General features: G+C 31.5%; 18 protein-coding genes across 27 annotated transcripts; 6 read left to right on the top strand and 12 right to left on the bottom strand.

Annotated features, from left to right (window-relative positions):
* Window positions 1-1,880: 1,880 nt before the first annotated feature.
* Window positions 1,881-6,164, top strand: LOC113853864 (sodium/calcium exchanger NCL-like). Its single transcript, XM_027484546.1, has 9 exons — window positions 1,881-2,425; window positions 2,643-2,840; window positions 3,056-3,240; window positions 3,595-3,740; window positions 3,823-4,084; window positions 4,244-4,392; window positions 4,708-4,960; window positions 5,078-5,359; window positions 5,675-6,164. The coding sequence occupies exons 1-9, from the start codon at window positions 2,026-2,028 to the stop codon at window positions 5,921-5,923; spliced, it is 2,124 nt and encodes a 707-aa protein (XP_027340347.1). The 5' UTR covers window positions 1,881-2,025; the 3' UTR covers window positions 5,924-6,164.
* Window positions 6,165-9,343: 3,179 nt separating this feature from the next.
* Window positions 9,344-16,477, top strand: LOC113855498 (glutamate receptor 2.7-like). Its single transcript, XM_027487143.1, has 5 exons — window positions 9,344-9,569; window positions 10,010-11,256; window positions 11,505-11,802; window positions 11,898-13,163; window positions 13,262-16,477. Exons 1-4 carry the CDS (start codon window positions 9,344-9,346, stop codon window positions 11,981-11,983), a joined length of 1,857 nt encoding a protein of 618 aa, XP_027342944.1. The 3' UTR covers window positions 11,984-13,163; window positions 13,262-16,477.
* A 464-nt stretch (window positions 16,478-16,941) lies between these two features.
* Window positions 16,942-19,527, bottom strand: LOC113855497 (basic leucine zipper 34-like). The gene is made up of 4 exons (XM_027487142.1): window positions 18,974-19,527; window positions 18,052-18,142; window positions 17,746-17,872; window positions 16,942-17,084 (listed from the first exon to the last, which is right to left on the bottom strand). Exons 1-4 carry the CDS (start codon window positions 19,525-19,527, stop codon window positions 16,942-16,944), a joined length of 915 nt encoding a protein of 304 aa, XP_027342943.1.
* Window positions 19,528-27,181: 7,654 nt separating this feature from the next.
* Window positions 27,182-35,504, top strand: LOC113855340. The gene is made up of 8 exons (XM_027486949.1): window positions 27,182-27,739; window positions 28,572-28,654; window positions 29,483-29,934; window positions 30,274-30,449; window positions 33,617-33,702; window positions 33,840-33,973; window positions 34,407-34,709; window positions 35,289-35,504. The coding sequence occupies exons 1-8, from the start codon at window positions 27,278-27,280 to the stop codon at window positions 35,483-35,485; spliced, it is 1,893 nt and encodes a 630-aa protein (XP_027342750.1). The 5' UTR covers window positions 27,182-27,277; the 3' UTR covers window positions 35,486-35,504.
* Window positions 35,505-38,947: 3,443 nt separating this feature from the next.
* On the bottom strand, window positions 38,948-42,451 carry LOC113854961 (probable E3 ubiquitin-protein ligase ZFP1). Of its 2 annotated transcripts, XM_027486327.1 has the most exons (7): window positions 42,247-42,451; window positions 41,929-42,011; window positions 40,542-41,355; window positions 39,883-40,283; window positions 39,680-39,763; window positions 39,438-39,605; window positions 38,948-39,304 (listed from the first exon to the last, which is right to left on the bottom strand). In XM_027486327.1, exons 3-7 carry the CDS (start codon window positions 41,320-41,322, stop codon window positions 39,158-39,160), a joined length of 1,581 nt encoding a protein of 526 aa, XP_027342128.1. In that variant the 5' UTR covers window positions 41,323-41,355; window positions 41,929-42,011; window positions 42,247-42,451; the 3' UTR covers window positions 38,948-39,157. The 2 variants fall into 2 exon arrangements, with proteins under 2 accessions (XP_027342128.1, XP_027342129.1); XM_027486328.1 differs by lacking the exon at window positions 41,929-42,011 and having other exon boundaries at window positions 38,949-39,304; window positions 42,247-42,418.
* Window positions 42,452-52,859: 10,408 nt separating this feature from the next.
* On the top strand, window positions 52,860-56,768 carry LOC113854915 (RNA exonuclease 4). Of its 3 annotated transcripts, none has more exons than XM_027486250.1 (9): window positions 52,860-52,968; window positions 53,057-53,132; window positions 53,259-53,337; window positions 53,699-53,780; window positions 54,812-54,920; window positions 55,675-55,763; window positions 55,879-55,943; window positions 56,055-56,133; window positions 56,317-56,718. In XM_027486250.1, exons 1-9 carry the CDS (start codon window positions 52,915-52,917, stop codon window positions 56,488-56,490), a joined length of 807 nt encoding a protein of 268 aa, XP_027342051.1. In that variant the 5' UTR covers window positions 52,860-52,914; the 3' UTR covers window positions 56,491-56,718. The 3 variants fall into 3 exon arrangements, with proteins under 3 accessions (XP_027342051.1, XP_027342050.1, XP_027342052.1); XM_027486249.1 differs by having other exon boundaries at window positions 52,884-52,968; window positions 53,051-53,132; window positions 56,317-56,768; XM_027486251.1 differs by having other exon boundaries at window positions 52,915-52,968; window positions 53,054-53,132; window positions 56,052-56,133.
* A 657-nt stretch (window positions 56,769-57,425) lies between these two features.
* On the top strand, window positions 57,426-62,724 carry LOC113855019 (reticulon-4-interacting protein 1, mitochondrial). Of its 4 annotated transcripts, XM_027486441.1 has the most exons (8): window positions 57,496-57,877; window positions 57,950-58,177; window positions 59,173-59,246; window positions 59,431-59,590; window positions 60,428-60,547; window positions 60,693-60,801; window positions 60,950-60,970; window positions 62,046-62,156. In XM_027486441.1, exons 1-7 carry the CDS (start codon window positions 57,656-57,658, stop codon window positions 60,952-60,954), a joined length of 918 nt encoding a protein of 305 aa, XP_027342242.1. In that variant the 5' UTR covers window positions 57,496-57,655; the 3' UTR covers window positions 60,955-60,970; window positions 62,046-62,156. The 4 variants fall into 4 exon arrangements, with proteins under 4 accessions (XP_027342238.1, XP_027342242.1, XP_027342239.1 ...); XM_027486437.1 differs by lacking the exon at window positions 60,950-60,970 and having other exon boundaries at window positions 57,426-57,877; window positions 59,140-59,246; window positions 62,046-62,724; XM_027486438.1 differs by lacking the exon at window positions 60,950-60,970 and having other exon boundaries at window positions 62,046-62,721.
* A 5,472-nt stretch (window positions 62,725-68,196) lies between these two features.
* On the top strand, window positions 68,197-71,131 carry LOC113854429 (DNA ligase 1). The gene has a single exon (XM_027485397.1). The coding sequence runs from the start codon at window positions 68,637-68,639 to the stop codon at window positions 70,875-70,877; it is 2,241 nt and encodes a 746-aa protein (XP_027341198.1). The 5' UTR covers window positions 68,197-68,636; the 3' UTR covers window positions 70,878-71,131.
* A 2,770-nt stretch (window positions 71,132-73,901) lies between these two features.
* LOC113854628 lies at window positions 73,902-77,015 on the bottom strand. Its single transcript, XM_027485754.1, has 4 exons — window positions 76,575-77,015; window positions 75,919-76,137; window positions 74,551-74,576; window positions 73,902-74,470 (listed from the first exon to the last, which is right to left on the bottom strand). The coding sequence occupies exons 1-4, from the start codon at window positions 76,917-76,919 to the stop codon at window positions 74,233-74,235; spliced, it is 828 nt and encodes a 275-aa protein (XP_027341555.1). The 5' UTR covers window positions 76,920-77,015; the 3' UTR covers window positions 73,902-74,232.
* Window positions 77,016-78,667: 1,652 nt separating this feature from the next.
* LOC113856522 lies at window positions 78,668-79,980 on the bottom strand. Its single transcript, XM_027488366.1, has 2 exons — window positions 79,417-79,980; window positions 78,668-79,084 (listed from the first exon to the last, which is right to left on the bottom strand). The coding sequence occupies exons 1-2, from the start codon at window positions 79,978-79,980 to the stop codon at window positions 78,668-78,670; spliced, it is 981 nt and encodes a 326-aa protein (XP_027344167.1).
* A 1,970-nt stretch (window positions 79,981-81,950) lies between these two features.
* Window positions 81,951-90,879, bottom strand: LOC113855167. Its single transcript, XM_027486677.1, has 6 exons — window positions 89,273-90,879; window positions 88,389-88,529; window positions 86,492-88,253; window positions 85,881-86,164; window positions 84,655-85,508; window positions 81,951-84,559 (listed from the first exon to the last, which is right to left on the bottom strand). Exons 1-6 carry the CDS (start codon window positions 90,506-90,508, stop codon window positions 83,377-83,379), a joined length of 5,460 nt encoding a protein of 1,819 aa, XP_027342478.1. The 5' UTR covers window positions 90,509-90,879; the 3' UTR covers window positions 81,951-83,376.
* A 3,626-nt stretch (window positions 90,880-94,505) lies between these two features.
* Window positions 94,506-98,713, bottom strand: LOC113855230 (E3 SUMO-protein ligase MMS21). 2 transcript variants are annotated; one of them, XM_027486778.1, is made up of 7 exons: window positions 98,522-98,713; window positions 98,379-98,450; window positions 98,197-98,307; window positions 97,974-98,084; window positions 97,338-97,477; window positions 95,362-95,447; window positions 94,506-95,280 (listed from the first exon to the last, which is right to left on the bottom strand). In XM_027486778.1, exons 1-7 carry the CDS (start codon window positions 98,609-98,611, stop codon window positions 95,153-95,155), a joined length of 738 nt encoding a protein of 245 aa, XP_027342579.1. In that variant the 5' UTR covers window positions 98,612-98,713; the 3' UTR covers window positions 94,506-95,152. The 2 variants fall into 2 exon arrangements, with proteins under 2 accessions (XP_027342579.1, XP_027342580.1); XM_027486779.1 differs by lacking the exon at window positions 97,974-98,084.
* A 1,757-nt stretch (window positions 98,714-100,470) lies between these two features.
* Window positions 100,471-102,153, bottom strand: LOC113855496 (putative pentatricopeptide repeat-containing protein At3g15200). Its single transcript, XM_027487141.1, has 2 exons — window positions 100,990-102,153; window positions 100,471-100,944 (listed from the first exon to the last, which is right to left on the bottom strand). The coding sequence occupies exons 1-2, from the start codon at window positions 102,151-102,153 to the stop codon at window positions 100,690-100,692; spliced, it is 1,419 nt and encodes a 472-aa protein (XP_027342942.1). The 3' UTR covers window positions 100,471-100,689.
* A 450-nt stretch (window positions 102,154-102,603) lies between these two features.
* Window positions 102,604-103,494, bottom strand: LOC113855495. Its single transcript, XM_027487140.1, has 3 exons — window positions 103,370-103,494; window positions 102,902-103,006; window positions 102,604-102,757 (listed from the first exon to the last, which is right to left on the bottom strand). The coding sequence occupies exons 1-3, from the start codon at window positions 103,492-103,494 to the stop codon at window positions 102,634-102,636; spliced, it is 354 nt and encodes a 117-aa protein (XP_027342941.1). The 3' UTR covers window positions 102,604-102,633.
* Window positions 103,495-103,738: 244 nt separating this feature from the next.
* On the bottom strand, window positions 103,739-106,243 carry LOC113856675 (PRA1 family protein H). 2 transcript variants are annotated; one of them, XR_003502913.1, is made up of 5 exons: window positions 105,834-106,243; window positions 105,389-105,525; window positions 104,528-104,599; window positions 104,196-104,446; window positions 103,888-104,064 (listed from the first exon to the last, which is right to left on the bottom strand). XR_003502913.1 is itself a non-coding variant. In XM_027488628.1 (4 exons), exons 1-4 carry the CDS (start codon window positions 106,214-106,216, stop codon window positions 104,370-104,372), a joined length of 669 nt encoding a protein of 222 aa, XP_027344429.1. In that variant the 5' UTR covers window positions 106,217-106,243; the 3' UTR covers window positions 103,739-104,369. The 2 variants fall into 2 exon arrangements, 1 of the variants encoding a protein (XP_027344429.1); XM_027488628.1 differs by having other exon boundaries at window positions 103,739-104,446.
* An 801-nt stretch (window positions 106,244-107,044) lies between these two features.
* Window positions 107,045-109,946, bottom strand: LOC113856674 (pre-mRNA-splicing factor CWC22 homolog). Its single transcript, XM_027488627.1, has 3 exons — window positions 109,687-109,946; window positions 107,637-109,292; window positions 107,045-107,505 (listed from the first exon to the last, which is right to left on the bottom strand). Exons 1-3 carry the CDS (start codon window positions 109,738-109,740, stop codon window positions 107,440-107,442), a joined length of 1,776 nt encoding a protein of 591 aa, XP_027344428.1. The 5' UTR covers window positions 109,741-109,946; the 3' UTR covers window positions 107,045-107,439.
* A 1,453-nt stretch (window positions 109,947-111,399) lies between these two features.
* Window positions 111,400-115,542, bottom strand: LOC113856676 (protein yippee-like At5g53940). Of its 2 annotated transcripts, none has more exons than XM_027488630.1 (5): window positions 115,397-115,542; window positions 114,271-114,314; window positions 111,936-112,044; window positions 111,737-111,792; window positions 111,400-111,630 (listed from the first exon to the last, which is right to left on the bottom strand). In XM_027488630.1, the coding sequence occupies exons 1-5, from the start codon at window positions 115,490-115,492 to the stop codon at window positions 111,543-111,545; spliced, it is 393 nt and encodes a 130-aa protein (XP_027344431.1). In that variant the 5' UTR covers window positions 115,493-115,542; the 3' UTR covers window positions 111,400-111,542. The 2 variants fall into 2 exon arrangements, with proteins under 2 accessions (XP_027344431.1, XP_027344432.1); XM_027488631.1 differs by having other exon boundaries at window positions 111,400-111,627.
* A 6,418-nt stretch (window positions 115,543-121,960) lies between these two features.
* On the bottom strand, window positions 121,961-123,260 carry LOC113855309 (ethylene-responsive transcription factor 4-like). The gene has a single exon (XM_027486896.1). The coding sequence runs from the start codon at window positions 123,078-123,080 to the stop codon at window positions 122,460-122,462; it is 621 nt and encodes a 206-aa protein (XP_027342697.1). The 5' UTR covers window positions 123,081-123,260; the 3' UTR covers window positions 121,961-122,459.
* Window positions 123,261-141,790: the final 18,530 nt, after the last annotated feature.

Raw genomic sequence — 141,790 nt, 5'->3', positions numbered from 1 at the left:
AATCCATATTTATATAATTAAAAAAAGAAGCCACGTTGAATAGATATTTTGTATTAGCTTTTTTTCTTCCTTCAGCTGTTATACTTATTGTCTCCAAAGGTGTGCTCTTTTGTTTTAAAGCTTGTCAGTGGTCAGTTGTCAGTGGTCAGTTCAGTACTTTATTCTGCGAAGCTTTTTTTAAAAAAAAAATCAATTTAGTTTTTAAACAGGTGTCCACTTACAACACACAATTAAATTAATAAATTAAACCATTGATAATAAATTTTTGGTGCAAAAATAATGAAAAATCTTAGATTTATCTGTGACATAAAATTCAAAATGAAAAGAAGACAAATGCATGAATAGGACCCAACCCAGGAGCGATAGGGTTGGAGAGGCTGTTATTCATCCATTCTGCTGTTTATCGTTTCTAACGAACGAGTGACTCACGTGTTCTGTATGCCAACATTATTACCCTTCTATTCCAAATACACTTGTTTTATCTTACATTTATCTCTATTATTTTTCTTGTTTAGAAAAATGTTATACAAATACATAAAATATTATTCAATAAGCTAGAATGAGTTGCTCCAATTGATGAATCTAGATAATTTAATTTTACTAGATTATAAGTTATTCAAAATTTACTTAATTTTATGCTTCACGTTTCATATATAAAAATATCTAATTGTTAAACTTGATACCTGTCCTCGTATATATCGCACATCGTCTTCAGAATTTAAACAATTCACGTGATGTTGGTACGGTGTTGGGTCCAACATCAGCCATTCGAAGCGTTTCCCCAAATCAGTGTCTTTTGTTCCTTAGGTCAACACATGTACAACGGGAAACATTTCGAAAGCAGCGTGCTATCTTTCTTATTTAGTAAATAAACTATTTGCCATTATATCAACATGCTTTGGTTTACTAAACATATTATTGCTAAATTAATTTTCTAATTTTAGATTTTTTATTTTTATGTTGTAAAAATATAACAACATAATATTAATTTTATTAAAAGTATCATAAAATTATAAATAAAAGTTAATGCAAATGATAAATAATTTAATATCAGTTATTCAATATCGTTTAAGTAAAATTTTAAATTATTATTATATATTAAAAAAATAAAAAAAACTTCAATAATAAAGTCATCCATATGATACACATTAAAAAAAAAAAATACATATCTGTCTTTGCATACTAAAGACTATCTTAAAATGGTGAAGCCACTAAATTAATCGTAGACCAGTATAAGCTGCAGTGTCATGACGTATATGTACAGACTAGCATATCAAACAAAATCCTCGACCCAAGAAAATAAAGCAAATCAAACAAATTAAAACCGATCTTATTTCCTGTAAAGTGAGCATTTTCCCCCTTTCTATGTCATCTAAAGTGAGGATTTTACTTACAAACTAAATGAAAGCATATCATTGAAATCGTAACATTTAATTTTGACTCACTTTGCTATTTAAAATAAATTTCTCGCAGAGAGGAGCTGAATTTCTTTTTTTTTTTAATATGAAATGATGAATTTTGAGCAGATATTATTTAAACATGGCATGATTTATTGTTCATTTATTATAAAACTCAGTGATTAAAATTTGTTGCTCTGTGTATATAAATTGAAATTTAGAACATAGATAAAAGGTCCTAGGTAATTATCCTGGTCCTGGGATCAGGATATATACTGACAGGAAAAAGGCCACCAAAGTGACAGAATATGTTCTATTTATTTTGATGGACAACCGAGTGTCTTGGAATAAATTCAATGGTTGATACTGATTATCAAATAACGAAGCACTGATGCAAAACAAACATTTTTCTTAATTAATAATTTTAACGGTCCACATTTTTAGCATTAAAAATATAATAATTCGAGTGTTTTTACGATTCTGAATTCTCAATCCACATCTCCATCTACCCAAGCACAGTTGACTATGAAGACTTACTATTGAAGAAGTTAAGGCTTTTAACTTAAACTTTTTAATGGGCATTTCCTCCTCAACTTCAATTTCTGTTGTTCACTTCAGCACATGAAAAATGAGAAGAAACATGTCAAAAGTAGCATGCTTCACTCTCTTTCTTTTTGTAGTAGCACTTCATGTTGAATGCCGTTCTCTTCGCACAAGTGTTTCTAATGAGTTGGTTTCTGATGGGGTTGATGATGTTCAACCTCGAGACTCTTATCTACGACTCAAAGACCAAAAGGTTGAATCTTCTGGTGGGACATACTGTAAGCAAATGTATGGTTTCTTGCCATGTTCCAACAACATTGTTGGTCATCTCTTCCTCATTTTGGTTTATGAGTACTTGTTGTTCCATGGAGAATCATATTTGGCTGCTGGGGGTGAACAAATCTTCAAGATTCTTGGTCCAGGTGTTTTTGGTGCTAGTGCCTTTGATATTCTTGGTGCTCTTCCAGAGTCCTTAATTCTTGTTGGTATGCTACTACTCTATTACGTTTTCTTTCATATTTTTGTTTCTCAACTTAAATTCAAAGCTTTTGCTGTATGTGGTTAAATTGTTGATATTTAGTTATTTGGGTTGTAATCTAATAGTATCTTTGTAGCACTCATCAGTTACTGTTATTTACAATGATTTATCTTCATACTCTATCCTAATTATTTTTGTGGTTCTTGTTTGTTTTCACTTATCAGTTACTGGACTTTCCAGTGACAAGGAGCGTGCACAAGAGTATGCTTCCACTGGAGTTGGATTGTTGGCTGGATCTTCTATTTTGCTTCTGACAGTAGTGTGGGGAACGTGTGTTATCGTTGGCAAGCAAAAGTTGAAAAATGAGTCTCACTCTGATGGCTCAAATTCATCAAGTGGACCAATAAGAGAATCATTGACTGGTGTGCTCTTGACTCTTTTTCTATATTTAAGTTCCTTAACTTGTAATGCAAATTAATGAACATTCCCTCCATTTAAAACAAAAGTTTCCCGTTCATGCTTGTTTTTTGAAGTTTCAAATTCTTCCTTAGCATTACCTTAACTCCTTTTTAGTTGCTTCATGTTTAATGTGTAGTTCATCTCCTTCATTTACAGTCTCCTTTTGTTGGATTCATAGGTTATGGTATTACAATGGATGTAGAAACTAGAAAGATGGCAAGAATCATGGTTTTCTCAGTTATACCACTCATCATAATGCAGATTCCCAATTTATTCCGTCTCTCCACTACGCCAAGTGATGTGACCTTGATGATTGCTCTAACTGTTGCTGTTGCCTTTCTCATCTCATACTTCATTTACCAGGTTTCTCATCCAACACTTCATATTTGCTTTAAGTTGATCCTTAAAATAATTTAGACACAATTTAGATAAATTTTTCAATAAGTGCTAATAGAAGTAAAATATTAAGTAACAAAATGAATGAAACTTTTACTATAAGTCAAAAAGAACTTTTGTTTCTTTATTTTTAAAAGTTCTTTCATTTAATTTCTCTAAAACTTAAAGAGTATAAGTTATTTTTAATTTCTTTATTCATTTGTCAAATTAATTTTTTTCTTAAGTACTTATTTAGAATCTGACATGAATCGGGTTAGCTTCTGTTGTTTGATATTTTTCAATGCCAAATTTCCTTCTTATTTTTGACTAATGAATCTGCAGATCTTCAAACCTCAGATAGAGAAAACAAGACTAGAATACATAAAACATCATGATTTAATATTAAGAATTTTTCAACGTGTTGAGAAGCAAACTCTACAAAAGATCCTGACCGAGGATGGGACTCCCGATGTAAATGCCATAAGTGTGTGAGTGAGATTTCATTAAATGGTTATTTGCTTGTTTTCATAACAGTTATTGTGTACATAACCTGTAAAACTTGTCACGCAGGCTATATCACGAAATTAGTCAACGTGGGGGACAGGATTTATTAGTTACTGAAGTAAAAGAGTTGCTGCTTGGGAACAAATTAACTGATGCAAATATCAAAGAGGAACAAATAGCAGACTTGTTAAAAGTTTTTGACCGAAATGGTGACCAAATTATAACCAAGGAAGAGTTTGTAACTGGCTTAACAGAATACATTAACCAAACAAAGCATGCTGTAGATAGACAGTACCTCCCTAAAGAATCTCTTAACAAAATGTATCAGGTATGTAATGCACCATGTGACATAATTGCCACACATTATAATACTATGATAGTTTTCTTGTACAATCAAAATCTATTTGATAAAATGCAGGATGTTAGTCCTATCCTTACATTATTTTCACTCTGCTAACAAAGCAGATCTTTATTGTGTTCTTCACAGACTTTTATCAAGCCATGGATTGAACATGTGAGAAAAGAACGTGAATTGAAGGGGCATCTTATATCTGAAGTCTTAAGGCATGCTCAGAATGATATGGTTGGCAGGCTGCGCAAAGATGATGGCGCACCTGATATAGCTGCTATCAAAAGGTATTAGAATTTGAGTGTGGACTCAATTCAAGAGGGAGTCCACACTTTAATTTGTTGTTAACTGACCAATGTGAAACTTTTATTATCCTTGAGGAGGTCCACATATTGATCTTTTTGTCATATATATTAAACAGTGACTCAGTTATTTTACTAAGATGTTCATTGAGTTCAACTGTATAGCAAGAACCAAGTATCATAATCATAGATATTATTAAATACAAAAAATTCTATGGTTTATGAGATTTGGTTGTCTATTAATGCTCAGTAAAATTATAAGTTTTTTTACTTGTTCTCATGGCCATTTTGATGCGACAGGTTGTTTGAGGAATTTGATATCAATCAGGACCACCACATTTCAAGATCTGAACTAGGAAAAATAGTCAAGGGCATCCAGTTTGGTAAGGTTGTAGATGCAGAAGAGGCAGTTTCAAAACTAATTCAAGATCTTGATCACAACAGAGACAATGAAATTAGTGAGAATGAGTTTGTTGAAGGTCTTACAAAATGGATAAACTCAAATCCCAATCAAGCTTCCAACTCAAAATCTTCATCTCATCAAATTCATCGAGTATTTCCATTTTTCCTTTACTCTAAAACTTACCATTTTCTAATTTTCATCATTTTTTTTTCAAGTAGTATATAACATATAATTTACACATGATCTGTGAAATTATTGTTTATTTAGACCTGGGAAGATGTTGAAAAGGTAATGGAAGAGAATCATACCAAAGGAGCATGTGCATGGTTGACGGCTATAGCATATGTGGTGTTGGGAGTTACTATACTGTCTCTTCTTGCAGAGCCACTAATAGCGAGTGTCCAAAAATTCTCAGAAGATGCAGGAATGTCACCATTTTTCATCTCATTCATTTTAGTCCCCTTGGCTACAAATTTTAGAGAAGCAACCTCAGCAATCAAAGAAGCTAGCCATAAGAAAAGCAGTAATACTTCTCAGACTATGTATGAGGTTAGTCTCTTTCATTAACAAGGTCACACAAATAATCACAACCACTTAATTTTATGCACACAATCAAAATATATATAATAAATTTTTATTAAAAATCACATTATAGCACAAATTTAATATGGCAATAATATTAAATACTATAATTTTCAAGAAAAACTTATTATTTATTAATTTCTTATTATGTGTTCTTAAACATACATTAAAAAAAAAAACTGATTTTGAAAAATTAGCAACTAAGATCATAGAAAAAAATGATTAGAGACTTCAATTTTTTAACTAGAGACTTATAAGAAGATTTGATTTGGATGAATGTAGATTTATGGAGCAGTGTTCATGAACAACATTCTTGGCTTTGTGGTGATTTCCATTCTTATATACATGCGAGATATCACTTGGGAATTCTCAGCTGATGTACTAGTTGTGGCAATTGTTTGTGCTGTTATGGGCCTCACAGCTACTTTTTGGCACACTTTTCCTCTTTGGACATCCTTCCCTGCATATCTCATGTACCTATTATCATTGCTTTTGCTTTTTGTTCTTAAAGAAGTTTTATTTTATGTTTAGTGACACAGAAACTGGGAATGTGGATTATATTATGGGGTCGTTCATGTTTAGTGAATTCTAATGGTGTAGTTGATGCCTTGATCAAAGGTGAATTCAGGTATACACCTAATGAAAGGAAATTTCATGAGTATTAAACACTATTAGACCCATTTGCTCGAGCTATTCAAGCATGCCTTGTATAATGTTGGTCAAAATAGTGAATCATCAATTACATAAATCTATCGCCATATATTTGTGAGTTTTAATTTTTAAATAATTTTTTTTTCAAGAACATTTTTATGGGATGTTTTTCTTCCTCAGGTAATTTTTTATGTATTGAACATTTATTTTTAAAAATTTAATCTTAATTTAAATTTTATGTTTCAATTTTTGATAAATTAATTTTTAATGTTAAAACTTTATCTTTTAATTTAGTCGAATTTAATATAATAAAATATTTATTTAATAATAATTAAAATATTTTTAAAAATTGACCAGTTTATATATTTTATTAGATCCTTTATTTTGAAATCTTAGATAATACATAATTTTGATTAAAATGATTAATTTTTACACTGATATTTAATCATGGATTATCATATTATTAAAAATTGCTAATATTTTTTTATATAAAAATTACTTTAAATTATAGCTGCAGTATTTTTAATTAATTTATAGTAAAAACTACTGTGTGCGTGTGTGTGTATATATATATTATAGTTTTATAGATGAATTAATTTAAAATATAAAGTTATAATTATTTAAAAATTGGTTTGGTAGATAATTATATATTTATATGTCATTTACATTTATAAGTTAGTTGATTGATTGGTTTTATTAAATACTTTTAATTATATTAGTTAACCAAACAATTTTTAGCTTTCTTTTTTTATTTTAAGCCAGATTTTCAATTTTTAATTAGCTTATTTGATAATTCTTTCAATCATACCTTAAATTAGGAATGTTGATTGTTCAGTTTAGTTTAATTTTTATTTAAAATATATTATAATCATAAAAATAATATGCAATTGGTTTAAATGTAGTATCAAATTGAACTAAACTAAATTGATATTTTACGATTCAGTTTTGATTTTAAATAAATTTAATTTTTCTAAATTTATTTATTTTTTCATGTCTTTTAATTTAAATTTTATTCAAATAAAAAAATAACTTAAAATTAAGGGAATTTGTTCAGAAAAAAGTAGAGATAAGAGACATTACTTAATGACAAAACTCTAAAAGAAAAAGGTAAAATCATTGACGGAGAATTAAAAAAAAAATACTCAATTAATATAAATGAGAAATTTAAGAAAATAAAAATAGTGCATTGTATATTTATATATTATTATGATAATATATATATATATATATATATATATATATATATATATATATAAGTCAATAAAAAGAATTATAAATGTATATGGTATGATTCGATTTAGTTACATCTTAATAATAGGAATTGTAATCCAAACAAAATTAAATGTTTTCAGTTTTTAATATGATTTGGTTTGATTATTTTTTTCAGATTGATCTGATAGGTTAAAATTAGTTTGATTCAATAAATGGAATGGAGATTTAATAAAAACTGTAAATTGAATCAAAATAGTTGAAAAAGAAACCTGATCTTATGAAATTGGTTAAAAGTAAAGTGTTTGAGAACTTACTTGCGAGTCAAAATTTCTGATGTATGTGGAATTGTATAAGAAGTTTACAAGTTTTAATCCCCAGTTACATTGTATCAATTAATATTCACAGGCAAAAGTCTTGACTATAAGTGATTTTTAGCAGTCATTCTTGAAAACTTTTGACAATAGTTCTATGATAACTTGTAATTTCCCTTTAAATTCTATGCTCCTGGTTTTGTTTTATCTTCAAACCTTACTTTTCAATTATATTTTGATCGAAGATAAAATATGTTTTGACATTTGGTCAGAATGGTTTTGATATATATTAATACATGCATAAATTTTATTTGATTTATGTAACCTTGGCCTTAAATTGTTTTTATATGATATTCAAACCCCTAATAGTTAACTTGTCTTCGTAAACTTAATAGTTGGCTCTTTCAAACGAATTGCAAATAGTTTAATACCTAATTAACTATCATATAAATAAATTTTTTTGAACGTATATCCTTTTAGTATTTATTATTGATACATTAAATAATATAATATATAATTCCAATAAAAATTATTATATATAAATTTTCATTATGTGCACTTAAGTATGCATATAAAAGATCATTAACAGATTAATTATAAGCAGAGAATTTATAGTAATGATATCTTATTTTCTAAGCTTCTTAAGTACGTAAATGGAACAATTAAAAAGATCGAAACGCGTAAATGGAGATCAAATGATGAAAACTAATAGAAAAATCTTCCATTTCAGCTGAACTGAGTTATTCTCAAGACCATAAATATTTCTATCTTTTAGATGGTGCTATCAACACGTACGTACTGTAAAAATAAAAAGTAGAAGTCGGAACAATTCTTCTGTGCAATTTCCATGAGTGCAAGAAATCTACTCACAAATGCATACGCTCATTACGACGAAATGCAAGCAAGCATAACTTAACAACATTTTGGTTCTTCGCAGCTTAATAATCATGCTATATTTATTACATTGAAAAGGAGCAGAGTTTCTATATTAAGTATATATTATTGTGTTGCGTCCTATATTTTCTTTATTATTATGCGTCGCTTTATGTTGTACGCGTAATGATATTGTTCAGTATATTATGTCATTGTTATTACAGAGAGGGACTGTATTAGTGTTTCTCTTCAATTCCACTCGGCAGTGACACTTGCATTGCATTGATTCTTTCTTAGTTTGAATGATTAAAAATAACTCAGGGTCATTTCATCACAACCAGTTGTTTATTATAATTTCATATTAGGAAAATGATGTGCCTATGTTCCTAAAACTGGTTGTGAAATTAAATATAATAAAAAAATGATATAAAAGGAAATTAGATACACAGAAGCAGTCAAGCAGAAGATAAAAAATGAACGGAAGAGAAAGTATGAAAATATAATAATTACAGTGAAGTTGCGGAATGCAGAAAAATGAAGAATATCCGAGTTGCTGGTTATAAAATTATAATTTCAAAAAGTTTATTGAAACTCTATTATGTCATCTGTTTGTTGAAAATCGATAATACTAACATTTTTAAATTATCATTACATAAATTGTAATAAAAAATGATAAAAGAATGTGATGATACCATATACTAAAGAGTTCATTACCCGAAAGCTTCTTTCAGTATTAAAATTTGAAAGAGGCACCTGTTGACTGAAAATTGTTTAATTTGTTAGCTTTCTTGTGCTTATAAAGGGATATGGATGATGATTGATGAGCAGTGGGCACAGCTAGTCTGGTAAATTTGCTGTTATGGAAACCATGCATAAGTTTGTTCCTCTCATTTGTTTAATCACCATGATTAAAATTGTGTTAGGAAAATCAACAACACATTCTTATGGTGTTGCTGGCTTTAATTTCACTGGCATAATAGGAACTATTGTAGACAAAAGTTCCCGCAATGGCAAAGAGGAGATAGTGGCTATTAAGATGGCATTGGAGGATTTCTATCAATACAGCAACCAAAGGTTTGTTCTGCAGATAAGGAACTCTCAAGGAGATCCCCTTAAGGCTTCTCTTGCAGGTTTATATTTACCTCCAAAAATAACATAATCCTTTTTTTTTAAAACCAAGACAGTTTAGTTCTCTAAGCATACTTTTTATTATTGCATCTTTAGAACACATACTTTAAGATACACGTGATTTTAATTTTTTATTTATTTTTTCAGCTATTTAAATTAAGTCTCTATAAATTCGAACTTAATTTCTATTTTAAATTTATTTTTTTTACATTTTTGTTAACTTTCATCCTCACAATTGAGTTTAAGCAATTAATAATAATTAAATTTTATTTAAAAAAGCATTTATTACCCTTTTGTTTCTATGCTATAATAAATATTTTTATTAATAAAAGTTAACTATTTTGTAATATTAAAAGTAAGTTAGGGCTGAAGTTTATTTTTAATTGTAATGGTAAGTATAATAATGTACAAATTCACCTAATTCTAATTTATTCTTATGCAGCCAGAGATCTTGTTGATAAAAAGCAGGTGCAAGCAATTATAGGGCCACAAACATGGGAAGAGACAACTTTAGTAGATGAGGTTTGTAGCCAACGCAAGACACCAGTTCTATCCCTAGCTGATGCAGCTCCAAAGTGGTCAACTTCGAAATGGCCCTTCTTGGTGCAAATGTCACCAAGTGAAATTAAGCAAATGAAAGCAATAGCTGCTATTGTTCAGTCTTGGAAATGGCAGCGTGTTAACGTAATATATGAAGATAGCGATGCTTCATCCACACAACTTTTATCCTATCTTTATAGTGCCTTCAATGAAGAAGGTGTACTTATAAGCATGCTTTTAGCCATCCCATCTTTTATTTTCTCTTCATTGTCCCAAGAACTGGAGAAGCTTGGAGACAAGCAAAGTCGAGTCTTTATTGTTATCTCTTCCCTTCCTTTGGCTATAAACCTTTTTGAAACTGCAAATAAAATGAACATGATAGAGAAAGATTCTGTGTGGATCATAACTGATCCTTTCACGTGTCTTGTTCATTCCTTGAATGCATCTACTATATCCTCCATGCAAGGGATAATTGGAGTTGAGAACTACTTTAAAAAAACAGGGCAAAAATATTATCACTTCTACATTAAATTTCGCCAAAAGTTTAGCTCAGAGTACCCTCAGGAATTTAACAACGAGCCTGGGATATTTGCAGCTCGTGCCTATGATGCTGCATGGACTCTAGCTCTATCCATGAGCCAAACCAACATTAAAGTGGGCCAAGTTTTGCTAGATAAGATTTTGCTTAATAATTTTATTGGCTTAAGTGGAAAAATTCAGTTCACTGACCAAAAGTTACCTCCTTCACATACTTTTCAGATCATCAATGTGATAGGAAATGGTTATAAGGAAATTGGGTTCTGGTCAGATGGATTAGGTTTCTCAAATAATGTTAGCCAAAATGCTACTTACAGTTCTTCAATGAAAGAACTGGGACAAGTTTTATGGCCAGGAAGACCTTGGGATACTCCAAGAGGATGGGCCCTGCCAACAAGTGCAAAACCACTAAGAGTTGGGGTTCCTGCTTTGTCCACACTAAAACAATTTATAAATATAACCCATGATCAATCCAAAAACATTGCCTTCATACAGGGATTTACTATTGATCTTTTCAGAGAAACCATGAAGTTGCTGCCCTACCATTTTCCGTACAAACTATATGCTTTTAATGACACATACGATAATTTGGTGAAGCAAATTTATTTGAAGGTGAGAATTCTTAATTATATTGTGCTTGCGAGCATTATCTCAACTTTATTACTTACATAATATCTTATCTCTAGCAATTATTGGACTCAAATTTGATGTGTTACTATGTCATATCTTTTAATATATTATATATACTGTATAATCCATGTTAACTTTGCATCAAAATTACTGGGTTAATGTCTGATATGCGATTATGGCATATGTTGTCACCCAAGTTGTTTAATGTCTGTTGCTTATGCATGAAGCAGAATTTTGATGCAGTGATTGATGTAACAATAATTTCATACCGATATCAGTATGCTGAATTCACTCAGCCATACACTGATCCGGGTGTGGTGATGGTAGTCCCCCTTAAATCAAAAGCAGGACATAGAGCTTGGTTATTCATGAAGCCTTTTACAAAAACAATGTGGATTCTAATAGTGGTCATGATTATCTACAATGGCTTTGTTCTATGGATGTTGGAAAGACATCATTTCCCTGAACTTAATGGCTCCACGCTGACCATGGCTTGGTTGACACTAACCCCTCTCATCAACTTCAATGGTAATTTCACTAATATGAGATTTTTCTTACTTATTTGCTCTAATTTCATCTGATTACTCAGTTGATATTGATTTGGTTTACTTGAATGAACATAGACACAGGGTACAAGTTGTTGGGTTGGACTCCCAACTATGTGTCCAAAAAGTCCAAATTTTCAAGCTCATTTTCTACACTTAATTGAGGGGAGTGAGAAGTCAGAAGAGAGTGGGTGAGAGAAGTCTAGATTGGAGTATTTTTTCGCAGCCTAGTGTGTGTATTTTCGCAGAGAGACATCAAAAAGAAAGAAGGGGAAGTGAGAGAAGAAAGAAGCTCCTGACCAGCTACTTTATTCCTTAGATATCTGATTTTATCACCGTTGGATCAGGCTGAAAATTTTACAGCAGGTTTGTAACACGGTGCTCTTAGTTCTGACCGTTAGGATTGTCGATTGAATGTCTGAAGTTGGAGATATTGTCTTCGCACAGAAGCCCTGTTTTTGGTGACTCTGCACAGACCAGCCGCATAGAAATTGTTATTTCTCCTTATTAAACCGTTGGATTGAGCTGAAACGTTGACATCAGTTACCAGACGTATATTTCTTCGTTCTGACCGCTGGGATCGTCGATTGGAGGTTTTGGCTGAGATAAATTGTGTCTAAACAGCAGTCCTGTTTTGTGAGATTTTCTCTCTTTGGTTAGGCTTTATTGCTTGGTTGTATTAGCTGTTGTTTGCACGAATTTGTGCAATATTTTGAGACTCTCTTGTAACCTCATTTGATTATAGTGGAGCTTGATTGACTGGTTTGAGCCCGTAGGTTTTTACTTCTCACATTGAGAGGGTTTTCCCACGTAAATAATTCTCTGTGTCCTTGTGTTTGTTGCTGCTATTTGTTATTGTTGTTGCTACTCACAGGTTCTTGCAAGTTTGGAGAATTGTTTCCGCTGCTTACTTTAGATAATTGTGTTCTTGTATTTGGTTTTCCCCAAAACAAGTTACACAACAGCTTATCAAGGATGGCTATGGTAGTGTGGCTATTTGTGGCACTTATCATAACACAGACTTACACAGCTAACCTTACCAGCATGCTAACTGTTGAAAGGCTTGAGCCGACAATAGATAATGTTGATCAGCTAAGAAATAGCAATGCTGTGGTTGGATACGGTATAGGATCATTCTTGAAAAATTATCTTCAGGAAGTTTTACAGTTCCATCCTACAAACATTAGGCAATTCGGCGAGCTTGAAGAGTTTGCTGAAGATCTCAGAAGGAAAGAAATTTCAGCTGCCTTTTTTGAAGTTCCTGCAAGTAAAATTTTTATTGCAAAGTATTGCAAGGAGTTTATTCAAGCTGGGCCTATTTATAAGATTGGAGGATTTGGATTTGTATGCTTTAACACTTTGTTTATCTTTCTATTCATGCTTTAGTATTCCTTCTGTTGGATATTTGTTTAAATTCTTCTGTGTTATTTTGAATTTTTCAGGCATTTCCAAAGGGATCTCCATACCTTCCAAGTGTAAACCAAGCACTTCTAACTTTATTTGAAACTGGCAAGCTTCGAGAATTAGAGAACAAAATGCTTGCATTGGAGAAATGTGAAAACACACAAACAGATGAAGAAACTGCTAGTCTCAGTCCTAATAGCTTTTGGGCCCTCTTCACTTTAACAGCAGGCACATCAACAATTGCTCTCTTGGTTTACATTATTGGTGTGAATTATTCAAACATGGACATAAAAAAATCTGGAGACTGATGACTCAACAATGGGGATATGCCAAGAGACAAATCACAAGAAAAGTTAGTGATGTTGCAGAAAGTTCTAAGGAATCTCCAAACACACATGCTACGGCCAACTGAATTTTAAAACTATGAGGTCACTTGGCTTTAGCAGTGAAAAGGTGATAATGTATTGATAGGGACACAAAATGTGCAAGCAAGAGTGCTTGACCAATTTATTATTAAGTAACTTCAATTGTGTTTGTAGGCAAATGAGCTGGTTAGTATGTCAGGAAAGGTAAGGTAAAGGTAACGTTCTAGGTTGAACTCTTAAGTAAACCAGTAGTGTTTGTTGCAAATATGTGTCTTAGTTTTCACATGTAAAAATATAAAATATTTTTAAGATATTTTTTCCTATGACTATGGTTTTGGGTGATTTTCCTGAAAAATTGAGAGTGCTTCATGGGATTTTAATTTTTTGAAATAGTCAATGCAAAGAAAAATATTAAGTAAAATATAGCGGTGAATTTCCTGCTTGAATCCACAGCAAGCTTGTTCGTTAGCAATTATTAGCAATATAATTAAGTGCATGTTCAGCAGAAATATATTTATTTAATGTACAGTGTACATAATACTAGGTCCATTTTTTCTTTTCTAAGTTCATTATTTATTATGCACTTTCATTACTGTACAAATCCAGTGCACTTTACTCTATAACTAAGGTGTTGTGTAATAGCTCTAACTAAAATTTTCTAATGCGATAAACTAACATAACCGGTTGTACAAAATTAGTTTGTATCAGCTTTAGTGAGGGAGAGTTCCTCCTTATGATGACAATAAGGTTAACCTACCCATCATAGAAAACTGGTCACAAGGTCTATAAATCCAACACAATTCACATAAAAATGATTATAAATGGGATAAACCAATAACTGCTGTGTATTATTTAACATTCAATTAATATGAATATGATTAACTTGTTCTGTTGACCAAAAATGTTTCCATACCTTATTTTTTAATAAAACAATTTCTTAATGCATTAACATCATAATCATACAAATAAAGTAGAACTTTTATCCTATGCAATTTTCAGGCTAAGAATGTTGGCCATAATGATCTACAGTGGCTGTGTTCTATGGATGTTGGAAAGATGCCACAGTTCTGAAATTAAAGGTTCCATGCTGAATCAAATTGGCCCATCTGAGGACCATGGCTTGAAAGTTGTATGCTTTAACTCTTGTTTTTTTTTTTTTTATTCATACATTACTATTTAGAATTTAATTGAAATATTCTCTCAAAAAATAAAAATAAAAAAATTCACTATTATCTAATTATGGATGGCTATATCGTTGTCAAAAATATTAACTTTTGCAACAACTACTTTAAATGTCATATTTGCGTTGTTTTTAAATTGATTGACAGTGTATTAAAATTAATCTCTTATTTATTTGTTAGAAAATTGTTTTTGTAATGTTGCTTTGTGTTTGAGCTTTGTAGGCATTTCCAAGGGGGTCTTCATTTCTTCCAAGGGTAAACAAAGCATTGCTTTCATCAGAGCAATGTGAAGACTATGAACTAGATGGAGAAACTACAAGTCTTAGCTCCAACAGCTTCTGGGTCCTCTTCAGATTGACAAGAGGCACATTAACAATTGCTCTCTTGGTCTACGATGTTCATGTGAATCATGCAAACCGTGAAGAGGAAACAATCTGAAGACTAATGATAATGATGATTATTCAGCAATGAGGCCATGCAAAGAGAAGAATGTCAAGTAGAGTTAGTGATGTTGTAGACATAACAGGTTACTTGGTTGAGGAGGGAATAGTGTTGTTGTACATAGGGTGACATAAAATGAGCAACCAATAGTGCTAATACCTTATTGCAAAGAATAAATTTGATTGCTCAGCTCGGCAGTGAAGTAGTCAGTATGCTATGGTAAGGTAGGGTAGGATAGGGGTAAGGGTAAAGATCTTTGGTTGAACTATGTAAACTAAACCTATTAGTGTTGTAAATATCAATATGTCCCCTAAAGTTCACATATTAATAAAAAAGAAGTTTAGTATGATTGCTTAGCAGGCCAAGTCCCTGCATAAGTCTTTACTTCATTTTCAGTCAATTCACAATGTGTTTCTTGCTGAAATACACAGCAAACCTGTTCATGACCAATTATGAGCAATATAATTGTGTTCAGCTCTTAAAACCCTACGAAATTTTAAAATTAGATTTAGTCACGATGATTGTTCTGCTTTGTTTCAAGGAACATCATCATTATCTTTCCTTGTGGGGGCTGCATAAGTTCAAACCAATTATGAATCTGACTTTTGTCATTAGAAAAAATAATGTAAAGCTGCAACTCTCAGTGCAGTACAACTATTCAAGTAACGGGAGTTATCCAAGTACCCCAAAAAGTTATATTGTAAAGGATTGGATCTTGCTGCATTTGTCTTTCTTCTTGAACCACCACGTTGTAATGTGACAGTATCATGTCATAATCAATAAAAACTATGGTGATAAAAAAATGGAAGGACACTGGATTTGACCATAAAAGTCAACTGCCATCCTTTGAGATAAATTAAGCACATTAGCGACATTTAACTGCTCTTGGAAATCATTGTCTATCTTACCGAAAAAAACCGAAAGAAACAAACCATTGTCTCTACTTATATTTGGGTTGCATTAACCAAAACCACCCTATTAAGCACTTGGGGCATTTTAGCCTAAAGAAAATTTATTGGCTTTAACCGGGCACATGATATGCTTCGAGTGACTCTAACCTATTCATGTATGCTTCAACATGATATTGAATTGAGATTGATGATACAAAATCTATTTTACATATAAATCAAAGAAGTAAGAATAAAGGTTATAATTCACTTAATATTTTGTACAATTTTCCCAAAAAGATAAAAAGAAGAAATACAAAATAGCAGACAATAAGGCCCAAGGGAAGAAAAACAAGAAAAATACTGCAATCAGACACCCCCTTCCTCCAAAATAATAAAGGAGAAAAATAATTCTCTGACAGCTTCCATGCATATCCCAATACAAAACCACGATGTTTTGTCCCCTTATTCCACCCAACAAGAAAAAAAAAAATCATTGAGAATAATTTTCTGTTAAAAAAGAAAAACAAAAAGTGTAATTAGAAAAAATCAAATCTTGAAATTCCAATCCAACCCCAGATAACCAATCACCTTGAAAGCTAAAAATTCTCCAATCTACTCATGCAATCCACTTGTCAACTTCCTACACTCCAGCCTCATAACTGTGTTAGGAGCCCCACATCAACATTGATGGGAAACACATCACGTGAAAGCTCTAGTTAGCACCAAGGAACATACATCCACAACACTATTCCTTGTCTCTTCCCTCTCAACTAAGAAGTTGCTCCTTATCCTTGCATCCCAATGGTTGAGAAACTGTTAGTTGCTGATGAAGAGTGTGTGGTTACATTGGTGGTTGTGGCTGTGATGTTGGAGATTGAAGTGAATGTCCATTGTTGTTGACTGTGTTAGCCATCTTATGTAGGTTCTGTTGTTGGTAGATTTGCCTCAGTCTCTCTATTTCCTTCTTCAATGCTTCTTGATGAGCTGAGAAAGATTCAAAAATACCCACTATCTCAATAATCATGGTGCTTTTACAAGTTCCAAAGGGGACTATTATCCACAGAGATCGAATAAAAGAATTTAATTCTCATGCTTCAAAAAATGTGCTTTTTTCAGAGACAATTTCCCTCTGATAGATTTCAAACCTAGATATCAACATCAACATGTTTCATCAAAATCAAGAATCTTACGATATGTCTTACATCTAGTTAAGTCACACGCACGTCTTATATCATTCGAACTTCCAGGAGAATAATAATCTTAGTCAAATGCTAATATCTACCTTTAGAGCATTAGGCATTATTTAAAAAACTAAAAATAAAACCGTTATCATAAAATGTAATAAATGATTTTTTTAACGGATATTTAATCATGCATAAATAAACATATATTGTAATATTTATTAAAAAAATATCACATAATTCAATATATTAACAATATTGAACCTTAGTATACCTTATAAAAATTTATAGATAATTTTTTTAATAAAATTTTTTTACTTTCAATTCTTTAAATAATGTTATAAGGGTATTTAATGAGCAACCGATAATCTTATCACATAAATTTTTAAAAAATCCCAAAATATGGATTACATAATATAAAAGGTAGAGTGAAAATATTTAAAAAGAAAAAAAGTATTATATACCGTCTTTGAAAATCTTGTCTTGGGCCAAAGCAGCAATCCGTTGCTTCAAGGCACTATTGTCGACATTAAGAATCAAACGTTGATGGTCCAAGAATGCAACTCGTGGTGACAATGCTGATACCTCCGTCTTCATTTTAACATATGACTCATAATTAGCACAAATTTTATTTATTCTCTAATATATATACTACTAATTAACAGTCACTTGATTTAGGGAAATTAATATACTAGATGCCATTTTTTATCTTTATTCAGTATATATAACTTTTTTGTTTACCGTGAAAATTAAATTAAAAATATATTTACCTGTAAAGTTGTTACGCTCCTTTCAAGCTCAGAAATGTATTGTAGCTTTCTCACCCTTGACCGCTGAGCTGATTGCCTGTTTGCCAATATTCTGGGAGCCATACAAGTAGTGATAATAAAAAATCATATTTATTTTACACACTTTTAATTTTATATACATAAAATCAATCATTTATCTTACAAGGTTGCGTCAAAGTAGCTTGAAAGAAAAAGGGGTCCAAGAGATATAATTGGATGAACATAATTAACTTCTGCACTCAAGTAGCTTTATTATAATAATCAAGTGTTTTATATGTATTATCCCAATTTTTTTGGTCATCTATTTCACTAGTTAAAAGTGTACTCTTCAAAATGATAAATTGATATTGTATTTATTATTCAATTTTGTATTATTCAACAGCGAAGGGTTTGTCATATTATATGTAATTTTCAGAGAATAATGTCATACACAGCAAGCCACCTTTGACGACTAAACAGATATTATTTATGTTTTAATAAAATAAATTTTTTATACTAATTTTTAATGTGTCAGACAAGCATCCATGCAAATAAATTTTTTTTAAAAAATAAAAGTCAAACTTATAAACTTGTGATATAACAAAATCTTGTTCAAATAAGTATTTAATTAAATTATTCATCTAAATGCATCCTAAACAACTGTACACTAATTTATTTAAAAAATAAAATTATTCTCACTTTCATCATATAAAGATTAAAAAATTAATATCATATATGATTATTTTTATTTTTATCTTATATTCTAATTAAAAAATGCATCTAAAATAAATAACTTTTTATTATTGTATTTTAACTTTCACAGAAACATTTTCCTTGTCATTAATTGTACGTGCATGGAAGGTGGGGAAACTATATAATAATTAACAAAACAATAGTAATTAATATTTTGTGTGATGAAGATTACCTTTTGACCCTCTTGGGATCGACAACGGTTTCAGTGCAGGTGGCGGTGCCGGAGAGTGGCGGCGCCGCCGTCTCATTCTTGCACGAGTTTTCCTCTTCCACAGCTTCCTTCTTAGGCTTCACGTCCAACGCCATTACCATTGGCTTCTCCTCGTTGTTACTATTTTGGTCGGAGGACGGCGAGGAAGGGTTGGAGGCCGACGACAGCGGCGGAGGCGGCAGCGCCACGGTGGCAATGTCGTCGGAGAACATGGAAATTAGCTGCTCCTCGTCGAGCCGGTCGAAGCCGGCTCGACATTCTTCGAGGAATGGCGTCTCGAGGAAGGCAATGGAATCACTGGCGGATCGCCGGTGAGCTCCCCGCCGTGCGGACGAGAAGTCGAGAAACTCGTCGACCCATGACGGAGGTGTGATTGTTGTTGTTGTTGTTGTTGCTGATGATGATGATGATGCTGCGTTTGTTGAGGTAAAGTTTGCCATTGTGGGTACCCTTTGGTGAGGAAAAGATGACCAATTTTGGGGTATGGTTGGTATTTTAGGAGGTAACTGTGCCATTCCCTATGTATATGTGACCCCAAATATAGAGAGATACCGAAAATTTTGTGTACTACGTATAATGGCCTTGTGTATCTAAGTTAAGTGTGTTTGTGTCTGAAAAAAAAATAGAGAGAGAGAGAGAGAGAGGAATAGAGATCCCAACAACCTAACCAACTCAAACAACCGCAAATCTTAGTTCAAAATCTTGTTCTTGGGTTTCTAAAACCAGTGGGAGAGAGAGAGAGAGATTAAAGAGACGATGAGAGGCAATGCCATTGTGCCATGTAAAACCTCATGATGGTGTTTTTATTCATTTGTTATAAAGTTTTTTTTTTTTTGGGTCCTTTTGTTTAGATTTTAGTATATGTAATGTTTGTTTTTCTAAGGTCCTAAGGTTTGGGAGAGAGAATGAGAGAGGAGGTGGGTCACATGGGAGGGGATTAGAGACAGCTAGCAACAGCTAGCTGGTGAAAGACTCAACGGTTTTAGTGGGAAAAATGGAGTGTAGTTTAATAACTATAGGAATCAGCAACCACGTGCAGATGTGACCCCTGCACTTGGCATCCATTATCTCATGTCATAATATTGTTATACCATATAAAATTCATCCCTATAGAACTTATAGGCAGTTTTTTTTTACTACTATGTTAAAAGGCTTGGTCCATAGTATGGCAGTTCCCTCTTGTGTTGTGTCCTATCTATATAGCACTTTAATTACACTGGGATAATGGGACCACCTTCAATGTTTCGCCTCCTGGTTTTCACATGGTCAGTGACTCAGTGTGTGTCATTAGATCCTATCAATTGATTATTCTATGTAATCATCTTTTCTTTATGTGTTTTATTACCATTTTTGGATCGGATTAATGGATACGGCTGGCATCCCATATGTGTACTTTGTTTTGGATCAGATATTGGCCTCCTTTTACTTCTTTATATATTAAGTTAATCTATGAGTATGTAAACGGGTTTTGATCATTCAATTGAGTATTTGGCAAGTTTGTGATTAATGGGTTTTTTTAATTAATATATTTATTTCATTTAAACTAGATCAAAAGCCATGCATGGGAGAAGATCTCTGGGGCAGATTAATTTATGGGATGGTGGTGTATATATTGAGAAGATGGAGGACTTTGGTTAAGTATGAGCTGTTAATAGAAAAGGGCACTTGAGAATCATGTCCTCCATCACCCCCCATGTGAAACTCTTTGTTAGAACCTAGCTTTCTTGCTTTATATATCCCCAAATCAGAGTCACATGGGGAGATTTGTGTTCCTGTTCCTTGCCCTCTCCTCTGAAATTCTGGGTAGCTCCATCATTTCATGCTGGCATCTAGGTTATATTTTTTTTTGTAGTGAATGTACTTAGGACACACTAATAATGATTAGGGGAAAAGATGGAATAATGCATGTTAACTGTCTATTGTTTAATATGTTGTCTTCATATTTTTATTAGTAAACACCCCCACCCACTTTTGGAAACGTTCTTCTACTTGATTAAATATGTGTGTGTAAATTCGATTATTGATGAGTGAGGGGGAGAAAAAAAATCAGATTCCTTCTGAAACGACACTATTATATTAATTCTTTTAAAAATTCATCATTATGATTGCCAATATATTCCCTCAAGATAACTAGGGGCGAACTCATTCCTCTCAAGTTAACTATCCTCTTCACGCATGGTCAATGAGCATAATTCCACTACATGTTCAACACACATAATTAAACATTCAAATATACTCATTGCAAGTCATTAACACATAAAATTAAAATATAATATGCTTTTGATTTATCTTTGTCATGGTTTTATTTTAGGATATCGTTATTTCGAATAAGGTGATGGTTAAAAGTTATTAAACATACCCGTTTAAAAAGTTTTAATTATTTAAAAATAAATATTAAATTATTTTTATTTTTTATATAATAAACGTCTTTTAGTAAAAATGTTACTTTTATTTTCTTAAATTGATTAACATTTACCTTGCTTTTATAAAATCAAGGGCTCGAACTAATGCAATTAAATTAACCGACATGAAGTTCTGGTAGATATATTAATTAATTAATCATAATTATAGGTTTTGCATGTGCACTCCTTACAACTAGGAGAGTTGAAGGTGGATATCTTATAATTACGTATGCCATGGAGCGGGTTTATAGCTCTTATTATTCTAAGAAATGAGGATAAAAAATTAAAACACAACTTTATTAGTTTTGAATTAGAATACAATATTACAAATTTAGGACTTGATAACAATATAAATCAAACATAGTAGTAATGCAATTAAATTAAAATATATCAATTATTAAACTATGTTTTCAGAATAAACGAACATGTAAAATATAACGTTGAAAATCTTAGTACTTGCCCAAAAAAATCGAAAAATTATCAACATTAAAAAATAGAAAATTTGCAAACTCTTTTTGACAAAACAAAATTACAAATTGAGAGAGAAAAATGAGAAACGTAACAAATAAGATACGTAACGTGAAAAGGAGGGACAGGAAAATAAATTATAAAAATTATTATCCACATAAATTATGAGAATATCATTACTTAAAAGATTAATTTGATTTACATATTCTATATTAAAAAAAAAAAACACTTGTCGCCTCTGAAATTAGCTTCAATTTTGCGATCCCTAGAATTCTGTGGTGCCGTACATACGATTTAAGAGAAAAAAGGGGTACGAAGTGAAGAGAAAGAAGCATAATTGCACGTGGGACGACCAAACAAGTCTTTAGTTATTATTTTCTTTTTAATGCTAGTTTTTAATAAAATAATAGTATGTTCACCTTATACACATTACTTTACGTTTATGTAATCTTCACGTACCATTTAATTACACGTAATTTTATTTAATTTTATCATAATTCCATGAACTGGAACATTATATATCAATCAAACAAGTGGCTCATGCATACAAAACCTAACAAACATGTAATATGATGGTGAGATAATAAATAATTGAAAGCACCAAAACAGTGGACGCGGAAACACATTAATAAAAGAAGAAAGTTTGATTGGGACCATTTGGCTAAGTTACCATCCTCATTTGTGTATTTTCAATGTTGCTTCCTGTTCTGTCCACATCTGAAAATATCAATATCATATTTTACCACTTTTATACACATATATTATTTACTAATAACTTAAGTTAGATTAATCTCTGTTCACATAAATTCTTTAGAAGTATTAAATTTATTAATATAAATATTATAAATAACTTTAATTGTATTAATAAATATTATAGGAGAGGACTAAAAACATATTCTGTTTTACTCATATATATCCTAATGAATCGCATCGAGAATAAGTGACATTAGGATTACTTGACTGAAGTGAGAAAAATAATATTTTTATCAGTAAAAAAGATATAGTAATATTCATTTATGAGAAAGATAAATATTGTTTTTAAAATAAAATAAAATTTTATTCAATGCATGGCAATATAACTGTTAATATTTTTATTTAAAATATTTTGATAAAAAAACATAGGCGAACATCATGTCATCTAGAATATACACATTACGTACAAGGGTAAGCAAACAGTAGAGAAATCTTGAAAACATGGTTTGGGGTTGTTATTTGAAGTTTCAAGGGATATGGGCACACATAATGCCACGTATATATAAGTTATAAGTGAAATTATAAAAATGATTATAAAGTAAAAAATGAAAATTACCTGAAATTTGTCCTTGTATTGTTGGAGGTGCAGTGTAGATTAGGTAGCTTCCCATTCTTTGCAAATTTGTGGCAGAAATCAAGGAGAGACGCGTGGGGATTCGATTCATCCAAGAGAAAAAAAACACTCTGATTCTCGCATGTGAAGGCAGTGACTCTCTGCTATAAATATTTTCAACAACTTGTACCATTTTTCTTAGACAACGGAAAATTAATCCATATGGGAATTTATGCTTTGTTTCCACAGAGGAGAGAAACAATGCAGATTTTAAATAGAATAATAAAATTATTTTTTTATTTTTTTCATCTTTAATAAATTATATAATTTTTTAAATTTATTTTTAATAGACCTAGATTTGCTTTTATACGTCATGTTATGAGTGTTTCTGCTTAACTTTTTTCTTAGCAGTTAACTAGTAAGTATTTATGTTTTATTACATGGATATTTTTCTTTTAAGCAACTTTGAACAATTTCTAAAAAATAAAAGAAAAATTACGTAATTATTAATTAATAATTAACTTTTACTATTAGATTAGTTCAATTAAAGGGTAACTTGAAGGGTTGATGCCAGTGCGTTTATATATATGCGATTGATTTGTTTGGTTCAACTTCAAATTTTATAATATGTAAGAAAAATTTAGATTTGTGGTAATCACAAATTACGAGTAAAATTAGTCTTAAGCTCGAGTCTGGACATTAAGTGATCTTTGGCTTGTATAAAAATGTCTAATCCAAAAAAAAATTGAAACTTTAAAAGGAAAATCCATACTTAAATTTTCTACATTTTATCTTCTTTATAAATAATTATTTTAAACTTTAATTTTATATTAATTGAATATTAAATTTAATTGTTTTACAAAATACACACCTTAAACTTTAAGCTGTGTCCATTTTACATATAATTCATTCCATAAATTTGAACAAAATTACTAACAATGGAAACGAATTTTAATCATTTATTTTTACTTATAATCTCAACCATTCATTAACTTTTTTTTGTTCATAATTTATTTTTGAAATATGAAAATATAATAAAATTATAGACTGAAGAAAATATTAATAAAACAATATTTTAATATTTGGGTGGGTGTTGTTTTCTTTTAATATTTAATAAAAATTATAATTTTTGGTGAATGATTAAGATTTAAGATAAGTAAAGTAATTTAATCTCAATTTAATTTATAAAAAATAATATTTATAAAAGGGTAAAGTTTACAAAACAATTGAAACAAAAATCAAAAGTTAAGATGCTTATTTGTAAAATTTGAAGATTAATTAAAATAAAATTAAAGTTAAGAACATTTAATTTAAAAAGATAATGATTAAGAAATAAGTTGGAAAAAACTCAAGTTTAAAAATGACTATGTGGGCGTGGGGGTTATTATCTTTCAACATTAGAAAATAAATGCATAAGCATTTTTAATGGTTAAGATTTAATGTAGATGAAGTATTTTAATATTAATTTAATTTATTAAGAGAGCTATTTATAAAAGAGTAAAGCTTAAGAAATAATTGAAACAAAATTAACTTTGAAATGTTTATTTATAAAACCTGAGGATAAATAAAAATAAAATTAAATTTTAAAAGAGTATTTAACTGAAAAATAAAATAAAATTTAAGAAATAACTAGGACGAGTTTTAAATTTACACATACAGCAAAAAAATTTAAAGTTGATTATTTTTTTCCTATAAAATGTTAAATGCATAAAAGAAAAAAATAATTTAAATAGCTTAAAAAACATAATACTTCATTTTTTTAATTAGAGTTTAACTTCTTCACAATTTATTAAATTCTTGTTAAATTACACTTTATCACAATTTTAATTGATAAAATTAATAACTATACTAATAATTATTCAGTGAACTATATTTTCTTATTTTGCAAAAGATAAATCTTACAATTAAAATTCTGTTAATAATATAATTATAATTAAATTAAGCATTTTATCTTAACTTAAACGTGGTGAGTAAGTCTATTACAAAAGATTTTTTTATATATACAAAGATTTAAACTTGAGATTTTGTTAACTTGAGATTTTGTTGAAAAAATATCAAACTGCTTATTATTTGATTTAATTTTTGTTGGTTAAGGAACTATTTTCTATCACTAATTGGGCTCCTTGAGATATTTCACACTTTATCTTTGTCCTGGTAGAAAAAAAATATTTTTATTCTTACAATTAACAAATTTTTTTATTTAATCTCTAGAAAAAAAAAACACTTCTAACACCACTACAATGATAAAAAATAATAAAAGGTTTCTATGTAAAATATAAAATGTTTTCATTAAAATAAAAAAATAATATTAAATGTATGTATTAAATTTTTAGTATAAATATTAATTTGTGAATTACACTAATCACGGAAGCCTTGAGTTTCTCGTCACATTCGTAACGATAAGTAACGCCAGTGTTTCTTTTATCGCGTGAAAATGTCAACATGCAGAGATCGAAATTCCACAAACCACTGCCATCAAACTGGACTGCATTTCTCAATTCCTCCACAACATTGACAATCACATTTTCTCAGACAAATAATTGATCTGCGTATCTGATGCTGCGGTGAATATGTACTCCTACTAATTATTACAACCAAAGAGAGCTTATTTCACATACTATTTTCAGTTAGTTTTAATTTTAAAAAATACATATCACTGATTATAAAAGAAAATAACTCTATTAAAATAAAGTGTTCTTATTTATAATAATAATAATTATAATATAGATGCTGATTCACGGAAAGAATGAAAACCATACACATAATAGAAAGGTATTGTCAATGGCATTGTGCTTCCAGTTTCTAGCTTTAAAAGATTATGCAAACTTTTTTAGTCAAGAGGCAACCCAAACTTTAGACAGAGTTGCAATGAAAGCCCAAATATGGATAGCTAATCCTAGACATTGGCCCAAGGCAGCATACACAAGTTGGAAAGTGTGGAATCTACCATGATTAAGACCATAATTAAGCAAGTAACATATCTATCAAAATCAATAAATAAGGATAAAAATAGGCTTAGGTCTTCAAACCTACGACTTAATCTTTTTAAAATCTAATCTTTTTTAATCTATTAAAATTAATAAGTTTAATTTAAATTTTTTAAAAAATTTAATTAATTAAATAGATTAAACTTAAATTTTAAAAAAAATTTATTAGACTTATTAAAATAACTTATTTAAAAATTATAAAATTTATAATAATATATTAAATAGTTTTATATAAAAATTAAAATATAATAATATATTAAATAAATTAAATTTTAAATTAAAAACATTAATTTTTTCGTTAAAGTTAAAAAGTATCTTTACTTCATATTATATAAAAGAAAAAATTTTATTTATTAAAGTTTTTTGTATATATTTTTATACGTAATATAATGCTGATTTATTTTGTAAATTTGTTTATATTATATTATATATAACTTTTTTATTATAAAGTAGACTATTAAAAAAACTAACAAGTTAAACTAATCTTTTAAAAAGGTTAAAATTAGACTCAAATTTTAAAATTATTAAATAGATCAAGTTTATTTATATAAAATATAGTCTATTTTAACCTATTTCCATTCTTATCAATGAAACAAAAAATGTATGCTTATGTTTTTTTTTGTTAACATGAATTATTAAAATTTGTTTGATTTTTAAATTTTTATTTTATTTTTTATTTTTAATTTAAAAATTATTACCTTGTTTTATTTTATTTGTTATTTTTAAAGATTTCTATAGTAAAAAGAAATTTTTTTAATGTTTATTATACAAATTTTTTAAAACAAAATACATTTCAAATATTTCTCTTTGATATATCACAAGTGGTAAAATTGAAAATGATAATTAATAAAGTAGAATTCATGTCTTTTTATTCTATTTTTTTCTTCGAGATATATATAATAAATTTAATATTATTCAAAAAGAAATTAAACTGTTCTAAAATAAAAAAATAAATTATTTATCGTCAATTTAAATTTAAAATTTCCGATAGTGGGAATCTATATTCATAATCTTTTGGCAAGCTTTTTCAGGGCAACAATTTCAGGTCGTTCAATTGCATTCGATAAGACACTGTTCCGCTCCCTTCCCAGTAACGAAGCCTATGGACGTTGATGTGTTGGACACAGAAGACGGCAACAACAATGGCGCTTCCACCGCCAAGAAACCGAAGCAGCGTAAGAGGAAGGAGCACAAGGTGGGCGACGATGGACACGTGGCGGCGCGAGAGAAGCTGGCGAAGAGAATCCTGTTGTCGCTGACGAGGCCATCGTACGTTCTAGGATTGGGTCCCAAACCTCTGCGGTGGGAACACCGTACGAGGTTGCGGTACCTGCTGCGTAGGCTCGTTAACCAGCATGATTGGGTTTCAGCCAGTGGTGTTGTCAGTGCCTACTTGAAGGGAACGCTTAACGACACCTCTCCCTTTGGAAATCGTCTGAAGTATTGGGTTTTACTTGAGCTTCTTAAGCATGTGCAAAACCATTCTATTAACACAACAAGGATTAAGAACCTCTATGATATTTGGTCCAAAAAAATTGGATCAATGAAGACTTGGCCAATAGAGGTATATAACTGTTTTCTTCATTTTAAATGCTTACAAGATTTCTTTATTCACAGGTTCTAACTATTTCTTACTTTTCAAGTCCCTAGAGGTTACTCATTTTTTTCTCATTAGAATTGAATGTTTAAGGTTTAGCCTCAGACATATTGTTATGAATGAACCCCCTTCCCCCAATAAAAAAAGCGACAGAAAAATTATAACTTCACTACAAGATTTGAGTTTTCTAAAGCATATGCACGGTGCAGTTCTACAATTATGGAATGTTATTTTCCTATTCGTAGGGTTGATGTATTATTCACTACCCTCCAGTTTCACAAATTATTAGTATTATCATATTGTTGTAAGCCATAGTAGGTGAAGTGATAGATAGATAGAGAGAGAGAGACATGTTTTGTTTTTATTTCTTGATTTCAAATGTTTATATAGGAAATGGTAAAAAGAATATTTGAAAATAGGAAACAAATTCAAAACTTGCTGACTTTTTTGTGATTATTGGTGGAAAAAGGAAATGAAAACAGAAAACATTTTCTCAAACCACATAGAGCCTTAAGTTTCTAGATCTGATTTAGTAATTTTAAATTTTCTTATTAATTTATTGTATGTGCAAGTTAAGTGAGAGCGATCAGGGTTGTGATTATATGCTTGTTCCCATTTTTGTCATGTTGCAACTTGCTGATGAGCTGTTCTACTTTATCCAGTGTGAACAATCTCGTGACTTTCACTCTAGCTGATAATTAAATTATATTTTTCAATTGAGACAATAGTTATGAAGTTATGCTGCTGGCTATATTGTTAAGGCTTCAGTTCTTAACGAAGAATTTTACTTGTGGAGCAGAGCAGATATGCGGTTCATTTGGAGTTCATGTTGTTCTGTCTTATGCAAGGCAATGGTGGAGATGCATACCAGCTTGCTCTATGGTATGTAATTTTAATTTTTGATGTGTAGTCCTTTGCCTCCATAGAGTAATATGAGTTGCATCATAATGCGAAGGGACATGTTGTTTCTTAACTAGTAATTACTATATAATACGGTGAACTGGTTGTATGCTGTTATAATTATTATTATAATCTTATAGGTGTTCGATTTTATTTTGTAAATCTTATTGCTCGTAAATGGTTGATACTTGATAGGGTATTAATTATTATTGTTGTTAGTACTCTATTCTCCAAACATCTAGAATAATATCTTAGTTCTTAGTATGGAGTATGCTACTTGCTATGAAATGCAGACTAATTATACAATATGATACTTCCATTTAAAGTAGAGAAGTTTTTATCCCATAAAAATAAGAGATGCATACACATAAAGTCAATATTCCAAGTGATTGAGTAGCACTTCCCTGGTGCTAATGAGGATGAAATTGAGATAGGTCACACAGCCTGAATTGGAGAGCGATTAGCTCAGTAAACCATCTTAAAAATATTGGATATTGTCTGCTGCTCAGTACTCTGACAACATAATTCTAGTTAAATTTCATTATCATCTATCATCACTAGCAGCATATATTTATCATGGAACAATCCCATAGTTATAGTTTAGTGTTTAGCTACAATCTCTTAAATAAATGCAACTTGACTCAATCCATTGATAATGTTTTTCCTTCTTTAATGATGATTTATACTTCAAAAATACATCTTTGAGAAAGTGCTATAAGTGGGTTGGTTACCTGGTTCCAATTATTTTTCTTCCTCATATTGCCTCCTCTTTCCTTTTCTAAATATTTTGTCTTTTCTTTTCTCCTTTAGTCTTGAGCAAGAAAAGGTTGATATTGATCCTGTGTCAAAGATGATGATGGGTTTGACTTTTTATGAGTTGTGGTATTCTTCAATTCCCATAGAATTCCAGTGGAGAAATTCAGACCAGTTTGATTTGCTAGAGAATTCACATACAGAGGGAACCTCAAATAGCAATGATACTGGACAGTCAGAGTGGCATAATACAGTTGAATCCCACATGGCTGACTCCCAATTACGGCAGGATTCAGATGCCTCTGTCATGAATGATAAACAGATATCTATGGATATTGACTTCAATGAAGAGATGGGGGTTTTTATGGATGTTGATGTTAACCATAAAATAGAAAAACCACATCAAAACTTTCAGCCGGAAGGATTTTACTTGAATTCTGAGGATAAAGGAATCGAAGACCCTTTTTCTGATGGTGGAGGTCTTACACAGGATACCTTGAATGCTCTTGGTAAGTTATTTATCTGCTGAGTAATCATCAATAGGAGAAAAATCTATTTGTTGTGGGTGCACACCTGTATGAGAATATGCATGTGCACATATAATTGATTATGGACTTTCCAACCTTAATTTTTTTTCCTCAGAATGAATATTGATTTTGTCTTTCTCACTACCCTGACGAGGCTAGATTGTAATTTTTCTCTTGCCCATGTTTACTTTTTTGAAGTATAGCAACCTATGATAAGTTTCTCAGTCTAAATAAATATTACTTAGCATTTCTAGGTTTAGATAGCAATTACTTTTGGTTCACCTGTAACTTTAACATTGATCTGCTGATGCATTTACTTAGGGGGACTTGATTTGTGGTTGTTGCCCTTGCGTTTTTCTGATGAGAACAGTTTTGAGGAATTCATGTACTTGCAAAGAAATCAGCCTAATGACTACTATAAAAATGCAGTAAAATATCTACACCTAGCTCTCAACTCAACACCCTCTGCTTCAGCAGCATTACTTCCTTTGATACAGGTATGAACAAACATTGCAAATAATTTGGTAACCACTGAACTACAGTTTGTATTTTCATTAAGGAGTTTTTTGAGAAACAAAAAATCAGGTTCAGAACTTTAGGAGTAATAAATTTTTTTAACTTTGACCTGCTGTTAGAGTAAAACTTTTCTATATCTCAAATCACATGTTTCTACATCACCAGTAAAGAAAATTAAACAAATTTTTATTTATGTAAATTTGAAATCATTTTAAAATAATTAACTTTCTCTAGTTTTAGCTTTGAGCTAGTTTAGTATCAATTATTGTTCAGTGAATCATACTTTAAATTTCAAACATTTTTGAAAGGGGAAAGGGATAACTAAGTAAAGTTTTAATTCAAATTAAAACTTGTTAGATGAAAACCAACATTATGTTGGATTTGTTTGAACTTAAAATTGGATTAGAAGAATTCAAGAACTGATCTTTCACATTTTGAGGGATTACCACAAAACACCTGCACCTAATTAACTGACTTTTGGTGTTTGGCAAACATTCTTCAGGAGTTTCCCAAAAACAAGCAATCCCTATTATGTTACTTTAGGTCTGTGCAACCCATTTATTATCATTGCATAATTCCTGAAAAATATTACGGACTGGTACTTCAGTAAACCAAGATGTTATTGTTGAGAACCAGTCCCTGCCACCTTTTCTTGCATTGCAATATGTTGGTTAGAAATTGCCTCTTGTTGCCCTTCCACCATCCTTCTGCGGTATAGCAATTTCAGTATGCTCATTCTTCAAGTACCTCATCTTATCAAAACTAGTGAAACCATAAGACCACTTCAACGAATTAATGCAATGAAATTGAAAGTAATTTCTTTGTGTTTAATACTAAGAATGATAATTTATGTGAGTGAACTGAGTTTTGAATTCATTTTGAAGATTTAAGATGGTATCCCTTGCTTCTGCTGCTTTTAGGAAAATGATTTGCTAATTGCTAATGCTTGTATTTCAAATGATTTTTTTTATCAATATCATGTATGTCAATGCTGATATACATATATTTTGTCCTATATGCCATTGCCAACTTTTTATCATGTATGTCAATGCTGATATACATATATTTTGTCCTATATGCCATTGCCAACTTTTTATCATGTATGTCAATGCTGATACCTTTGTCCTATACTCCTTTTTTTAGTAATAATCTTTTTTCAAAGTGATGATAATTATATATTTATATTGATAAATGATTTTAGGAGTCAAAAAATTGTTTCACTATGATACTGTTAAACATATGAAACTACTACTAGCCTCCACCTAACTACTTAAGTTTTTGGGATAATTGGTTATTGACATTGTATCAAAGCCTTTATAATCATATGGTTAGGAGTTCAATCCTTGCAATCCCCATTCTTCAAAGTTAAAAATAAGTTTCAATGCTAACTCTCAGTCTGTGTGTGTGTGGACTGATGTTAGATTTTAACAAAACTAAGTCATCAAATTCATCCCTAACATTTATCACTGGCTTAAAGTTTGTCCCTATCGTAATGAAAATTAATTATAAGTTCCCAATGTACAAAGATGACATTCAAGTTGATCCTTGATGCCAACTCCCCATTGTTTTCTTTAACAGCAAGCACGTGTGCATGTTAATGTCTATGTGACCTTTTTAATGCGTCTGAGCTGATTAGATCAAACCTTTGCCCCTAAATTCCTTCATTTTCATCCCCAACTCAAATAGAAAAAAAAATAAAAAAATAAACCTCTCATATAGGTCCCTTGAGTGAAGAAGTGAGTCAGAAATCAAATGTAATTCTTGTCCCTGATTGACGTATCAACAGTGTTTTCACTCTGTTTCTAAATTCAACATTTTGTTAGGGCTTAAATCAATTATACAAATCAATCAAACCCTCACTGTTGTCTTGTTCTTTTTGGGAAAATCAATCAAAGATTAGTTGTAGCATGAAGTTTTATTGTTATCAAGCCTAATGTTGTCGAGTTGTCATCCTTTTTTATGAAACCTAGTGTCCATTGTGAACCCAAATCACAAGAACTCAGTGTTGTCAACTCATCATGAAGGAACAAGAATGTGTGTGCAGTGTTCCATGATTTGCATATGATTTGGCATGTGGGATGAGAGTCATGAGACTTTTTGAAGTACATGGAACAGACCCATACTCATTTAGTTCACTATTTCAGGGTGAAATTTGCTTATAATTGGATCATTAGACATTATCTTCTAATGTACAAGTAGTAAAATTAGCAACATATAAAGCAAAATAGTTGTGCTTGCATTTATTTAATAGACCTAGGCATATAATCTGAGCACAACCTTCACACGCAGTACATCAATTTGGTCTATTATTATCATATAAAGGCATGTAGGTCTCTGTTTGTGTCTATTCAATATTCATAGCTTGTTGTAGGTTTTTCTCTTATGTCTTAATATTATCAAATTTTTTAAAAATATTTTTATTTTAGGTAAACTTTTATGAGTTCATGAGTTGAGTCTATTCTTAGACTAACCTTGTATATACAAGGGATAGGGGACATTATCAATTGGCATTAAGGACCAAACTTTGAAAATGATGTCTCCAATAATATTTTATCAAAATTAAATTTTATCATTTCAACTATAAATTTAAAGTTCTCGAAAAATTAATCAAGTTTATAAAATGTATTCAATTTAAAAATTAATTATAAACACCCTCGTTTGTTTTAACATATGACATACCACATGTCATTTGAAAAAACAAAAAATATTTACAATTTGATTACATATTTACAAATGTATAAATTTTTTAAAATTTTATATATTTGATCATTAAAATAATATTACAAGATTTAATGGATGCATTGATTATATTTTCATTTGGCCAAAATGTTATTAAGGTGTCTTTTCATAAAGTTTTCCACCTTATGTTAATTGATCCTATCCTATATGTAAAGTCTCAACCCGACATTTTTAGCTTTTGGGATACTTGGTCCTTTGCACATGCTGTTAGAAATTGCCGCTTGCTCCTTCCATATGCATATTTACACATATAATATAGAAATATCAGTAGCTTGGGTTATTTGAACCAATTTTCCTTCTTGCACAAAACTACTTGCATCTGCTGTAAAAATTGAATTGTGCAATTGCTTGATACATAGAATAATGTCTGAGATATTGACAATGGCTTCACTTTTATATTTTGTTGCAGCTGTTGCTGATTGGAGGTCAAGTCGATGAGGCTCTAGATAGGCTTGAGAAGCAATGCAATAATTCAGCCTCTGTACTCCCAATTAGGTATATATCCCTTATTATTGTTAATGAACAACGATATAGTCATTCAAACAGCAATTTCTGAGATCAGAAGTTTTAGTATTTTACTCATTGCCTTTTTTTTAAAATGTTTATAAAGTTGCTGATGGACATGCCTGCAGAGTTAGGGCTGCTTTGTTGGAGCGTTTTGATCGAAACAACTCTCCCTTGCTTCTTAGCTGTTTTGAGGATATATTGAAGAAGGATCCAACAAGTAGTGATGCCATAGCAAAACTTATCAAGATGCACCAAAATGGTACTTTATTATGAATCGTGTCTTATATAAGATTTGAATAGTTTATATCTGTTAATCTCTCAATTTGAGACCAATAGTATTAGCTTGGAAAGGGGTGGAGAAAAAAGTGTGTGATGAAAAAGAGGGGAAAAGGAAAAAACAGAGAAAGAAAAATATGTGATCTTGAAAAAGTTGGAGACTGAAGTTCATTTGAAATTACTGAAGAACTCCCAGCTTCAAATCTTGTCCCAAGCTGTTATATTTTGAATTAGCCTCTTCAAATATACAGAAGTTATCTTTTTGATTGGATGTCACAGCTTACTCCTCTCACTACTGATTCAGAAAAATTTGCAACAAAGAGATTTTATTACTCTGCTACAGACAATGCAATACCTTTACGCTTAATGGTACACTATGGACATGTCATTGATTGGTTTCTTCTGATACTTTGCAGGTGACTATAGTCTTGAATCTCTGCTGGAAATGATTGCTTTACATTTAGATGCTTCAGATGCAGATAACAATACATGGAAGGTCTTCTCTTTATGTTTCTTTAAACTGTCTCACTACGAAGAAGACTGCATCTCTGCATGCCCTATTCAAAAAGAAGATGGACAAAGAAGTCAACACTGTTCCATTACCAAAACCCCTAAAATATTTACGGATGGTATATCAGGAAAATCTTGGAGGCTTCGCTGTAGGTGGTGGCTAACAAGACATTTCAGCAATAGCAAGCTTGAATCAGAGATTGAAGCTGGTAAATATATTTTTAATGTTTATTTTTTATCTAATATAAATAATTTATATTAGAGTGAAAATGTATTTTTGTTCCTCCAAAATATATGGCATTTTGATTTTGGTTTCTACAATTTTTTGTTTGTCTTTACATTTTTAAAATTATTAATTTTGGACCATCTCACTGAGGCGGCTCAATGAGTATCAACATCTAAGTCAGCCACATCACTATTTAATAGTGGTTAGGGACCAAAACCAACAATTTTTGAAAATATAGGGATTAAAAAATAATAACTTTGTAAGAATAAAAATCAAAATGCAATGGTTTTTGAGGGATAAAAAAAATACATTTAAGCTTTTATATTATCATCGAATCATGTGTTGTCATTAGAAGAGTTTGATTACGATGACATGACACATCTCTAGGAGGCAAACTCTTTAAATGATTTGGCAACATATAATTAGATGATGATGTGAAAATGTTTTACAATGACTCTATATCAATCAACTTCACGTCTATATTGTAACATACATATCCATGCACTATTATTGTTTTATTTTAGCCATGTTAATTTGCTGCTCCAAATTTTATTTGGAGCAGGTGATTTGCAGTTACTCGCGTACAAAGCAGCATGTGCATCGTATATGTATGGGCAGGAGTTCAGCTATGTCGCGAAGGCTTATTCTCATTTAGAAAAAGAAAATGATAAGGAGTTACTGTTGTTCTTGGATGAGCATAGGGGAAATTCATATGGAATTTATCAAAAATTTCAAAAGAAATTTACATATATAACATAATAAATGTGATATGTTTATTGCATAGTGAGTAGTCGATAATCCTTTCTTGCTTGCTTGCTTTCTTTATCTTAGATTTGATGATGGCTTTTATACTTTCAACCATAATTACTGTCTGCAATTTGCAGGAATTGATATACTCATTGCTTGGTCAATTATCAACTTAACTTTATAAGAGGAAGAAATTTAACATAAAATCAAAAAGAAAAAAAAAAGTGAATGAAATGAAAATATAATGACAAAACACACTAAAGTTTTTGTCCTCACAAAATAAAATATAATTTGAAATATTTAAAAAGTTGAAAAATAATATAAGAAAGATAATAACGCTTGAATTGAAATCAGGTTAATTTCTGAGTAGTCTTAATCTTAAATCTTTGTGCGACCCTAATATTAAGTTAAATAGTGTCGTGAAGAGTTTATGATTACACGGTAAATTTTCTAACTTCAATGATACATCTGAGAATGTTGAGAGATGGCTGAAGGAGTGGAGAGACTTGACATATTCAAGTATTGAAGCAATGTTTGCCAGTTACAAAGCAGACGTGTGTCACTTGCATTCACATGAATGTTGAGATGGGTACACGATATTCTCATGCTAGTTTCAGATTATGAAAAAAGATTTCCACTTAAAATTTATTCTCGAGCAAAACTTTTGCACTTTTATGCAAATTTACACTCTGAAAGAGATACATTTGGGGTTTAATTCATTCTTATAGGAATAATTAAAGTATTACAAAATGGACAATATTTCAAATTGCACGTTATATCGCAAATAAGGTTGCAGTTAGTGTTGTGGTGTTAATTTATTTTATATTTACACATAATATAATCCATTTAACTCATCTTCAAAGTGTATGTTTGGTTTTGCTTATCATCGACCATGAATCTATGTTTATTTTAAACGATATTAGTTATAATTTTTATGTTGTCTCCATGTTTATAAGTTTTTCATCGTGAATCTAAACACATATTTAACTAACAAATGAGAAAGAAAGAAAAACAATTTCTGAAGGACTTAAATGTTTGTTGAAGTATGATGTAGTCTATAGCGATTCAATGTAGTAGTAGAATTTTATTTTTTTTAGTAATATTTTTGTAACATAATCAAATATTCTTGTAAATAAATTTATAAACAACATTAATGATAAGCATGATTATGATATGTTTAGGAGAATATCATTTCTCATAATCTTTTATTTCAAGAATGAAATATTATTTCTGCAAACAAAGCAATCTTAAGTGTTAACCAAATATAGAAGCATTCAAATATTAAATTGAAGATAAAATATCTCAGGAGCTGCATTGACAAATATCTAATTATTTCAAGCAAAAATTAGTTTAATTCTTTATTAAATTGTGTAATTTAATTTTATCACATTCTATATATTTAGTTGCCTTTTATTTAAAATAAAAAATATATTTAAAGATGTCATGTTTTTCAAAAAAATTAAAATATATCATAATCATACTTAACTTATAAATCGTACTAGGCTAAGCTTGGACAACTTGCAATTGAGTATGCCCGTGTTAAGGTCGAGTACAAACATGCTCAAACACAGGTCACATCAACGTAGAGTGACTTGTAATTTATACGCATGAATGACTTATATTTTATTGTGTTGGCAAAAAACGACATATTTTGAAATTAAAAAAAAGAAATATATTTAAATTTTTTATTTTATATATTAAAAAGACCTATTTAGTCTAACGAAAACTTTCAACAATTTTATCTTCTTTCATTTACTAACAGTGAATCAGTTTTTATTAGTGGTTAGTTAAACTCATTCTTATAACATGGACTTTGGACCCTTCTTGCACCATAATAATAACAACTAGCAAGTAATAACTCATTCTTAAAATAGGTATTACGTTTGGAATATAGGTTGAACATTTCTATATAATGAGGTGGAATATTTGTTGACCAAATTTTACAAACTATTTTTTGTTTTTGTTTTGTCAAACAGCATGATGCTAAATAATAAGAATATTATGACAGTGAACAAATAAAGAAATAGAGGAATAACAAGCACACACACTCAAAATTAATTGGACTTAGCAATCATAAAATACCAAATACAAAGTCAAATAAAAAACAAATATTAATGAAATCACACAATAGATAGTCAGACCAAGAAACACCAAATCACAACTTGAATCATCATCACATAACACAAAGGTAATTGCAAATAGTCGAACACAGCAAGGGTCTTGCAATGTGCATGGTGAAACTCCAACAACAAGGGAGTAACTCCATTTATTCAATTGCTAAGAATGTAACGAAAAAGAAAATAAATGTAATAACTAGTAAAAAGAGAATGAAGGTGAGATAAAAGAAAAAAAGAAGAAAAGAAGAGTAAATAAAAGAAGGATAATGACAAATAAAACAGCTCTCACATTGAAGAGAAAAAATTTAATGAAGAAACCATGCAGTAGGAAAAAAAAATCTCTAAGAAAAGAAAAGAGATGTTTCCATGGGAAAACCTCCCATGAAACAGCGTGTGGAGCCTTGGAGTTTATTTGGAAATTAAATTTTTGAGAAAAAAAAAGAGAGAATGGGAACACTCATATAATATAATTCTTTGATTGAAAGATTTTGAGAGGAAAAGATTTATAAACCTTTCAAATTATGTTTTTAAATTCTTATTAACATATTTTATATGAACTTTTTTTTCTTCATTTCTTCTTCTTTTCTCCTTTATTATTCAAACACTTTTCCTCTATCGTTTTCCAAAATAGAAACAAGGTAAAATTGAAAAGTAAATTGTGAAACCATTTAAGTCACATTTTATAACGAACACCTTGACAAGGCTGTTTTCTAATATTATTTTTAGAATAAGGTTTAAAATAATACCATTTTCTCTTATTAAAATAAGGCTTTTAAAAAATTAATTTTAAAGTATTCAGTAAAAATATTTTATATTATCAACTAATTAAAATATACAATAGTCAACAAATATAATTTTTAAATTAACTGTTATAAAAATCAATAATTATCACTGATATCATAATTTATCATCTATAATTAAATGATAATGTATATTTCAATTAAATATTTTAAACAATAGGCTATATCTCCGGCTGCTAAGTAGAAGAAGATCCAGCAAAAAATGCCTTGATGTCATGTGAGCACGTTTCGGCGAAGACTTTTATTGACACAATCATCAATTAAGCCACGCTCAGCAGAGGCTTTTAGATGTTGAATTGGCAACCTGAGTCAATGAAGGCGGGTTTGCACATTTTATAAATGTGACAATTATCCATTTCATAAGGCACATTTTATAAACGTGACAATTATCCATTTCCTACGGCACATTTTACAAACGTGACAATAATCTATTTCCCAATTCCCACGTGCCGTGGGTAACTCAACTATGATTGTTCAATGGACGAGGCAGGGAAATGCAACCATGTAAAGCACAAGGATATGGTCATAACATCTTCAACAATACAAACCAAAATAATGAATGAAAAACAGTATTGATATAATTACCTGAAAACAGAACAAAGTCTGTACAACTTGATAGATACAAGTTCTGGTGCCAACAATAAACGAGTTGGGCAGTGTAACTGTCTATATATGTGCAAGTACATATACAAAATACATAACAAAATATGAATTTTGTTCAAAAATAAATTAGCATAGGAAGAGAAAGATGTTAAGTTCATTGATTTCTATACATCCCTCCTTCCAGGAGTTAAAGCTTCTGATTTGCATATGGGGCAGACATTTTTGACAAGCAACCATTTCTTTAAGCACTCTGCATGATATTCATGCTCACATCGAAGAACTCCAATCTTCTCTTGGTTCTTAAATTCATCCTGTGGAATTGTATAGAAAAAGTCCAATTCAATAGCACATCAAAGGCAGAACTAGAGCAGAAAGTTAGGGTGTGAAATATCAATGTCAAAATAACTGAAATATTGAATGAAATATGTTGCTAAAAGTTCATACCTGACATATTATACAAGAATCAGTTTCTTGATCATCACTAGCTGCCTCCTCCAGATTAATAGCAGAAGCACACAGTAAATAAGTTTTTGTCTTCAACTGAGTAGTAATTGTTTCCTCTGATAAGCCAGTGCTTACATTGCCAATCCGCTCACCCAGTGCAAGAAGATCCTGTACCAAATTTCAAGAGTGAATAACTTACGATTGCATTGAAATGAATACAATATCAATCTTTGTGTACTTGCCTCATAAGACATGTCCTCTATGTCCAAGCGCATATCTCTGTGATGGTCAACCAAATTTCCCACTTCATCAATTAAAGCAACATCCTGCACAAGTTTTAATTGATAAGAAAATCATGTATTCGTAATGCAAATAATGATTAACCTTTTCAACATAAGGACAACATTGGGAGTAAAATAGTTCTTAAGAGAGCAAGAAATAATACATCAACTTGGAGGAAGCCCACCGGGGGAAGGCCACGATGTCCAAGAGTTGTCTCAGGCACAACTCCTCTATGAGGTCTGTAAATCCGGAGGCCAGCTGATGGTGCAGTACCAACATGCCTAGGACCCATCTCAAAACCAGTCTGTATCGGGATGGCAACACTGCGTGAAGGATGTGTTGGAACTCTAAATGAAGCTGCAGTTACCGGAGGGTGAAAGTTGATATTGTGATTGTGACCTCTTACTCCTTGCATAGGCAATGCTGGATGATGGTAATTATGGTGCTGTTGGTTGACAGGAAGAGGATGAGGAAATCTGAGCCCATTTCGGCTGCCAGCTGGATCATGATATCTCTGCAAGCCCATATTTGCACTCTCTAATGAACTTCCATTAACATTGTGTGCTGGAAAATAATAGGGAGAATCAGTCAGACAGACTAAACTCATAACCAACAGTCAGACAATACTTCTCATAAATTTATTGCCTGATTGAAAATATGACATCCAAGAAGCTATAGTTATCACTATTCATGCAGAAGCATGAAAAGAGCTTCATATATAATATAAAAGATGATCCACTTACAAAGCATCCAAGTAACTACAATAAATTGGTAAAAGGAGAACCGCAAAACAGGCAATGAGGGAAAAAAATGCATCTTTACCTGGTATATAAGGCATGGGAAGGGACGGATTCCAGGCTGTAGTATGGGCATCGTTATTATTACTATTCAATTGTAGGTCCAACCAGGGAGGGGCAGCTGGCTGAAAGTGCTGCCCTAAATAGTTTCCATGAATCAAATGATTATGGTCATGCACCATAATAGACTCACCTGACCTGCTCCATGCACTACCATGTGCTCCAACTTCCACAAGTGATGGGGTGCGGAATGAAAATGATGCAGCATCCATCATAGCAACGCCATCAGTGTGTCTAGCATTAGGGGGAGTAATAGAAGAACTAGCTGAAGCATTAAAATACTGGTAACTTCCTCTAATCCCTTCAGCATTTTTCCTTTTGTATGGACCTCTAACGTCATCCATGAAACCAGAACTTCTTCCAAAATTATCTGAAGAAACTCCAGAGACTGCAAATGTGCTTGAACCTGGCAAATCAGAGGCTCTGTGATTTAGAGGCAGAGGGAAAACACCAGTACTAGAAGAAGGATTCATGCCAGAATAATATAAGTTTGCTGCAGCTGGTACACCCATATCAAGATTATGTGGAGGCTGAATGCCATTGTATTGTGTAACTCCATACACCCTAACATTGTCATAAGCATCCGGTAAATAGTGAGAATCAACATTTGTGTTTCCTGAAGCGGTCACCATTGTGCGGATATTGGACTGCGAGATGCTTGAGGAGCCTCTCATAAGGATGCAGGGTTCAGAATGAAAATAGCCTTGCCTCTGTTGATCCATTTCAGAATCCGTCATTTGATCCATAATGTACAGATTTCTTGATGCAGAATATCAATCCTAATATTCCAATCCAAGCAGGGTAAATAAAATCAGTCAGACACAAAAAGGGAAAAGGAGAGTAAACCAAACAGATAAAATAACAAAATAGCAAATATTCCGCACAAAACCAAACTTCCGGTCAAAATTTTCAAATTCCAATATTCCATATCAACATTAGTCAGCAACAAACCATTCCCTTCAACAAATAAGTGAAATTACTAATGATACATTCAATGGACATGTAAGATGTTGCATCATCTTACAAGAGATAGCAAACTGGTGTATAAACATTCCAAGTCCAAACAAAACACCCTGAGTTAGAAACTTATCACCCCAAATAAGACTCCTTCAGGCATATTAAAAAAGACCCTATAATAATTAAAATCTGTGATTCAGAGCAATTATGAGAATCATCACATAAATACATAAACAAATAAAAATTCAACAGACCGAAAAAATTAAAAAGTCCTTTTTTCCCTTCTTTTACCACTTTCAAGGTTTGCAACCAAACAAGAAAGTACTTAACCCATATCATAATCCCAAATTAATCACCCACCAAACAAAACTAAAAGAACAGATAACAAACCGTACCTTATTATCATCAAAACAAGAGCTTACGGCTTCTAAGTTTCAGAGATCAATATAACTTACGAAGAGCACCCCCAAAATCAACTCTGTTGAAAATTCACAAAAAGAAAAAGATTTATTTTAAATTTTTTCAAAAAAGCAAAATTATTAATGGAAAATGGCAGAAATTAAAATCAGGTGAATGTGGTCACAACCCATGAATGCAAGTTATTCCCTTACATAAGCAAACAGAAATGACAAGATTTTAACCCTAGATATCAGGAAAAGGCACAGAACTTGGGACATAAATAGTGAAAATTTGATTTTTAAAAAATCAATTACCGGAGAAAGAAGCCGAGGGAAGCGATGAATGATTACAATCAGTGATCGAAGGATCGGAGAAGGGAAGGAACAAGGAGGAGAGAGAAAGGGCGCGAGGGATGAAGAGAGAGGAAGAAAATGAATATGAAGGAGAGGATAGTGCCTTTCATTGGAGAGAAAATTTCATCCGTTTTTTTTTTTATTAATTACAAAATAATTTAATGGTATTTTTGTTTTCTTTCAATCTTTTTTATGTCTTTTTTTATTAGTAGTAGTTTCATGTCTTTTTTTATCATTGGTAGTTATAAGCAAAAAAATTAAAATGTAATAAGTTATCTTGTTGATATAATACTTTTTGTAATATTAATTTTTTACATCTCCTTATTATATTATTATCTTATTTTATACTTATCTTTTTTCTCTTACTTCTTTTTATCGTAAAAAAATATACAAATATTAATTTTAAAATCTCATAAATAAGAAATTTAGAAAGAGCATATTTTTTCGGTTTCTTTCCTGGGGTTCTCGAATTCTTCAATCAATTAGACAAAAATTATTTGACATGCAAGGCAAGTCACAAGGATGACAACTTATTAACGCAGACATTATTTTATTAAACTCAAATTTCTTCTAACAAGAGGAAGCTTATTTGCATCTGTTCAAATTTACTGTTTTTTTTTTCCTTTATGAATATGGGATAAATTTTCAGAAAAAAAAATAATTTAAATGCAACTTGGTGACAGTAGACCTACAATCAAATAGGGCAAAGTGGGTGGTTACCTAAGAAAGCTGGTTTTTCGTTTTTAATGTGATTATGAAAGCTTAATAAATATGGAAATTTGAAAAATCGACTAATTTGTTGGGTTTATGATGCCGAAGTGTAGCTAAAAAATGATAGAATTTATGGCATCCAATAATGTATAGATAATTAAGGTACGTAACAATTCATCAACTAATTCTTGCAAATTTGACTTACTATTGTGGGTTTTAATAGGTTTGTTTTTGTTAAACTATAAATAAAAACTCACAACAAACGCCACCACAGAAATTATAAAAAAAATGCTAGTTGCTATCTCATGTAACATGTATGATTAAAAAAAATGGCATAAAATTGAAGTGTTGAATTGATACTACTATTTGTTTGCCTGAGTTTGAAAATCATTTAAATAATCTCGAGGTTGTAAGAAATTGCCTCTGATGAGATTAGGTATTTTAGGTTCCCAATCCAATCATGCAGTGTGGCATGCGGTGATTAACACACACCCACTTCCAATATTATATAAATTAGTTTTGGTCCTAAAGCAAAAGGTTAGCAACACCCAAAAACAAGCTTTAGAATAAACGATACCCAAAAAAACCAACTTTTATATTGGCAAGTGTTTATTTGTTATTTTTTCCATTAATTTTGATGCTAGATTTTGTCATTGTAAATATACAATATTTAATATTTTGCATCTTTTATATATATATATATATATATATATATATAGAGAGAGAGAGAGAGAGAGAGAATTGTGAAATTTGGGAACAGGTGCGATAAACAAATAGTGGCCACTAAAAGGAGGTGTCCTTAATGGTTAGAATACATCATCAAAACAAAATGAAAACATGGAAGGGAAAGGTGAAAAGTAGAGAATAAGTGCCAAAGTATATTCGTTCTTTATTTTTATTATTATTATTTTCTTTTTCTCCCCATATGACACGGCATTTTGAAGTGGGGCCTCTCTCCCCCAGCCGCAAACAAATGATTAACGTGGCTTTTCTCTCTAAATCCCCCTTTTTTTTTTCATGTCCTTAGGCTTTAGCTACCGCATCCATCGCATGTGCGTCCAAGGACACACCATTCTCAATACCAGAAACCTTTTTTCATTGCTTAAAAATCAAAATTATTTGTAGTTTGACTGCATTTGAAATGGAATGAATTTTCATGTTATTCATTGTTTGATATATGAACATGGATCAAATGAGATACGTTGATCCTAATCCTAATCCTAATCAAAATACAATCGGGGTATATCAATATTAAAATAAAAAGGTCAGAATGTTACTTATTGTTATAAAAAGTACAAGAAACTTTATTTTCACATTTCTCATTAGCATGAATAGATGGTCAATCATCAGAAAGGCCACAAGGACAATCCTGAATCCAAATTTGGCACTCTTGTTCGCTGCATTCTTAACTTTGGATTGCAAGACTCTGCATATTGCTTCTCTCTTAAATGATCCACTTTGTTGGTTTGCAATTTGCTTAAGTAATTACTTTCTGAATATATTCCCATATTCTAAAGAACAAAAAAAAATGTCTTCCATTTGTATATTTAATAATGCTTGCTAAATGATGCAAAATTAAGAGGAACAAGGGACGTAGAGATAGTGCTTCAAGAAAGTATATTCCTTGCATACTCTCAAAGAGATATCATACCTTGAATTCCAATTGAAACAAAGCAATATAACGAAACAACTGTGACTGTCACTTCCTTAATATCCCTGCCCTCATAAGAATTCTTAGCCCTCCATATCATTAAAGTAATTGCAAATTACCCAAACATAAACTTTTATTAAACCATTTTCTTGTCCTTTTAATTGAGAGGAAGAGAGAGATCGAGTTCAATGCTCTAAAGATGAAGAATTGCATGTGACCAAATAATATATATTCAATAATGGACATCGCCCACTTCCAGTGTCAACATAGAAATAATTTTTTATTTTAGTAATATACGTTGATTATTAATGTTGAGGTTCTTTAATGTTAATTTTTATTATGCATGTTAGTAAGATAAAATTTTAATAAAAAATAACACCATATGATATAAGTTTTGTTTTTCCAAATATAACCTGGCAAGATAGCTCCTTATTGATATCATATATGAAAGAACTAATTTCTTATTAGGCCTTCTGTTAAAAGAATTAATGTGTTATTTTTCACTTTATTTTCACTCAATAATATGAATATTTTTATTTTTCAATTTAGATCCCTTTTATTTAATCAATCTTTTTTTGGTCCATTTTATAAAAAAATTATATATTAAAAGAAAAAGAATATACAGGCGATATTCAGTTGTTGACTAAATTATTATGGCACAACTTGTCCTGCTATGGGCCAGCAAATTGGTGCAAACAGAAAACACCAAATTATAGGCCACAGGACCAGAAAGAGAATACTAGAAGCCAAATTTTAGTTGTCAACTTAAAATACAAGTGACATGAAGACATAATTTGACAATAGATGGGACCTATTTATCGAAATTAATTGATCCTAATTCCTAACTCAGTAAATGACTAAGATTTTAAGAGTAAGTAGGCACCTCGTAATTCTTAGAAATATCCCTCGTTCATATTTTAATTGCTGAGATTATTACTGTGGATGCTTAAATTTGTCAATACATAAGATCCAATTCATTTGGACTTTATCATCGCACATTTTCATCGATGTTCTGATATTTTTTTACAAATGACAACTTCATCAAGTATTATAAATGATTATATTGTTAGGCATTCTAAATGAAAAATCCATCAATATTTGTATAAAGATGAAATTTGCTTTGGATACACACTCTATCATATTCTATATTAATCGTAACAATTTTATTTTTTTTAATATAGGCATCAAAGTATTTCTTGTAAGAACATTTACTATTAAAGTTAACACAACTAAAACTCACTCTCAACCACCATATAAGACACTTTGTACTAAATAAATTTCATCTAGTATACATTATTAGCATTATAAGTGAAAATTATTAAAACTATTTTCATAACTAAACTATGACAGAGAATATTTCTTATTAATCAGAAATACTTATACAACAAGGATTCACCTTAATATAGATGTGAAGAGGTGTCCAAAAAGCTTCATGATTCATCTTAACTAAGTTTTACTTTGACAAAATCTTAGGGCTCATATCAGCCAAATTTCAAAGCTCACATTAATTAGATTTTAAGATTCACGTTAGCCTCAACTCAAAATTTATCTCAACCAAAGAGTAAAAAGAACTAGAAAGAGGCCTCAAAATTCATCTTGGCCAAGGTGTAAAGAACAAAAAAAAAATATCTCAAAGTTCGTCATCACAAAAATATGAAGAACATCAATAGTGTAATTTCATATCTTAAAGATGTTTTTTTAATAATTTTTTTCAAATATTATATATAAATTGATATATTAATAATAAAACTTTATTCATTCTTTTAAAAATAAGATAAAATATAAAAATATAAAATAAAATTCTTTATTAGCTAATAATCAAATGTGTTTTTTAAATAAGCTCTCATATTCTTTTAAAAATTATAATTAATTAAAATTTATATTTTATTTCTATAATTAACACTTATTTATAAATTAAACATTATAAAAATATATATATTATTTCTTTTTAATGCTAATGATATTATAACAACTCCAATTGTGAAGTAACAAAAAATTAAAATATAAATTTGTAAAGTAAAAAAGACTAAGTCGTTGATTAGTGTTAATTATAAAATATTAAATGTATCTTTTAATTTAAAGTATTTTATACATGTTATATATATATATATATATATATATATATATATATATATATAATTTTTTATGTATATGCATTACTATCCATACACTGTGTTCCAGCAAGCCTTACATCTGTTTGGAGGGAAGAGGAAATGGTGAAGATCATGAATATAGATCCTCACTCAACGCAATGGCTGCGTTCACTGCCAGTAATGATACATAGTACCACATTTGTGTGATAAGGCTTTTAACAAAGCAAGTTTATGGTTAAATTAAATAATTAGTTTTATTAATATTATCTTTTTCTTTTTATTATTGTAAAAGTCTTATTTAATTTTAATTTTTAAAAAAAAAATATATAATTTTAGTCTCTCACATTTTTTTTTTAAACGTGGAGATCGTAATTGAATAGAATTGTATATAAATTAAAAATATAATATCTTTAAAAGTTAATTATTTAATAAATAAATAAAAATATTCCATTTTGTATCCTATTTCAGGTCATCTAAAGGGTCTAATTTAAAGATCTACAACTTTCTTTTACATGTAAAAACTCACAAAAGGTGGCTTGTAATCTTAAAAAGTCACTAGAGTTAAGATACAATCCTTGATGTTGACAATAGTAATAGGGAGTCTACTAGATGCAAGACATCAAGAAAAGGTTAAACTCTAGCTAGGGTTTTCACGATAGTCAAATAGGACGTGCATCCAAAATGACACCGCTACATAACCCCTCTAATCCTAGGTACACTCAGACCTGGGTATAAGGCCCCACTCAAAGTGTGTGATAAATGTGTAAGTGGTAGTGTGTGAGGGAGCATACAAACCTTATCAACTCAACAAAAATAAAAGCTACAAAATTAAACAACACGAGAATATCACAAAAAATTATCAATGGTCATTTATCTTAGGGTTAACAATAATATTAAGAAAAATATATATAACAAGGTTACGAAAATACATGCACGAAATAAATACACGAATAAAAGAAACATAATACAATTAATTCAAATAATAAAGAAAAAGAAAGGGATTAAACAAATAGAAACAAAATAAGACAAATTCGCACAATCAATGATCAAAGGCTTGACTCTCTAAAAAAATTTTCCAGTGGAGTCGCCATCTGTCGCAACCGGACGGTCGCAACGGTACGGCGAAAAACATTTTCAAACATGTCAGAAGAGTCGCCACCAAAGTTTATTTTAAGAAAAGCCTTGAAAAAACTTAAATATAATACGATTTTTGAAACAAAAAATGAGTTCGGGAGTCATTTACGTGTAGGGAAGGTATTAGCACCCTACAACATCCGTTTAAAAATGATTACTTTAAATTAATTGTGCAAATTCATCTTAATTTTGAAAATATTTATTTAACTCCTAAACAACAATTTTTTTTTATTTTCACTTTAGAAGAAGAAAAATTATTTATTGAGATATTGTTTGGATATCTTAACAAAGAGAAAATTTATTTTGAAAATTATTTTGACTTGACGGGTCCGGTTCCCGCTCCTATGTATCCCAGGTCCAATGGGAAACTCAAAGTCATGTAGTTCTATCTAAAAATTATGAAATTAGTTTATTAAAATTAGGTTTAGTAAAAGAAAATTTACTTTAAAATTAAAATTATTTTGTAAAATTATAATATTTAGAATACAAGATAACGCGGTTATACATGTACCCTACAAGAAACAATACAGAAAGTGAAGGAAAATCACACAACTATATTACAAATCATTAAAAATATTTTATTCGTAAATCAAGTATTTGAATTTGAATTTTGATTATGAACAATGTTAAAAGAGAATTAAAGATAACGTAAGTTATACGTTAATCTCTTGTAATTTTTTAATAATCGAAGGCAATGTAAATCACACATCGATGTTATAAAAATTGTATAATATAATAAAAATAGAGAAATGATTTGTTATTTAATTTATCAAAATTAGAAATATGATTCAAGAAATTTTAAAATATGAAATTAATTTCATTTAATGAAATGAATAAATAAATTTGAATTAATTAAAAAATATTTAATAAAAAAAAATTTAAAACTTTGTTTGATAAATTTATGTTGTATAGAACCTAAGATGACGTTCGTACACATAAGTTCTAATAATTTATAACATGTAAAGGTAGAGTTGCTACACATTAACATTATAAATTATTATGTTAATAAAATAATTTTATTGATTGATTAGTAAAATAATGATTATAGGGAATACATTTTGATTAGTTATTAAAATAATTTTTCTAATTAATTAAAGATAACCTATAATAATTAATATTGCTTAAAGTCTCGGTAACGTAGATACACGTAAGCTTTATCAATTTATGATACAGGACGATAGAAAAGCTACACGTTGGTATCATAAATTGATGTCATTATTGTGTTTTCTATTTATAAGAGTATTTCATTAAATAATAGACAAGAGACTATTAAACGTGACACTAAATTATATTAACATTATAAAATTGTGCAATGCAACAAAATAAATTAATAATACTAAAGAACATATAATCTAAAAAATAAAATAAGTAAACTAGATATGAACATATAATCTGAAAAATAATTTTGATGAAGAGATAAATTTAACAAGTGAAAATAAAAATAAAATATGATACAATAAAAATTAACATTATATTTTAACTTCTTTTATTATTATAATCATAATGTAAAATTAAGAACAAAATGAAATAATTTACCTAATGAAAATAATAACAAAATAAAAAATATAAATAAAATTGCCATACAGGTTCAGTGCAAAGAGTAAAGAGTGTATTTTCAATTTGTATATCCCATCTACGGGATTTGTTTTTAAAGATTTTTGTGTGATATCACAATAAAATAAAATAAAATCTATATGTAATAATGAAAGAAAAAGTGTGAAAGATGCATTTGAAAGGTGCCATTTTTCATCCGTGCAGTAGGTTGCATGCACACTATCACTATGTCAGCTTATAATCTTATAATATTAACAAAAAACATAAACATTCAAAAGTTCCTGAAGCTTTCACTGTATGTTCGCATTGGTTTTTTTTCATTTCTATTTCAACACACAACACAAACATACATATTTTATATTCGAAGAAGAAGAATACCTGGGATAGAGTCAAAAATGGCGAAAGGGAAGAAACGATGAGCGGCTGTGATAGATCTAGCAGTAATAAACGGGACGGTTCTCTTTTTTATTTCATTTTCTCTCTTTTTTTCTATATTTTATTTTTGAATTTTTTTTTCTCTGGATCTCTCTCGTTAGATCTTTTCTTCTAAAATTTTGCTTTCTTTCTCCCTCCAAAAGCTTTCTCGAGTGGATCCCTTACTTGCGTCTTTATATTGGTTCTTTTAGAATTTTTTATAAGATGCCAAAAGTTCTGATTTTGCCTTTCTTGTGCTTAAGAACAATTTTTGATGTGAAGGTATAAGCCTGTATAGTGCAAGATTTTCATTTTCGGAATCTATCTCTTTCTTCAAAAAAATTTCATTTTTTGTAAAAGATTTTATTTCATTTTTATAAATTAAAAAAAAATAAAAATTTGAAGGTCATCCCAAAGATATAAAAATTGGTATTCACACATTAAAATGCGTGATAATTTTTGAAATATTGAAGCTGAGTGGAACTAAATTTGTTTTTTAAACTATGAAGCTTAAAACTAACCCTTATTTTTAACTAATTTCAGTGATTTTTAAAACTAAGTGAAGTCTAAATCATATGATGGCATTAAATTTGGTCAAACTTTGATATATTGTGCATTTTACTTTTAATTTTTTTTAACACTTATTGTTCAAATAACTCATTTTAATATTTTGTTCTTTATTATCTTATTTTAAAAATATATTTTTAAAATTAACCTAAGTAAAAAAGTCAAAGTTGTTAGATTTAGGAATTTATTTGTCCAATTGCTTTTAAATGAAAAATGTTGTAGATTCCACTAGAAGAATACAACAAAATCAATAAAAAAAATGGATCATGTATGAATCTTTAAAATGTATATTACATATGCTCGTGTATTCAAACAAGAAAGACCTAATTAAACTTAATGATCAAAGTATGAAAGGTGAATTCACTGAACAATGCAAGTTAAAGATACTACAAAATGTAAAACCTAAATAGTAGAAGACATTTTGTAAAAAATAAAAATAGAAAGAACATGATAAGCTGACATCAATAATATAAATAGCACATGAAATTGGGAGAAATATTAAAAGTATGTTTGATTTCTATTTTAAAAATAGTTTTTAATTTTAAAATATAATTTAATATAAATGTATATTAAATTTTATTTAAAAAAAAATGTTTTAAAACAGAAATCAAATATATTATAATAATTTCTTCTTGTACTTTAAAAATTGAGAGAAAAAGCTTTAAGACCAAATGAATGTTTTACTCTTCTTCTTTCACCAATTTTTTTAACTCATGAAACTTTATACTTTCAAAGAAAAATAAGTAAAAATTAAAAAAATGTAAAATATTGAAGAATTAAATAATAAAAATTTAGTTTATTTTATTATTAATAATGAATGATTTTGCTTTAAAAAGAATAAAAGATAAAACTAGAAAATAAGACATGATAAAAATAAACAAATGTCATTGAAAAGAATAACAACACTTAAAATCTATTTCTAGATATCATGAAGTAATGTGAGTCAAATAAAATTTCAAATAGAAGAAGCAAAAAAAAAGTAACAAAAAAAAAAGAAAAATATGATAAAAATGTGTGGTGTTGTGCCTCTAAATATTGAGAATAAGATTAAAAAAAGTGTTAATTGTTTAAAAAAAAAGTCAAGGTATGTATAAATTAATACTAAATTGTAGATTTTTTATACCAAACTTGTTAAGTTTAAAAGAATTTTCAAAGATTATAAAGAAGCCTTGGAGTTTTTTTTTTTCCTTAAAATTTCTAATTAAAGAAATATATTATAAATAATAAGTGAAAAAAAAGTATACATTTAATCATTATAATTACATTATGAGCTGGGGCCTTTTTCGTGAAATGTCATACATTAATGTTTAGCTCCTTAAAATATGATACCTAACATTAACGTGTAGTAGATGTAGGGTTTGTTTGTTTAATTATTCTAAAAAAATAAATTTTATAATTTTAATAAAATATATTTAAAAATTAATAATTTAGATTAATTTATACACATATCTCAATAATATTTAATGAATTAAAATTAATTCTACTTAATTTAAAATAAATAAACGATAAAATTATTCTGGCTGAAATATAAATAAAGGATCATACTTTTTATTTCACTATACCAAAATAATAAAAATCTTCTTCACATAAATTTTTCTTTTTCTCCAACACTTAAGCATTCTTTTCTTGATTTAGTAGTAATCAAAATGGAGGTCTTTATTTTCCTGGTTCTAAATAAATTTCTATTATTGGTGTAAACTTTCTTTTAAGAAAATGAACAGTAACAACTATATTTGACATTTTTTAAAAAACAATTAAATTTAATATTAATTACTTTTGATAATGATTTTTTCTAACTAAGTTTTATTAATATAAAAATCTACATAAATGTTAATCTATTTCAATAAAAATGCTTATTCCATTACTTTTAGTTTGACTGCGTTGTTAAATTTAATTAGTGTTATAACAAAAACTATTCTATCCCAGATCAAATTGCAAAATGGTTGCTAACATCTAGTGCATTATTTTAAAAATTAATTAAATTGATATTAAATAAAAAACACTTTTCTTTATAAAGATTAAATTGAACAATCACATATATTTAAACTAATTTTTTTAAACTACTTCTTTAACATAGACCAACGACGTGGTAAAGTATTTTAAATATAACACATATTAAAATATAATATTTAAAAAATTAAAAATTTAAGAATTGTCAATAAAATAACAAAACGTTATAAAATATAAAAAAATTGTCAATCATAATTTTTAAAAATACTAAAAAATTATAAAAACAATAAAAAACCATCTATAATAATTTTTATTAAATAATAAAAAATTTAAAATAAAAAAATTGCCAATAAAAATATTTTTTTAAATTAAAAACAGTAATTTTAAACATTTTTTATATTTTCGTAATTTCTCCAAACACCGTAATTTTAATAATTGTTTTACCATAAAAATAAAATAATAAAAAAAACCTCGTTAGTTCATGTTTGATAAATAGCAAAAAGAAACTCTAACACGGGAACCCTGATTGTGAAAGAACACACTTGCGGCGACCGCATGAAGAAACCGAAGCAAACCCAACTGAACCCCAATTGGGTTCAACTCCAACAAGTGCTTCCTCTATTCTTCTTCTTTATGTTTGAGACAACACCCATGTTTCTACGTCGATTTATTGGTGTTTGTCCTTGTGCAGAAGCTGAAGCTGAAGCTGAATGGCTCCAAGGCTTCAAGGACCTTCAAAAATTCAGATGAAGACACCCCAAAATCAATATTGGGTAAATTTGATTTTTCCTTTTGGGTGTGCCTTGTTTTCTTTGCTGTATGTAAGAGGTGAAGCCTAGAGAAGCACATTCCAATGATTTGGATGTGTAAGTGTTTTTGTTTTGTTTTGTTTTTTACAGGGAAACGTAAAGAGAGAGCAGATGATGAATCCAATGATTGTAAGATTAATCCTCTTGTTCCTGTGAATGACGATTCAAGGTGACTATAGTGATTTTCATGTGTTTCTCTGTGATTTGTGTGTGACTGCATTTGCAAATGGATTTTAACACTGTGTTTGCTGTTAATTCCTAGTTTTATAATCTATGCTAACACTATTTGCTTCCATGCCTTTTTCTCACTTTTAACATGCCATTACTAACTAAAATTAGTGAATTTGAGCTGTGTATATATGAGTAAGAGTTTACAGTGCTATTGCACTGATTTAATAATCTCAGTTGGAGGTAGAAGTTGCTTTTTCTTGTATTGTATTTGTTCATTTTGTCTACGCCTGATATATTTTAATGGTACTTCTACTCTGTTTTGAAGCTCACTATATTTTAACTTATTAACCATTTGGCAGTCTGACAGATGCAGTGGCCATGGATTGTGAAATGGTCGGTGTTGGTCAAGGAAACAAAAGTGCCCTTGGAAGAGTAACACTGGTATTAATTTGTTCCTCTTCATCTTGCAATTATCTATGCATATTTAGAAATTTGTTTTTTTTTTCTTTTCTAATCACCAAGTTAGTACATTGATGAATTCGTATCATTAAAAAAAATTGTCTAGTTGGTGAAGTTATTAGCTAATCATTTACATATTTTCCCCCTCATCCTAATCCATTTTATTTTTACTAGCTCTGGGTTTCTGCCTAAAATATTGGTTATGAATTGCATTTAACTTCTTCAGTCCCAATAATGCTGACGGTTTTGTAGATTAAAATGCCTTTACTAGTAGCTAATTCTCTAGTCATTATTACTTAGATTGTACGTTGTTTAACCATGAGGTGTTGCTCAGTTGCTGTGAGCCCCATATGGACTACACCTGTAGTGCAAGACTTTGAATCCCATTAAAAGTACCAAATGGCTAGAGCTACACCATCAGGCTCTTAGGGTTTGTCTTGGAGTTATATTTTGGAAAAAAAGGGTAGTGTAGGGAGGACAAATTTTTCATTTCTAATATATTTGATGTAATTTGATAATTTTTTGAAAATGAAAGAGACAAATTAACATAAATTTGTCCAATTTTTTTAATTTATAAATATTATATAATTCTCTTAATTTAAAAATAAAAGAAATTTGCCTTGCCTTGCCTTCTCCAAAACCACATCCTCAAATATGCCTAACCAGGCTTAATAACATTATAAAAATCTTACTGTGAACATTTTTTTTTGGAGTTTTGTACATAAAAAATAAGAGTGAAAGCCCCAACAATGTTAACCTGTAAATATGTGAAGCCAAGTCAATCCTAACTCTACTACACTAAAAAATCATACCTAAGACTCAAGGCGTCCTACTTGTAAATAATAGAATTATAATTTCACATTGAATAGTTAAACAAAACACTAAATGGCTAAACATTATTCTCCAAATTTCTTTGGCATAAGTAATTATTACAATTATTGTTAATATCTTAACATCATCTCCCATTGCCTTGTTAAGTCTTTTATTTCTAATATTAATTCAGTTGATTGCAGGTCAATAAGTGGGGAAATGTTATTTATGATGAGTTTGTTCGGCCAATTGAGCGGGTTGTTGACTTCCGCACTAAAATTAGTGGCATTAGACCCCGAGATCTTAGAAAAGGTTCTCTTGATATTCTTTTGTTGTCAATTCTTAATTATAATTGAAAGTATTGGAACATAAAAATTCCAAAAGATAAGGGTGGTTTGATATCAAATGATCAAGTGGAAAAGCTATTATTTAGAATGAATTATGCCAACTTTCAATTTTGCCTTAGAAACATTAATTTTCATTATAGTCTTTGAAAGGTTAAATTTTATACCAGTCACAATTAATTAAACTCTTGTGGGCATCATGAAGAATGAGAGAATGTTTGTTTTGAGTTTCAAATTTTTGGATGTCGTCTTACTTTTACTGATATAGTTTGGACATTTTTCAAGAGCCTCTTGATTATTCATCTTTGACTGAAGTTGATCCTAATTATGCTGTAAGGACAAAACTTTTGAGAGCTGTCCTGTATTACTCCCTAGCTAGTAGTGCAGAGTGATCTAGCTTGTTTGGTTGGATTTTGAGTGCGGAATATGATCCAGTCATAGCATTAAATAGTTCACTTGCTTGAACTAAATCTGATGCAAATATGTGATCTATAGGTTAATTCAATAAGCAGTTCCAAAGGAGCAGTGTCTATACTAATGTTAGCAGTTAAGGTTCAGGTGTTCAGCTATTAAGATGCCTCAATTATTAAAAGCAGCATAATAGCTTATTATTATTTATTACTGTGAGGATCAGGATTTTTCCTAACCATTTCTGTGATTAGCATTATGATTCCTATGCTGATTAACAATTACGTCTTTCAACATGATGATACAATTTGTAGCGAAGGATTTTTGGACTGCTCAGACGAAAGTGGCAGAGTTGATCAAAGGAAGGACCCTTGTTGGTCATGCCTTGTGCAATGATCTTAAGGTTGCATTTGAGTGGTTGTTTTCGTTTTTTTTCCCTCTTGATTTGCGCATATATTTTTCTTATCAATCTCTGGTGTTTAAAACTAATCATTGGACTCTACCTGTGCAATTTGCAGGCTTTATTGTTAAGTCATCCCAAAAAGGATATCCGGGATACATCCGAGTACCAACCATTTCTAAAGTGCTGTCTCTTTGCTTCTTCTTTTACTTCTTCTAGCTGTTTTATTTTAATTTTTATATTCCAAATGCCCCTGTAATTCGTTCTAATATACTATCCTTTGGGTTTAAGCAGGTCAAATGGTAAAAGAGCACTGCGGCATCTTGCTTCGGAACATCTTGGTGTTAAGATTCAATCAGGAGAACACTGCCCTGTTAGTCTATCTACCATTTTGGTCCCCTTCTTTTATGAGTTCACTTGACCAATATAACTCTTAATTTTTCTTTTATTTTTATCTCTGCGAACCTGCATATAATATTGGTATCAGATTGCTGACAACCCAACTGAATCTGTAAAACATGGAATCTGAAGTCTTAACACATTCATATTGTTTCAGATAGAAGATGCTCGTGCTGCTATGTTGCTTTACCAAAGAAGTAAAAAAGAGTGGGAGAAGAGCATAAAAGATCAATTTCGGTTCAAACAGAAGCAAAAGAAACGGAAGCAGAAAAAGAAGCAAAAGAATGATGAATATGCTTCAAATGCCAACCACACCATCATTGAATCATAGCATTGGCTGCCCTTCAATAGTTCAATGGCTATTGTATTTCTTGAGTTTGAATTATAAATGCAATTAAAACTTAAAAGAGAAATTTTTTTTACAGTTATTATAAGATCAATATTTTAACTGTAGCTCATACACGTGTTCTCTTTTGCACTCTCTATCCCAAGTGTAATTGGTAGGAAAGAGCTCGCAGTTTTGGTCAGTAGAAGATTATGATGTATTTAAAATTAAATCAAGAGTGTATGCATAACGATTTGCTCATTTTAGAGGAATTTTTGTCAGTGGCTGATTAATCATTTCCTATTAAGATGCTTCCAGCCATTGTGTATTTATTAAGTTTTTTTACCCGAAAACTTATATTATAAATTTGACCATAAAATTATTAGAATAAGTTAAGAAGAGTTTACCAGAGTTATAAACTACTTTTAAAAGCTCTCTATAAATTTTTCTAAATGTGTCTTTTTTAAAGGAAGTCTCATGTTTTCAAAAGCCTGGTTTGCACAACATCATTGCGTTAGATACATAAAATGGTAATTTCATCCTCAAGTTTATTTAACAGGTAAAAATTTTAATGTATGGAATTATGATTCGATTTTATGATCAATTGCATAGTATTAAGGATTATCATTTTCTCCTAAAGAGAAAATGGCTCATGCTATAACCGAATACATACACTCCCGTTTTAACATCAATATCTGTTAGAAAGTTAGTTGGGACAGTTACTATAGTTAATAGTTAGTTACACGGGTGGTTTGTAAGATAAATACTAATGTAAGATTATCATATGCATGTAGTGAATGTTGTAAAGATAAAATGTTTGCCAAATATTATTAATTAAACGATCAAAAATGATTTTTTAATTTTAAAACTAAAATATTTAATGTTATTTATATTAATAAGATGAGTATTTTTTAACAAAGAAATGTCTCAAGTCTTAACCGATTCCAATTTTTTTCCACGGGAGTATTGGCAACAACGACCAACGGCGCCATTAACACCAAACGTTTAAACGCAGCGCAACGAAACCAACACTCTGCTTTCTTTTACTCTGCGGACCAAAACACAGACACGTTTCCCCGTCTCTCTCTTCCACATGCAATTGCACACTCGTCAAATTCAATAACCCTAATTCAGAGTGCTCTGAACTGAAACTGAACCTAACATTGTGAAGATGTGGATTCCGAGCAATCGCGGTTTCAGAGGAATCAGGTTCTCTGCTTCCGCTTACTGTCAACTGAAATCCTATGTTTCGACCTGCAGAGCCGTGCTTCTTCCCTCTTTCGGTGGACCAGAAATGCTTCAACTTCACCACAACGTGGAAGTTCCTCCTCTTAAACCTCACCAAGTCCTCGTTCGTGCTCGCGCCGTTTCCATCAACCCCTTAGATACCAGAGTCAGTTTTTTTTAAACAAATTCTTGTTGGAGTAGCATAATGTGTTTTGAAAAATTGTTGGAACTGTTTCAGATGCGTTCTGGATATGGGCGTTCCATTTTCGAGCGACTTTTGCCTCTGATTTTGGGGCGCGACGTTAGCGGCGAGGTTGCGGCTGTTGGAGCTTCGGTGAAATCGGTGAGTGTGGGTGAAGAAGTTTTTGGGGCACTGCATCCAACTGCAGTGAGGGGCACTTACACTGACTATGCAATTCTCTCTGAAGACGAGGTTACTCTTAAGCCATCTTCACTTTCTCATCTGGTATGTTGCAATTTCATTATCAGCTATTGTTGTGTTTGATCTTTGTGTGTAGTGGAGGTATATTAGAATGGAACAGAATGTTGGGACTTGAGAATGTCATATTGAATTTGCAAATGAAATTAAATAAAAGAGGGATAATGGTTAAGTTGGTAATGCATGGGTAATTGCTGTGGAATTGATTCATGAGTCTTGATGGAAGAGGGTTTTTCAAGGGTTTTTGGAAATGTGAAGTTTAATTAATTGATTTAATTCCATTTTGGAAGAAGGCAGTGTCACGGCCATATAAATGGATATGTGTAGAAGGTACGTTGCTGTGCCCATAACTTGGGTTTGGGTAGACAGGGGGGATGAAATGCTCATTGATTAAAGAAGGGAAGCCAATAGTTGATATGTAAATGGGTATATGATGGTCTACAGAGTTGTGTTGCAGTCAATATGCGAACAGATTCTGCAATAGTCCGGGATTTAATTTACCGTGTTGCAGTACATGGAATAACGGCATTATTTTGAGATCTGTTTCTAGAATAAGCATTTCAAAAGTGCGACTTAGATGGAATGAACCATACTATAGATCATACAATATTTAGAATTACTGTATAGACTCATTTCATATTGTCTATTCCTTTTGTTCCCCTGAACAAATTAGGTGAGTTATGATTAGAATTTTATTAGCAACTTCTTATAGGTTGGTTTGCTTATATCAAAGGAAAATGATTTTAACTTCTAATTCTGACTAGTCTTTTTGAGATTTCCTTCTATGCTTATTGTTTAATGGTTTTCTTGTACACCAATTTCATTCCCCATAGTGAGAGATATAACAATCATATTTGTATGGGTTTGTCCAATACATTAAAATTACTGCCACTCATAATTTACTTGTTACAAAATTATTACTGATTTCTACATTTAACAATTGATCATGATCTCCCCACCCCCTCCCGCGCTCCCTTGGACCATTGAAGGATTTTTTTTTTCTTTTTTCGAAAATCTTGCAGGAGGCCAGTGCCATTCCTTTTGCTGCGCTGACAGCTTGGCGTGCTCTAAAAAGTACAGCTAGAATAAGTGAAGGGTATGCTTATATTGGTGGGATTATGATTTCCAGCAGTGAAAATTAATTTTTTGCTCTTATATATCATTATCTATATATTTAGAGTTTTTATTTTATTTTATTTAAATTTTTATCACCCGCTAAATGTTCAGCTTTCTAAAACTCTCGTTCCACTCACTTATATCCTTTAGCTTATCTCAAACAGACAAAGGATATTAGTGGTGGGAGGAGGAGGAGCAGTAGGAGTTGCTGCAATTCAGCTTGCAGTAGCTGCTGGTTGCTCTGTTGTAACTACTTGTGGAAGTCAAAGCATTGACAGAATGTTAGGAGCTGGTGCTGAGCAGGCTGTTGATTACGTTGCTGAGGTGGTGTTGAATGTTCTTTTGTATCATATTTCCCATCATTAGTTCAGATATTTCAATTATGACAGTTGCTATTCAAGTTTTTTGTTTTGAAATAAAATTTCATGAAAGGCATTATAACAAATACTTAGCATACTGGTTGGTCAGAAACAGAAAGTTAAGATGCTAGAAAGGAACATAAAACAAAGTGATGTTGAAAGATATGATAGCTGGACTTAGATGAATGTGGCAAATAACTGACGGTGTGTGTTCATGAATAAAATGGATTATTCCTTTTTTAAAATAAAAATTATAGTAAGCAGGGAGATAATGAAAATAATAATGGCGTTAAATGAGGACATGGGAGAGGCCATTGGGGTTTAACCATAATAAGTTTATTTATTTATTATTTGTTCAATTACATTTATATGTAACAACAACTACAACTAAGCCCTGATCCTGATTTAACTTATTCTCCAAGAAATACAAACAAACCCTAATCCCATAAGCATTACACTCTAATACTAATCAACCCGTAGGTGAAACTTCGGGATATAATATGAGACAATAAAACCTAATTAACATAAGCCTCAAGCCTAAATGCAACCCAAGACCCAGATACAGGGAACTTAATACCTCTAGGATTGATAATATAAAACTAGAGTAAAATATTACTAATAGTAATAACTAATAAGGCTATGTTATATCTTGTAGGTTTATGGAAATGGAATAGTACAATCAGCCCCTAAATAAATATACCAATAATTCAAAGACGGTTTAATCTTTAAGCTTATGCTTTCTTGGCTCTAGTGCATCTTGTGTAAGACTTGATCCATCTTATAACTTCATTTTGATTGACAGGATGTTGAATTGGCTATAAAGGGGAAGTTTGATGCTGTTTTAGACACTATTGGTGTGCCAGAGACAGAACGGATGGGCATTAATTTTCTGAAACGAGGTGGACACTACATGACACTTCAGGTAGGATATGAAAGTATATCTCCTTTTTCATCCTTATCATACTTGCTGATGTACTCTTGGCTGATTGCCCGAAAGACCTTTTAGATGTCTTTCTTAGAAAGTAACATCTGTGCTTCAATCTTCTGTTTTTTCAATTTCATTGAAGGGTGAGGCAGCATCATTGGCTGACAGATATGGACTGACTATTGGGCTTCCAGCAGCTACAGTTGTTTTATTGACAAAACATAATCTATACCGATACTCTCATGGAATAGGTAGAAATTTCCAGTCTATCAAGTGTTATTTTTGCTTTGGCGCCTCCAAGTATGTCACTTATTTGCTATGTGATTTCTATCATCTCTTTGACATTATTTTTGCTAAGCCTAATATTATTTTATGCCACTACCCTCTCCTCCGTTGTAGGCTAATAAAGCAGTGACTGAGGTGGAGTTAAAGTTATTTTTTGTGCTAATTGATGTAATGCCCTAGTCTAATATAAAAAAGTGTCACAGGAATTTTCCTCCTGCCCTTGCCTCACCTTGGAAAAAAAAGTTCTGAACTAGAAATGTAAAGCATTGATAAAATATGGAGCTGAACCAACTGTTTGAAATAAATGAATATTGTGCCAGTGAGTCGGGCTGTAATTTCTTTATTATTCCTTTTAAGGCAAAAGCCTGCCCTCGACAAGCTGCAATAACCTTAAGTGTTGTACAATTGCATATTGTCTGAGAATTAAACTTCCAGCTAAGAAATCTTGATCTTGAAGTTGTTACCGGACAGACATAACCCTACTAATACCAATTAGTTGAGTGACTTGATCTTGAAGAAGGAGATGGCCGTTGAATGGAAATATCGCCTCCGAGTATTTTATCATACAAGTAGACATTGGGCACCTTTATGGAAGGTTTTTCTATTTTTACTAAAAATAAAAACATCAAAATCAAAAGTAGATTTTAGAAGTTTACTGACATGTTAAAACTTTGCGTAACATGTTCAGTAGGCAAACTATGTATCTTATAACGTAAGATGCTTATGAGTTATGATGTATATGAGCATAACAAGTTAAGCCTTTGTGAAAACTTTTAGCTTCCTGTGTGCATTTCTAGGTATCAGAATTCCTAACTGTTATTTTGCTTTTTGACTTTTTGGCAAGAAATAGGGATCCAGAGTTCATCAATTTTGGCTTGTGCCATTGATATTAAGGTTTCCTTGCAGCTTGTTATGCTAATGAAGAATGACTAAAAATATCCTGAAATCAAATTCTGTCTTTCATCCCACCCATCTTGTAGAAAATGAAATTTTTTTCAATGATTTTATAGTTGCTCACTCAATCTTTCTCACTAATGAACTCTGGGCATGGTATTTCCAGTTGATCATAATTATTATTTTGTATATATATTCATTAGTTATAAACCAGGGGTGGTATTTATTCCCTTCTTGTTTTAACCCCTGCTGACAAATGCCTTCTCAAAGTTTAGAAAAATGTGAAGCCATGTCCCCTTCTTTGCTTTTGATACAGAATACTCATGGACATACATGAGGGCTGACTTAGATGGTTTAATTGAGATTCGAAAGCTGTGTGAAGCTGGGAAGATGAAGGTACCTGTGGATAAAACGTTTCCCATAACACAAGTAAAAGAGGCTCATGAAGCAAAAGACAAAAAGCTCATTCCAGGTAAAGTAGTACTGGAACTTGATTGACGTCCTCAAGCTCATCACGAAATTGCTGAAAGTAGATGTTTTTTGGGTTCTCTTTTCAATGGATTGTTCCAGAGTTAATTGAGAAATTTGATAGTGCTTTTTTTTTTTTTGAGTTTTCTCTGTATGAAATGATAGTGAGAGGAGCCTTTTGTAAATTTTGATTCATAATATCCAATCACAAAATCTGTAAATTGGTTGAGAGGTTTGTGTGACGCTTGAGCTTTACAACTGTCCTATTTTTAGTCATGTCCACTTTTGAAAGGTGCTGGCTGATATGACGTTATACCTCTACAACTCGCATGTGTCAGTTGCACTCACCGTCAGTAACCAATCCATGTTCTCTTGAATTGTGACATTGAAAGAGAACATTGGTGAATTATTAGCAGAAAGCTTATTAATTGTATTAACTTTTATAGTGCTTGATAGCGGAGAGGTAGGCGTCATTTGGCCAGATTATAGGAACATTATCAGGCAACGTTTGGCTGTATACTTTATTTTTTTTGAACTGCTAGGAAAAAGTTGTTTCGTTCTTTCTTGATCACGTGTGGCATTGGTGATTCATATATGTGAACAAATAAGTCCCTAAATTAAAACATGGATGCTCGCTTGAACACAACTGTTCAATTATTTACGGTGTTGTGGGGTGCAATCTAACATGGGCTGTATAGACGCTTTGACAAGCCCTAGCATTGGTCACCAAACCAGCTGGTAGGAAGTAATAGACAACTTTGATTATTTTGTACTTTTTAGCATGGCATTAGGGTGCCCCCCTTTGGGCTAACCTCTTGTATTATATTCCGCTAATGAACTGAATAATTACCCTCTTTTTTAAAAATATATAAAGGTACCTCCAAAAGCCTCCTAGGCTACTTTTTGGCATTGGCTTTACCCCAAAACCGGGCCTCAAGCGGAAAAGCCCACAATGCAAGACAAACTTAAAGCGTTCCATGATATATATCCTTAAAAAATATTATTGCACAATCGGCTTTTCATAGAAGTTCTTTCCATAATTGCGTTTTTAGTAGCAGTTTTGTCAAGTTGTGTAAATGTATGGTCAAAACCCTTCTTTTTAAGTAACATTGACCCACTTATTAATTTGGTTATCATTCAACTCTGGAGTTAGAATCATACGATATGTTGTGAGTGATCCTCTCTTTGTCTGAGTGGCTTTTCATGGAGCTGGACCACACTAACCTATTCGTATTAAATGCTCTCGTTGCATGTGATGTGAGTTGGGATGGTTAAAGGGTGTTTTAGCAATTTACACTGGGATTTAAGTACGCATCCAATTAATGACTAAAATAGGAGTGTTGATTAAGAAATGAAAAATGTTAACAGATTGAAAGTAATTTTTTTAATACATTTATTTTTTATTATTTTTTTAACGAACGTTCTAAAGATAAAAAATTATAATAAAAATATATAATATATAATTTATAAACTTAAATTTTTATTGAGTCTTGCTTAGTTAAAAAATTTTAAATGTTATAAAAAGAGGCATTAATAATTTTTTATAAAATTTTATTTTTTATTTATTAATCAGTATGGTTAAGAAACTAGTTAGTGTTTGTTATTTTTATTTAATAAATTTTTTAATGCATATTTAACCACACGAAATAAAAAAATCATATACAATATTTTAAATAATAGAATCTGATAACTTTAAATATTATTTTAATAAGTTTTATTATTTATTAAGTAAAATATCACGCATTCGTGCACATATATGAAAAAATTATTAATGTAATATTCTTTAGAAAAATTCAATAGATGATATATAAATAATCGTGTTTATTTCCCCCTTTTATTAACTTTGGTCAAGTTGTTTTATTGTGTGCATTACGTGGCAGGCAAATGACCAACATAATTCAATTAGCCAGGTGACACCATGCTACACCTTATTTAGTTAATGGATGTCATCAAAATGTTAATCAAAATGTATTTTATTTAATATTTTTTAATCATTCAAAAAATATTAAATAAATTACTTAATAACATTTTTGCAAAGCCAATCCATTTATCAGCCACGCGTCACATGTGCACAGATTACTATGATATCCATGGGAAGCATAGTAAACGGCACAGCTCTTCACAAATGGGTCCCTATGCATGTTTCAGTATCCTACATCTACTCTCCTTTTAATGCGCGTGCTCCCACTCTTCTCATGCGTTACTACCTCCTTTCTCTCCCCAGTTCTCAGTTTTTTTCCCCTACTTTTTCCTTTTAATTTGCTAGGTCCATATTTATTTATTGCCCTCAAAACATGATCAAGGATGAATATTTTTAAAATTATAAATCTGTATTTTGCTATAATTTTTTATTAGTTTTCTTACTTATTCAATAAAAATATTATTTTTGTTTCTTAAATACTGAATATATTTATTTTTATTAAATACTTTTATAAGAAATTTTATAAAAATATTATGAGCATATAATATCATTTTTAAAATATTAAATAAATCCATAAATTTCTACAATTTTACTAAACTTTTGATTAAATCTGTAACCATAGGGACAAATTCAAGGGTGGAAAGGGTGGGCCACGACCCGGCCTATACCAAAATATTTTATAAAAGTTATATATTTATAGATTTTTTTAAAAATACAAATACACGCAGCCAGATAATTTAATAATATAATTGTGTATATTTATAACACCAATATAATTAATAAATAGTTAAACATTTTGAATTATATTAATTATGAAAAATGTATTTATTTTAATAATGTACTTTTTAATCTTACTTATACAAAATTATTATTATTTTATTTTATTTTAAATATAAAAAAATTAGTTTATAATTTATTTATTGTGAGATTTATATCAATAAAAATATTTTTTCATTACCTACAAAAGTGAGTAAATTTATTTATTTAATATATGAATTACTAATTTCACAATTTATTATTATGACCATTTTTTAAATATTCTATAATTTTATGATATTTAGTTATTTTTATAAAAATAATCGATATATATATATATATATATATATATAAAACTAGTAAATTCATAGAAATTAAGTTTATTAAATGTGTAAGTATTATTGATGTAACATTATTATGTGATAGTGATTTATAATTATGCATTAGTACGAGCAACACATAGGCTAAGACTTACATGATTTTTTAGATTTGTCCTAATTTTGTTTTTCAAAAAAGTCTTGTTTTACGGGTGATTAGTATGCATTAAGGCTTTGAAGCTAGTGTCAAAATAGGCTTGCATAGTTTTTAATGATGCTGCACTCTAATACACACCATAAAATTTGGATTTAAATTACTGGTCTTGGCAAATGATAATTAGTTTTAAGTCCTGTAAATTTAGAAATATTTTATTACTTCTTATCTAAAAAAAATACTCATCTTTGACGTCATTAATGTAGAACTTTTTGTTCATGTTTATAAAGTTAGCTATTTTTATAGTTTGATAACGTAGAACATTAGAAACAATTAAACGTATACACAATCCGATCACAAAAGTTGCAATGTCAAGCAGAAAATCATCATGTTATAGCATGATCCATCGTGAAGACCAGGAAGGATACATTTTGACTGGGAACATTCACGATATTTGCTGTGCATGACACCACCACCATCAGCCATGCCTTTGTTTAAACTAATAGATACCAACTCATTGGTAATGAAATTCCTAATGTCTTCAATGCAAACATTTGAAGATCCGTAGCTAATCCTTTTGATGGTGCTAATCACTGATTTTCTATTCTTATTGGTAATTTGGCACATGCTGCTGTTCAAGATTCAAAGAGCAATACAAAACTCGAAAACAATTGAATGATTCGTTTACTTTACGTATTTTTCTTCTCTCACCATCTGTCTTTAATAATAATGGAACTTTCACATTAATTCTTGAAAATCATTTTTATGGACCAAAAATGAAAACCTATCATGTCCATAAATAATGTACTATAAAATATAGTAAGGCGCGTGAGGTTTAAGAAAAGCAGTGTTTAAGTATGATTGGGGAGCAACGACTATGACTGGAGGCATGAAATTGCAAAGCTTTTGAAGCGAGTGGTCACGTGCGGTGCACCTTCTCATTGTTTTTTTCACCTCGTCCCTATCCTCTTCTTACTTCCCATGTGACATCTTTCCCAATCACCCTTCTTTTCCCTTTTCATTTCCTATATGCCCTTTTCCTTATTTTAATTCCCTTTTTATTTTTACCATTCTTTTTATTCACACCACCATTTCATATAAATTTTACCTTTTTTCGGCCGAAATTGTATAAGTAATAGCTAAACTTGGCTTATTGTGGACAATACTATTACATATAGTTTTGCGTAATGTTATTAAATAAATCTGCAGTGAAAAGTTTTAGAAGAGAACAAGGAATAATAATAGCGTGTTGTGATAAGTGACTGTCAAAACTGGGAACTGAGAGGTGGGAGGGCCGAAAAAGCATTCACAAGTTACAGACAGAGACTGTAGTACACAGTACATATATAATATATTGTTGATTATTATTAATATTTACATTTACATTTACAACACAATACTGCATTTCTCAGTACACGGATGGACACATGAATTTTGTGAAAGTGGCATGAATTTGATATTCCCAAGACCAATGCTTTGTCCCTCAGCTTCTGCATCCTCCTATGATCTGGCCACGTTCCTTCACTTACTATTCTCACTCACACTATTTTACTACCTGCCACCTATTAGAATCTAACTTTATAGGATTACATCTCAAATTCAATCACATACTCGTATATATATTGATTTTGGTGTTCTCCTTGGTTCCAACCATTTCCCATGATGCCACTACATATGATTCTCTAGAACTAGAATCTAAGTCCATTCTACACATTACATTAGTATTATAAAAATGGAAAATGGTGATGGATGAATTAAGAAAATCGAGCAAGTGCTAGTTTATTTAAAATTAAGTTAATTTTATAACTTTAGAATAACCAAACTCAACATATATGAAATTAGATTGTATGTTTTAACACTTGGTGTTCAATTGTTTGATATTCAACGTTACCAAAAAAGAATATTCAATATTTTGTCTTACATCACCTTTCTAGTTTGTAGGCATTAATTACGTGTTAAGAATACTGCTAACAAGAAATTTTTGTCAAATTGGATTTGAGAGAATTCCTTCGACACGGGTGAGAATGCCGCTGATTTTGACAAATATAGTCCGTTGGGTAGGCTTTTCTTTTGTTCTTAAGCAGCCGTTGAGTGGGTTCTGTTCTCTAAGCTTTATTAGTGTCTGATTAGTTTAAGTTTGGTAAAATTAAGTTTGAATTAGTATAAAATATATATTTATGTCAAGATGTATATATTTTTTTATTGAAAATATGAGAATTAATTATCCAAGTTAAACAAAATTTTAGTTGTTCTGGTTGTTAGCAGTTGGATAAGATTTTGTACTGTTGTTTATTTGGCAGGGTTTTGTTGACCAGAAACTATGGTTTTCTAGTAAGATAAAACCTATCTATATTTAGATCCCAAAAAAAGTTATATCCAGAAATAATTTTAGAAATTTGACCAGTAGTTATTTTAAAAAATATTGAATTTGCTGAAATATTTCATATATGATATATGCTATGGATGATATGCACCCAAAATGATAGTTTTTCTGATAGTGGTTCCTCTCCTGCACACTCAAATTTCTTTTTTCATCCACCACCTTACCTTTTCTATTCTTTTCCCACTACTTTCTGTCATTACCGAAGTTGTTGATCTGCCAAAAGGCTCGTGCACGCAGGGGATTTTATCCTTTTTCTGCTTAACATGGAGATGAACATTGAGACTAGAGCACTTAACCAATAAAACAAGTGTCATTCAAGATTCAACCCCCTATATTCCATTTGATCAAAATACATGGTACATTCCACTCCATCTCAATTCTCCAACAAAACATGTATTCAGAAACACGTTTATAAATTTATAAACGTAAATTTAATATATAAATTACAATTAATGACATTTAAATAAATGTAAACTTATAATATTTTAAATTTAAACTAAAAACAGTAAAAAAGAACATCCCCAAGATTTTCCACATCAAAAGAAGGGCATAATTGTCACATAAAAAAAAAACACACAATTGGCATAACAAGAGCCCTACCCTACCTTACAGCCCCTGAGTTACATGTTGCTAAAGACAAACAGCATTTCGTCAGCATCCATTAAACCCTTTCCTCTCTCTCGTTATCTTTCTCTCACTCACTCACATATAGTACTTCTTACCTTGCAATCAAATAGCTCTTCGTAGGCCACCCCCACCCCCACCCCCTCCATCACAACCAAGCAAAGCTAAGCTCTTTTCATTTATCAAACACTTTCATTTACCATCCCAAAATAAACCTGCTGTATGACTCAATAGCCATGTCTTGGCAAGTGTTGTTATCTTGAAACAAAGAGAAAAACAAAACAATGGACACAGCAGAGAGACCCCATCGTACAACAAGTAGCAATAGCAGCACAAGTGAGCTCTTTGTGTGTTTCACTTCACGTTTGTCTTCTTCATCCATGAAGCTCTCTTCCAAGTCCATTCTCAGCCCAAGCCGCACTAGAGACCCTCCTCAGATTTCTCTTTCTACTTCCCTTAGCAGAAGGCTCAAGAGCAACGGTAGCATGAAAGGAGGACAAGCTTCTCCAATGTTTCCAACTGGTGGCAAGAGAAGAGGGTGTGGCTTTGAGAATCCTGAACCTTCATCCCCTAAAGTAACATGTATTGGACAAGTGAGGGTGAAGACTAAGAAACAAGGGAAGAAGATGAGGGTAAGGTCAAAGAGAAGAGGTGAAGCTAGCTTCAGGAAGACAGAACAAGGTTTCCAAGTTGGTGCTGCAAATCCAGATCTCACTAGACAAAACAGCCAAAGCTTTCAGTATCAGAATCACCAGAATCTTCAACAAGAGTGCTTGAAGCATAGGAATCAAAGATGGGTGCATCTTCCCTTGACAATTTGTGAGGCCTTGAGGGAGTTCAGCTGCTTCTTTCCTTGTAGGTCTTCTTGCACGTCAAGTGAGAGAGAGAAAGAGGAGAAGGGTGGTGGAGGTTCTGTTGAAAGAGGATCTGGTGGAGTAGATGATAGAGAGGGTTCATGTGGAGCTGCATTTGCAAGATGGGTGGTGGCTTTGCAAGAAGGGGAGGGGAAGGGAAGAGGGATTGAGTTGGTGGTGGAGGAGGAGCAAGAGAATGATGGTGATGGAAGAGGGAAAGGTGAGAGAAGTTGCAGCCAGAGAAGGCACGTGTTTGAAGACATTGATATTGATTTGGTGGAAGGGAAGAAGAATGATGAGTTGGTAGGAGGAGAAGAAGAAGAGAAAGCAAGAGTTAGCATATGTATTCCTCCCAAAAATGCTCTTTTGTTGATGAGGTGTAGATCTGATCCTGTTAAAATGGCAGCTTTGGCTAATCGTTTTTGGGAATCACCTGTTCACAAAGACAAATATGAAGAAGAAGAACAGGATGAAGAAGATAGTGCACAAGAGGAGGAGGAGGAAGAGAAAGAGGAAGAGGAGGGTGAGAAAGAGGAAGAAGAAAGAAGTGGTGACAAAGATCAATATATTGAAATGAAAAAAGATGAAGAACAAGAGGGAGAAGAAAGAGAAGTTGGTATAGAAATCAAAGATGGTGGCATTTGTGAAGGACAATCAATAGAAACCAGCTCTGAGGCCACCGAAGAAGAGTGTGTAATCACATTCTTACAAAAAGAAGAAACTAAAGAGGAGCCGAACGAAAACTACGAAGATGAAAGCAAAACAAATCCAGAAAGCGAAGATTTTGTTGAAGCAAAAGATGAGGAAGAAAATGGAAATGCCATGGACAAAGGGGAAACCTTTTCACGTGTGACTCATTCAGATCACGAGAAACCAGAAACTCGAGAAGAAGCGGTTCAGCTCCACGATGGTGAAGAGCAAAAGGAGATAGAAAACGACGAAAGCTCACCACTTTCTTCCTCCCCTGAAACGTTCACAGCTTCAGAACATGAAAGCGACGAAGCAAAAGCAATGGCTGAAGCAGAAGAGGAAGCAGTGATGGCTGAAGCTGAAGCTTCAGCAGAAGGGTCAACGGAGGAGGAAGAAGAGAAAGGGACTACAGAGAGGGAACAAGCAGAATCGACCCGTGACCCGAATACGGATCCGGAGTCAAAGGAGCGAGAAAACGGGTCAAAGAAAGGAGAGAGAGACAGAGAAACATTACCAGAGTGCTTGTTGCTGATGATGTGTGAGCCCAAACTCTCAATGGAAGTGTCCAAGGAAACATGGGTTTGTAGCACCGACTTCATACGGTGGCTTCCGGAAAGACCCGCCGGGAAAATTGCCGGCGGTGGGAAAAGGGTGGGCGTCGACTCCTCCAACAAACCGAAGCTGAAGCCGTCGGCGCCGCCTCCCCAGCCGCTGATGCAGCCGCCGAGGTCTTCATGTTCTTTTCCGGCTGCGGGGGGCGTCGCCGGCATGTCCATGGCGACGATGATTGAGCAGAAGCTGGTTGGGTCAAAATCGAGTAATGGGTACGAGCCGTTTGTTCTCACGCGCTGCAAGTCGGAGCCGATGAGGTCTTCGGCTAAGCTGGCTCCCGAGGCTTGTTTTTGGAACAACAGGAAGCTGGAGCCGCACCCTCCTCCGGCTCAGCTCGGAGTCGGCGCGCCTGCTGGTGTTGGATTTTAATTTTTGTTTTCCTTTTTAAAAATCTCAAAATTTCCTTTTTTTTAATTGACAGAATAATTAATTGTTGTTATTATGTGTAGATTATTGCTAAACCTTTGTCAGCTTTGGTAAGTTAGGGATTGATTATATAGTGATTTTGCTGTTTTTAGAATGTAATCCTTTGTATAAATATTTTTAGTGATGCTATTTGTTTTTGGCCCCATTACTCCTTATCATTATAGTATTTCATAGTTGGAATCAATGGACAAGATAATGGAAGTCCCTACTTGTCATTTGGGTTAAATTCGTAGTGGTTGGAGGCTTCAACCATGTGTGTTGCTTTGAAGGGTAAGAAATTAAAGTTGGTGGGGCATTTGATTAAGGTTGTTGTGTCTGGTTGTCTGTTCCCATATTTAGGTTGGAATTGTTGTGGTCAATGCTTGTTCTTCTTTCTAAACAACTGCTTTGTGCTTAAGCTTCTATTGTTGTCATTATCAAGTCTTCATGAGCCGTTATAAATTAGTGAGAACTTGGAAGAGTGTTATGTATAATGGAATTGAAATGCTGGTTGGAAGTTGGAAAATAGTCTAAACAATGGTAGGGCACTAGGATTTGTTTGTACTGTTAGAAAGAAATTACGAACCAAAATGGAAAACATACAAGTTTGTCGAATATAGTTATTACTAATTAATTATGCTGAAATTTTCACAACATAATTGTTAAGACTTAAGAGAGCAGCGAAGCTAATCTATTATTATTATTATTATTATTATTATTATAGGCTAAAATTAGACATTATTGAGATTATAAAATAGTATAACGGTCTTTTTAATCTTAAACAAAGCAAGCAAGCAATTGGTTCATAAAGTATGTTACGTGTTTAGTTATGTCTGTGCTACAAAATCTTCTAAGACTTTGAGATGAATTAGCGGCACAGCTTGACCTTGAAAGCAACCACACCAAGGGTAAGCTGTAAAGTTAGCATTTTGTCTTTCTTTAGAACTTGTTTCGGTTTCCATTGCCATAGATTTGCAGAATTTCCTGTTCTCAATAGTAAGCTCCGCAGCATAATCAATTTCCAAGGTAGCAAAACTATATAATGATTATCTTAATGAACCTTTTTCTCTTTCTTTGTACATTGGTAAAGACAAAGCCAAAGACAAGAAAGAAAAGCAAAGAAAACAAATCATGCTTATTCATTTAATTCTGGGACTCCTAGTCTTTGAGGCATTTTCTCCTTGACCTCACTATGTTTGATGTTTGAGAGATGGTGTATTCTATTTGAAATAACATCTCTTTCAGATTTAAATGCATGCCCTTTTATCTTTTTCTCTTCAATTTTGTTTTTATGTACATTTGCACGTGCTAACTTAACTAAATTATTCAACTTCACAGCACCAAAAGCAACTATCTATCTACCTTTTTATGTTGCAACCTTCCTTTTTTTGTGTAAAATTTAATATCTTTTATGTGTTAATATGAATGAGAAGTGTTATGAAGCATTATTGAATCTTTAATTGTGAAAATGGGATATGAGGTGGGAAACCACGGTTGATACTTTGACAAAGATATTTGCTTGTTGATTAAGCAGTTTCATAATCTTTGGTGCTTTATTATGTGGAAAAAAGGTAGGAGTGATTAGGAATCTTGACTTAAAAAAGGACCAACAGAGAAAAACACCGTGGAAGCTGGTAAGATAAAGTGTTTTTGCTGCAAACTTTTTGAACAGATTGGAAATGGTGTAGGGAATAAGGGAAAGACATTCTGGCACCCACAAAATTGATAGGTGGCACATGGATTGCAGAACCAATAATGAAGGGAAGCCTCACCAAAGCCAACCAAGGAAATGTTTGCCGCCTTTGCAATATATATGTGAAGAGATTTTTTTGTTTAGAGTAAAAGGAAGAAACAATAAACCTATAATTATAAGTTAAAAATTATTTTAGTCATGTGATTACTTTTGAAAATTATGATTTTCATATTTTAATTTTAACTAGTTATATATTTTTAATAGTCAAGATTTGTTTCTGTTAAAAAAAAAAAGAAAAAAAATAGAAACTCGATACTTCTCTCTCTCTCTCTCCACGTGTGTGTATGCTTGCATGCTCCAGCGTAAGATCATATTAAATAAGAATATAAGAGATGAGAGGAGTTAATCTTAACTATTTAATTTTATATGAATGATTAATATGATCTTTACTTAAATATAATTTCGATCATTCATATAATATTGAATAATTAATGTCAACTCTTTTTGTACTGTTTGATACTCCCATTCGAAGAGAGAGTTTGTTAGTTTTTTTTTTTTGACTTTTGCTATATTCTTATATTTTTTTTGTATTGATTCTCCTTCTACTTTATAAAGTAAGTATTAAATAAAAAAGTGTATGTATTCATTATCTTAAAATATATAAAAAAAAATATTTATTTTTATTTAGCAATTAAGAGAATTTGTATGAATAGAAAGTAAAAAAAAATTATTATTATTATTTTGTTTCTTTACAATTGCTTCACCAATCCAAATAAAATTGATCACGAAAACATATGATTAAAATATTTTCAATAAGACTGATGTGGGTTGGGCTACTAACATGCAAACTGTGTTGTCAGATCAGAGAACTGGCCTAACCCTAATTATTGCATGGCTGTGTCCAATTTTTGTACGGATGATTTACCTTGATATGAATAATCTGAGTCCTATTAGGTTATAGAAGCACATTTACACAATTTTAACTACTTGTCTCCAGTTGAATTTGATTTTACCTTAGGGTGAACTACACCAAGTACTATCATTCGAACTCTTAAGTCATGTATTGTATGATTGTGCACAATTATGAATATCTCGAACGCATAGGCATCTCTGACTTGGTGTGCATAAAGCTGGTCTTCTGAGTTCACTACAAGCTGGTCCTAGTGGCCATTTACTGCAGGTTCAAGGCAAGAGTCCAGCGTGGGACGTTCTTAGTTTAGTTAAGATATTATACAATATATGCAACTTTTGAGTCAAATAAGCAATGATAATAAAGCACAAGTTTTTTGGGGAAGACCACTTAAGTGTGAATGCAGCAAATGAAAATCAATAACTTGTTCTTTATGTTACATTCAATGGATTGAGTCATCTCAAGTTCTCATCTCCCTCCAATCAAACAAGACTGCAAAATTTTGGCAATTGGAAAGGGTAAAGGAGAGAAGATGGAGCTTCTATAAACCTTTCAAAAAATTCAATATCAAGACTAGTAACTGCATTAAAGATCATTTGTCACCTACATTACTCCAAAAGTGAAAGGATATCAAGGATTATATATCCCTTTTACAAGTGGACAAGATTTACTGATCTTAATTTTAACTTCACTGTAATTACACCTAGTAACCATGTCTATTGTGCATCATTTGAAATTTGTTCTTCCTTCCGGTTGCTCAATTCAGTGTTATCTGTGGGACTGTCAATAGAATTTGTTAAATTTGACTGATCACTGCTTTTGCTTTCAGTTTCCTTTTCAGTTGAATCTCCCATAATGGATTTGATGGCAAGCTGGCCAGAATAAAGGAGTAAACCAAGGGAATTTAAGCCAAAGACAAATGTCACAAGGTAGGCCAAGCCATTCACTATAGTCCTAAGAAAAAAATGTCATATGATTGTCAGGTGCTTTGTAAAAAGAACAAGGCCCAAGAAAAGAAAAGAGATTGAAGCTACCTTATCGTGATTGTTATCTGGCGGACCTGAAAAGCAGACATATACAAAGCATTAAGACCTTGAAGATCATTTCCTATCATTTCCTCTACTAATTCAACAAGATGCTTTTGTATCAATTCATTGTGACAAAAGCAATTTATTACACAAGGTAAAAGATTATGCTTATTGTGTACTCAGAAATATTGCAGTATTTCTCCTTTGTCAGAATAAAACAGAATTGCTGCTGGGTAGTTAATACAATCCATAACCACAATTATAGGATGTAGCAGCATAAATTAATCCTGTGCTCTAAATGCACAAGTTAGTGCACACAGATGAGTGCCAAATGATATGACTGACTTATGATGACTATAACAATAGGCACACCTGTAAAAGATAATAATTTCACTTCATGAATCACGCAATTGTAAAATTTTATTTTTAACAGCTTTCCTGCTGTGTACTCCAGTGAGTACATTAAAGATTGAAATATCCAAAGTCCAGGAATGCATTTTGATGAAAGAATAAAATCTTAGCTTTAGACATTATATCTCATTTACTATCTTACTTTGCTTACTAGTGCATTTATGAAAATAGAAACACAACTGAATTAAAAGTTTGCATTTCACTATCAGGCTTTTCTCCTAAACGTGTTGGACGGGAAACACAGAATTATCCAGTCCCAAGACTCATACATGATAAGCACATTCTCTAGTTCCATCCAGGAATAGATTGCCTCATCAATCTCCTTTGGTTAAACTTTATTACAATTGAATATTCTGATCATTGCAATTATATATTCAATAGGCTGACAAATGATACAGAGTAACCTTGAACATAAATCAACATTATATAGCCCCGTAAGTATGAACACTATTGAAAACTTCAATCAAACTGTGTCACCACACCAATCAGCAACAATTAAAATACTAGATTGGTGAAGGTAACAAAACCTTACATTTGAAAACTTCTGCCCTGAAGGACAAGACAACAATCAAAGTACATGCATATTCCTTGAATAGTTGGATTCATGTTAAGCTGCTCTTTATTTCTTCAACTGAAATGTTTACTTTTCCATCTTTTTGCAACAAGTGTTTGGAGTCACAATTTCCTTGTAAATACAACAAGAAATGATAGGCCAGCCAAAGAGAGATTGTTCAGAATAATCAATCTTATCAACCAAGAAAAACATCAAGAGATGAAACACTTCCATTATAATTTTACCATCATTACAGTTAAGAAGAGTAAGTAATAACATTCCAATTCCTAGCCATCTGACCTTTTAATTTGGCTCAAATTGTAAAAGAAAACAGCCTTATCTAATTCCAACTAACATGCTGTGCAACAAAAAGTAGGAACACAAATAAATGAACACGAAACAAGACATACAGAGTAGTTATCTGAGAGTGTTTGCTGGTTTAGAGATGCCTCTATGGTAGTGGCAAATTTATAGAGAATAAGAGCAATAATTCCCGCAGATATACCCCCAAACAATGCTTCACCAGCTGAAGGTGGACCCTTAGCATCTATTGAAGCTGACCCGATAGCTTTCAAGCTATCCAATGCTTCTTCCTGTACTGATTTCTTCTCTCCTGAAGACCTGAGTTGCTAAAACCACAAAACCCATTTCAATAATGAACACAGATTGCACCATAACAGCAAATATCAATCACATCACTGGCATAACAAAAAGGAAAAAAAACCAATAAATCCAAACTCAATTTTTTAAACTAAAAATTCATTCTTTGAACTCATTTATCACCAAAGCACATTCATAAAAAAAAGATAAGGGTAACTATGCACATTGTCCCAAAGACAAATCGAAATCCAAGTGTAGCAAAACAATAATTGTGACAATTATATCTAACCAAATAACCTTTAGATTTTCCCCCCCTTCTAAATAAATAGAAACATTGCATGGCGCACTATCCTAAGTCAAATCGAAACTGAATTGTGGCAATTATATGTAACGAAACAACCTTAAAAAAACATAGAAAGTAAGAGAAATTGTATATAGAAGAAGATGGAAAAGAGTGTTTGTTTACCAATTCTTTGGCGCGTTTAGCCCTGCGGCGAAGGGAGCGAAAGAGGAAGACAGAGATAGCACCAGTGAGAAGAACACTGGAAGCAATTTGAATGGGAGAAGGCTCATCGGTGGTGGCAAAAATGGAAGGAGTAGAAGAAAGTGGGAGTTCGATGGGGCCCTCTGTTTCTGTTGCAGTGGTGAGTTCTGCGAGCCATAGAGGAATGGCTGAAACAGAAACAGAGTGGTGAAAGGTGGGTTTGTGGTGAAAAGAAAGAAGAGGGTGTGATGATGGAGGAATTGAGAGAAAGGGTTTATGGTGTGAAAATGGTAAGAGAAGGTGATGGTGGCACTGAGAGTGCAACATTTGGCACTGATTGGTGTACTGTTCTGTTCCCACCTTCGGGTATGGGATGATAATGTTGTTGATGATGCTACTCAGCTACATGTGCAATGCATATGTTCTCTTTAAATATCTTGTGCATGGACTTTCCAAAATATCATATCCTTAAAACATATATTTATGCTTTTTCATGTTTTTTTTTATTATTATAAAAATAAACCAACATCCTGCATACTCAAATTAATATTAACTTGCATTGTTTTGGTCTTTCAAAATATTCATTGATACAAATTAACATTAGAAAATGTTAACCAATATATTTAGACATCATTATAGTATTAAATTTTTATTAAAAATGTAAAATTATTGCTTATGTAATTTTTAATTGTATGTATTAAACTTTAAGTCTTTAAAGCTAATACTATCATATTATATATATATATACACATATATATATTACGATTATAGAATTCACAATAAATGCTTTTTAATAAATTTTTATTATTATTAGTTAAGAGATGAGGTTAACATTTTTCATTTTTAATAATATAATATTTATTAATTATTCGACTAATATTTTAAGAACGTATTAATATTTTGGAAGATGAAATTATGTGTAAGTTAATAATGAGTACAAAAACCAACTTAGTAAGTGAAGATTTTCAAAAGTAATTTATATAGAGGTATACTGTTAGAGATTAAGCCTTAAGGGCCTATTTCACCTCTTTCTTTACATGATGATTTAATGAGACACACTTTCCAAACATGTATTTGGATCGGCTTAATTCTGCTTTTAGAACACACAAAAGGAACAACTACAATCAAAACAAACATGCACTTAAAATTTTATCAAACATTTGAGATTATTTTTGCACAAATTATTTATTACAAGATGAATTGATCGAAGTGAAAACTTTTCACTGCAATAAAACTTGGCTTTACTTTCGTGACTGTTCAACCAATCCTGCACTAATTTGTGTATTAACTCTTCAAAATTTAGATAAAGTACACGTAGAGATAAGAAAATAAATCATCATATGTAAATTTTTTCCAATGGCAGAAATGTGAAGACATACAAATGTAGAAAGTAAATGGTCCTTGTGAAATTTTAAGGGATTTTGCTTATTTTTCTTTATGGGATCATGTTTGTAATTCGTAGAAGTATAGCATACAAAAAGTTAAATCGCGTATGCTTCAACATATTGAGCCATATAATCTGTATCGTCACATTCAGCTGAAAGTTATTCCCAAAGATAATGGTCTCTCCATGTACTCAAGAACTTGTTTAATCTATAAACTTCGAAGTCAAAACTTTAAACTTGTCAATGGAATATTACAGTGAGGTTGAAAAATGAATTTCCAGAATAATGCTAAGCCAAGCCTCCTCATGTACTCCAGAATTTGTTTAATACATATACTTTATAGTGGGAGAAAGTAAAGGGAAATCATTAAATTATGAAGTTCCAACTCATGGGTCAAACCACAAGTATAAAAGTTGAACTTCCCAATAAGTTGATTGATTACAGTGCTTAAAAAATGTGTTGGTAATTGTAGCTAATTCTATAAATAATATTTAATGTTCCTGTAATTAGTTAGTCTCCTAACAGAGAGTATGCATTAGAATTAATTGACTTATTGCAAAAGAAATACCAAGAATTACTATATGATTATTATTATTTTATCTGTTATTAGGTAATCGTTACAAAAAAGAATTGATCAGTGAAGTATGATTATGATCCTTGTGTTCCACATTTTAGGTCAATGACTTCTTTTCAGCATTCCTGGTGTATGTTTGATGCTACAGCTCTAGCCCAAAACTTGATTTGTTCTTTCATGTCATCTGAAGACTTATTAGAAGCCCAATTTGGAATTGGAGGAGCACAACTTTGCACCAGCCATGCCTCAGATAAGTAGGGTCTCCTTGCTGCCTTATCTTCTTCTGTCTCATCTCTATTCTTCTCTTGCAAACCAGGAATTATGTTAGGTAAACTGGGGCTTAAGGTTTCTTTTTCAAATGAGAAACCCAAATCCTTGAACCCCTGAACCTCTTCTAGTTCAAGGTCACTTAGGCTTCTCCTCATTGTTTTCTGATTAAGGTAACTGCGCCTCATTTCCATAATACCCTCTGGGTTGAAGCTTTCAACAACCTCAGTAGTTCTAGCTGGTCGATATCTTGGAATGCTACAACTCTGTGATAATATAAGGAGTTAACTCAACATTCAAAGCAATCTGAATATGGAAGTATGCATATAGTTTAAACTAACTTTCTAAAGGACTATTTGACTATTCTTAGCATTGTAGCTGCAAGCTATATATGCTTCTTGTCCTTTAGTCATGATATGATTTTTTACTTATGCCAAAAGTTTTTGGCTTTTTGGGCTTTTTGTCCACACTGTAATTGGTGCTATTCAGGGTGCTGGCCACATTAAATCAACCATAAAGTCTTAGAAGAGACAGAATATTATGCATCTAAAGTATAAATGAAAAATGTCTCTATTATAAAAGCAGATGATTAAAGTACCTTAGAGGTTTGCCTGGGAGGAAGAATGTCAATATGGCTAGGTGTTGATGGTTGCTTGTGGGATCTGCCAGTTCTAGTGTCAGTTACTTGGAACTTTTCCTCTCTCCCTATTGATGGAGGCAAAGACGGTGTTCTTAGAAGTTTGCTTTTCCTTCTATTACAATCACTTTTATGATGCCCTTTCATCTGTGCACAATGAGGTTTAGTAGGATCTGATGGTTGGTGCACCAATTTGCTTCTAGTAGAACTGCTTCCTTTTTGGTCATCTTCTCTCGATCTAAATGGTGGCATGGATGGTGCTCTCTGGATCTTCTTAGGATGAACAAAAGCACTAATAGATGGCTTACTTGTTGATGAATTGGTGGATACATCAGAGTCCTTTCCCAAGAAATCTTGGGAGCTGATTAGGCCAGTGGAAGGGCAAGGATCAGAGTGACACCTTGGCATCCTTGGTCTTACATTTAACATGTTATCAAAGAACCAACACTCCTCTAAAAGATCCAAAGCTTCTATCCTTTCATCTCGACAAAAGGAGGATTCACAAGAGTTATCAATTGGCTCCATGCGTTTCCACTTTTCCAACTTTGTCACCCCTTGATGTGTTGTGAATTTATATGGGGTCTTGTGCATCTCTTATCATTCAATTCTGTTGTAGTTAATTGCATGTTGTACACAGGCCAAAAATTTGACAATAAAGAATGCTGAAGCTGAGCTTTCTAGATAAGCCATGTGAGATATGACACCATGTGCTTTAAGACGTCATTTTAGTATTGTTTAGCCATAATGAGTTTACTGTCCAAAAACCTAAAGTGTTATTTAATACAGGAATGAATTTCCCAAAGATATTTGATGAAGAGAAATAATACATAAGAGATAGATGAAAGCAGAAAGACCAAGTTGGCTTATGCGGCATTTAAGCTTCACAACAAAAAAATAATAGGTGGGGACCATTTATTTGGGATTGGCTCTGTCATGCCAACACATCCCCATGTGATGCAGTTTTTGTTTATGCAGCCACTTCACATCACAAAGCAAGTTAAATTAATCACTATGTTTGGTAGTTTGCAGTTTATTTGACTACTATAATAAATAATTTGATTATTGTATTGAGAGGTTTAATTATTGTGTTATTTTCTCTGGGAATAGCTATTTTTTTAAAATTATTAAACTATTTTTTAACGTGTGCCAATTTGAATTAATGTATTAAATTTTATGATATCTTATTATTTTTAATACAAATTTACTGTGTATAGATTTTTATTGTGTACTTTCAGATAAACGTTAAAAGTACTGGTTATAAAATTCTTTAAATTGAATAATTGCAATAGTTCTGGTAAATAAAAATAAGGTTTTGAGCTCCTAAAATACAATTTTGTCCCAGCTCCTTTTTTCTCTGTGGCTGCAAGATGACACAACTAAAGGTAATGTATGCTGCAAAGTTGTCATACCTTATCATGCAGTCGCAGAGGATGATGATTTATGGGGGGATTTACAGAAAAATTTCCATTCTTCTTTATTTGAGAGGGAAGGATACCTTCATTCCTTTCTTCAGGTGTGTGTGCGTGTATATGGTGTTTATGACTTTTGCTATTTTCCACTGTCATAATTCACAATACCAATGTTCTTAGCTGTCTAAATATTATGAGTGTTCAAAAAATTGAAGCAAACTAATAAAAAATGAATTAAACCATTAATTTAGTTTGGTTTTGAGTATGTGTATCTTAATAAGCAATGAAACCAATCCATAAATCTAATCGAATCAAGGTTGAAGGTTTGGTTAAGGAAGATACCAGATGTTCTGAATTATTTTGTTGTCATTGTTGTTAACCTATCCAATAACCACTCCAGAATCTTGTCAAATTTTGGTTAAATTTGTAAGTTTCTTCTGATTAGGTAAAAAATATTACTTTTAAATTAATTGGCTTGTTTAACAAGTTTCTATTATTGAGTCTGATTCACAAAGATGATAAAAATAAGATTTTTGGTTTTTTGAAAATTCTAAAAAAAAAACCAAAAATAATGTAACCTTTTTATAATAGTTAGTTAAAATATACTGATTAAAATGAAAATAAAATATTTTTTAAATATATTTTAATGTGATAATTTTTAAAATAAAATACATAAATTGGTATATTAATATAAACTTAATGCATCAATTTTTTTATTATCATAAATAAAAATAATTCTTTTAATTTCAGAATAACAAATTATTTTTCTCTTTTTCCTATAAAAATCTCCTTCCATACAACTATAAGACAAAAGCATCCTTTTATAGGAAACTAGAGAAAAAACTCATTACACCAAAAGTTTTGTTTGTATTTATTAATTTGCAGTAAACAAGAATCAACTATATAATAGTTCCCACAAACGTATACATGACATAAACTCAACTACGAGGATATTTCTAATATCTTTTAAGTTTAAATATATTTTTATCATTACATTTTAATAAATTTTATGTTTTCATCTTTCAATTGAATTTTTTTTAATTCCTACTTTTTTATAAATTTTTGTTTTTTTTTTTTAATGCTAATCTAGTCTATTGAAATGCTATCACGTGTTAATTCTTTATTTGATTACAACATTATGAACTAAAAATAAAAAATTACTAAAAAATTAAGAATTTAAATAAAAAATTTATTTAAAAGGATTAAAAAAATGCATTAAAATGTGAAGACATAAAATATATTTAAACTTATTTTTATAACAAATTACACTAATAATATATTAATTAATCGTCATCTTATCATTTAAAGGATAGCTTATCAAATCTTGCAATGATAATTTTTCTTAAAGATAAGGAAATACATCCTATATAAAGGGAAACCTACGGGTATGATCAAGTATTTCTCTCACGCTAGTACACTTACAAATATATTTGCTAAATTTATGCGTCAGAGTACCTTTTAATCATCAAGAAGATTCATATTCCAGTTCTGAAATTCTATCCAACGATCAGGTAACCCCACACATTGTTAGCTTAAATAACTTTACCATTGTTTACATTTTATATTCAGTTAGGTTAATTAGATTAGGGGATATTTAGAAGAATTTATGAGCAACTTATAGAAATAACTTATGACTTTTATAAACTCTTGTTAACTTATTTCCATAAACATTTTTGTAAAATTTCTGAAAAATAACTTTTTTCAAAATGTACAGCAACTTGGTGTGGGTGCCCATGTGGGTAACATCAAATCTAATCTATCAATACATTTTGGTCTCTTATACACCTACTTGTCTTAGCCATGAGACAGCACTGAGTGCAATAAAACATGGCCTTGTGCCTATAACATTGCACATTGTTTACCACTAACCAGAAGCTGCAAGTGGGGCATCAAACCATTTTGCTATAACGTGGTTTGTGCAGTGAGCCTGTACTGACAGTAGTGCTTATGCCCCCGCAAGGAACACTGGAGGCACTGACCCAGCCATTGCCAGGTTACAATTCTTGCAGCCAATGATATATATAGTTAAAGCAGAAATACATTATCAACATGGATGCATTATTGATTTATGTACATGTTTCATTAAATAAGTAATTCGCATCACAAAATTTTAATCAAGACTAATAACAACTCCAACCTCCTCTCCTTTCCAATTAATTTTGAATTAGAAAAAAAAAACATTTATAAACATTTGCAAGAATATATACATCATGGAAGTCTGAGAATAATAAGTAAAATGATAATTTAGTAATTAGAAGGAATTTTGGGCAACGCTCAAGGAGTAACACACGTGAAACTTTATGTTCGGTTAGAGTCTTTGGAAATAATCAAGTCAGATAAGTTAGATGACATATGAGAATTCAAGGCTGTCTGGGTTTTGATGAAGTAAGCACTTGAAATTGCATGGGAATTTCCTGGTCAAAACTAAATTTTAATCTCAGAAGAAGTTATATACAAATGCCTCATAAGCATCAAAAAAATTGCTAAGCAATCCAGGCTATGAAATAATAGCCTAATCAAAAGGGCGTTTTGTCATTACTATCAACTCTCTTAGAGAACAAAGGCACAAGTTCTCAAATTTACAGTGACGAGGCAGATCCTTTTCTGGGTCAATATGAAATAGTACACCATCTTTGAAAACAAATTTTAGATCAAGCTTAGGTGTTTCATTCAATACCATATCTTTGATTGCAGTTGCATGTTGGCTTGCTGAGTGAGAAACACAGTCAGCTGGCACCACCACTTTTTTGCCTGGGTTCCCAGGAGGACATGTATTCAGGTTCAAACAGTCAAGAGACGTTCCATGCTTTTCATGTCTCGAGGTTTCATTTGAAATAACAATGAGATCTTCAGCCATAAAACATTTTCTAACTGCTGAAATAATATCCACAGATAATGATGCAACGACATCATGGACATCTTCTACTGTCTTTTGACCGCTATCCAACCCCAACTCGCGAACGAGTATTTTCTTTGTCAAATGATAGAGACTGCAGAGACATGAAGGGCAACATTGATACAAGCAGATGACCTCAGATTTAACAGGACCACTGCCCTTACTTGAAGAGACACCACTGTCTATGGCATTCTCACGTTCACCAGATTTAGCTTCACTTGACTTAATGCCAGTCTCCTCTGTGGACAAGCTATGAGGCTGATCAGAGACTGTACTCATGTTACCAGCCTCGACATTCTGTGGTTCGCTGGCAGGGTGAAGTCCATTTTCAGAAAGAACCAGTGTGTGTGTGCATGAGGATTCGTTGAATTCTTTTGACATCCCAAGTTCTTCAGTCACTACATTTCCAGAAGTTACAGGTTCAGATTGTCCACATAATGTCCCATTCTCCTGATTTATGGATGGATTAAGAGGTCGGTTTGCAGCAACAGAGCTGTTGATATGCTTATCTGAAAAAGAATGATTTTGTAGAGACCCTTTACAACTAACATTTTCACTGTCACAATCAAGATTATCGAAATTATCATTTTTGTTATTAGAGGCAAGACATCCAGTTGTTTCAGTAGGAATTTCTTTGCCACTTCCCTCCAGAGTCTCCAAATCATCACCATCTACATGAGCAACCAAGCGGCTACCCTCACCTTCAGTTTGGTGATTTTCGCATGTGTGATGACTGTTTAATGACCCACCACTTGCTGGTACAACCTTGGCTTTATGCTCAGGGGAATCCTGATCCAGACTAAAAGGGAAAGGAATTATCGTTAGAGTAGAAACCAGGCCCAAAATATAGGACACAAAAAGCCATACATATAGTAAAGAAAGAGTAGTTAATACCTAAGCAATGCATAAGCCCAGTTGTTGACCATATCTTCTAAATAAGCCACTTGTGATAAAATACGAAGGTATTGATATCTATCTTTCCCAGCTTGAATTTTAGTATTGATTTTCTCAATTAAGATCTCAAGAACCTTCCTTACATCAACAGCCACTTCCCTAACTGATTTATAAACCCCCCTGTATGCTGATAAACCAACAGCAATCAAGCCTCTCACTAAACCAGATCTTTCTTTGCTTTTAATGCCACCAGAGCTACAAGAAACTACCACCTTGTCTTGTGAATCATTAGGACGAATTACACAGGAATTAAAAGGCCATCCCCTCCAAGGTCCACTTACATCAGCACAAGGACCTTCTTTGAGTTTTGATGTAACCCAACAAAGTTCAGCAAAATGTGGGTATAGAAGAATTTGATAGCCAAACGTGGATATTGCCAACAACAGGGTTGATTTTCCCTTCAGTGACTTACTGTTGGGTGGTGGTGGAACTTTTGTAAAGGGTTCGAGTGGAATTTCACCCTTCTTATCATTGGTTGATCCATTTTCTTTCCTTTGACATGCCGTGTCTTTACAAACTTCAATTGATTCATGGGTTCTTTGGCCCTTCTGGATACCCATATGAACATGAGATATCTGATGAATCAATTGAACCTGCTGCACAACTACATTTCTCAAGATCTCTGCTGCTGATTGATTGATAACCAAGTCATGATCAAAATTCCCATCAATCTGCACAGAGAATCGAGGAACTGACTGCTCAAAAGGAGTTGACAGGCTGTCTTTATATTGATAACTCTTGAAGAATTCTCGCATCTTGTGTGGAAGTTCTGTACAGGGAACTTCTGAAGTCGCCTGTTACAAATGAAAAAAATGCATAAGGATCTACTACCAAATATAAAATATCATATATGTCTAGCTAATATTACAATAATGACCAATTCTTGCAAAAATGAAGGATAATTAAAAGATAAAAAAATGACTAAGGAGTACCATTTTGCCCAACAATTTTACCATACAAACAACTGTATCATAATATTAACACCCATAAGAATTAATCAATATGAATATGAAATTATATTAATGTAAACTCTTACATGACAATTAAGAAATTGGAAATTCTATAAAAACATAAATCAACATTTAACATGTAAAAAGGAGCAAAAACCTAGGAACCAATTGTATAAAGGTTCTTGATTATAAAAAGCTAGTAGAAAGTATTCATACCAGAATCATCAAGGATGTGGATACACCAATGGACTCCACCTGCTCAATGAATGACATCCAGGCATATGAAGCCTTTGTGTTGGCTTGGCCTTCAGTAATCACTGATGAATTTTTCTCAGTACCGACCTCATTTTTCTTATTAACAACCTTGTTTGGAGTGAAACAAGACTTGTCCATCGTTAAGCATGAATCAGTTTTTTCAGCAATTTGGAAATGTTTCTCCACAGCCCATAAATCAATTCTTGGCATGAATACTATGCAAGATTGCCTGCTAGCACATTTCACTGTCACATAGAAATCAAGTACTGAGTATCAGATGTAAAATTTGCTACATTTATGAAAAAATTGAGTATCAATATTTCCACATAGAGCAACAAAATCAGCTTGTCTCTCACACTTAGCACCTTTCAGCAGCAAGAGGGACATGGGGAAGGGAAGCATTACCTTTGCAACCCCAAGTTATAAGTCATAACCTCAACAACAACAAACAAATGATTGACAGTTTATTAGATCTCTGGAGTTTTGTTAATAATTAGCACACTTAGTCAAAAGTGACTCCAAAAGAACAAAAATCAACATTACTAACCGACAAATAGAAAAGAAAAGCGTACTTAATAGTTGAGCAATCCCTTGTGCCACATCTCCGTGCCCTTCTAGTGAAATAGTAGCCATATCAATCTTCTGTATTTCAATATTCCCAACAAAGCAGTGGAGAAGGCAAGAAACAATATGTCTCTGGCCAGATCGCGGATTTCCAGAAATTAATAACCGAAATCCTGATTTATTGGTCAATGCAAATGGCATGACTGGCAATAAACCATTACGCATGACAAGATGGTTCCTTATGGAGGGTTCTAACTTTAGCATGTCATTATTGGCATCATCCACAGTATCATATGAACCATCAAAGCCATCATCCACAGATAAAACACCAGAACAACTAAGCTTTCTCTTTACCTCATAAGCAATATTTGTTTCTTGAAGAAAATCATCCATGTGCAACCACCAACGATCAAAAGGCTTATTCTTTTTGTCTAGAGCAGAAATCATGACATCCTTTATCATTAATACAGCTTTAGATATGGAAAGGGGTAACCATAGACGTTCATCAAGATAAAGAGATACAAGAAGGGCGCATAATGGCCGCAACAAACAAGGAATAAGTTGGCTAGGAAGAGGGTAGCAGACTACATCATTAGCAGCATTTCCAGCATCTCTCCGGGAGCAAGGTGGAGGAGAAGATAAAAAAGCCTCTAACCAATCCCTCTCCTCCACTGCAAAGGATGGAAGAGGAACATGCTTACAACCTGAATATTTTCCTTCAGCTAAAGACAGCACTTCTTCCAAAGGGAAATTCCTCTTCAATGCATTGATGGCCGCCTGAGTACAAAGAGCCTGGAGATCAGCACCAGCAAAGCCAGGTGTTTTTCTTGCAATCCACTCAAGCAAGGCTCCAGTAATTGGTTTTGGCCACTTCTGGGTGTGAAGTGATAGTATGGAAGCTCTGTCCTCAATTGATGGTAATGGAAAATAAATTTCCCGATCAAATCTACCAGGGCGCCTAAGCGCAGGGTCAACAGCTTCAGGACGGTTTGTTGCACCAATGACCACAACTGAACCCCTAGATTTCAAACCATCCATAAGAGCAAGCAAAGTTGACACAACAGAACTATGTGTCTGATCTTGCTGCCTAGTTCGGCAGGGTGCCAGTCCATCTATTTCATCAAAGAATATTATAGAAGGTTGACATCTCTCAGCAACCTGAAATAATAGCCTTAGTTGACGCTCAGCATCACCTACATATTTCCCCAAGCAATCTGCACCTTTACGGGCAAAATATGCAATCCGTTTATCTCCACGAGCACATGCACCTATCAATGCCCGGACCACTAAGGTTTTCCCTGTTCCAGGATGCCCATGCAAAAGAACACCTCTTGGAGGTGTAAGCCCTAAATTATCAAAGAGCTCAGGATATAGCAGAGGTAGAATAACAACTTCTTTCATACAACGGATGACATCTTTAAGCCCAGCAACAGATTCCCATCCTTGAAATGAACTTTCACTGGTAGAGTCTGAACCACCAATGTACACAGGGGCTATTCTCAATAAATCACGATGAAGCCTCTTGTTCTCACGTTTCAAAAATTCTTCATCCTCTCCACAATTTTCCAACCATCTCTCTTCTTCCACAATATCTTTTCTACAAGCATCATTTGATCGCTTCCTTATCTCCAACATCATTTTCCTAGCCCTTAACTTCTTTATCCGGGCTAAATATTTATTACCACGAGGTTGGAAGAGATGCCGATGGTCTGTGCAGGCTATAAGAAATTTACGATGATCAAAGATGCAACCACTTGCTCTCGCACAAGGCTGCAAAACACAGATATGGTGTTAATTCTGATTATGGTTGGTATAAAAGAATGCTTTCCTTGCTTGTAGAAGCAAAATAAAGGGAGTTGAGAATATTTGCAAATGTCATTCTTAACGAGAGAACATGTGACCAACCAAGTGATAAGTTTTTGGACAACGATCAACACGACAACCAGTGGTTGCCCCTCGCCTCCCACAGCGTGTACACTTCAATGCCCTGCCTCGAAAAAGTGCAGCACGCACATTTTTCAAGCATCCAAAGTCAGCAAAATACACCTGCAAAATTGTCACAATGAAATTTTACTTTAACATAAAAGGTTACCAAGCTACACATTGGCAGATTATTTGAGCATGACAACTCTGAGCAACAAAACTATTAAGTTGATAAAATTTACCAGAGATGGAAAAGATGTTCTTGAAATGGCAATGTGTTCTCATTTTTTTAAAATAGTATGTGTGCTCATTAGTATGGACAATATTAATTATGTAACATCCATATTCTACTAAAAAAGGTTTAACACGTATATTTTCAAGCCCAAAAAAATGTTTATAGTTGAATTTGGAAATTGGGACAGATGACAAAAATTAAAATGGTGCACAGAATTTTTATAAAAAGAAGTGTATAAAAAGTTTTAGAAATGAGGGAGCTTCAATAGTATAAAGCATTTTACCTTGTGTCTAGGGTTTAATCTACATCCAAGGCCAAGTACTGTAAAAGCAAACAGTTATCTTTTATATCCCTTATGTAAGTTCTATTCCCAGAGTAAAAGAAATGGGGAAAGTTGTTTATGCCATGACTCAACTTAAGACATATTAGTGATTTGCACATATTCTGCTTTGTTAACAATTAAGAAAGCAAGACTCTCACTGCCAACAGAGATTGTATTAGGTTTTAAAATGTCACTATAATCAACAAGTCTGCTACGTTATTCTCTCAAGTCCACATAAACCTCAAGCTCACATATTTAGAGTTTCATGATGCAAACCAAGATTCAGAAACTGTCAAATTAAAACCACACCTCTGGACTCCATACAGCACAGTGCAGATGAACCCATATTCTAGCAATACCATAGTGATCATTAATAGGACCCAAGAGACGCCCAAGCCAACCAGGTTCATCATCAAAACCATCCCAGAGATCATAATTAGGCTCCTCAGAAGATGATGACCCACTATAAGCTTCATTTTCACTTTCCCCATTATCCTGAGCTAACCTTTTTGGAGGCTTACCATCACTCCCTCCACCGCACAAACCACACCGCCTACCCTCTTTGATTCGTTGGTGGCCACGTTTGTCATTCGAAGCATGTTTCAACTCGTCTGTTCTCTCAACATTTGCATCTTTCAAGACATTTTCGTTAATGTCATCAACCTCCTTGCCAAGAGAACCCTCATTATCTACCTGTTCAGCTACATCACCTACATTTTTGCTTTCCTTCAAACCCTCTAACTGCTCATCCTGTTTATCCTCATGTTCCACCGGACTGACAGGAGACAGTTCAATGTCACCACCACACTCCCCAGTTTGCAAATTGTTGGATAAGATCCTCTCCTCATTCCCTATCATAGGTGAGTCATTTCCATCCAAATTATCTATCTCAATCCCTCCCGACAATTCAGTTCCAGGAACAGAAACACACTCCTCACCCTTGTTCAATACGAGCTCCACTTCCTGACTCTTGCTCTCATCTAAACTCCCATGAGACACATTCTCTTCATGCCCTTCTTCATGTTTTGTGGCTTTGATTCTCCCCGGTCTCTTCGACTTAACTATTTTTGGCTTCAAACCTTCCAACTCATCTTTCCCATCAACCTCCTCATCCTTACTTACACCCTCATCCTCAAACAACTTTCTCTTCCCACGGGGTGATTGCCTCTCCTTCTTCACTCGAAAACCGACACTCCTGACACTTGATCTCAACCTAGAATTCCAAGTCCCGCCAGAACCCCTATTTTCCCGCCCTAAACTCTTGACACCCTCCACACCATGGCCAATTCCATCTTTCCCTAGCCTCCGCCGCTTCTTTGGCGGAGGAGGAGAGGCGTCGAGCAATACTGGGGCACGGCGAACCCGGGAGCTTCGACGAACCCCTGCATCAGGGTCTAAATCACCATTATCCTCATTGAACTCAACATGGTTTCGATTGTACTCTTCCTCGCATATTGCATCCAACCTCTTATGCTTCTTCCGAAGCCGCAAACCCGATCGGCCAATGCCCAACGACGAACCCGACGAGGATGGCGATGATCGCATGACCAGAAAGCAAAACAATCACCACACAGAAAAAATAGGGGAAAAATGAAAAGCGAAACTTTTTGGCTCTCTAAAAAACTAGCAAATGGGCATTTGGCCGATTCTCTTCTTCGTCGAATTGGGTGATCGAAAATGCTCCGATTCAGAAGAAAAACTGTTAGTGACCCCAGTTGGGTTGAGCTTGATGGTCCAAGGGGATGAACTTTTGGGGGACGCAGAAACCCTAGAAATCGAACTCGCTAAGTATCTTCTTCGCAGGAGTTTTGCTTCGATTAAAGGAGGTTTTCATTTTTTCAGTGAAGATTAGGTTTCTGGGTTTTGGGGTTCCCTGAGACTTCTTCGTTTTTCTGTGCTTTTTTTCTCTGAAATTTGTTTTCCGTGCCCAGAGCGAAAGAATAGGGCGTGTGAGAGTGAAAAATAAGAGGGTTTTTGCTCTGATTTACGTATCCAAGTGAACACGCGCTAGTATTTTGCGTGATCTGCACCCGATGGTTAGGTGTGGGATTGAAGAATCAACACTCGTTGGTTTGTTTGGAATGAAAAGAAGGGATGTTACACGCTCTTGAAGAAGGAGTTGGGATGTGTGTCAATAGTGTATTTTCGCTTAAAATAATTTAATTTCTTTTATCCCCAACACAATGTTGCCGCCAATATGTAAGTTTGCATGACCCCCAAATATAAAGCAAATTGGGAGGGTATTGGGGCGTATGTTTATATTTTGAAAGGGCAACGGCTCTATAAAAATTTAAATAAGTATTGTATTGGATACTTTTGCGGGGACTACTTTTGCACTTGCGTGTATTTCTCTATTTTTTTATATTTTTCTTAATTTTTGTGTTTAGATTATTGTTTAAAGTAAAAAGTAAACATCAAAGATTAATGTGAAATTATAAGTAATTGAGGGTGATGGATTTGGTATGTATTCAAGAATTCCAGTTACCAAACAAATATCTCTGGATAAATCTCTCATTCAGACTTGAAATTGATGAAAAGGGGTAAATGACCAGCACCAACAAATTTGAACGACATTTTCGCATTTGGCATGTGATGCTTTTCTCACGCATAATACGGACAATATCCACTATTGCAAAGAAAGTAAAATTTAGCGGGGAACCAACCTGAATCTTTGATAATTATGGATAATTTTTTTACTTTAATTCGTTAAATGTGCAATATTGTTAACATCAATTCTTTAAAATTAAGATTTTAAACGTTACTTTAAAATAAGAATTGTCAATTAGCTTAACTATTATCATCAAAAATTGTTTAATTTGAATAATAAATTAATAATTTATCATTTTAAGTGATACAACAAATTTTATTTTTTTAAAAAATAATATTATTTTAAAATATTTTAAAAATATTTCTTTTTTATCATTGATTTTTAAAATTTCTGAATAATAAAATATTTTTATTTTTTTTTCTCCTACTTCTTTTTCTTCTCATTCTTCTACAACAGTAAGATTCACTTCTTAATAACTATGTTAAACATTTCATTTTTCTCTTTGATTTTTACAATAAAATTCTTTGTTAACTTGTCATTATGTTATGGCCAAAATTAAGTCAAATGATTCCTTGTCACACTCTTTGACTGAACAAAACTTATTTAACAATCATGAGACAAATGAAGTGATTGTCATGGTTAGGAGAAAGAGTTTGCTCAACTAGACACTCTAAAAGAAAGAAAGAAAACATCACAAAAAATGATGAAAAAAATAATAGATGTTAATGTTCAAAAATCTTAAAAGATAAGGATGAGTAATGAACTATTTTTTAAAGATATTAAATTATTGTGTTCAAAATGAGCCTTAATATTTTATTTAAAATAAAACATTATTTTGATACTCAATTGTAATATTTTTTAATAACAAATACTAAATTAATAATTTTTAATCTTAGAAGTTAATAATAAAATTTTAATTTTAAATGATTAATCTTTATAACGTGGCATATTTTAAGAACTAAAATAAATATTTACTCCATAAATTTGTAACATAATTAAATATATTTGTATATTCACGTGTGAACCTAAAGATAGACAAATACATCACCTCACTTGAAACTATCATTTGAGGCTAAACAAATGCAACTATGTTTGAAGATAATTTATTCAAAGTACAAAAAAAATAAAAATGAATAAGTATAAGATATTTAATTTATTTAATTATACACATTGAGGTTATGGATGAAAATAGGTTAAGCTAAATTTTGCATAAATAGACTTAGTTTGTTTAATAATTTTAAAGCTTAAGTTTGATCTATTATTTTTCATAAATTTTTTATTAAGTTTAGCTTTTTTAAAAGTCTGATTTAGCCTATTAGCCTTTTTAATAGTCTATATTAAGACATTTAATAAGTTATTGAGTTTCTTTATAAATAGGCTATTAAACCATCTAAATAGGTACTTTTTTGTATTGAAAAATTTAATAAGACTATCTTTTTTAGGATATATAATAGAGACATTATTCAACTCCAACGAAAAAATTAAAGTTTTTAATTAAAAATTATTATTTTAATATATTTTATATTATAATTTTTATATAAAATTATTTAATATATTATTATAAATTTTAAATAAGTTATTTTAATAGATTTAATTAGTTTTTTCTTAAGCACAAGCTTCACTTATTTAATTAATTAAATTTTTTAAAAAGTCTAAATTAAGACTATTAATTAAATAAGTTAAACCGAATTAGGTTTTAAAAAGGATAGGTCATAGACTCCTATTAAATGACTTGTCCTATTTCCATCTCTAATTGAGACTTAGTATTAAATAACTCAAGTTGTTAAATTTAATAAAACAACATATCTATTTTTTTTTTTGTAAAAAATATCAATTCAATAGTTTAAATTAATGTTTTTTATAAAACAAATTAAATTTATAAAACTTTATATAATTTCAATAATAATTGATACTGTATTATTATACTATATTTTAGTAAATAATATAATATATAGTATAAATATATAATTATAATTAAATTATACGTTTAAAAATGTTTAAATTACATAAAATATGCATAATATTACAAGAATCATTAGTGATTGAATTGATAAATTTTACTTTTAATAAAATATTATTAAAAGTATTTTATTAAAATCATATTTTTCTAAATTTAACGTTTAACATCATTTAATCTTATATCCTAACTCATGTATTGAAATTTTACATAACTTTAACATTTATATATTTATTTTCATATGAAAATAATTGGTCAATTTTAATTTTTCTTATGAATTTGCTCTCACAATGGTCTTGGATCCATCATTATGTATGTGTGTCCAATTAGAGTCTATTTTTCTTTAAACAACGTATTTATTTATTCTTTTTTAAAAATAATACACAATTTTTTTAAAATTGTAAATATTGTGTATCTTCTTACTAATTATAATTTTTTTATAGTTTTAAAATTTTTTACTTAATTTCATTAAACATTATTTTTTTATAATTCTATTTTTCTTAAATAATTAATTTATATTTTTACAATTTTACCTAAATTTAAAACTTCTTATAAATCAGTGTGTACACACAAAAGATTCTTACTAATAATTAGGATATTTTGAATCTCAATTTGGGACTCTAAATTTTTTTATCATCAAATAATATATTTTACAAATTATAATCGGTTTATATTTGAATATAATTTAAATCCTAAGTACTTATATTACTGAAATTGAAAAAATATTACTTTATGCCGTACAAACTGTTAAACGGAATTCTTTGATTGCTTAACTTGAGCCTTGAGCAATCAAATTTAAATTTTCTTTTCCCTATGCAATGAGAGACGACACATGCATGGTAAACACGTAATTAAAATGTAGACATGCAGAAGTGATTTATAAAAGCTAAACATGAAACATCATGCATAATGCACGTAGTAAGAATAAATAATTTATGCAAATATTATACATAATGTAAGTCAGAAAGCAAGAATTTTAGTTTACATCATTATCTAATCACATAATATTCCACCATTAGAAGAATTAAACTAGCTCATAATTTGGTAGCCGCAAGGAATTATATGTTACTAGAGCAAAAATCCCGTGTGCACTGAAAATGAAAAAGAAAACAAGAACATAGAGCCTCAATGCAAATGAAAATAGAAGTAAAAAATGTATCCTATATCCTGGACAGATGGATAATACGTTTTGTACTCTGTAACATTTGTGAGGGCAAAGTTTAGCACAGCAGTGAGGTTGCTGCGTTATATCCTAGTGTTCACAAGTTCAATTTCCCACCCCACTCGGTGGAATCTCGTCCGGTCCATTGGGTCATCCTTTTTTTACTCTATTATTTTGTAACATTTATATTCTAAACTTCCAGTAGAGTCAGATCAGAAGTATAATAGAAAGTAGGAAAACAAAAATTATAAACAAAAAGATAACAGGCAAAGCAGAGTACCAGGCTGCAAGGTTGAGCAATGAGATAAATCATGGAACATGACGCCATCATAGAAACAACACTGATATATGCAAGTGTTGCAAATTTGCAAGTCTGGCATGTCTAGGATATTACACTTTTCCTGAAAACAAGCGTACACAGCCCAAAAATATTAACACAAGTAATGGACCACGAGCAAGTGGATGTCCAAAACTACTAGAATTTACAGATAAAATCCTATCAGCAGTTGGTTTAATTAATCCCTAATCTTCACTAAGCATGGTAAAATCTTCTACATCAGTTTCTTTATTCATTTTGCGCATTTCATCAATCTCAACCAGTAACAACGGATCATGCACCAGCTTATCTGCCTGCAATATCTTTGGGCAACCTGACGGACACATATTTGGTTAAAGAGAAACGCAGTGGTAGCTCAGGATTGAAGTAAAAGTCAGACAACAATTATCTATACCTGATATTGGGCATCGACCACGGTGTTGCTTTGACTTTAAATATTGCATAATTACTTTCTTTTCATAAATGTGCCTGCATTCCAAACTGCATCAATGAAAGAGAAACATGAGTAACTTAAATAATAATATATCAATTTTTTTTATGTGTGCCCTAGGGTACAAAATAAGACTCTATGTATTGTAATTTTTCGATTAAAAAGTTATAAGATATTGCATAAATAATAGATTGATAACATTAAATACTACAATTTCCAACAAAACCTTACTATTTATTGATTTCTTAATGTGTGCCTTTGAGTCAGTTAGAAAAATCGATATATCAATACCTGAATTCCATTCACTAGATCTTCCCCACAACATGCATTTTAGTACAAATACATAAACTTGCAGTAATCTTTTATCTCATACTACAAAAACAAGCTAAACACCATGGATGCAGCGAATACTCCAAGCAGCTGTTACCATGGTGGTACAGCAGTAACCCTCCTCATGAAGGTTCCATCTCCAGGATATACCTCTAAAGTAAAAACATCAAAGGCCAAAAGTTATATTTAACTTTGTGTGCATGATGATTACACTTGATCTTTGCCCACTCATACAAACAGTTCAAATAAGAATCTTCATGGATTCCATACAAATTTAGTTAATAGTTTAAATGATAGATACCCAACCATATATAGGCTGTATGCTGCACAAAAAATCAATGGGGCAGCAGAAAATCAATCTCTCATGCAGGCAAGGGGTGCAAAGTGATTCTGTTGTGTAATAACCCAAGTGCCAACATATGTGGCAGATGGCAAGCAAAGCAAGGAAGTAGATAGGATACAAAAGAGAGGATGGGGGAAGGAGAGAGGAGTGGAGAGGCATGAATTGAGAGGAAATGGGCATAGGTTTGGCCAGAAGTTTTGATCAGCAGAACTCAAGATTTATCTGTTATTTTATACACTTTTCTGTTCTGACAGATTACTCTTTCTGTAAGGAACTAGTTCTGCATGGTGCAGACAAGGATGGGAAAGCTGGAACAGATGTAAACAAAAAGTAGAAAATTGAGAATAATAGGTGGTTCTGAGTGGGGTAGGCCTCTCCTAAAGCATAGCACACTAAACTTCCGGTTGAATCATTTTGTTTTTTTTTTTTTTTTTTGTAATTTTCATTCCTGTTACTGTATTCCAAGAAATTCCAGAATTCATTTCTAGTGTAGCTACTCTTAACCTTTCTTACCGGTAAAATCAGTTCCTAAGTCTATACAACATCTTTATACACATCATAATATTTTCTATTTTTATCAGTCATATAATTCACACTTCACAGCAAATAAGCCATCTTCAGAGTCAATTTTTAGTAGTCTGTTGTAGTAACTATAACTCTTGTTTCTCATATCTGAGAAGAAAACACAGCCAAATGGATAAGGAGACAAATACAGACATATCTTTCTTACTGGGTTGGGTTTTCATGTGGCTTTGGGTTCTTCAGCCTTCAACCCTAAGCCAACTCATTTACATCCTTTCTATCAAAGACGGGAGGTGAAGGATCTTAAAACATATCGATAATCTGTATCTTTACTGCTGAATAAATCAGCAGCATAGACTATAATTACACCCCCATAGTCGGCCAGAAACTTGGCTTAACATGCTCAATATCCTTCATTAACCATTCCAAGAAGAATTTGCTGAAAATTTGGTGTTTAACAGACACAGATTAAACCTAGAATTATCAAACATTTTACCAATCATTTTGGAATCAATTTTTTCAACCCATGACTAGGATTATTTTCCATTTACCTATTTGCCTAGGAAGTGATGATTACACATGCATACTTTGCAAATTTACAAATATGTTAAGAAACAAACATCATGAAGGTAAAATAATTCAATTAATCAAACTATGTGAACTTTAATGGAAAGAAAAACAAAAAGTTGTGACTCAAACTTCTAATATTGAAGGAAAACATTACTAACAGAAACAGATATGGTACCTGCGAACTGGTTCTGCAAGCTCGGTAATAGGTTTTCCAGTCAATGGACAAGTAATATTCAAAATATTAGATTGAGTACCGGTCATTACAATTTCCTCCTGCTCCTCACCTGGCATTGGCTGTCCCGCATGATGAACATTCTAACAACCCAGATAAACAGCAAGCACATTAGATTGGTGACAGGAATTCAGCTAACAACACTCTTGCCGAAGGAACTCATAAAAGCATCAGTACTCTGTAGTAATATATTATCACTGAAGTTGCACAAACAACTTTCTTTTAAACAGCATCGCAGAAGCAAAATATTACAAACTGAAATGCATATTAGAATGTGCAAAGCACAAACCAGTGTTTACTTCATCTCTCTCTCTCCTTCTCTCTCACTCAGTACATATGTCTCATTGCGACAACATGTTCATACCTAACCAGAGACAGCAGCTACATCTCTATTCTCTGACATTGCCAGAATATAGAGAACACTCTAGAGGAGTGCTAGATTTCCCAATCTTAAGCCAATTACTATTACTGAATGAACAAGATATTCCAAAAGAAACGGTAGCACTCACCAAAGGACAAATAAGACAACAAAAGTGATATATTTTTTCATCTACACGGTAAAACCAAGAAACAACATACCCACACTGCTTCCTTAAATTGGCGAATTAAAGGATTTTTATAAAGATCTGATGCAGAGTTGGCCTTAAACTTGGAAAGTTCATCCTCAAACAACTTATTAAAATTAGTCAACTGCATTTAGAACATGAAGAAGATAGTTAGTTTTTAAATAATAAGTGATAACATATACATATAAATAATAAGAACAACCAAAGCTATTAGCATGCAATTCACATTCCAGAACCTGTTCTCGAGGCTGGTAAGTATTCGCAAAACCTTGAACTGCAGAAGAAAAATGCACACTGATTTCCGATAAACCTACTAACTCAACAACCGCATCTTCCAACTCCTTCACCTGAAATGGTTTTCAATTTTCAATCATCACGTGATTCGTAATCCAATCAAACACGACGAAATTCAATGAACCTTGTCAGAAAGGTTTTCCTTCTCGAATTGAACTGCGATTTCCTTCATGAGAAGCACGGTTTTTCGGATATCCTAAAAGAAAGGGAGAAAATGAGTGATAAAAAGGGAAAAACATTGAAGAGAAAGGGATGAATATTAGTTACAGCAATGAGAGGCTGAGTGTCGGAGCAGAAGGTTGTAGCAGCGTTCCTTAATCGGGCGGCGCCGCCGCCGTGTGAAGTAGATGCTGCCATGCTTCAGCTTCTCCGAATCTCCGATACCGGGGAAGTTTGGAGGGATCCTCGATTCAGCAAATTCAAGTCCGCCAAAAACGCTTCGTTTCGTGGTTCTTTCTAGTAGCTTATTTTCTCCTCCCACCACTTTAAAGAAAAATTTGACAATTTTTAAAATTTTTTATAAAAGATTTTGTACTCTTAAATAGTTAATAATAATAAAATTTTATTAAAAAATATTTATTATATTTTTATAATTTTAATATAATAAATATATATTTTTTATAAAAAATTTTATTTATAGATATTTAAATTCAATTCTAAGAGTTGAATTAAATTTTTTTATATTATTTATTAATTAAATTTTTAATTTCATTTAAATAAAAAAATTATATTTAGTGTTATAAGAAACTATTGAAATAAATTTTAAATAATAAATAATACTATAAAAATTGAAAAATTATATCAAACTTAATTTTTTTAATTATATGTTGTTCATGATTTATGTATAGATTATATAAAATAAGTAATGTTTTGTTTATATTATTAATAATATATAATTTTTTATTTATATTAATACTATTTGTTTATATTTTTAAAATTAACTTAATATCAATTTAGTTATTGAAAAAATTATAACAATAAATAAATCTCTTAAATGACTTTAATTCGATTCTTTTATCAAATTACGATAAGTCAATATAAAGACTATTTTATATATTTTAAGATTTAAAGTATTAACATTTATATTTATAAATTTATTTTTATACTATAACAATCTCAATATATTTATATAATTTATTAATAAAATAAATTACATTTTTTTTTATTATCAATGAGAGCAAACGGCCCTAGGAAACAAAGTAGCGCAAATATCTAAGAAGAGCAATTCGTATTTCATCATTTCTCAAAAAATTGATTGATATTACAAATTTATTATTTAAACAACTAAAAATTAGTATTATATATGATATTATATATACAAGTATTTTTTATACACATTAAAAAATACACCTAATATATATATATATATATATATATATATATATATATGTATGTATATATTATTTATCTCTCCCAATTGTACAAAAATTGTTTCTGATAATATTAATGCCACAACAGAACACCGGGGGGGGGGGGATATTTGAAATGTTTTCATACTTTATATATAAAATAAATAAATTTTGGTGCTATTTAATTGTTGATAATTTATCATAAATTTACGTATAAAATTATCATTATATTTTGATATTGTTATATTTCGAGCAAAACAAAAACCCTTTCGCTCAATAGGACATTTATCATATCATGAAGGAAAGAAAAACTTCATCAAAAATCATATGAAGTATATAACTGCAAATATCAATATATATGTTTACATATGAAATTATTCTACATGCTCCTTTACATATAAAATAATGATTAAAATTTATGATATAAAGTATCTATTGGGCACTCCATAAGAATTTGTCTACCTGCTCCGCACTAACACCAGCTGTGACATAGTAAAAAAATTGCATAATGTTAACAGTTCAAATTCACGCTTGCAAAGATGGACAACCAATCTCACCATACTTGGAGAAGCTGAACACCTCTCCACTCATTGCTCATTCACAAGTCTGAAATCTCTGCAGAATTGGTATAGCAGCTAATGCCAATTTGACATCAGTTACATAAAACATTATCGCCAACCCACAGAGATGAGATTCAGACCTGCCTCGCGCCATTCTACGACTTGACAGAAATGGTTTACTTTATGGTTTACAACCAAGGTCCTGCTTCACATAATTCTAAAGGAAAAAACTTCCGTGTAGAATAGATACTATTAATCCTCTTCTCCAATCAGAATTGAAAATTTACCTCGATAGTATGTGTTGATGTTGGTGTATTGACCTTTAATATAAACTTTTACGAAGATAATCGAGGTAAAACTCCAACTCTAATTGAAAAACAACACTTGCTCTACCTTTAAGTTTTGTCAAATTCTAAATGGATTCAATGTACTTCAAGTTCCAAAAAGACTCAAGCTGCCAAGCTGAACTACTAGCCTGAAGGAAACATTGTCTACCCATCTTCCAATAGGACCGAATTCCAAGATCTCAAAAACTAGATGTCTCCCCTTCAATGCCTCCTTGTTTTCCCATTCTCCCCTTCACCTGATCATTCACGGAAATCACCAGCTTCTCTGTCCTTGGCTCTGGCACCATACCCTTAGATGTCATCTCCCCAAAATAACGCATGGCATCCTTCACTCTCCCTTTATCAAAGTGCTCATGAATCACTATAGTATATGATCTTCTATCTGGTCCCCATCCATTCCTCTCCATTTCTTCCCATGTTTTCTTCACTCCATTCTCATCACCCCACTTCATGTACAACCTCAAAACCAAGTTATAAACATCATCATTCATGCTACACCCATTTCTCCCCATCCTCTCCAACACCCCGGGAACTTCCCCTGGCTCCTTCAATGACTTAAGCAAGTAACAATAAGTAACAACACTAGGCAAACAACACCCCTTCCTCCTCTCCATCTCACCCACCAATTCATACACCTTCCCCATTCGCCTTATCTTACACATGTACTTAATAAGCGAATTGTAAGTACCCACATTGGGTTCACAACCCCTTTCCTTCATGCCATCAAAAACCTCCAATGCCTCAGGAATCCTCTTCTTGAAACAAAGAGCATCAATGATGCAATTACATATCACAACATCAGGCTTGCAACCTTTTTCCCACATGCCATGGAACAATCTCAATGCTGTCCCAAGTTTCCCTTTTTTGGTCAAAGCCTTGATGAAAGTAGCATAGGTGAAAAGATCAGGCTTGCATTTAGATGCCACTATGTCTCTCCACAACCTCTTTGCCTCATGCACGTTCCCCAACACACACCAGCCATTGAGAATCACATTCCACATCCTTATATCACCACCAAACTCATTCACCTTATCATGAAACAAAGTTTCTGCATCCTCCACATGCTTGTACCGACACAACCACATCAAGAGTGTACGAAAAGCCTCCGAATCAAGCTCCAATCCAAACTCCTTCCTCTTGTGGAACAACTCAATTGCTTCTTCTACTTTATGAGCACCCACAAATCTACGAAGCAAAGTCCCGAATACTGCTTCGTTAACGAGTTCCTTTCGTTTAGACATTTCATCGAACACTTGGTGTAACTCTTGAAAGCGCTTCGCTTTCCCTAGAATGTTGAGGATCTCGTTGTAAACATGGTAACTTGGGGCATACCCAGTTGTTTTGGAGGCCCAGTTGAAGAACATGTGTGCTGGTCTCCAATCAGAACGATGTCGTCGAAGCACGTCGAGGACGAGGTGGTCGTTGAGGTCAAACCCGCATTGGTTAAGAGCTTGCTCCACTTGCTCAGTGGATTTGTCTCTTCGGAACTTGAGCATGTTCTGGATGAACGCTTCTGGGCACGAGTGTAGGAACCGTTGGGTTGAGGTTTCGGGGTTGCAGTTCCATTGACTTCGAACATTGCTGAAGAAGGTTTGGAATGATCGTGGGGAATGTGTCCTCGCCGCTCCGATGTGGTATGCCATGGTTTAAATAATTATTTGTTGATAGGAGAGCATTCTTATAAACCTCGTATTACTCCAACGAAAGCCACTAAATCTCACAGGATTCCTCGAGTGAAACAAGACATGATCTCACATAAATTTGACGATAAAATTTCTTAACATAAATTAAAAATAACTTATTTTAATGAATTCTATGAAAAAATGAATTAAAAATAATTCATAAGAGTGATAAATCATTTTGATATATGCTTTATAAATATTTCTAATATCCTAAATAAAAGGACTTATAACTTGAATATCACGCTGATTTTTATTTTTTTATTTCACTTAATATGAAACACGTGACAGTAAGCTGAGTCTGATGGGAGCCACAAGGGTATGAAATAGTTCAAAAATCAATATTATGACTTAGTTGAAGCTAAACATTATTGTAATTTTGCTTATTCAATCAGTTTGAAATATTGCATGTGATATTGAACATGGATAATATATGATATATGATCAGCAAGGTATCTGATGAGTAAACCATCGAATCACTTTTATTGGAAGTTTGACAAGGCCAACGGCGCAGTTGGCAAGTCCTGAGAAACAAATGCAACAAGGGCACAGGCAGCTCAACATAGACCTGTCAAATTCATAAACATCAAGTTAATACTTATTGAAAAGTTCAAGTACTAAGTCCTAACCCTCTTCTATATGTATAATACATAATATATCACTGCTAGAAACTAGAAAGGTAGAACAAAATATAATGGGGGACCTAACTTACCCAATGATCCAAATAACAGCGCCCACCACAGATAACACCAAGGAAACAAGAGCAAAGGGTAGCCCTATCAAGAATCCAAGTGGCCTACAATTACTTTCTCCCACACTGCTTTAATTGCTGATTCTGTTCAATACTGCTATCTTGAAAGAAATTTGCAGCTTTTGTAGACAATGCTCCCTTGGGAAGGATAATGAGTAGGAGATTAAGCTTCCATGGCTCGTCGAGAACTAGAGACTTGGTAAGAATGAATTCCCTGAAGTTGAAGGCTTTTCTTTGGAATTTAAAGGGTGATTAGATGTAGAAGATCCTATCGATTTTTATATTCAATGGTGAAAATCAAAAGAAAAAATAAAATTATATATATATATATATATATAAGAAAAATGTCAACGGCATAACATTTGTTCGTAGCACTGCAAAAGAATAATAATGTCTAGGGAGAATAACGGCAAACACCAAAGAATACACTATTGTTTGTCCCTTGCAGGGTCAAAAATGTAAGATGGAATTATGTATGTGCTGTTGGGAATGGTCACGAAGCTGCAACTGAACAGGTGGATGTTACATATCTGTGGTTCTTCTGCACTACCCATGATTTGTAATTTTTGTTAAGTTGAAATATACTAATTTATTATGGATCATTTAAACTTTTCCGGTTGGACTCGAGTCCAATCACATTCAAATTACATATTTAATTTTTAAAAAAAGTAATGAGACAGGTAATGTTGTTGAATTGTTCCGCGTGTCATATGTTGCCTGCCACTAGAAAGTTCCCAATATGCTTTTCTCACCAAACATCAAACGATGGGTCAACAATGAATGCCCTAGAAACTGTGTCACTAATACATGTCCGGTGTTCTCTGTTAATGTACAATGTTCCTTTCCGTAGTTGGAGCGACAAACTTTACTAATCTGGAGACGGCAGTGGCACATCCTTAGAAGAAAAAAGGACAAAACCACAGGAACATCACCAATAAAACTAAAAAAGCAAAAAAATATATTCTTTTTGGTGTGTCATCATTCTTATTTCTCACATCAAATTTTGTCAAACTCAAAGTTTCAATGTCTATAGTCTGCCATTTAAAATTACAAATCTAAAATAATAATGATGAAAAAAAGAATAGTGGTTAAATGTAGAAATAATTGACACCTTCCAGTCCTTCCTACACGTATAAATGTGATCAACAAAAGCATGGAATTAGATCCTCTCAGCACAAACAGAAAGAGGGGGACATGACACCCCCCAATGGGAAATGATTATCCAAAAATGATTATCCAAAACCTAAGCCAATACCTGCCTGGCCGCCCCTGATTTCTACATTGCCCAATCTTCTGTGACAAAGTTCTGTCCCTTAAGTTCTAAATTGTTATAGCATAACCTTGTGCACCAAAATCCCTTGAATCACCCACATATGATGTGCTGGATAAAGGCAAATGAGCCAATTTCTTTGATTCATTAACCAACTATCTATCTACCTCTACCTCTGGCCAGGGAAGGTTGCTTTGCAGGGGTCAGTTTCCGGAATGCAGCATGCAGCATCACGCCTACATAGATTTATTGAACTTAAGAATCCATTGTAGAAGAAAACAAGGTAGGAATAAGGGTACAAAGGTAGAAAGACTCACTCGCATAGCTAACGCTTATGGCACAAAAGAGAGCCATTTGAACATTAGAAAATATTAGAATAACTGCTGTTGCTGCAAAAAGATGAGATTCAGAAATGAGAGTTTCCAGTTAGCTTCATGAACATTAAGTTAGAGATATTTCTCCAGCATCCATAAGCAATGCACTATAAAGGAATACATGCAAAATACAAGAGATGCTTGCTACATGAACTCAGTAGGTGACATCTCTACGTAACATTATGCCACCAAGTACACAACAGATTAAATTTTTTTTCATACGTGCAAGGAAAAAGCGAGTCAATTTCTTCTTTTTTAGCAGCCGGGATGAAAGATTGTGCATTGGGTTAGTCCATGACTAATGCAAAGTCCAGGCAGCAATACATTACACCCCAAATAAAACTTCAATTCTGTTATTTGAAAGTGAAAATTAACTATATATATATACTATTATTTTTTTTTACACACGCATTTCAAAAAATTCACCTAAAAACTAGAAGGAACAATCAAGGGACTGTTTGATTTCAAAAAATATTTTTTGTTTTCATTTTCAGTTTTCGCTTTTAATTATAAAATTACCACTTTATTTTCATTTTATTTTCTGCGATCAAACATTTGTACAACAAGCAATGAAGATAGATGTTTTGTAAAGGTAGCAGTTTCCAATTAAAATTAAAAATAGAAAATAAAAGCTGCAAATGTTTCTACAACCAAACAGCTCCTAAAAGCTATCCTCCAAAGTTGTTCAAAAAAAATTATGATCAAACTATAGCAAAATTATACGACAAATAACTTTTTTTGGGTAAAAGCAATAAAAAACCAGTTCATACTCAAGCAAAAGAAGTTGAAGAAATGATCGCTAACCACATTGAGCTAAGCGAATGAAGCACTGGCGAGTGACTGGATACTGATCCAAACCCCATCTATGGCTACAAAACTTGAAGAAATCCCACAAGGCCAAACATGATATCAACCCAACAAGAGCAAGCGGCATCTGATACCTGCAACCATCAAACACAATCCATTCAAACAACACCACCGAAAAAAACCCCTTTATACGGTAATTCTTTATTAAAAATTATAATATAACATAAGGTTCAATATAATGATAAATTAAATACTACGATTTGAGAAAAAAAAGTTGCAACTTATTCATTTCTTATTGTGTGTCAAGGCCACAAGTTAGAAAAACCGTTTAAATAAACAGATTATAAATCTCCCAAATATAATAATGACAGTAAAAGTAGAACAACTGAATTAAAGATCAAAACTTGGGCGAAAGAAAATTAGAGGGTGATTGAGATTGTACAGAGTACAAGCAAAGAAGAGAATGAACAGATAGGCATAGTTGCGGGCATAGCGCTTAACGTTTTCCTGAACCCTCAAGCGAGCTTGGGAGGGGGAAGAAGGGAAGGAGTAGGATCCGCAGAAGCCGAAGAAGGAGCGAGACCAGGAAGGGGTGTCACCGGCGAAATCGTCGGCGGTGAGTTTAGCGAAGGGGTTGAGAGTGAAAAGGGATAGGAGGGTGAGGAGGCGGGAGAAGATGCCGCCGACTGGGATAGGGGCGGAGGGGACGGCGGAGGAAGATGAGGTGCGGTGGTCGAGGATTTCGAGGTAGCCGGTGTCGCGTAGCCATGATTCGAAGGCGGGTTCCGGCACGCTGAGGGCTAAGGGATTCGAAGAGAACACCATTGATATTTGCTTTCAAAACGACACCCCACCACACCAGTAACTCCTACTCCTACTTATACATACCGGTTTATGATATACTAAATTATATTTTTATTTTCTTTAGGTAATTAATAATTTAATACTTAATTTTTGAATAAAATTTTACCGTTTTAAGATGGTTAAAATTAATATTAATCCTACTCAATAATTTTCTCTCTCCTTTTTTATTAAGTGAATGTTTGCCTGCGATCATTTTTAAATAAATAATTGTTTATTTTAAAAAAATATACTTTATAAAACAAATTGAACTAAATACACATTAAACATAACCATTTATGGCATTTAAATTCTTGACATCGTAAGAGAATAAACACAAACAAAATTAAAAGATATGTTAATCGGTACCTTAAGAACACTACTTAAGAAATAAAAATTAAACTCACTCTTATTTTTTTAATAAATTTTAACATAATTTTTAATAAAATTTTACTATCTTTTAATTACACAATGAAAAAAATTTATTACAACGATTTATATATTTTTCTTTTTCATAGCCTTAAATTGCTGTTACGGGCATAGTAAGTGGATATACCCCTTCCAAGTACTACTCTAGATTAAGAAACTCTTATTATTTTCTCCAAAAAGTTTACTCAGGCGGCCAGCCAGAGCCTGCCAATGGCTAGTGCTGTGGGCTTTGGAACCATCGACTGCTCTATATTATGCCACTATGAGACAGTTTTGATCAATTGGTCCGTTTGAACGTACTTTTCGTCTTTTTGAATGGGGTGAAAATTATATAACAAGTGCATGTTTCAATTTATATTTGAATGGCCATGAATGTTTACTTTTAACGCTACTAGTTGTATCTTTTGGTTTGGATTCCAGTGTATAAATTTTTCAACATGTTTCTATACACATACCATTGATACCAAGACTGCAACGCCAAATTCCTACTACAGCATCACAGCTGACAGAAGATTTCTTCATGTTCCACCAAAAAACTATTACAATGGTTTCATTAATATTCTTGCAACAGACTACATTCAGATAACATATGATATCACCTAAAACAAAATATAGCTAATAGAGAAATTGATGCAGTTCTTAGGTTTCATACTGAATCTACAAACCATCTCTTCACAAGTTTCTACACTTTCCTGCGCATGGAATTGGTGCTCTTCTCTGTTTCAAACAAGAGCACAACATCCGAAAGCCATTTTATTCCCCAGAAGAAGGATTAAAGATCATCGCTTAAGTTGCCTTCTAGCCAAAGCAGGGACTTTATTAGGGATATAGACCTTGTAGCTAACCTGGGCATTCACAAATTATTAGTAATGAAAAAGGACAAGTAAAGGAAATGATTACATGCCGTATTTTAGGGCTTGTCATTATGGCAGTAACATTCAGAATCTAACACTAGGACAGATTACCACACACTCACCTGTACCATTTCACCACCCCGCATCACATTCATTGTTTTCTGCTCAAACTGGGAGCCCTGATTCGATTCTTCTTGCAATTTGCCTGATTTATTCTCTAGTGATGAACCTTCAAAGCAAGATTCAGGGGTAGCAGAATTGCGCAACTCATCAACATCTCTGCCATTGTTATTAACACTCCGGATTGCAGTTTGAGTGGTCTTAGCTGGATTCCTTTCTAGATCACCCTTGGTCACTGGGAGCTTTGCATTATTGGGAAGTTCATTTGAAGCAGCGGTTTGAAGTGAATCATGGCAAGAATTTTGTGTTTGTGTGGTCAATTCTAAATTGCTTGTACTGTGATTAGAGGATTTAGTGTCTGTTCCACTAGTGTTGTCGGGTGCACAGGACAAACGATGTTTAGCAGAACCAGATATATTTTTATCTATGTTTAAACTCCTTTCATTATTTCTTGGATGAGCAATTAAATTTCTTCTCCCAACAGGCAAATTAGTTTCTTCTACAGGGGTTGGCTTATTAAACTTTGTTCCTACACCTACATCATTGACAATAGACTTACCTTGAACCGGTTCAGGTTTATCAGTAATTGATTGTTTCACCTGGTTAACAATCTTATTTTTCTGATCAGAAGCTTTTCTAGTAGACGGCCTCTCACCTTGAAACTTTCTTAAGTTCTCCAATGCTCTTTGTCTCAGAATTGACTCCAAATCATCATCACCATTTTGATCTGCACCAGAAGTCTCACCTGTTTCCTTCTTTATAGCTTCACTTGTTCCAGCACTATAAACTTCAAGGTTACTCCTGTGATCGTGGTTCCTATCTCCAAGTTCGGGATCTGTGAAGTTAAGACCAGAATTCATATCTCCCATCTCATCATCAACTCTCAAATTCTCTTCTGATGCAAGAAGCATATGATGGTCCAACTCTCTCTTTGTGCCCCCATCGTTACTGTCATTACTTCTACAAGGGTAATCATGATCATCAACAATCTCCTCCTTGACTTCATTTCTACACAATTCCTCAGATTCTTCTGCCTCTTTTGCAACAGTAATAACTGACCGAAGCCACCTGGAATTGTTCTCACCTACATGTTTCTCTTCAGTCCCTTCATAACTACTTTCACTACTGGGACTGCATGAAGAACAACTTCTGGCTTTGTATCTACTACTCTTATCACTTCCACTTCTTCCTTTCAATCTTCTTTGATGTTTCTCTTTTTTTTCCGATCTTCCCCTGTGGCTCTCATATTGAGCGTTGTCACTGCTAGCACTCTCTTTCTGACATGTTGAACAGCTCCACGATCTGTTGCTCATTGAACTAACACTTGCTTCTTTCCTAATTTTTTTCTTCTTGTAGGGTTTCTCCCTCACCTCATCATACTCATTTTTCCTCTTCGCCTTTTTTCTCTTCCTAGCATAATGAGAATCCTCACTGCTGTCACGGCTGTAAGATCTCCTTGCTCTTTTCTTACGACCTTTCACATCTTTTCTTCCACGAGATCGATCCCTTTTTCTTCTGTAGCTATCTCCAGAACTAGAAGAAACCAAGGGATCCAAACTTTTTGAAACATCATAGTCAGAACTAGAGAGAGATACCTCACGGCGGCGAACCTTCTTGGATTTATATTTCCTACTCTTTCTTCTACTGCTTGCCTTGGCCTGAACCATCAAATCATGCACAAATTCATGATGAATTTACAATTGTGAAGACAAATTACGAAAATCCATATTCAATTAAATTAATCAATTCAACACACTACACACACCGAGGTTGGGAAACTCAAGGACCAAATCTAACATAAAAAGTCAATACATTAAAGCGAAGAAACAATAACCTAGTACCCGACGAAAACAAAAACCAAAAATCTGTTAGTTGAAGTACATGATTCACACTCACAATGACAAAATTTGAGTTCACGAACACAAGCAATATCAGAAACAGAAGTTAGTTTCTTTTTCCCAAAATTAAATTAATAAGAATACCTAAGAATCAATCTGAGACTTAAAATTGAGTACCCTAAAGTGCAAAGAAGAAGAAGAAGAATGAGAATACCTTGGAGGAATTCTTAGAACGTTTCTTCTTGAGTGAAGAGGAGGATTTCCCCATTGGAACGACCTGCAAAATCAAAATTTCAAAAACAAAAGGGATGGCAAAAATATAAAAAATAAAAAATGAGGAGGAAGAAAGGGTAAGAATAGTGGAATAGGAATTGAGGAAAAGCAAAAGGGTGTAAGAAAGATCGATGCTTTATGATAACGAACACGCCCAATTGGCCTATTCCCTTTCCCTTTTATGCCTCTTTGAGGTTAACCAACTCTTCCGCCAATTGGGCTTTTCTCGCTTTATTAGGCAAATTTCATTTTCAATTTTTTTTTTGGTAAAAAAATTTCATTTTCATTACTTATCAATTCGATATAATTTTAAATAATTTTTTTTAAAATGGTGTATTGATATAATAAAGTGCACATTATCAACGATTTAAAATAATTCAGACGAAAATTGTTGAGCCTAACACGGTAGTATATTGAAGTATTAAATTTTATATTTAATTTAATTTAACTGTAAGTTTCATATACAATTTAAAAATAATTGTGGAGGATATCTATAGTCTAAACTAAACATATATAGGTGAAGCTTTTTTACTTTTTATTGACGTGACGTTAACGTTATTTCTTGTCCAATTCATGTAACGACATTTCTTGTGTTAATTTTTTTCCATAAAAATTTACATTTTTATTTGGATCGAATTCTTGTTTTTTTTTTTCCTCCTACGTATATCCAACATGAAATTGTTAGAGATGATCATGGATTTATTCCAAGTTGTGAATTCGACTTGACCTCAAACAAAAAAGATTAGTTGGGATAGCTAGATTAAATTGAATTATAGAGAGTATAATTTGACCATTATCAAATGTAGTATCAAACTATATATTCTCAAACTTAATGAACTTGATCAATATAAAAATATCTTTATTTTATGTTTTTTCCTTTGTTATTTAAATTTTAAAATATTTATATAAATATGTGTAATATAAACAATTTGATAACCCAATCCGATCCGGCCTTGGGTTGATTCGGATTGAACTTGATCAATATCAAAATATCTTAATGAACTTGATCAATATCAAACCCAAGTTTTATATTGGGTTGATTCGGATTGAATTGTTTAAAAATCTTTTTACAAAATCATTTAAACCCAGTCCGATCAGATGTAATATGTTTATATTTTATTTGATGGTAAAACTAATCCAACTTGTAGTGTAATCACCTCTAAGTATTTGTCTCTACAATTTCATGTTAGTAGTATGAAAAAATTAACTTAAATTACTTGCTAATGTCTTAACTTAGTAACTTCTGTGTTGTTTGTTCATATAAAAACATTAATTAGAAATCTTTTAAATAATTAGATAATTTTTTTTAGAAAAAATAAATAGATGCTCGTTTCTAGTTATGACTTGGTATCAAAGCCTTTTACAGTCATATAGTTTAGAGTTCAATCCTTCTTACTCTCATTCTCTTAATAAAAAGTTGAATTACTGTAGGGTAAGTAAGGTTGTGCACTATCCATATTTCAAAGGAAGGTACTTGGATTATGGGCTATTCGAAGTTCAAACATAGTTGCTGCTTCCAGCTTTTAAAATATACATGACGAACCAAGAAGTAAGAGGCCAAATTCTTTCCAAAGATTTTTGGTGGCAAATCTGAAACAACCGTTTCATCACTTTCATTACCTATAGTTGACACCCTATTGAGAACTACCACTTTTCATGCACTAATACTTAAAAAATAAGAACAAAAACTAAATTACATTGATTTTGAACATTTTCATGGTCATTATTATTATTGTTCATATACAAAAGCAGTGCATTCTTTCTCCTGATCCAACAAGTCCAGCATGGTTCATGATGCTAAGCATCTTCTGCATCACTCATGCTGGCACGACTGTCGATATAGAATTCAGTGGAGAAATCAACTTCATCAACAATCCTTCCTCTGTTGTAGGATATGCATAATCAGTATAAACACTAAACATGAAAATGTACAGCTATATTGCCTAAACCAAGATAGGTGACAACATAACAGGAAAATAAATTAACAATACCTTTCAAGAACAAACTTCCCTTCTTTATACTTTTGACTCTTCTCGTGCGCAGATTCCTGCAAGAGAATAGCAATTATGAAATGATCATAAGTTGTGTGGCAAGCTAACAGCTACCTTTGAACAAAAGAATCTAAGAGATTTGATCTGTAATATTGTTTCCAGATACAAGTAATCCAGAGACAGTAAGAGAGAGGATTACATATTTCCATCCAATTATCTGACCACAGCAACAGCAAAAAATATCTGCCACAGTATGTAATCCTGAAAGCATCACCCTTTCTTCTGGTGCTCCAGTTGTGAAGTTCACGCTGAATCACAGGCCCAAAACATAAGCATACCCAACAGTATAGAATTTTCAGGTCTAGTGATATTTTCAACTAATAATGACAGCACCGAAGAATTCCCTAACTTTCTATTTATTTAATGTGCAAACAAAAATAGGTTTATAAATGTGATCTCAAACCATGATTTCCTATATAAAATACCAGGATTAGGTATCAAGGTGCACTAAATTGATCGTTTGTTTCTTTTCATTGTGGGATGCAAAAGATTGGCACATGGATATCATGTCAGAAGTTTTATCACACAAAATGCAGAAATTTCAAAACAGTAAATGGTTTCCTTTTAGGCATTTTCTATGAACTAAAGTTTGAGTAAATGTGTCAATTCCAACAGCATATATTTATGTAGCTTGTAGGGAAGCGGGGGAGGTCAAAGTTTGGGGCCAAAATTAACAAAAATAACACCGCAAAAAAACTTAACTAAAACCCTGTGTTTCTTAACTCAACATGCTAATAGCATCAAATTAACAGTGGAAGCAAGAAGCTTTTAAATGGGAATGAGGCAATTGATGATTTTAAAACAGGTATATGTTAACTGTCACAGTGTAAAAACATACCTGTTTTGAACAGCGGACATATAAAAGTTACTGGCTTCACTTCACTAGGTACATCACAAGCTTATTTACTAAAGACAAAAACCTACCAAATAAACAATTTTGTAATAAAATTCACATAGATCAATATTTCAGGTCTAGACTAGATGCAGCACAGAATAACACTGCACCGTATCTGCTATGTAATTCTTTTGAACAGTTGCAATTTCAAACCAGCTCATAGGTTATTTTGGTGAATCCAAAGCATACTTCAAACTTGTGCCAATAACATTAAAAACGATTAGACTATTTCTGGATTGTGATCATTGTAAACTCATGAATCCAATTCCTTAGGCAGTCATTGTAAACAAATCTAAAATCAGAGTCTGCAAAAAAGGAAGTTGAAGAAAAGCAGTTTTGTCAGAAAGAAAAAGGAGGGGATTTATTAGGGCCAAAGTTAAAGGCAAGAATTGTTGAATTATCATTTTCATTGTGCTTGATGTCTAACAATTCAGAGATAAAGGAAGAAGAAACAATTACTAAGGCAGGAAATAAATCATATTGTATTAGGATCAAACAATGCTTGAACAAATATTTTAGATAAAGATTAACTTAATGGCTGGATACCACGTAATCTTCCAGACAAGGTGTTGTGTGGCCATAGAAGAATGCACTTATACTCCAAAGGGAAAGAGACTCACACATGTATATCCATGGTTATGCTGTTGGTTCACTTGGTTGTCCTGCTTCTTAAAAGCAAGGATAGAAATATTTATTCAATATTACTAGCAATCAGAACTTCAATCAAAGGAAGCCAGATACATGGAATTTGAAGCGTGTGGAATGCATTTAAACATGTACAATTGTGCATAGTTTTCCAATCAAAGCAAAACACGGTAATTGAAACCATGAAAAGTGTTTCAATGGATCAGTTTTCTCAAGCAACTGAATTACTGAACTATACACTTATACAGGTTTTGAATTCATGTGAAAAGATGTGGAAGGCTAACAATGCCTCAGAACATCTTTTGCTATAAAATTTGACTATAAGCATTTTCCCCAGTGGAATTGTTTTAAAACATAAATCTAATATGTATTCCCTAATAACAAATTATATGCAGAAAAAAAGTAATAACAGTCTCAATCGGCATGCATTGTCAGTTCAGATTGAGGAAATAGAATAGGAGAATCATAAGTGTAATGGTGAGAGAAATCATAGCAGGGAGACAGGTGCTTTTTTCTCTGCTATAAGGATCTGAGCTTCATTCCTTTGAGTTGATTACTATCCAGATTTTTAGTTTCCATCAATTTTAAATTGCTATTCAAAGATGCAAATGCATTCCGCAACAATGCAGTTAATATTGTTAAACAACTGTGAACATTTTCGTTTTATATTTTTGTAAAAAAAATAATGAGAACAATTTAGTGCTCATGGTGTATCACAGGATGGAATTTTCATAGAGATTTGACTTTTGCATAACATGACCACCGTATTTTCCAGATTGTTGGTAGTGTGAAAATTATGTTACATGAAATTTTGAGCTAGCGATATGAATGCATTAAATAACATGAACATTAAGCCTTTTAACTAATAATACACAGTAAAACACTATCATGAAGCACTAATGGATTGTCCAATAAAAAACTGAAATGTACTCACGCATTATTGAATAGGTATGCTTTTCCCCTACGACAGTGAAACGCCTGAAAGAAGAGTAATCAAAGATTAAGATGAGAAGTAATTTAAAAATCCAGCAAAACAGTTGGAGAGTTGAAGCATTGAGCTGGCAAAAACCAAGCATAATCAACAGTATAGACATTATGGATGGCTTAAGAAGTAATAAATTTAGCTTTTTATCTTTTCCCACCTCACAGTATATGTCAGCTGTGTATGTTTATCTTATTGCAATATGAACTTATGAATATCACAGAAAGACGCCACCGCAGAATAAGATCTATACAAGGTATTAAAAACAACCATGCAAGAAAGCCGTCAAAACTCAAAAGGATAGTTAACTCCTAAACCCGTCTTGAAGACAGATTAGGCCCCAAAGATCTAAGCATCATCACTGTCCAATTATTTTCCCTCTAGAAAATTTGATCCCCAAATTATCCCTGAATTGGACTGGAAAGCAAGAGGATTGAAATGAAAGATATCAAGAACTAATGCAGCCAACCATCAATATAGTCATTACTCATTAGAAATCTTTTACAATAAGAATAGATGTGCAACTAGGCTACCCCCCCCCCCCAACTCAATCCATAGGTTATTGTCATAACTGCTGCCATTAATTTATTAATCAGCATTTTTTCTTCTTTATTCTTCCGTGGACATAAGGGCTGCAAATGGAAATGCATTATGAGAGGGAAAGAGAACTGCATAGAATGTTCATAAAGGGTCTACAAATAAGGTAGAGCAACTAAACAACCTGTGTACAGGTTTTTAGGTTACCAAAACCTTCATCCCCACAAAATAAACAGCACAAAATATCAAAAAATATATTATATATTATTTTCAACTAATCAGGGCACTCCACACCATGCATCTTCCATCACATAGTGCTCATCTCTCGAGTCTAGACGACCGTACATAATAAAGTTAGCATAAACTTTTATATTTTAACATATGAATATGTCCATTAAATGATTAACTGTTCTCTCAAAACAGAAATCAAATGTCCTTAGGTTATGCTTCAGTCGAGAATGCTTCAGAAACAGTAAAAACAAAAAAGAACAATATTAGTTGTTGTCTAAAAATTTGACAGAACAAAAAATGGATATGATACCTGAGAGATGAGATCATCTGCAAGGGCCAAGTGAGTTCTGCAAAACTTGCATCTATAAGACCTGCCCTCAAGCTCCACCACAAACACTCTTCCCATGTTCTTTCGGCTTTATGTTGGAGACTCACTCACTTTGTTCAATTACCACTGAAGATCTATCGTAGATGAATAATAATATGTCTGGTCTTGTTTATTTATTAGATAATTTTTTTTATTTGTTATATTAAAATTTAAGAAAATATTAAACATTTTTTCTATTAATGTTTGTTTGTATAATATATTTAAGAATAAATAATAAACGGTTAAGAAGTAATAATTTTTATTAAAAATTATGTTATTTAATGTAATCAATTTTTTTATGTGTATTTTTAATTACATATTGTATCAACTAAAATAATATTTATATTATTAACAAAATTAAAAAATAAAAATATTAAGAAAATTAATTAATTTTTAAAAATTAAAAAAAATTAATGAGTGTATTTTTTTCTGAATGGATAAACTAAAACAAATCCAATACTATTAATATAAGAATGGCAATACGGCATCGGCAACGGACCAGCTGCTGAAAGGAACACGTGTTAGTGTCCCAGTCGAACAAATACTTATTTTAGTAAATAAATAATAATAATAATAATAAAAAAAAAGTTATCGATTACCAGCATTGTAAAAGTATTAATTAAAATTATTATAAATTATATACAGTATATTAAGGAAATTAATATATTATATTTTTACAAAATTTATTTATTTTGTTCTTTAATCATCGTTTAGTTAACATTTTCTTAAATGACATTAATTCTTAAGACACTCCTTTTTACGTCTACTAAAAATTCTTTCAATAATGGGTATGATAAAAAGTTATGAATAATAATTTTTTATGAAAAATTAAATGATTTAATATAATTTAATATATTAACACTATTAAAATTACAACTTCTAATAAAATTTTCTTATTCTTGATTTTTTATTACATGTAATGTTTTACAGGTTAAAAAAATTCTTAACTTAATCCCAGTGTTTTTCTAACGATAATGACCATAGATTTGCTTATTGGGAGTAGGCGATAACTGGTTAATTCTTTAATTCTTTGAACCGAAGCAAAGGGATAATCGGATAAGGTTTAACGACCGTTGAGTTGCAATCATGGTTCTGGATTTGTCTCCTTTTTTAATAATTAAGATATCCAGGTAAAGAAATAAATTTTCAACATTTATTCTGTTCAAATTATAAAATATAATAAACATTTTTAAGTGTTTAAGATTAAATCTAGATACTTATAGGTACCAAAATCAATAATCCGGACAAAAATTTTAGTATATTTTTACAGAGAATAAAGCTTGAAAATGTTTTTTTGCGAAATTAGTTAACAAATGCATATATATATATATTATATAATTTAAATTTAACTGTTAGTAAAATAATAAATTATATATTATTAAATTTAAATTAAATATACAAAATTTTAAATTTATATTAGTGTAAAAATATCTTTTATATATATAAGCCATAATTATTAGTTAAATATACCTATTATTTTTAAATATCATTAGTTAATAAATTATTAGTTATTTTTATACAGTAAACTTTGAAAGTGGTTAACGACTATTACAACCAACAAGTCGGCATTGTTAACTTTAGGGAACAAAATCGCTTTTTGACGATAGTAAAGATAAATAAAGATAACCGCTTTTAAATAAATTTATTAACTATTATTGTAAAGTTTTTAATAAAATAATTATATTTTTTATTTTATTTTTTATTTACTGTTTTTTATTGTGAATATGAGAGTAATAAAATAATATTTTCTTTGTTAATTTCTTAGTCTGTCTGTCTATTTATTTATTTATTTATTTATATATACTAGCTTTGTCTCTGATAAAAAAAATAATTATAATAAGATTTAGACAAATGTTAACAAATTTACACTAATAATATGTTAAAATTAAATTCAAATTTTTACCTTCATTTTGTTGCACATTTAGGTGTATTTTCTAATCAACAGTGTAGAAATGATTTTTTTTAATATCCAATGAAGTTTTTCGTAAACAAATTATTATGTATTATCAATTTCACTCTTCACAAAATTCATTTTGAAGTTCTCTTTAGATAGATAATTCAAAATTATTATATTGCATATTTAACTTTTGTATCGTCATTCTGGACTTTCCGATTTTCCCTTTAAAAATTACCACCGTACAAGTGACACTTTTTTTCTTCGTGCAACAGAGTTTTTTAAGGCACACAAGCATAGTAGGTAATACCGAGTGAAAAAAATATACACAGTAGATGACGATGACTAAGGACGGAAAAATACAGTTCAGAAGTGCATATATAAACAGCGATTAATTTAATATTTATGTGTCTAAATCAGAGAGCTAACACCTCAAAATATATTCCAGTTTTAAATTTACAGTAATACATGTTACATTATTTTAATATGTTTTATGAGCTATAGTTAATTATAATTTTGTTTTTAACAAAAATTAATTATCTCATAATTCAAATAAATTGTATAAATAAGCTTCATAACCAATTCAAATGATCCATGTATTCGGAGTTAAATATTTGTACTTGATTAATTTATAATAGAAGTGTATGCTTTCCGGCTTCATTGAAAGTTATGATTTAAGACAGTGAATAAAAATAATAATAATGAGTTTTATTTATTTATAATAAAGATATACATTCCAGTAGCAACGGTAACTAATCACAAACAAATGGAAGAGGAACAGCTAAATGTGTTTTTAAAAATAAAAAACAATGAGCAGGTATGCTTGTAGAATCCGTATTCCTATCTTTAACATTTAATCATTCCCTCTGTTTATGCAGTGTTGCTGTATAATTTTATTATTTTTTGCATAAAATTATAATAATAAAAAATTGTTTATTTATATATATGAATTATTCTGGAGGTGTGACCGAAGTGGCAGTCGGCGCCCACAAACTCCAAAACATAATATTTGTGAGGAAATCCATAAAGTATGAAGCTTTCTTTTAATTGCATTGCGTGCTTATTCTATCTCCTCCTTTAACCCTACTACTCTCTACATGACAACAACAACGAAAGCTGCTCTATTACACATTACGTGAAAACGAGACCTCAACGATTGGGTTTGGGTTTGGGTTTGGTTTAGAGATGGAGCCGCCCAAACCCTAACAACCTCTTCTCTTATGCACATGCCAGCGCTTTCTGTCGTTTTCGGACACGTCTTTCTCTCTTTCAGTACCCACATCAACACGTGATCCCCTCCACGCGTCTTCTTATAACTCGTTCAAAAATTTAATTTTTAGAATATTTTTAAAAATGTAAAATGGGTTTGGCTGAGATGATTAGGGAGAGCTACGGGAATCTTTGGGGTCCACGCTTACAGCGGCCGCCGCGCCTCCATCGACCAGACCGTTTCACACGTGGACCCCTCCTTCTTGCTCCTTTTTCAATTCTTTCGAACCAACCACAATATTCTAATACTAATATCTCTCTTTTTCTTTTTTTATTTTCTAAAATATTATTTTTCACAGTGTGTTACTTTAACCATGGTGAACCTGCCTTCTCTGTTTTTTAAGCATGTTTAGATTCGAATCAACACATGAATTTCGGATTTCTTCTGTAAGCTACTGGTCATTGCCTTAGGCGGCGTCCTTATGCCGGCTACATTGGATGCCACTAATCTTAAAGTAATCATACAATATCTATTTTATCTTATTTTATTTCCCAAAGGTCACCCATCACCTCTTGCTCCGTTTAGAGATTTCTATTGCTTTTAATTATTTTATTTATTTTCAAGAGGATTCTTTTTCTTAATAACACTATTACTAGTTAGATATTTTTGGTTACTAGTGTGCAGTAAAAATTACGAACAATGAGGAACCAGTTATTCGGGAGACACTGAGTATATAATCTTTCACTCTTTTTCTTTTTCTTTTTTTCATTTAGAAAGTACATATAATGAAGATGTCGCGAATAATAAGTAATATGTCTCCGAACATATTAAATTATATGAGTATATGTTACTCCTATAACATCATATTATGATATTATTTAAAATAAAATTAGTATTTTTATCTTCTAATGCAAGGATTAAATATATTTTTTTATTTAAATAAATTTTTTAAAATATTTTAAATAAAGTTATTTTTAACAATATTAATTCTATTAATATTTTTTATCTTTTTGTCACGTATATTCTTTTATACTTTTTTTTTTCTTAACTCCATGCAAGATGGAAAAATAGTTAGGCAACAAAAATTAATAATTAATTGCCATTAAGATTTAAAAAAAAAAAAAGAACAGAACTAAAATTGAAAAATATTGATATTTTTAATTTAGAGTGTTTTGCTTATAGATTTTATGGGGAAAAGGTAAGATTTTAAAAAAATTGGTAAATGAGTTATTTTGAATTTTGTTTTGTTTTGTTTGGGATAGAGAGTAGAATTTGATTGTTTAAAAGTTTTGATGTTAGTGATAAGTGAAAGAGATACAAAAATGATTTTTCTTTTTTATTTTTTGTTGGTTACAAGAGAAAAAGAAAGCTTATAAAGAATTCAACTAATTGCATCTAAAATATCTTCTTAGACAAAGTTTTTGTTAAAAAATACAATATTAAGGAAGAACCATGTAGTTGTTATATTAAGTAAAATATTATATATACACACATTGTAATTCATAACAGTAAACTATAAATCACAATAAACTTATACTAATATATTATTGTGTGTCAAAAAGTCCGCATGCATTTTAGCCAAGTAAGTCCATCTGGAAATTTTTTATTATTGAATAAATCTGTTAAAAGCATATGAAATTATGTGTGTTATTTTTATGTAATCAGAAATACTTATAATTTTTAATAAATTTTAATCAACAATAAAATATATTATTAAAATTTCGCTATTATAAAAATAATATTTTTAAACCTGGTCTAACTTTTAACAAGTTAAATATGTATGAAAAGACTATCGCAAATATACAAGTTAAATTTAAGTTTAATAATTGTGAATGAGACTCAAGTCAAGTCTAACCTTGACTTAATTTCATTCCTCCTGAAAGAATAAATTATATTATTAAAATAAAATGTTTTCAGATATTTTTATACTTAATAGATATTATTTATCGAACGTATATATGTATGTATGATAAAAATAATAATATGATATTAATTTTCACAATTAAGATTAAAAAAAAACTGGGCAGTGAAAAACAACCCAATCGTATCTCTACCTTATCTGTTGGATTAATTAGATAAGAAACGTAAAGATGGGTTTGTCCTCGCCTGGTCAGTGGGTGAAAAATATGCGTTCGTTCATACTTGGTTGGTTGAATAAGCACATATTACTCTTTAAATATCGAAAATTTCCCCAAGTCGATTTTTGTTGACAAGAACTAGTCACCCAATAACATATGGACAACAATTATTCTATAGCGCGACTCCATCTGAAACAGTATACTTTTAAAATATTTTTCAATATCATACTTTTCCTCGTTACCAAAATATGTTTCCATGCTCTGCCAATTAAGGAGTGACCAATAAAAAAGAGAAATTGAATAAAATATTATAATATGATTGCATTATTATGTGCTATTGAAAAACAGGAATAAAATTTATTTTTAAGAAATGGAAAAGGTAGCATGACACACTTGGAAGGGTGGGGCGAAGAAAGAGTGGGAAAAGCCGTAAAGGTCTACACAGGAAAGATGGGGGCGCAGAAACATCACGTGAAGACAACATCAACTCCGACAGCCACATAGTCAACACGGAATGCTCGCTGGGCCCCACCGCCAGACACTTCCCTTCTCATTCGCTCTTCCTTTCTACGCAGCGTTTTCGCCGTCGGTGCCGCCTGCACTGCAATTAACATTAGTTAATTCTATTAAATCATTAATTTTAAAAAATAAATAAGAAGAAGGATCAAAACAAGTCCTCAATACCAAATAAAGAAACCAATGAATGAGGCTCGGACACACCCCCACACATAGCCGTAGGATTTCAAGTGTCATTGAGATCCGCGCCGCAACGGATAAGCCAATACGCGAATCACGAGAACACCCTCTCTCATACCCACGCTGCTCATCATCAATCTGAAAAAGTCCCTTTTCTCTTCTTTTCAATTCCTCTCTTTTCATAAATCGAATCCGATTCATTCATCGGCTACATTACACGGATTATAAATTTTGAACCCGCCCGCCCCGTATCTTTGTTTAATATAAACATTATCTTGTTTAATCACAATTCAATTACATCTTAATCACATTTCCTCTCACCAATTCATTTTTCTTTCGGGTTCAAGAAAACAGCAAGGAAGAGGGGTCCACAGTGACACCATCAACCACGACGTTATTTGTTTTTATTATTTTCAAGTTTATTATGTGAAGGTATATTTTATATTGGGTTAACTGCAGGCCTGAAAGAACAAACCAATCAAGCAATAGTATGTGCAAAAGAAGGAGAGGCCCCCCAACGACAAAAACCTAATCAAACGCGCAACAATGCCGGCGACATGTCTGTCAGATCTCAACCAACGAAATCCAACAACGCACCAAGTTAAAAAAACAACCTAGGGCACGTTAAAAGATGTATAGCTTACACACGTTTCATTATTAATCTAAAATGTGAAAAAAGCCTTCAAACCCCTTATGTAAATGGATAAGGATGGGTACCATACAATCGCATTATGTTAATATTGAGTCCTAATGCATACATCTCTTACCTATAGCTTAAAAAAGAGAATCAGATTAACATGATAAAAATGCCATTTTATATTATATAAGTCCTCAGAAATTGCAGAAACAACCATGAGATACTCCGAATAAGTTCCCAGTTGCAAAAAGAGCAAACAAACTTGCTTTTGGTTATAACGTATTTACAAAAACGTGCCGGTTATCATCATCATCGTTATCATAATGGTCAACAAATCCAAACATCATGTCAGCTACTCACTTTGCGCCCTCTTCGTAATATCTATGTTCTCGGAGGGCGACTCCTTTTTCTCAAAATGGGTACTTGCGAGATGCTTTAAAAACTGCGAAAATTTCCGAAAAAACAGATCTTTGTTTCCAAACGCCCCAAGATCAAGCAACCTCCGGCGGAGGAGGAACGTTCAGGTCAAGATCTAAAAGTCCTCGACGCGGAACGCAGTCGTAGTCCACGACGGAGGAAGAATCAGAATCGCTCTGCGCTGCGGCGGAGGCGGCGGCTCGACGGAAATCAGCCACCGGGCGTTCGAGCCCACACATCTCACGGCGTGCCACGCCGGTTACGGAATCCGCACGCGCAAACGCATCAAAGAAAAACACAGGACGCGCCACCGGGAACGCCAAGGCGCCGACGCCAGCGGCGGAGAGCGGAGTGAGGGTGAGGTCGAGCGGCGGCGGCGGCGGAGAGGAGGAGTCGAGCGTGCTGCTCTGGCTTGGGCTTCGCGCGTTGTTGTTTATGAGTTCAGAGGGTGTGGGAAAATTAGTCTTGGCCTTTGCGCCGCGAAACTCACGCGCCGCGGCGTCATAAGCACGAGCGGCTTCTTCGGCGGTGTCGAAGGTGCCGAGCCAGACGCGGGTTTTCTTGCCTGGGTCGCGGATCTCGGCGGCGTAACGCCCCCATGGACGCTTTCTTACGCCTCTGTAACGGATCTCTTTGGCGTTATGGGGAGGTGGATTGGGTCCGGTGAGTGCGGTGGCTCTGTCCCTCGGAGCCATTGTTTTGGTATTTTGAATCCGTGGATTTGTTGGTGTGAGATTCAAATTTTTTCTGAGCAGAGAACAATAAAGTGAGAGGAGTAGGGGTTGTGGGATTGAGACAATGCCTGAGGGGAACAATCGGAGTTGGAGGCTTTTTATAGCCCAATTCAAGAGAGAGAGAGAGAGAGAGAGAGAGTGGTGTGTGCGTGCGTGTTTAAAGCTACGCTCCTTTTAGGCGCTTGCTGCTTACACAACGTGGCTTCACCAGCACGAACCTCTTTGCTCCATGCTGCTCACCACTCCCCTCTTGCCACCTTACTTCACTCTTAATTCTATACTATTTTTTCTTCCAATTTCTGTATTTCTTTTCTACTGTACCCCCATTCATTTCTATTTTCAATTTATCAAATATATCTATTTCCTTCCATTTATTTTTTACCAATAATGTATTTTCATTTTAATGACAGTAAAAAAATTATATTTTAACGGCAAAACAGAAAATAGTTTTAAATTTTCATTTTTAGTTGCATAAAACCAAATGGCATTTGAGATTTTCAAATGTTGTACTCCTAACTTCCAAATTTGTGTATACATTTTTAATGGAAACTTACAAAACAGCACCCAGTTATACTTATTTTTATCGAACAAACGTTACTTTAAAATTAAATTTTACATTAAATCAAGGACGTAGCCAGTCAAAATTCTTCAAGTCATAACCTCAATAACAGTTTTTCATCAATTATTACACACTGCATACAAAATAAAATTCTGATTCTTTGTTTTTAATAAACTCACTCGTCATACTGCGTATAAGGAGAAAAAGGAGCAGATACAATAGCTTCACCGTCAAAATGTGACAGCAAGTGCTAAAGCGAGGAAAAAAAACGGTTACACGTGTAGCAAAAAGTGGTCCAAAGGCACTCCACATAACTGAAGAAGCGCGTATGAGAACGCTCCCCACACGTGGGTGGTGGTGAACGAGGAAACGATGGATCTTGTGAAAACATTTTGGCACGGTCAACGAGGTTCGTTGACTGCACTGTGTTAATGCATAGCATGGTTTGCTGCACCCCCTCTATAAAGCGCCGCGCCGCCCCAGCCGCGATAGAGAGCGTGGTGGCGGGCCCCACCATCAACATTAATAATTGCGAAGGGAGGGCCGAACCGAGCCACGTAGCTTCTTCCACGCGTGGACACGTGGACCTGACACAAACCCCTACAGAAGAGGCGGCGTTTCCCTTAACGGCGTCTGTCTGGGCGCGTCTGGTAATAAACGGAACGGCAGCGTGAGATGACGGAGACATTTGTCGGCATGCTCCGCCTCCTCGCCGCGTGAGATGGATCAGGATCAGAAGAATGAAATGTGTTTGAATCCGTCCGATCTGATCTGACGGTTCATAACGATTGATGCTTGGAATGCTGACACGTGTTGCTTTGGATCCCCGGCGGGAGACACGCTTTGGCATACGGCACCATCCAAAAATATCATCATGTATGTACTGCCGTCCCTCTTTTCCCATCCACCACAGATATTATTATATTATTCAATTTCTTTTTTTTTATTGCATGAGTCTCGGAGTCGCGTGAAAAGCAGCTAAAACTTTCTGCCAGCAAAAGTTCAATTACAAGGGTACAAAGAAAATAAAAAATCCGATTTTTTTTTTCAAATGAGTTTTTTTAGCTCGTATTTTTTATTATTATTTGGAATAATAACTAGGATATGGTAGTTGAGCTTTTTCTGATTCATCGGTTTTTGTCTAGGAATTTCATTTAACATGATACTTTTGAATTAAGTTATAAAATGACTCGGTACTATGATATCATTAATTATGGCGTTAGTTTTGGGGTTTTATCAATAAATTGCCAATATCTTTTAAATATTAATTAAAGAATAAAAATAAATATTTATTCAAATATATCTTAATGTGACATTAATACACAAATATTATCTATCGAATCTTTAATTAAAGTATTTATAAAATTGATTAGCAAGAGTATTGTTAATATTAATATTTAAATTTGTAATTTCATACAATAATTGTTGTTAAGTGAAATGGCAGAATAATACTTGATACGGATGGAAAAGTTTGTTACACTAATAAAAAATGCAAATAAATTTCATTGGATTTAATTAAATTTATATTTAATCTCCTGTTAGGTTTTGTATAGTCTGAGGGAAAGAGACCAAACAACCATGAAAGTGTCATGACTTGAGCGTAAAAGAGGATTCCATTTAGTGGACCTGACATGGTCAATTGAATGTGAATCGTCTCAACGTGGGTTGAAAACAAGAAATTTAGCCGACGAATATTTCGTATTCTTTTTTAACTTTCACTAATTTGGCTTTTAAATATAATTTATAATTTGATATATTAAGGTTTTGATTTATAATAAACCCATATGTTTATGATTTGAATTACACAAGTTTAATTTTCCTCACATTTAAACATCGTTTCTAAAAATCTCTACATCACGCAAAATTAAATAAACAGTAGATAATTTTGCACTTTATATTTCAACTAAGGCTAGAGCAAGCATTTGAAGTGGATAGTAACTTACATAGAAATTATCAAGTGAAGACATGTGTGGAAAATGAAAATAGATTGCCAAACTAAACTATAATCCACAACATTATATTGGATTCTTCCAATTCTTCCTTATAGAGAGAGTTGCTCTTAGTCTTAGTCTTCTGGGTCTAGCATCGGCTGTGTAGTTGTAATTAACTAATTGATTTAGGAGTTTGACACGAAATCGCAAGCTAATTAATAATCATGTACAAATCACTGAAACTGATATGTTGCTTTATTTAGCAGCAAGAGCCATAAGTAATCCAAATATTATTAATTAAATTTACAAGAATAATAGTTATGTTTGTTTGTTTTTAAACCCAAATATAACGGGCGATGTGACAAAGAACCTCCAAAATTAAGACGATAATGATATTGAGCTTGGCTTATATCATCCATTTAGACAACGTTTCCTATATCATATAACTGATAAAGTATCGGGAGAATGATCGTATCGGTGTAGCTATAACATAAATTCTATTTTTTGAAACAATTTGGAACTAGATTATTGTCATGGATATTTATTGTAATTTGTCTTTTAGTTAATCCTATTCAATGCATGAAATCACTTTGTCATAAATTGTGTGCCCCCCGTTATATACATTCACACGATATTTACCATTTATGAATCAACTACGTATATACTCATTAATTGTTTCTAAAAACCAGTGTATGCGAATTAATCAACTGTTACATTTCTTTCTTTCTTCATGAAAACACTCAATAACACTTGAAGATACTATTAAACCATCAAACTATTAATATTAAGTTTGCAAACTAAGTTTATTGCTATTTGAATGAGTAAAATGCCCTTTTCCATTTTTTATTTTTATAAGGACTTGGCCACATATTAAGAAATTAATAAATAATAATTTTTTATTTAAAAACATGAGAATAAGTGTCTCCTTTTTTATGGAAAAAAAAATTCAAAATGTTCATTTATGATTTTTGACCAATATTAACAATTTTTTGGTATTTTTAAGATATTCTATTATTATTTTAAAAATTGTCATCAGCCAGACTTAATTTTTTTAAAGTTAATATATTTTTTATACATTTTAAATTTTTTGTTATTTATCTTTAAATATTTGTACTTACACAAAAAATTGCCATTAACTATATTTAAATTTCATATTTCTGTAATTTGTCAAGAACACCATATTTTAGTATATATTATTTCTAAATACTATATATATAAAAAATTCAGAATAAGTGCATTATTATATTTTTTTAGCAAATCTTTTTTATTTCTAAACTAATGCCCGTATTAGCAATTTTTTTTAAAATTGCAGTCTTCTAAAAGATAAATACATCTTATATTTTAATTTAGTGGAATGTACTAACTTCTTATTTCAGTGATGTTTCTTTCTCTCGCTTTATTCTTGGTACCATTAACAATTATTTTGAATATGTGCTATTAATTCTTTAACTTGAAAAATGAAGCAATGGAAAATGCATTAGTTAAGAAATAAAAATAGAAATAATTTTTTTCTTTAAAACGTAAAAGTACATATCTACATGATTTTTTTCATTTATTCTAACAAAATTTAAAAAAACCTTATTGTTTATTAATTTTTTAACAAGTTTCTTATGTTAACAAGATCGATAAAAAATTTTGCCAGATAAAGTTTCAAACCCGATGATAAAGATATTTTTTTATTTTTATCCTTTAAAGTATTAAAATCAATAGTAGTTACGTATTTGAAATAAATTGATAGTAATATTACAAGTGGTAAAGAGAGGGGGGGGAAAACTAGAAACACTTGATTAATTTTTTATCATTACCAAGATAAAAGAGCGTAATTTACTCTAATTTGAATTATAAATTTGTTAGGAACTAAAGTTGCATTTGATTTGGAAATGATATTATATTCTCTTTCTTAGATGTAAGATATGACAATATGCAGAGACTGTAGCATAATAAAAGTATGAAGGCATCACATGAACTCGAGTGGATTTGAATTTTAAAAATTTAAGCAACTAGTGTAGTTTTTTTTCTTTTTAATATGTTATTCGTATAATTTTTAAAAAATTTACACCAAAAAGGTCGCGGCCTTTAAAAACTATTAAAAATATATTATAAATTTATCCAACTTAAACACATAAAAAAGAGTTAAGTTACACTAGTTTTACTAAACTTTTAAAACTAGCACAATTGAGTAATTTTAAAAGGGGATAATCCTAATTGTGGAAAAAAGCCAAGAAGATTGTACGTCAATACTAATAATATTAATGAACAAAATGGAGAAAGAGAAATGGAATACTTAACGAACGTATGCAATTCTTCGAGTTAGTTAATAACATTTTATGCTAATTAGGTTAGGTGATTGAATGATGTAGAACAGATCAACAATCGTTATCATGGCACCTCGTGTATTTGTATATATACATTTGCTAAGTAAATGATCACTTATGATTTTAGGTTTCTCCTAATTACGGAATTAGATAGTTATGATCCTAAAAAATCACGTGAGAAACAGTGATGCCTATGTTACGTAATTACCCTTGTAATGCGATCATATCCAAAATAATGTTTGAATAGGTGAACGCTTTTTTTAAATTTGGATTGGATTCCAAAAACGGAGCCCATTGATATTACATGATTGGGTTGTGCAATACATGTAAGGTAGTTACTTTTTCTATCACCAGAACTTAATTTTAGTGTTGTAAGTAATATTTGTCGGAAATTTATGTCTCGAAGATACCAAAAAATTGGTGTGATTAGTGAAAAAGGTTTGTCTTTTTGTTGTTTCATGAGGCATGGGAGGTTTTGCTTCTGAGTTAGTTGCTCAAGTCAACAAAATAAAATGAATGACTTCAACTTTTGAGCTCTATTTTAGTCATAGCAATAGTCAATGTAAGATCTCAACATTTTGTAACATTGGAACCTCCCCATATATTTGTATAGAGGACAAATCAACTTACACCAATGTAACTGCCCCTCCTCCTTAGATCACTTTTGATGATCATTCAAATATTACGGATTAAATAACCTATTTTACAAAGCTAACAATTCTTGCACAGAAACAAAGTCAATGAATTTGCTGATTCATCAAAATGTAAAACAAAGGCTTATTTGATTTCGGTGAACACAACATGGCACTTTACCTTTGGATCAAATTTCTTCACCACAAGCTTATCCATCTTCCTGCTTTTCTTCTTGGCATAAAAGAATCCAGTCCCAGCTGCTGAAACAAGCCTGATGATCTTAAAAAGCTTCTTCTTTTTGGACCCTTTCCTCCTCCTGTGTCTCTTCTTATCCGGGTCACCACCCCTTTTTCTACTCAATATCTGGCGTTAAAAAAAATAAATAAATTTTGGGAACACTTAGATACTAACAACAAAATCCCACTTTGTGATCCAGATCAACAACCAAACGGGTTAGTGAAGAACAAAATATGCAAACTAAAAACATATATGTATATATCAGGACAGCATAATCGGTCCTACCCATTAATCCTTATTTACTACCAACTGGGCCAAATGATTCCAATTCCAACCACATGATAAATATAATTGTAAGAAACTATTTCAGGCATGGTATTGAAGGAAAGGGAAAAGCAATGAAGGGGTTTCGTAACAAAAATGTAGCAATAACAATGAATGAGACCATTATTCACATAAAAAATTTGTAGATATGGGGGTTACCTTTCTCTTAGTAGTGCTTGGAGCATATCTTTTTGCCATACAAACAACGGGTGCACGTTTTGGCCACCCAAAAATGTGTGCAGACAAGTAACCTATACAATTAGTTTTCTGCGAATTTATACTTACACTGAATATAAAGCCATGATCAAGTTGATTTTCAGTTAAAGCATAAGATAAACCAAGAAAGTTACTCTCTTCTCATTTCTTTTTTCCTTCGAAATTTCTAAGGTGTTCGTAAGAGAATATAATAGAAAATTAATAAACAATATTTTTTAATTAAAAATTATGATAATACAATGAAACTCATGATATCTCAATAAAAATTTATCACATATAAGTGTTTATTGTCTTTACTTAAACACAAGATAAAAAATAATAATTTTCGTTTCATTAAATGAGTAATTTGATTGCAGAAGGGAAAGAACGTTTTTTATGTAAGGTTGGGAATTAATGATCAAAGGGCTTACCTGTGGAGAAAGCAGCATGGGAAAGATTGGATGAGAAAGTAAAGGGCCTGAAATTTGAGGGAAGGGTTGAAGAAAAAGAAGGATGATTGAAGAAAGGTTTTCTTTTCTCGTTAGAAATAGTAAACCCTGAACACCAAACATGTCTTGTTGCAGTCACCATCTCTGATTTCCCTTGTCCTTCTCCCTCATGGTAAGTGAAAAAGGTAAATACCAAATAGTCATATATATATATATATATATATATATATATATATATGTATATATATATATATATATAAACTCTGCATTCACCTCATTTTAAAATTAAAAATTTGGGCCTAAGAATCTGAAAAGAGCTGTAAGTTGTAGTAGTACGCTTGTTTTCAACATTTTGACTATTTACGGACAGAAAAACTTTAACTATTTACACTTATAATTCTCTTATTTATATATTATTTAATTTGTTACTGAAACTTTTTTTTTATTAATTAATAATTTTCTTTAAATTAAATTAGTTTTGACTTAACGAATTAATTTTTTGGTTTAAGTTTTATACTTCAAACTTGAGTGTCTACTTCATTTGTTTTTATGGTCAAAATTTTTAATTTTTTTTCTTAAATTTTTTTAACATCAGAGGTTTAATTTTTCATCAGGCTGTTTTTAAAAAATAAATTGAACCTTTCATTTTTTGAAAAAATACATTTCGATATCATATTAAAATTTAAATACGAGTTTGATTGAGAAAACAAACTTTAATCTTAAATGTCTTGTTTGTCTTAAAAAAAAGTCTTTACAATTTAGATTTATAATCCTTTTTATATATCATTTAATTTGAACTTTTTATTACATAACACCTTATAATAAAATAATAATAATAATTTGAATCTACAACTCATCATGTGTAGGAGTAGGACATTTTCTTGGGTCACTCGATCAAATCATGAGTTTCATACTCTTCTTTCTTGTCTTCAAGAAGCGGGCATTGACTATGACAGGGCGGATTGTGGGATTTTATATTTTAGATAATATTTTAATATAACAATAAATTATTATAAATTATTTTTAAGAATTTATTAATTTTATAAATATCTTTATTCTCTTTTTTAAATATAAAAATATAATTCTGGTCATTATTTTATAAATACTAAAATATTATTATATAAAATGCTTCCTTAATTTTTTTTAGCATTAACCCCTCTTGTTAAAAAAATATGCCTTTCAAAACTTTTTTTCCAGTTCTAGCATTGTTATCTTTCGCTTTTTTATTTAAATATTATAAACTAAAAAATAAATTTTTAATTTATAAATTTTTTGAAACTATTTATCTTTCTAAGTGACTTTGTCGATGTGACAAAATATTTTATTAAAATAGTTGATAAAAATATTTATTTTTTTAAATTAAATTTTATCACAAAAAACATAAAATTATCAGATTGTGACACATGTTAATATTTAGACAATTTTGTAATATTAATGGTGAAATTAAGAATCATTTTTGCTATTTACAGAATAAAACTCTGAGATGGTGATACATGTTACAATCTGAGTAAGTTTTATCATAAAAATTACACAACTTATATGATATTGATGCGCCTCAGAATTTTAACTAATTACGCGAATAATATGGCGAAACTTATACACTATAAATATCACCCCTGCACCTCTCATTTTCATTAAGTAAGAACAAGTTTAAAAGGAAACATGTCAATTTTAATTTATTTATTTTATAATTTATTTTGCTAATTTGATTTAAAATTATGAATGTAGTTATTGCTGATTTATTTTTAATTAAATAATTTGATTAATCAATGAATCATTATTATTTATTTGATTTTTATTTTAGAAAAATTAAATATTAAATAAAGTTTATTTGTAAAAATACAAGATGAGTGGAATTATTATTATTATATATTGGAATGGTAGAATCTACGAAAGAAATAAATGAGTGAGTTTTAAAGGAAGTAAAAAAGTGACTCAAATAAAGCGAGGAATAAGTTTTAAAGTCTTAAAAAGAAAAATTTATTTGAAACTTAATATTAACCATAATCAAGTTATTTTTATATTAATTTTACATTTTTTGAATGATAGAAATATTAAATAGTATATAACTTTAGATATTTGTGATGATTAAGATATTGATTGCATGATAAGTGTATTTCAACAATTTATTATAAATGTTATTGAGTTGTATGTAGATATTGTTGTTGTTGGAAGTTCATCAGTGTCGTCGAAGATAATAAATTTAAATTTATCACTTTCACAGCAAAATAATGACACTTTTATGAGTCGTGATTAATATGAAGGTAATGTTAATTACTTTATAAATTATTTTATTAATATATGTATTTGTTAAAATTAAAAGTTATAAATTTGTTACAATAAAAGAATTAGGAATGATGTTGATGAAAATAATGAAGACTCAGATTATGATAGTTATATTGATGAAGGTGATGAAGGAGAAATTTTGCTAGACAATTCTTCTTCTACTGATGTTGAAGGCGAGTTTGATTCCAACTTAAATACATAAGAAAACGAAATAGTAGAAGGTAATGTGGAATAATGTTTAAAATTTGTTGTTTTTAATTAATTATGTTAACATAAATGTTACAAATTTTTGTAAAATATAATGGAGGAAATATTGTAATTCCTTTTTGGAATGTTACTTCGCAATATAATATATTAATTGAGAACATCTTGATCAAGAGATGAATGAAGAACATTCTCAACAAGTCAATTCATGGTTTGAAGGAGATCCTTTATTCGTTGACTTGTTATTTAATAGTAAAGAAGATGTGAAAAATGCATTAAAACATTACGCAAGATTCATTGAAGTTATTTTATGGCTGAGTCTAAACCAACATGTTTGTATGTGAAATTTTTCAACCATACCTCTAGTTGTCCATGGAGAATGAGGGCTTCATTGTTGAAGAATTTAAACAAGTGAAAAATTACTAGGTGGAGTGGTTCACATGCATATGTCAATCTTAGAATTTTTCAAGATCATTAAGAGTTAGATTCATATTTAATTTGTTCATGCATTCTTAGTAAGAAACATGTTTTCTATATGTTAACAATTGGATGTTTTATTATGTATACAATTACATTATTTTTACTCAATCAATTTAATTTTATGTAGGAATGGTAAACGAAGAATCGTCAGTACATATTTCATTGATACAAGAGTGAATAAGTGCTTAGTTTGGATACAAATTTTCAAATAAGAAAGCTTGAAAGACGAAGCAAAAAGTCATTGTTAAAGTTTTTGGTGACCGGATGAATTATACACTACTTTGCCATGTTAGTAAGAATATATGCAATTACATGCTCCTAGATTTGAACTCAGTAAACCATACTGGGGCTTATTAGTCATCACCCAAAGTCTTTTACTCTTCCAAATTTCTAACATAGCACTAAATTTGGCTGCCCAATTTTTTCCTCTAAGGGTAAGATCATGTAACTGGTTAGGCTAGTAAGGCACCTTAGGTATGTGCTGAACCATACCAAATTGACGCATCACTCGAGTAGACTGGTGCCACTCACAAACCTAAAAACATATCAATGACACCACCGCCCTCCATGAGTCCATATCGTCTCTACAGATAGGTGACAACATGTTAATGAGCTCCATACTGTATGGCACCTATATGTGTAAAACAACATAAAAAGACAATTAATAAAAAAAATTATACTATTAAAGTGTAATAAAACTATAATATTATTTAAATTTAAATAACTATTTTGGTAGAAAAATATATATTACCTCATCACATATTAAACAATCAAATATATATATGTATTACTGGATATCCTTCTCCCCTTTCCTTGTACCCTATGATAACCATTTGCAAGAGAAGTTTTAATATAAACATTAACTACTGCACAACAATATTATATGTTATAATGATATATAATCAATGCGTACAAAATGACTTTCAATTTATTTTACACCATAGGAAAGACAAGGATGTGTATAGGGGGATTACTAGGTGCTGCATGAAGAAATATATCCCAAGCTTACATCACAATCAACGCAACAAGTTCTCCAATGGCAACACAGTCAATATTGGTGGTCATGCATAACTCTCAGTACAAATAACCTATAACTGCAGAACCCAACTATATTGACTAGTCAATTCAAAGTCAATGTAAGTTTCTCACAGATATCTTGCTGCTTGAGTGATTAGAAAGTATGAATCCTCCAATGAGCCTAAATATATATGCCCTAGCAAATCGAGTAATCTGTAGAGCATTCTGATTATGCATTACAATATGAGTGAAGTACTTGTCCAATAAGCTCATTTTTAGGAAACTCCCTACAAAAGCATCTGGGCCTAGTCTGATACCTAAGTTATCTTTAACAATTTGCGCTCAATTACCTTCAGTGGGTGTTATAACTGGTATCTTATTTATGCGTAGCCCTAATAGGTTAGCAACATCCTGAAGAGAAATAGTACACTCTTCAAGGGGCAAGTGAAAGGTGTGCGTCTCAAGCCTCTACTTCTCAGCTAATGCGGTAATCAATCTAACGTTTAGGGGAAACTGTGATAAGTTAGTCACTCTAATAAAATTGACTAACTCCAAATGTGAAATAATTTTATGAGGAACACCTTCTCATCTATCAGGAATATTTTGACTCCTTCTAACCCTTAACATCGAGTGATAACGTCCATCCCAAATATGTTTGGAGACATAAATACTTTGAAGCCGAAGGAGTGATGAATCTTCTACCCTGAGATTAATAACTATGTTTTGTCCTGAAGATGATGCCACCTATACAAAAAAAAAAAAAAAACATATAAATACAAATATCAATTTAATTAAATAAAAAATATCAGTGTTAAATAAAAATTATTACTATTTCTTATTTAATAGAAATATCAACTTGTTTTATAATTCTATAAAATTATTAGTATTTCTTAAATAAAAATATCAAAGTACTAATCTAATTACAATACAAACTTGAACTTGTTTAAATGTAAAAACATAATTAAACAAAATTTAATTTATATTTACACATAAATCATTATCATATTTAAAAAAATCAAAATACTAACATAAATAAATATAAATTTTTTAAATTTATTATAAAATTATAATCAAATCACAATTAAAAAAATTTCTAACAAAATTACTTAACATTAAACCTGAAAATAATTTTTTTATTTATATACAAATTTAAATTACATCTTAATTAAAAAAATTAACATTACTAATATAATTAAGAATAATCATTTTTATCATCACATACTAATTATGATTATATTGAAATTAAAAAAAATTACTAAAATAATATCAAAAATTATTTTTTATATTTACATATAAATTACTAACATAATTATAATATATAGTTAATCTTCATTAATTTTAATAACATAATCAAACAAAATTTAGTTTATATTTACATACAAATCATGACCATATTTAAAATAAAAATTAATTTTTTAATATAATACAATAAATTTTTTTACATACAAATTACTAACGTAATTACAATAAAAAAAATTATCTTCATTAATTTTAATAACACAATCAAACAATATCTAATTAATATTTTCATACAAATTATAACTAAATTCTAAAAATCAAATTACTAACATATTTACAATATATTAAATTACAAAATTTACAATCTCTGAATCATAATTTAATTTTAATTAAGATTAAAAATATTTAATACAATTAAAATAAATATTACTTATTATTATTATTGAATTATTTTAGTTAACTAATTTTGTATTATTCTCTAAATAAATGTATAACAAATATAATTATCTGTTGAAAGATTAAGAAGTGGGCCTAGCAAGAAAGAACACTACGTTGAGGCCCACTTATGTTTCTGTTGGACTGGTTGAACTTTGATTTAGGCCTCCAATCAATTGTTTATAAGTTCCTAAGGGTCCATGAAAGTGAGCTTATACATTTTTTTTCTTACACTATTTTTTCAAAGGAAGTGGAATAGTTGTAGCAGAATTTATATTCACAGTCGCTTGTGTTATATTAAATTACTCAAACATTTTTAATTGTTTTTTTAAAAATAAATCAGTTAACATATTATTGATAAAATTATGACAAATAAATAAAATGTTTGCTTATTAATAATTTAATAAATATCTATATTTATTATGAATATATCCGTATATATTTGACATAGAAACAGCTATTCCGTACTCTTTCATGGAATGAGCGGCGGAGGACTTTTATTCGTCCTTTTTGCCAATTGCCTTTATTAAATTTTTTATTTGTTTCATATTTTGAATTTTAATTTTAATTTTGTTTGCAATATATTTTTGTTATCAAATACTGTTTTTTAAAATATCATCAATTAATTCATTTTAAACATCACTTTTTATTTAATCTCTTTAAAACGAAGGACTAAATTAAAAAAAAATGTGATCTTTAGAAGGATTATAACTTTTTTTATGATTCATTTAAAAATAAGAATGAAGGACTAAATGAAGAAATATACCACATAAATACCAACAAATATATATAATTTGAAAGATAATTTATAGCTTAAAAGGTTTCTATTTTACAAGACAAATTTTGTTTTTCTCACATAAATTTTATTTAATCTACATTAGTTTTTATTGCTTTTTTTTTTTACTTCCACTGCATGACAATTATTTTTTCATCCTCCATTTCATTATCAAATTAATGGTTTGACATATATACAAGTGAGTGTAAGAAAGTCTATAAATAGGATTAAGATATTTCTCCAGTATAAAAAAACACTACATTAATGGTTTGACATTCATTGAATTTAATCAATTAATAATATTTTACATCATAACAAAATTCTATTTTTCTTATGATCTCTATCTTTCATTTTTTTACCATAGATCGAATTTGGTAACCCTAAAAAAAAAATGATGTAAACCAAATTATGTTGTAAGTCCACACCAAGAAAATATTATCTCAAAGATTATATTAGTTTAGTTGAAGGAAAAAAAATAGGTGAAAAAATTTAAATATTTTTTATTTAAATAACTACAAATATGTCGCTAGGCATGTTTCAGCACTTGCACGCTCTTGGTTAATGCACTAAAAAATATTTTATTCATATAACAATTTATTTGTTAATGCATTGAAAGAATACATAATCATTTAAGAATAATTATAATTTTCTTTATATTTTATCGCTAAATATAAAAACTGATAATTTAATATTTTTGAACAAAAAATATTTATTTTTACTTTTTCTAATTTAAAATTTTTCTTGCCAAAATGTAAATGTAAATGACATGATCATGCAGTGATCATGCAGTACCTTTAAACTACATATATGAAGGGAATCCTCTTTCAATACGTACTTACAAAACAAACTGTATATTTAAAGTTTAAAACAGTTATTACCTGAAAGGCTTAATATTTTTAAAATTATCGTGTTGTTTTAGAAAACAGGAAGAAATAATTAGAGTAAGTTTGTTTTTTATTTTAAAAATAGTTTTACGTTTTAAAAAATAAAATATAATATGTATTTTTAATAAAAATATAATAAGTAGAAACGATAAATTTTAGACTTATAAAATCAAAAGTAATTCAGCACAATACATAGAACAATAATAGTTTTAAAGTAAAAAAAGTAACTACGAATGGTGACATTGTATTTTGCACAGAAAATGAAAGTAAATTTACATTTGAAATTGATATATGAGGGTGCATATACTATTAATTTAATTGAAAAAAGAGTGTAATTTAAAGTAATGAAAATGGAAAAAAATATGTTAGAAGAGATTTGTTTTAATGTAAATTTTGAAATGAATTTAAAAAAGAAGGTTTGTAAGTACGAAATTGATTCTTAATTTGGACTTTGGAACAGTGGAGAGTTAGTACGAGTCGTAGTGGACCGACACACGACAAGTTGGTACTGCTAATCCGTACGCGGTAGCTATGCAGCAGCCACCCAATCAATTAATCAAACGGCGCTTAATGGCCCCATTCCATTACCAATCCTATCCATTCTAACACGTCATCTCCACCCACTTCTCACTATTATTATTATTATCCAATTTTTGTAACACTCTATAATATAATTATTTTTATTTTATTTTTTAAAATGAATTATTCACTCATTATTTCTTTATTTTTTTTCTAAAGTTAGTGGTCAATATATTCTTTCATTTATAAGTTTTAATATGATTTTTTAAATATTTTATATTATATTACCTTTATTTATTTATGTCATGAAAGGGGATGACCTAAAAAGGTTCATGTTTACAAAACCTTTATTAACACCAATAAATTTGATGAATATTATTTTTATAATTATTGGTTATTATTAAATTGTGACCCCATGCACTCTTCTGACGCCGTAGCCGGAGGGCGGCGGGGATGACCTAAGCTTTGTCGTCACGCGCGATCTGCGATCTCTCTCGATCCACGCGCCCTCTTGTCTTTTTTCTTCTCTTTCCTCATTTTCTTCTGTGACTGTTTCTTTCTTTTTTGAAAAAAGATTAAAAATAAAAAAGCACAACTACAACACTTGAGGAAATTATGAGACACCCCTTTTCACCTCAACTTTTCAATTTTTACCCAAAAAAGTCAACCGCCACCGTTTGTCTATATCTGAACCAGACAACCCGGTTCACTCCTTGAACCGCCCGGTTCAGTCCGTGTCCATCAATATCAATCAACCAACAAGGAGTGTGTCTTCATCTGCAATGAGTTTCTGTGTTGTCTTACCACCTTTCACTGTCATTTTCTTTTTCTTAAAAAAGTTTTTATTTTTAATGTTAATTGGAGACCCATTTTTATTTTATTGAAAAGCTAGGAACTTTATTATTAAAAAAAAGGGTGTTTTTGGGTTTGGGGAGTGGGTGGGGTGGACCACCCGGACCCGGTTCTGATTACGAAGTGTAGCACGAGAGGGACTTAACACGAGGAACCGTGAGTTGCAAGCCAAAAAGGTTGCAACTTGGGAAGCTAGGTGAAACCTGAGAGGGTTTTAGCCAATCCTGGTGAGAGTAAATCGTGGGGGAATTTTATGCTTTTTTTGGGAACAACTGTTAGAAAGTGCCTTGATGAGTTTAAAGGAAAAAATTAAAAAAAAGAGAAAGATAGTGAGTGTTTATGTTTTGCAACGGGGATTTTTCTTTTTCTTTTTTGTAATAATAATAAAAATAAAGAAAAGAGAGCTTTCGGAAATTGGGCAATGCAGAAATGCGCCAATGATGGAAATGAGAGAGAGAGAGAAGTTGAAATGGGGTGTGTTGGGATGGAGAGAAGACCTCAGCATGCAGATTGAAGAGATGATTTGATTTGATGTAAAGCCTGTGAGAGAGGGCTGTGTTTCTCAAAATCCGAGCATGATGTGTCAAATTCCCATGGTATCAATCCCTCACCTAGCATCACCTTCTCTTCTTGTGCTTGATAGTGATGGATTGGATTGGATGGGTGGATGGGATGGGATGTCTCAGTGGGGTCATTCATTTTTAATTAATTAACCAATTCCTTAATTGAAAAATCACAATGTTTAAGGTTTGTAATTAATTACACGATTAGTTAACAAAATGTTAGGAAATGTGGAACATGACACTCTTTTCCTCCTTTTTCACTTTTGGAGAACTCATTATGCTTGCTGTGAGAAGGTAAAATCAACGCAATCCATCAAGGTTTTCAGCTTTATATGTCTCTCATTGTTCCCACATTTTTTTGGGCTAATGTATTTGTTGAGGAAGGAAAAGGGCGTCTCAAAAAGTGAGACATTATATCCAATGTCTTGGGTGATTGGCCCTTGTGGGTGTAAAATCAATGGATCGATCTCAGCTATATATGCTCTTGCTTTCTGCTTCACTTTTTCCTCTCTCAGATGCACAATACCCACTTTCAGTAACATTTGTTTTGTTCTGTGAATGGTCATTTGGTCGCCAAATGTGTTATGGTATTAAAAGCTGTTGCTTTGACATGTCATGATATTGATACCCTCTTGAGATTAGATTGTATATAACAGTAATAATTCTCTAGTTTTGGTTGTATTCGCACTTGTACAAGGGTGTCTGTTCTCTCAGAATTTTGCTTCTTTTTCTCTTTTCTATTTTTGATATGTCATGTAAAAATGATAGTTATTGAATATTATGAGTGTACCCTTTTAAAAGAAGCCATTTTCTCTTTCAACAAATAAATTTTTCACTAGTTATGATTATGATAGAACAGTTAAATGTATCAATCACTACATTGATATGTCAAGCAAATCCTGCTAACTATCATGGTAATTCAGAGTTACTCTGCATTTCTCTTTTGGAATATGAATCTCCAACCCACATGGTTCTAGATTTTACTGTGAAGAAATTTGAAAAAGAAGTATGATCAGAAAAAGGTGAGGTTAAATAAAATTCAAAAAACCAAAAAATTTGTTGGTTTTAACAACGGATACCATTTTTCTTCAAAACAAAAGAAGTATGATCAGAAAAAGCTAAGGGGAATTTTTACACACACATATATAAAAGCTAAGAATGATTTTCACAACGGATACCAATAAAGTTAGCACATGCCTATAATATGATGGAAAACGAGGCGGGAAAAACCTACGGTGAAAAAGAAAAAAAATTGTGGTCTATTATTATCTGATTTGTTAATCTTCAAAAATAAATTCGATGACACACATTTTAATATAAAATTTGAAGCTAAAATAATTAGCTAATAAAATTATGATCAAACTTAATTTAAAATTAATTATGTCAAAATTAAATTTAATTCCATTAAAATAAATTAATCTTACTTTTACCTAGCTTTCAGGAGATTTATTTGTCTTACATGTCACCATCTGGTTGTAGCAGTGCATCATCAGCAAAGGCAGCTGCAACTTCCCATATAAACTGTTTTGTTACCTTTTATGTTATATTTTTTTAAAAGTATTAATAATACTTAAAAATAAAGACTAATGTTGTATAATAAAATTATTTAGGACCAAAAGAACATTACAAAAATTATAATTAGAGAGTAGATTCCCCGAAAAAATTACAATTACTTACTACAATACATCTTTTAAGACAAAATCTGTGATTAAATTAATAGAATTCTCCTACGCGAGTTGTTAGAAACTAAATGCAGGAATGCATTCTGTACTTTTGGTTTAAACTGTGTGTTTCCGAAGGATATCAAATCTGAGAACACACACCAAATTACGCATAAACAGAAATAATGATGAGTGTATCACAATGATAGAAATAGAATAATTTTTAATAGAGTGGTTGAGATTGAGAATGGTGAAGCAAAGGAGTACCAAGTATCACATTTCACATAAATAAAAAGTGAGGAAGTTGGCGTGTAATAAACATGGTTGGTGTTTCTGATTATACAATTTTTGTACTGTGCTGACAGGGAAGATATGGAACAGCCTTTTCGATGTATATAATTAACTGTGAAAAATCACATTCTTTTTTCCTATAATCTGTTTTCTGTTCAAAAGCCTTTTTTCTTTAAATGCACATAAAATAAACATTTCATCTTTAACAGTTAACATTAGTTACAAAATTAGTTTTTATCCTTAAAAGTTATACTTAAATTTATATACAAATATTTTATTTTCTTTCATTAAGGTAATTCAATAAACATTAATTTTTATCAATAATATTATAATAAAATAAATATTTAACAAAATATTATCTTTGATCTTATTTATAAAAAATACTTAATTTATCAATATTAACAAAAAATAGTCTCTATTATAAAAATAAATATAATACTAATTAATGTTTTACATATTAAATAAATAAATACATATATTTGAGTATTTTTTTAATATAAATTTTTAATAAATAAAATCTTAAAAAATTTAATAATTAATATACTTTTAAAAATATTAACTATTTTTTAAAACTAAAATAAAAAATAAGTTTTATTAATATATTTTTTCAATACAGAAATACATTTATAAATAAATGTTAATTATAGAATAACAAATATATTTTAATCTTTTATTTGTAAATAAATTTTTTCTTTCTGTTAATTACAGAAAGTGTTTTTCTCTTTTTTTCTTTGCTAGTTGTTATTGTTATTATCTCTCATAAAAACACTTTCTGTTCCCTCTCTCTTACAATTTCTTCACTGACAAAGGAATACCTGCACA

The sequence above is a fragment of the Abrus precatorius genome, unplaced genomic scaffold, assembly GCF_003935025.1.
Source record: "Abrus precatorius isolate BTA unplaced genomic scaffold, Abrus_2018 Scaffold11, whole genome shotgun sequence".
Taxonomy (NCBI): Eukaryota; Viridiplantae; Streptophyta; class Magnoliopsida; order Fabales; family Fabaceae; genus Abrus; species Abrus precatorius.
The sequence above is the reverse complement of the archived record's forward strand: the minus strand, read 5'-3'. Positions and strand labels throughout refer to the sequence as shown.

Coding starts and splice junctions, on each gene's coding strand:
- LOC113853864 (XM_027484546.1), top strand. CDS start 2,026: ATGAGAAGAAACATGTCAAAAGTAGCATGCTTCACTCTCTTTCTTTTT. Junction 2,841..3,055: donor AATAAGAGAATCATTGACTG/GTGTGCTCTTGA, acceptor TTGGATTCATAG/GTTATGGTATTACAATGGAT. Junction 4,393..4,707: donor GATATAGCTGCTATCAAAAG/GTATTAGAATTT, acceptor TTGATGCGACAG/GTTGTTTGAGGAATTTGATA.
- LOC113855498 (XM_027487143.1), top strand. CDS start 9,344: ATGATTAAAATTGTGTTAGGAAAATCAACAACACATTCTTATGGTGTT. Junction 9,570..10,009: donor CCTTAAGGCTTCTCTTGCAG/GTTTATATTTAC, acceptor ATTCTTATGCAG/CCAGAGATCTTGTTGATAAA. Junction 11,257..11,504: donor TGAAGCAAATTTATTTGAAG/GTGAGAATTCTT, acceptor TGCATGAAGCAG/AATTTTGATGCAGTGATTGA.
- LOC113855497 (XM_027487142.1), bottom strand. CDS start 19,527: ATGGCACAGTTACCTCCTAAAATACCAACCATACCCCAAAATTGGTCA. Junction 17,873..18,051: donor GGAGCGTAACAACTTTACAG/GTAAATATATTT, acceptor GTTAAAATGAAG/ACGGAGGTATCAGCATTGTC. Junction 17,085..17,745: donor AGACAAGATTTTCAAAGACG/GTATATAATACT, acceptor AATCTTTCTCAG/CTCATCAAGAAGCATTGAAG.
- LOC113855340 (XM_027486949.1), top strand. CDS start 27,278: ATGGACGTTGATGTGTTGGACACAGAAGACGGCAACAACAATGGCGCT. Junction 30,450..33,616: donor CATTACTTCCTTTGATACAG/GTATGAACAAAC, acceptor ATTTTGTTGCAG/CTGTTGCTGATTGGAGGTCA. Junction 33,703..33,839: donor GCCTCTGTACTCCCAATTAG/GTATATATCCCT, acceptor ACATGCCTGCAG/AGTTAGGGCTGCTTTGTTGG.
- LOC113854961 (XM_027486327.1), bottom strand. CDS start 41,322: ATGGATCAAATGACGGATTCTGAAATGGATCAACAGAGGCAAGGCTAT. Junction 39,764..39,882: donor TGGGCTTCCTCCAAGTTGAT/GTATTATTTCTT, acceptor AAACTTGTGCAG/GATGTTGCTTTAATTGATGA. Junction 39,606..39,679: donor TAGAGGACATGTCTTATGAG/GCAAGTACACAA, acceptor AATTTGGTACAG/GATCTTCTTGCACTGGGTGA.
- LOC113854915 (XM_027486249.1), top strand. CDS start 52,915: ATGAAGAAACCGAAGCAAACCCAACTGAACCCCAATTGGGTTCAACTC. Junction 53,133..53,258: donor CACCCCAAAATCAATATTGG/GTAAATTTGATT, acceptor TGTTTTTTACAG/GGAAACGTAAAGAGAGAGCA. Junction 56,134..56,316: donor AATCAGGAGAACACTGCCCT/GTTAGTCTATCT, acceptor ATATTGTTTCAG/ATAGAAGATGCTCGTGCTGC.
- LOC113855019 (XM_027486437.1), top strand. CDS start 57,656: ATGTGGATTCCGAGCAATCGCGGTTTCAGAGGAATCAGGTTCTCTGCT. Junction 58,178..59,139: donor CATCTTCACTTTCTCATCTG/GTATGTTGCAAT, acceptor GGACCATTGAAG/GATTTTTTTTTTCTTTTTTC. Junction 60,548..60,692: donor GACACTACATGACACTTCAG/GTAGGATATGAA, acceptor ATTTCATTGAAG/GGTGAGGCAGCATCATTGGC.
- LOC113854429 (XM_027485397.1), top strand. CDS start 68,637: ATGGACACAGCAGAGAGACCCCATCGTACAACAAGTAGCAATAGCAGC.
- LOC113854628 (XM_027485754.1), bottom strand. CDS start 76,919: ATGTTGCACTCTCAGTGCCACCATCACCTTCTCTTACCATTTTCACAC. Junction 74,577..75,918: donor CACTCTCAGATAACTACTCT/GTATGTCTTGTT, acceptor TCTGCTTTTCAG/GTCCGCCAGATAACAATCAC. Junction 74,471..74,550: donor CAGATAACAATCACGATAAG/GTAGCTTCAATC, acceptor TTTTTTTCTTAG/GACTATAGTGAATGGCTTGG.
- LOC113856522 (XM_027488366.1), bottom strand. CDS start 79,980: ATGGAGCCAATTGATAACTCTTGTGAATCCTCCTTTTGTCGAGATGAA. Junction 79,085..79,416: donor CTCCCAGGCAAACCTCTAAG/GTACTTTAATCA, acceptor ATATTATCACAG/AGTTGTAGCATTCCAAGATA.
- LOC113855167 (XM_027486677.1), bottom strand. CDS start 90,508: ATGCGATCATCGCCATCCTCGTCGGGTTCGTCGTTGGGCATTGGCCGA. Junction 85,509..85,880: donor CCACATCCTTGATGATTCTG/GTATGAATACTT, acceptor CATTTGTAACAG/GCGACTTCAGAAGTTCCCTG. Junction 84,560..84,654: donor TGGGCTTATGCATTGCTTAG/GTATTAACTACT, acceptor TTTCCCTTTTAG/TCTGGATCAGGATTCCCCTG.
- LOC113855230 (XM_027486778.1), bottom strand. CDS start 98,611: ATGGCAGCATCTACTTCACACGGCGGCGGCGCCGCCCGATTAAGGAAC. Junction 98,085..98,196: donor CTTACCAGCCTCGAGAACAG/GTTCTGGAATGT, acceptor TTCTAAATGCAG/TTGACTAATTTTAATAAGTT. Junction 95,281..95,361: donor TGGTCGATGCCCAATATCAG/GTATAGATAATT, acceptor TGTGTCCGTCAG/GTTGCCCAAAGATATTGCAG.
- LOC113855496 (XM_027487141.1), bottom strand. CDS start 102,153: ATGGCATACCACATCGGAGCGGCGAGGACACATTCCCCACGATCATTC. Junction 100,945..100,989: donor GGTGTAGCATGAATGATGAT/GTTTATAACTTG, acceptor TGGGGTGATGAG/AATGGAGTGAAGAAAACATG.
- LOC113855495 (XM_027487140.1), bottom strand. CDS start 103,494: ATGGGTAGTGCAGAAGAACCACAGATATGTAACATCCACCTGTTCAGT. Junction 103,007..103,369: donor CCTGCAAGGGACAAACAATA/GTGTATTCTTTG, acceptor CAATTAAAGCAG/TGTGGGAGAAAGTAATTGTA. Junction 102,758..102,901: donor GCTGTTATTTGGATCATTGG/GTAAGTTAGGTC, acceptor TGAATTTGACAG/GTCTATGTTGAGCTGCCTGT.
- LOC113856675 (XM_027488628.1), bottom strand. CDS start 106,216: ATGGTGTTCTCTTCGAATCCCTTAGCCCTCAGCGTGCCGGAACCCGCC. Junction 105,526..105,833: donor CTCTTCTTTGCTTGTACTCT/GTACAATCTCAA, acceptor TGATGGTTGCAG/GTATCAGATGCCGCTTGCTC. Junction 104,600..105,388: donor CATTCGCTTAGCTCAATGTG/GTTAGCGATCAT, acceptor ATCTTTTTGCAG/CAACAGCAGTTATTCTAATA.
- LOC113856674 (XM_027488627.1), bottom strand. CDS start 109,740: ATGGGGAAATCCTCCTCTTCACTCAAGAAGAAACGTTCTAAGAATTCC. Junction 109,293..109,686: donor GTTCTAAGAATTCCTCCAAG/GTATTCTCATTC, acceptor TTGATGGTTCAG/GCCAAGGCAAGCAGTAGAAG. Junction 107,506..107,636: donor GGGGTGGTGAAATGGTACAG/GTGAGTGTGTGG, acceptor GTGAATGCCCAG/GTTAGCTACAAGGTCTATAT.
- LOC113856676 (XM_027488630.1), bottom strand. CDS start 115,492: ATGGGAAGAGTGTTTGTGGTGGAGCTTGAGGGCAGGTCTTATAGATGC. Junction 112,045..114,270: donor GCATACCTATTCAATAATGC/GTGAGTACATTT, acceptor CCTGTGATTCAG/CGTGAACTTCACAACTGGAG. Junction 111,793..111,935: donor AGATAATTGGATGGAAATAT/GTAATCCTCTCT, acceptor ATTCTCTTGCAG/GAATCTGCGCACGAGAAGAG.
- LOC113855309 (XM_027486896.1), bottom strand. CDS start 123,080: ATGGCTCCGAGGGACAGAGCCACCGCACTCACCGGACCCAATCCACCT.